The sequence below is a fragment of the Diospyros lotus genome, chromosome 5 (assembly GCF_014633365.1).
Source record: "Diospyros lotus cultivar Yz01 chromosome 5, ASM1463336v1, whole genome shotgun sequence".
In the NCBI taxonomy this organism is placed as follows: domain Eukaryota; kingdom Viridiplantae; phylum Streptophyta; class Magnoliopsida; order Ericales; family Ebenaceae; genus Diospyros; species Diospyros lotus.
The window spans coordinates 37887733-38006202 of record NC_068342.1 but is presented as its reverse complement, the minus strand read 5'-3'; the positions used below and the strand labels follow the sequence as shown (position 1 = coordinate 38006202).

Below are 118470 nucleotides of genomic sequence, written 5' to 3'. Positions count from 1 at the left end.
AAGAAGGAATCAGAATCCCAATCGTCATGGTTGAAAAAAAAAAATCGATTAGCCATGGCAGTGAAAAGACAACTTGATCGGCCATGGTAAGGAAGACCAATCGATTGATGACGGCAAAAACCCATAAGGTCGTGATTGATTGGACCATCACATCGGCCACCAACAATGCCCGAACAGTGCAGGTCATAGAGACCCACGATAACGAACCTCCATGGTAGCGACGGTAGCATGAGGAAAGCGAGCAATCGCTTGCCTCATACACCTCTAGGGACCAGTTCTGCTGCCCACGCAATTGCTGTAAATGTGTAAAAGAATAAGAAGAAGAAAGGCACAAGAAAGAATGGCGAGGCATTGATGGTTCAGCGGCGATGACTGCAGCGGCGATGACTGCAATGGCGATGAAGGCTTTAATGGCGTTGGCAGAGGTTGCATCAGAGGCATCGGTGGTGTCAGTAGTTGCAATGACAACGATAGTGCAAAGAGAAAGAAATGGGTTTAGTTTGCATTGGCACATGACAACATCCCATTGATTTTCTTTGCACAATCAGCACCTCATGTGGCTGCATCTAATTGGTTTTCAGAGAAGATAGAAGTGTGTGTATGTCATGCACACAATTTTGGAATTTGAGGTGTGTAATAGGTTCAAAATTGGAAGTTAAGGGGCATAATAGGTCCCCTTCAAATTCAGGGGCACGATTGGTTAAATGCCCCAAGTTCAAGAGTATGGATGTGTTTTTAGCCATTTAAGATCGAAAACAAAACACAATCAAACCATTTAACATACAAATGAATACGAAAGATTTACATAAAAAACCCAAATCAGAAAAAATCATGGACAAAAAGAATAAAATATCATTATTACGATATTACTACTACAATAGTGATAGTACTACAATAATTTCAACTTACTAGGTATCTATTTATAGATCCACCACTTATAGATATATACAAAAAATGATTAATTTGTATAAATCTATATCCTGATTAGAAGATGAGACACGAAGATAAATCTTCAATTTTAGATTAAGTCTCAATCATAATCAAATTTAAATTATAGGTCACAATTATAACAAACTTTACCTTAACACAAAATTCAAATATATAATTAGTCATAATTTTTTCTTATAGCAAAATTATGGAGAATTAATCTCCCTGATGAATACCAATCAAATTCACACAATGCTCATTACTGTTGATATTTTTGCCATACTTAAAGCATAAATAACAAGATTTGTCTCAATGTATCTTATTGATTTTAATGACTCCACTTTCTCTAATGTACTTATATCCATTTAAATCAAGAGTGCTCGCATCATCTAAACCTATCTGTGCCAAAATTTCCCACATCTTCACCTAAAAATCTAATATTTCGGTCCAACAAAAAATATCATATTTCAAAGTTGTGATTGCCAAGATCAAATAATCCCAAATAATGTCAAAAACCAATAAAAGAAATACTTAATAAAAAATAGACCAGGATAACAAATATGGGCGAGACAGATCTAAGTCTATCAAATGTAGGTTGGATAGATCTAGCGAGTTGGATCTGGTCTTAAATTGCTTAGATATGGACTGATATGATCCAGTGAGTTGGATTTAGCGAATCCAAGCAAATCTAAGGTAAAGCTTGAAAATGTCAACAATGGTTAAAGTTCAAGAGCAATTGACGGCAACAATGGTAAACGACATAGGGGGTCAAAAATCGGCAGCAACAAAAAACTAGTCAAAGAGGGCAATGGCAGTTACAAAAGCTAGTCAGAGGCTGATGATTGATGATAATTGTAGAGGGCGATTGGAAAAAGTCAAAGAGTTGTCGTAGAAAATTAGAGGAGAATAGGAAAATAGTGATGGGTTAGTCGATGGCAAAGACAAATCAATGGCTGTGATAGGAAAAATCAAGGGCAGAGAAGATGAATGGTTGGCTGGGGAAGATGCATCGATCGAAGAAGGCACATGAACAATTGCGATGATCAGAAATGACTACTGATGTAATCAATGACCACTACAAAGGTGCTGACAACAATTAACAACAATATGCAAACTAGTGGCTAACAACTACGACTGTTTAGAAACCCTAGGTGATGAAGAAAATGAAGGGTTGTTAGAAAAATACTACAATCAAAATTTGTTTGTCTTGGGGAGCTTAGAAGTGGCACAATAGAGCCTAGTGAAGGTATACAAGGCAAGGTCTGGACTCAAGCAATAGTGCCGATAAAGGTCGGAGGTGGCTTGAGAAATAGTTCAATTCGTTGTCCTAGGGAGCAGTGATGTGAATATGGGGTGAGGCTCAATTCATTGCCCAGGAAAGCAAAAATGGAGCCCCAATAGGTTTCCCAAGAAAGTGGCCAAGAGGGTTTTTAGATGAGGTTGGGCTCAAAAGGGCCTTCGGAGTATAGTGGACCCAAAGAGGTCTTTAGCAATGACTAAATGAAATGGATTTGATGACAAAACACCAAAGAGGTCTTCGGTAATGGTAGGACTTGAAGAGGGGTCTTCAACTTTGGTCCCAGTGATACGACTCTAGGAGAGCTGGGCATGTCTCCGGGAAGTGTTGAGAGCTTATCGTTCTTTTAAGGTCCGAATGGTCTTCTAGTATCTGTAGTCGCGAAAGGGTCCTTTTTGAAGAGGTCATTGGGTCTTTAAATCTGTAAGGCAAAAGGCATGTAGGGATCTCTCCCACACAGACCTTTTGATGTCTTAGTCAGACATGTCCATGGGATGAGTAAAAAGGGATGCAGATGCAAGGTGACGACTCTTCGAAAAGGCTGTAACCCTTCGAAAAGGGTGTGCCCTATGCGAGTAAGGGTTTCGGAATGGGCAACATATGAGTTTAATGTGCTTGTTGAATGTGGTTCATGTTTTCAGGTTCTAGCCTTGGTCCCCAAAGGTATGGGTCCACGAAGTATTTATAATCGACCAATAATTAGGACCCATGGCATGCATGCTCGAAGTCATTTGGCAATACCTTTTGGGTAAGAGTGCCAAGCCTTCAAGTGCCCTGAGTTAGGATCGGAAGGCCGAAAGATGCCTGAAATGTGGTCTTTGGGCGTAGGAAGCCCCAAAAGAAGGGGTTAGTCAAGTCTTTGTTGGAGAAAGACTTGGGTTAAGCCTTGGGAGAAAGTCTCTCGAAGGCTTTTAAGGGAACGCTTGGCCCAAGAGCTGGTGTAGAAGATTAAGCTAGATCTTTGGGAGGATTAAGCCCCAATGGGCCCTCAGATAGGTCTTCGAGGTGTCGATCCCCAAAGATTTTTCCACGAGCATATTGCTTCCAGGGAAGCTACCCTGCCGAACGGTCTCCCTAAAGGCTATGCTACAACAATTGTAGATCTAATGATTGAGATTGAAAGATACCGATAGTTTGATTCAACAACTTTGATACTAGATTATAACAATTTAGCCAGCTCTGATACCAATTTGTAAGAATTTATGATCGAAAACTAATCATAATTAAACCATCAAATACACAAATGAACACAAAAGATTTATATGAAAAACTCAAATAAAAAAATCACAGATAAAAAGAACAAAATATCACCATCACGATATTGCTACTACAATAGTAATATTGTTGCAATAATTTCAGTTTATTGGATACCTATATATAGATCTACCGTTTATTTATAGATATATATAAAAATAATTAAGTTGTATAAATCTATATCATAATAAAAAGATGAGCCATAAAAATAAATTTTCGATCGTAGATGAAGCCTCAATGACAGTTAAATTTAAAATCTCAATTATATTTAAATTTAAAGTTTTAATAATTAAATTTAAATTCTGAATTAGAATTATAACACATGTCATAAGTGACAAATCAAACAACAAAAATAAAAAACAAAAACAATAAAGACAAAGGAACCAACATTAAGGCCGCGTTTGATAGCCTATTTTTTCCTGGGAAAATATATCTTTTCCATCCAATTTTTCATTTGTGTAGTGTTTGAGAGCAAATTTTTTTTAGGAAACTCATTTTTCCATTTCTTGTTACGTGATAGATTTTTCTTTCAAATCATGGAAAATAAATTTCATGAGGGGGAAAAGCTCCTATTTTTCAGGCAAATGGAGCAGCAACTCACTGTGCTCCCGTCTTCATCCCCTTCAACTTCACCATTGAAGTTGCAGCGAGAGAGGGATAGAGAACAAACGAGAGGGAGTGCGAGCAAGCGAGAGAAAGGGCGAGCCAGTGAGTAGGTCACTGGCGGTGAGCGGCAGCGGGTGGATGAGCGAGGAGGCAGCGAGAGAGAAGGCGTATATATATATATATGTATGTATGTGTGCGTGTATATATATGTATTTGTGTGCGAACGAAAGGAAGGGCAAGCGAGAAAAGGCGGGCGAGAAAGAGAGAGAGGCAACGAGAGAAGGCGAGCGAGTCAACAACGACGAGCAACTGTCGATGGGTGAACGGGAGGTTGCAGTGGGTCTGTGTGTATATATATATGTATATATGTCTCTATGCAAAAATGTGTATATTTGTATGTGTGATTATGTGTGTATATATATGTGTGTATATATATAATTTTGTATATATAAGTTTGGAAAACAAAAAATGTTTAATTTTGTGGTTTGATTTATCTATGAAAATTATTTAGTTAATTTAAAATAGGTTATTATTTTAATTTTTTAATATTTTTCAATACAATTTCACCATTAAATTTTATGAAAAATTGGTCATTTTTCATAAAAAAATAATATCTATCAAACATGAAATATTAAGAAAATGATCAAATTTTATGAAAAATATTACCAATCAAACATCAAAAGATAGAAAATAACATCATTTTTTAGATAAAAAATTATAACAATTAAACAATTTAAACTTTTAATTTTTAAAAATTTATTTATTTTTAATTTAATTTATTTTATTTTTTACTTAAATTTTACCCTTATAATCAAAAGCTACTCTTAAGATGTAAACACTTGTTTAGGAAATGGTAGTAAAGACTCATTGGCGGTGCGGTGGCATGAAAAAGCAGCACAGTGAGCTGAGCTTGAGTCATGCTATTCTGGTGATTTGAAAAGAACAAAGCGCTGTCACGCGGGGCGGAGCTGCCTGAGATTAGTGTCGTTTCACAGACATGACATGACATGAGATTACTCAACATAATAACAATAATAATAATGATAATAAGTGCTTCATTTTCCAATAGAAAACAGCCTATCATTACTCATGCAACTTTTGACCTTAAAGTCCATAGCTTTGGTCCCATCTCCACCCAAATGAAATCCCAAACACATTCACCAAAAATATAATTTTATTGTCTTTGGATATGAAATGATGAATGTTTATAACATGTGCTTCTTTTTAGCTTTTGAACCAAAATGTACTGCCAGTGCCAGTCATAGGCGATTATTGGTAGTACCATCCTCCTCCTCTACTGAGTTAACGTAAGGGGACGGTAAAAATATCTCCTGTATATTTGTTCCCCATGAACAGGCATCTTGGTCCCTGAGATCTATTGTGAAAAGACATTTATACCCTTGATCACCAACTTAATGTGGACGACAGAGATGTAATTTCGTGTCCCCAAATAAAGAAATTATTGGAGAGGAGAAGAGCAGGGCAGAGCAGAGAATCACAGCCAACACCATACTGATATAACCAGACAGCCAAACAGCCAATTTATTGTAAGGCGGCTCTGTCTTCATTCTTCCCCCCTTCTCTCTCTCCTCTCTCTCTCTCTCTCTCTCTCCCTCTAGATATATATATATATACATGTAAAGCCGGTTTCACACAGTCTGCAACTTCTGAAACTGGGTCTCACCGGAGAAGGGCAATCAAAATAATGGAGGAGGTGATAGTAGCATCGCCAGCGGTGGATTTCAGCTTCTTCTTCTTCAGCGTCCCCACCAGCCCATCCCGCTCCTCCTCTTATTCCTGCGGCGGCGACTCCATCCTTTCCGGTGGCGAGCAGAAGCCAGTAGTCACCGCGAAAGATGGCAACGGTACCGGCGACGACAACAACAACGATTTCGAATTCGACTTCAGCGGGCAGGTGGAGAGAACCTCGCTCTCCGCCGACGAGCTCTTCGACGGCGGCAAGATCAAACCTTTGAAGCCACCGCCTTGTTTTCAGCCGGACGGCAAGGCGGTCAAGGACCCTCCGAAGTCTCCGCGATCGCCGGTTATTGAGAATGTTGCCAGAGAATCTCAGAGACAAAGAGTGACGAGGTTGAGGTAATTATAAATCAATTTAATGAAGTGTCAATTAAATATAAATTTAACGAATGTTAAAAGTAAAACAGCGATCCTTAGTTCCTAACCCCTTTTGGGTGTCGTGTCTGCATTGAGCCAGGACTTCGTCTTCTTCCAGAGTCGGCGACATATTCTCCAATACCGAAAGCAGCCAACAATACTGTTCACGTTCATCACCGCCGGCCAAGTCAAGACACTCGCCGTCGTCGTCGTTTTCCTCTCCGTCTTCGTCTCCGTTCTCATCTTCCTCCTGGAAAGGGAGCAAAACGAAGTGGAGTCTCAAGGATCTGTTGCTGTTCCGAGCGAGCAGCAAGGACCCATGGAAGAAGTACTACATGTTGAAGAAGAGTACCGGCGGCGAGGAGGAGCAGGCCAAGAAGGTGAGACTGGGGTCGCCGGAGAGTGGCGGCGCGCCTGCGGGGAAGTGGAGGAGGAGAAGGACGGCGTCGGCGCACGAGCTGCATTACACGGTGAACCGGGCGGCGTCGGAGGAGATGAAGAGGAAGACATTCTTGCCGTACAAGCGCAGCCTCTTCGGCTGCTTAGGCTTCAATCCCACCGTTCATGACATCTCCTCCAGAGGCCTCGGATCTCTGCCTCGTGGATGATCCAGTTTTGGACACGTGTCATTTCTTTATTTTATATTTTAATTATATACCCGATGTGTACGTTATTGGTGTGATAATTTTGTCAAAGTTATATGGCATCTTATAATTTACAAAATATGATAAATAATTTTGTTTCATAACATATTTATTAAAAATTATTCACTTTTAAAGACAATAATTAGTATTATAAATTATGTAAAATATAGGATATAAAAAATATCCTGAATAAAATTATTTTTTATTATATTTATTAAATTTTCTATAAAAAAATCACATGACTTTTTATTTTGAACTTTTAAGATAAATTTATCTCTTCTCTATTCAAATAATTTATATTAAATTTTATAGATAAATTATTTTAATAGAGTTTATGCTACTTATTTTAACAAATACTATCATATAAAATAATAATAGAGAAAAGCATGCTTTGAGTTGTAAAGTCACGACAAGTGTTTATATTATTTACTCTTATTTTGTAAAAGTTATGTCTTTTTTTATAAACCAAAAATTATGCTTAATATTGATTTCTTTTTATTATATGCTTTAACGATGTGCTTTGGTTTGGTGCTCTCAATTGACATTAGTGCTGCTGTGAGCAGAAAGAGAGACAAGGACCTGCAGGGCTGATGAAAGCTTGTAATTATAATAATAATAATAATAATAATAATAAAATTGGACTTTATTATGTTATTATTGAAATTTAAAAAAAATATATCATCTAGACCCTTAAATAATAAATTATTTAGAGTCGGCCCCATTACTTAAGTCGGGCATGCGCTCAACCCTCTGCTATAAGTTGTGAGATATTACACAAAATTTACGTAAATTAAAGTATATTCAGTTTTGGACCTTATTCTTTATTTATTTATTTTTCTTTTTACGGTCGTTTATTATTGTGGGACACAGTATCATGCGTGACATAAAAGATTATAACTTTTATTACAATCTTTTTAGTCAAAAATAACTTTGTCCCATTTACCCATAATTAGATAATGATGAAGTATTAATCATTCATTTTCTTTATTTAAAAATAAATATTAATCATTACATTATTCATATTTTTATTAGGGTGCATTAAAAAATGAATGATTAAGAATTTTAAGGATACATACACCTAAAAGTATTAGTGAAAAATTTAACAAAATTAATATTTACAATAAGGGTAAATTTGATATATCATTTATGAGATTTAGTTAAAATGCACTTATTGTTTTTGTATTTTTAAAAATAACACCATCTTTCTTGTCATTAATTTATTTGTGAAAATTAAACGTTATACTTTTGTTTTTGATCTACGTCCCATCTACTTTCTTGTATTTGTTTACTGTTTATCTCTTATCTCGCCTTTCAATGACTCATGCCAATTTTAGCAAAAATGGCCATAAATGTTGGCATACTTCTTCTCTCTCACCTCTCATGCATGTGATATGGTAATAAGGAAGAAATGCCAATTGCGACCAAATTCTTTTGATGACCATTGTGATGAAAAATGGCGAGGCAACAATAGAGAATGGTCAGTAAGCTCTATCTTTTTATGTTGCTTTGTTTATCTCTCTCTCTCTTTCTCTTAGGAACTATAAAAGAACCCGTAAAATTTGAATTTTGATTAAGAGTTTGGAAACCCAAAAATCTCTATTCAATCAAGAGAAAAATCGTAAATTTTTTGGGTTCCTCCCAATTGAGGGTGGAGCTTTGACGATTCTGGCTATCGCCGACCATGTCCCAATTAAAAATGATGTTTTGGGTTCCATCATCGATTATCTCTCTTTTTATCCTTGTGTTCATATCTTTATTTATTTATGAGTGTGACGCCCCGTCCCCATTATTGGGTGTCACCATAATCTAAGATTACGTTAGTAGGTCCCACTCCGGAGGCCGGCTATGCCCTAACAATAGGGGAAATGAAATAACATGGGCGTCTTGGGTGGGGTCCAGGCTTCGCCGCCTCCAGCCATCGAGAACTTGAGGTCTATGGTTCATTTGCAGCGGAAGGACACTCGAGTCTCGATTCTGACCTGTGCCTTATGAGCAAATTATTAAATTGCAATTAGGGTATAACATAGTTTGCTCACACAAAGTACTCATTAAAAGTAATAAGTCCAACTGAAAAATACAAGCAGCGTTCAACACATTCACAAAATAATTACATGACAGACAAGAATTACTAGGGCGCATGCCCATCATGGGTTTCCATTCTCATCATTTAGCTGGTCTTCGGCATACACTGTCTTCCATTTATCGGACCCCGAACTATCTGTGTGGTTAGTGGGAATGAAAGGGGGTGAGTCCTGGGACTCAGTAAAGATAATATGTAATGCAGTAAATTATTAAGCATGGCATCATAGATAAACATGAAGTGCAACATGCATGTAAGCCCGTCCACCGCACATATCTCAGGCTCTAGGGGGCCTCTAGTGGTTCCCTCTGTGACTCCATCCTATGACCCTCACGGTCAACAATCCACTGCCCCATGTCTAGTCACTTCCTCAATATCTTATGCAAGTTATGACAAAAGAAATTTACACACAAAGCATATTAAACCCTTACCTTAAAATATGTGCCGCATATTGATTCGTTAATCGTACCATCAATGCACCCAAAATCCCTTAACAAAATATTTGAACGTAATGTCAAGAAACTAATTTAGCAACCTATAACTAAATTCACTTGGCTACCGAGTTCACTGGTTTAACCAATTCATTAATTGACTAAATTAGTTAACCAAGTAACTAACTTACTAATTAATTGTTAATTAACTAATTTAGGCAGATTATTTATCTCAAAATGACGAACCCTTCTTTCTGCCTTTGCTTCTCTGCCTTCAATTTGTTTTCACTTTGACACGGCCAACTTCCCTATTTATATTAGATTTCCATGAACTATTACATAATTTATTTATTTTATAACCATCATTTGATAACTCACTGCAGACTACATCATCATTCAATTTCCAAAGACCATTATTCATTTCAATTTCCAAGGCCATCACTAATTTCAATTTCTAAGGCCATTACATGATTTATTTATTCCATAGCCATCAATTGATAGCCCATTTAAGGATACACTATCTTTATTATTCTCTCAAGTTTCAAGAACATTTGCATTATATAGTATATTATATATTATTCCTCAAGTCAAGTGAACCCACTGAATTCACCCACAGAATTGGCCATACATATACATATTATAAAGTTTACTTGCACACTCATATACCATATACCTCATTGCACACACGCATATATAATTTATTATATAATAAAAATTACATATAAATTTATAAATTATATTCATACTCTCACTTCAACCTTTCACATTACAATTACATCCTCAATATCAATTTTGTTTAGATTAAAATACCAAAATTTCAAGATTAATAATTCAATATTTACTCGATAAAAGTCGATTTCGTCCGCGCGCTTACACGGGATCTTTATTCCACCCGAAAATACTTCAGAGTTACCTCATTGGCAAAATCGAACCACCCCTAGAGTCCTCTCAGCTTCCCGAAGACCTTTCCTACCACCATTCGGTACCAACATCCATTCAGGCTTATACATAAATTATTTATTTTCGGTTTGACTGTTTCCAGCATCATTAGTCTCATCTCGAGATGTTCACCAATCTCATGCCCTCTTCCCTAGACATTCAAATCTCAAGGCATTTCTTGCCATCGATTCAACAATTTTTTAAATTTTCTCAAAATTTCACCTTAAAATTCATATACTAATTATTTCCAAAATCAGAGATGTTAGAATGTACTATCATCCGTTATCCGTTATGTCTCTTTTATCTCAATATTTATATATTTCTCTCATGCCATTGAAAGAATAATTGACTGTCGAAGGGTTTTTCGAGGGTGGAAGAACAAGTTAGTTATTCCTCTGTTGTCGATGGGTTTTGAACCCATAAATGTTTGTATAGTTTATTTATCTTTTAATTGCAAGGATATTTGGAGTTCTTAATAAAATTAAATATTTAATAGTAGGGGACTATGTGATGCAAGATAAAAAACCTCAAGGGAGATCTATAACATTCTAAAAAATATAAGAATAATTAATGCAATTTAAGTAAACCTAAAGAATAGTTTGTGAAATTTATCCTTATAATAATTATTAAATAACAATACAAGCACGATTTGCGATATATGTTAAGTGTTTTGTAAGTATAAAGACATGTTGATTAATTTGTTAAGAAATGAAAGAAGAGTTAGTATAATTAAATTTAGAATAAATTATACTACTTATGTAGAAGGTAAGGCTTAATAAATTATAACTACATTTTGCCATCATTGTTGTAAAGAGAGATATGGAAGAAAGAGCGAGTGACGCCTCACTATTTTTGTCGGAGAATGATAGAAGGGGCGAGAAAAGTAAAGAATGATAGGGGAAATAGAGAGAATGATAGATTAGAAAGATAAGGGCATTTTGAATATTTTCAAAAATTTAACTGCAATTATTAGTGTAAGAACAAAATTATTTCAAGTTTTTTAATCTCAAAGGTATTAATTGTGATTTCTAAAAATCAAGGAATGATCTAGTAAATTATTTCAAGGTTGTAAGTAGAGATGGCAAACGGGCCGACCCGACCCTCCACCAAGTGGCCTGCGAGCCAAGCGGGTCGGGCCAAATCGGCCCACTTAAAAATGGGCCAGCAGATTGCTAGCCCTAGCCCGGCCCTACACGGGTCTACGGGCCTGCCCAAATTTTTTTTTTTGTTTGATACTATTTTTGGCCTAGAGGCAGGCGGCGTGAGCGAGAGAGGGCGAGGGGCGAGACTGAGAGCGAGGGGCGCGGGCGATAGAGGGCGAGCGAGGGTGAGGGGCGCGGGCGAGGGCGAGGGAGAGGGCGAGAGGGAGGGCGAGAGCGAGGGGCTCGGGTGCGAGCGAGGGTGAGGATGAGGGTGAGGGTGAGGGCGAGGGCGAGACAGAGGGTGAGCGAAGGCGAGAACGAGGGGCGCGGGCGAGGGCGAGGGTGAGGGCGAGACAGAGGGCGAGCGAGGGGCGAGGGCGAGGGCGAGAGGCGAGGCTGAGGGGGGGTTGTGACCAATTAGCGGGTCGGGCCAAATCGGCCCAGCCTTAAACAGGCCAGCAAAATGCTGGCCCTAGCCCGGTCCCGGGACATGCCCATTTTGCCATCTCTAGTTGTAAGTTCGTTTTATAAAATAACAATAATAAGGATTTGACTTAATAATGCCTCATTGAATTTAACGGTGTGTTAAGTTAATTTTATGACCATGCATAATAGAAAGATCATTTGATAAACTTTAATTTAAGTCAATTCAACTCAACATAATAAGTGTTATTGTTAAGATACAATAATAAATTTGTTTGTAACAAGAGAACATCTCAAGTGTAGTTTTCAAGAAACTTGTAAAAAAATGAAACTGGTTAGGGGTGTGGATGAACCTCCTGCACGAACCCTTCAATGCTTAAATCAATCTCGTGCTCAAAGTATAGAATGCAGAAAATAAATAGAATTATAGTTTGAGCAAAGTTATGAACATACATTTGCTAAATGAATAGTCTCATATTTATAGGAGGAGGAGACTGATAGGTAGAGGGGGAACTACAATCCCCAACGAGCATTTTGTGCTCTTTTCTGAATTTTTAAGCGAGGATATCCAATGTAAGATTAACTTTGTTATTTACGGTCTTGTGTGAATAGTTTTTGAATATCAGATCTCTTGAGATTTGTAGTCTTCCAAAAGAGTCCTTCGCGCAATTAGGAGAGAGGCTTTTGGGTTTGAGTGGCTCACAAGAGTCTTTCAAATAGTAATTGCCAAGTGATTTATGAATTCTCGAGAAAGTCTCTTAAAGGCATCAAGAAAAACTCTCGGGTGAGGTCACTTAGTTTCTGTCTCGATCATTGAGGTTGAGGTCCCTCAATCTCGATCTTGATCATCCAATGACTTCAGGCCCTTATAACCTATGTTGCACGGAAACACCTCATAGGAGCCATTTTCTTATTTTCGAAACGTTTCTTATTCCCATTTCGAATCCTATTTATGCCTATTATTTTAAAAAAATGTCCATTTTCACATTTTCGTTTTCGTGCAACATAGCTTATAACTTGTTTTCATGATTTTTTTTTTTTTTTAAAATAAACTTTTAAAGCTCTTTCTTTTAGATTTGACATATCTTTTGGGATGGCAATAAATACATTAAAAGATCTAAACCCAAATATTTTAATGCATTGAGTGAAATTTAAGTATTAATTAAATAATTATGATTAAAATTCAATCCCAACTTATCAATTTAACAAACACTATTATTATAAATTACTGACCTCATCTACATGTCTGTCTCCCTTCTATCCCAAATAAGACGGGGGGGGCATTGATCAGTTGTTAGAGACAAAATAACCGACCAGTCGGTGGCTTGGGGCAGTCCAAAAATTATATTTTTAAATAATAAAATGTCACGCAATTAGTCTATTTAACACGTCATTCAATGACAGGCGTCGCAGGCCGTCCGTCGTTTTGTGTTCCCTTGGAAGTGGGCCTCCTGGGAGGAAAGCCCATCTCAATAGAAAAGCCCACGTGATCGATAACGGAATACGACGTCGTAACACTGGCGCCCTCGCCGGTCTCATTTCCTCGGTATTCCTCTGAAATTGCCGTCCAGTCCAGACGTGAAAGCTAAAATTCCTCCGTCCGGTTGTCTCTCTCTCGGCGAAACCCAAACCCTAACCGTAACTGAGAGAGAGAGAGAGAGAGAGAGAGAGAGTATGGATCAGTCATTCTTGCTAATGCTGTCGAATCTGCTGCAGCTCCATAACCACCTAGACCCAACCTCCTCCCTGCTCTCCGACACCTACTCGCCGCCAGCATCCACCATGTCTTCCGCCTCCTCCCCCACCTCTCTCCTCGCCTCCAGCACCGCCGCCCCCCTCCTCTTCTTCACCATCGCCTCCGTCCTCTCCTACCTCGCCACCACCGCCTCCTCCCGCCCTTCCTCCTCTCCCTCCTCCCTTCCCGCCGCCGCCGCCTCCGACCCTAACTCTGAATTCTCCGTCGCCGCCTTCCGCGCCCTCTCCACCGAGCACATCTGGGCCATGGAAGCCCCTCTCCGCGACGCCCAGTGGCGGTCCTCCTACGGCCTCTCCTACCCCGTCTTCACCACCGTCGTCGACAAGCTCAAACCCTACATAGCCCAATCCAACCTCTCCCTCCCCTCCGATTACGCCGTCGCCATGGTCCTCTCCCGCCTCACCCACGGCCTCTCCGCCCAAACCCTAGCCTCCCGCTACTCGCTCGACCCCTACCTCATCTCGAAGATCACCAACATGGTCACTCGCCTCCTCGCCACCAAGCTCTACCCCGAATTCATCAAAATTCCCGTCGGTCAGCGCCGCCTCCTCGACTCCACTCGCGCCTTCGAGGAGCTCACCTCGCTCCCCAACCTATGCGGCGCCATTGACGCCACTGCCCTAAAGCTCCGCCGAATCCCCTCCGACCAAAACCCCGCCGCCTATCTCTGCCGCCACGGGTACCCCGCGGTTCTTCTTCAGGTCGTCGCCGATCACAAAAAGGTTTTCTGGGACGTCTGTGTTAAGGCTCCGGGCGGGTCCGACGACGCCGCCCATTTGAGAGACAGTACCCTATACGATCGGCTTATTTCGGAAGACATTGTTTGGGACAGGGTTATGAATGTGAGGGGGCATCCAGTGAGACCTTATATAGTTGGGGATTGGTGTTTCCCTTTACTGTCCTTCTTGATCACTCCTTTCACTTGGAACGGCACTGGCACGCCGGCACAGAATGAATTTGATATTGCCTTGATGAAGGGGAGGAAGGTGGTGGAAGAAGCCATTGGCTTGCTTAAGGGGAGGTGGAAGATTCTTCAAGACTTGAATGTGGGCCTGAACCATGCCCCTCAGACCATTGTTGCTTGCTGCGTTTTGCATAATCTGTGTCAGATTGCTAGGGAGCCCGAGCCGGAGCTCTGGAAGGAGCCCGAGGAGTGCGGGCCGCCACCGAGACTGCTTGAGAGTGAGAAGTCATCTTGTTACCATGGAGAGAGCATGAGGCAGGCCTTGGCTGATGATTTATATCAAAGACTCCCCAGATAAGAGAACTGGTAATCCCCTGTAAAAGTGTAGCTTGAGCTTGTGACTTTAACATGCTTTTTGATAGTCACTAGGTTTTTCTTTGTTTTCCCTTTTCTTTTTGTGTTCCAATAGTCTTTCTAATAAGAGTTATAGTTAGTTTTCATACTTGAATCCTATTTCTAATCAAGGCCATGTGCAGTTTATGAGAAGAGGTAATTGTGATTTGGTGTCTTGAAATTTTGTAGCTTTGATTGGAGAAATTGCCAATGCTAATCCATCTTTTTCAAGTAAAGGTTGTTTATCAAATATAACAAGTTCCTTCTGCTGGCTGTGGTTTTAGTCTTCTCGTCCTACAATTTAGGAGCAATTAGGCTGTTCTTAAAAAGAAGTGCCTTCAGGTGTGAACCCTGTATGGTAAGACATCGTCATCAAACTGCACAAAAGTCTGAAAACGGAACTGGAAAAGCCTCACCAAAAAAAGAAAAAAAAAAAAAACAAAGGCGAGAATGGTTCCCTTAAAACAATTAATTTTTCTCTTGACAGTCTCAAGACCTCTCCAATTTTTCTCACTCCAAATGTGCCACCACACAAAAGGAAATAAAGTTCCAAAAATCCCTATATCTTCTAGTTGGACAAGGCCAATCCCACGAGTACAAAAAATCCATCATAGAAGCTAGCATTTACCCACATGGTACTAAAACTGAAAAAGAAAATCTCAAAACTGAGCTACACCAACTATCTTTCCAGGAGGTAACTCTACTCCATTCTCAACCTGAAAGTAGACAATTTTGGAGAAGTCAGTCCAAATGTTCATAATGCCCTCCATAAATAAAGCCCATGAGAAGAGATAATCAATCTTCTTGACCAATCTCGCTGAATAGACTAATATTTACTAACAATGATGTTTGCCCAGACAGATATCTCTTTCAGGCTTGAACATAGTCCTAAAAAATGTTTCTCCAGAGCAGAAGGGGGTGTCCCTTTGTACTTTCTCCAACCTATTTGCTACTAAGATCAAAATGTTAAACAAAGACATAATATACAGAGGGATATATGAAAGAGGCTTTTATAAGCATAATCCTTCCTTCTTTAGATGGATACTACCTTTTTGGGAAGCAAGCCTTGATTTACAACTCTCAATAATATCATTCCAAATAGATTTAGCTTTAAATGAAGGGCCAAGTGGGAGACCTGAACAAAGGACCAATTTTGCAGTATAAAGAATCAGCTGAACTATTAATACAATTGATCTCACTCATCAAAATATTTTCCCCTTTGAAATTAATAATGAGACCAGGAATGGCCTCAAAACACCACAAAATAATCTAACACCTACCTATGTGCCCATTTCAGAACCACTAATGGGCTTAGGAGTTTTACCTCCTGCAATTTTATTTGAACTGAAATCCTCCATAAATATATAAAAAGGAATAGAGATAAAGTGTCACCTTGCCTCAAGCCTGTGGAACTATCAAAAAATCCCTTAGGTATCCCATTAACTAAAACTTTAAATCTAGTAATCAAAATATAGAACTTTATCTTAAAACACCATTTGCACCCAAGCTCGCTGTTTAGGTAATCTCCATGAATGTCAGCTGTAGCAAACTCACTGTTTAAACACCCCCCATTCCTTGCACAAAACTCAACTCAATAGGATGTCCATCTGCCCAAGGCTCTGGGACCCACTTCTTTTATCTATAAAGCCCACTCTCTCACTAGTGTTAGAAATTGTCATCGAACTTCCCCTCGCATCCTGTAACACCCCATTTTCTCGGACGTGTTATAACTTAGGACAATTCTGGGATAATAATTTCTTTTTCAAATCTAATGCTAAATCATATCATTCCTCGTATTCATCTCAAAATTTTCATATATTTATCTCAAAAGAGAATCATCATAACATCAAATGCGGAAGTTAGAATCGAACCTAACATCTTTAACATTAATTATAAATCAGTTTTTACATCATTATTTCTCAAAACTTTCAGAATTCAAAATAACAGAAATTAAATACATGGGCTGCATAACACACATTCAATTCATCATTTAATTCATCATACACTTTGCTAAGTGTCATTTCATGCCTCAATCATCCTTGTATCTGCTACAATCTCTATCTGGAATGTTTGAATATTCCGAGGGTAAAGCCCAAGTTAGATGATGAATCATCTAAGTAAGGGAACAAAACATTTAATGCACGTGTGAAGACATTTGTGTTAGATTAGTTTATGTACTTAGGTTCAATTTCTTGTATAAATCTGTTAGCAAAAGTTCTTCTATTGTAATGTTTTTTCTTTTCTGGTTTTTATAGCCGTCCATTAAATAAATGGGTTTCCGGTTAGTTAGGGCAGTCAGTTGTAACTGCCTTGCCCGCCTCTATCCTTTATAAATAGAGGCTGGGAAAACTTGGTATTGTAAGGGTGAAATCTCGGGATATCTTGTAAGGGTGTGCGGGTGAGCTAGGCTAAGAGTTTTGTACTTCTCTTGGGGTGTTCTTCTCTTGGTAGTCTAGGGTTTTAGATTCGGGAAGAAGAGAAGACTTTTCTAGTTCATGTAATTGCTGTAAAGATTGTCAAGATAGTGGAGATTTCATAGGCCTAAGGCAGTCTGGATGTAGGTCTCATTTATGAGACTGAACCAGGATAAATTTGGTGTGTTTACTGCTATTTTTCTATTCCTAGTCCCTATATTTCTATCGGGTGATTGTGTGTTCTAAATAAGAGGTATGGCAGTGAGATCTTGAGGGCTAGATTGCAGCGAGTGTGTGAGTGTGTGTCGGTCTTAAAAAGACTACAGTACGTGTATGAATGCAATGCACATATCATCATTACTCTCTCATGCTTGGGTCGACCCCACCCAACTGTTATCCGCCATTTTTACAGTCTCCTTGTCAGATCGAGGTGTATGGGTGCACCATTGGCAAAACAACGACGCCAATCCCTAATCCCAAACATATGCATCGTATGACCGTGAATCTCATCGTGCTCATATGCATATTTTATCATCAATATATGTAAATGCAATCTACATGACATGTTTGCATCAAGACATGACAACATGATAAAATCATTTACATAAAATCAGATTTTTGGGATCGAACCACTTACCTTCTCAAACTTATCGGGCTACCTCGATATTCGCGTCTTAACTCGAAATACGTGCATCGTCTTGATTTGCGTGCCAACCTCAAAATTTGCACAAGTCAGTTCAACTTAAGCCTCAAAACATCCGAATAATCATTTTTATTTAAATAAGCATTAAAACTCATTTTTCTATAATTTCTTGCATTTTCTTTATTTTTCTCTCTATTTCCTCCTATTTTTCTTCAATAAATCCAAACTAAATATTTCTCAATTATTTCACTATAACAATTCATAAAATAGCATTCCTGAATTTCTGGAATTTTCTAAGAAATTTTCCTCACCTTGACTTAGCCTCTTAGGCTTCTTCGGTATGCGTGCTCTGACCTCGAAACGCGTGCCTGATCAATTTCCTGGCTCGGGGCATACTCCTCAAGCCCCAAATTAATTCCCAGAATTATTTTAGCATTTTCCGGGATTTTTCTCCATCTTTTCCTATTTTCTTCTATTTCTTTTCTTTTCTTTTTTCCTCCTTCCTATTCATCTTCTTCCTCCAACTGCTCCTGTGCGTGAGCAGCCATGCCAGCCTACCACACACCCGCGTTGCTGGCCTTGCCGCCGTCCACCTCGGCCGCTTCTTGCCGTCGCGCGACCACCGTCATTGGCCACCTGCACCGCAAGCCACCCGTTGCTCGCTTCGACGCTCGGCTTCCTCACAAACAGCCATGGCCGCTGCAACTTCGGCCATGGCAGTTGCTCCTACGCACGTTGCTGTCGGCTCCAACACCGGTCAGCCAATGGCCGCCCTTGGCCGCTTGCACTGTTCTTGGCCGCCCCTACGTGCACCACTCGAGCTCGCTGCTTGCGGTCATGGCCACTGATCGCTTTCTTCGGCTACCCTCCATCTCACTCTCTCGATCTCTCTCTCTTACTCGGCCATGCTCGGCCATTAGCTCCCTTCCTCAATCCCTCTTCTCTCGTAACAACCCTCTCTGCCCAAGCTCTTTGCTTCTCCATTTCCATTTCTTCCCATTCTCTTCTTTCAGCCAATCCATTTGCTTCCTCTTTTATAGGCAATGCACCGAATTTATAGCTGGCCATTGCACCATTTACAGCTAGTCGTCACCCCCTTCTTTCGGCACTTCTCTCAGCCTAATGCAAATTTGTCTCTCAATGATGCTAATTTGCCTTCGTATATATATATAACACTATATATTACATTAATAATAGGAAAATTGCACATTTTACTCTCAATTTTTGTCTGTATTTCACCTGTGAAATTCCTTAATTTCAAATTACACCTCTAACATCAAATTAATTTGCATTACGATACTGAAAATTCAAAATTAATAACTCATGGCTAACTCGATAAGGACGATTTCGTCCATGCGCCATTATCGGACCTTTGTTTCGTCCTGAAACCACTTCAAAGTTGATTCTTACGAAAAATCAGAGCCCCTTCAAGGTTCCGTTGACTTCCCGGAAGTCCTCTACGATGATTTGGTTTTTCAACCTAAATCAAAGTTGTATTTTAGCTGTACCAAAAATCGTCTAAATTCCGATTTCTTCTAATACCATAAATCATATCTCAGGATGCTTGTCGAGACCATATCTGTTTTCTTAAACAATTACATTTCGGGACATTCCCTGCAGTCAATTCGGTATTTATAACTGTAAGAAATTATTCTTATTCTTTTGATAATTTCACCTATGGTCCACGTTAAAATTACTCTTGAGCTCTTTAGAAAATTTGGAATATTACACATCCCCCCTCTCCCCTAAATAGCATAAAAAAATAAATAAATAAATAACCACTGGTGAGAGCCCTCATTCTAATCTTAAACACCAAAAAAAAAAAAAAAACCAAGGAAGAGGTTATCCTCAAAAAACAGAGGAAAGGCCACAGCTTGTCCTCAATTGAATTAGAGGCTCCCAACTTCCTTCGGGCCTTACTGAGAGTACCCATAGAAAACCAAAAATGACAAACAAGGAGAGGAAGGTCTTTGTAAGGACCAAAATGTGCATAAGATCCTTAGTTAAATATAATGTCACACTTCTGCTTTGGTACCACCAATGCAAGCACCCAAATCTATGCAAGGGTCCTGCTAAATGTAATCTCACAACTACTTTGATACCGCCAATGTGTTGACCAAAGAGGATACCTACGAAATGTGATGCCACTATTCATTAAGCTGTCCCATTCATAGTTCTGATATCATAAATATGTGTCCCTAGTTTTTCTTCCCTAAAGCCTAAATTTTAAGGTCCCAAGCTCATGTTTCAATTTCTTAAATTGAAATCAGTGTTATAACAACAACTTCCTCAACTTATCTTTCTGTTTAGGTCAGGTCCAATTTCAGTCTGTTAGGATTCAGCTAAAAAATGTAGACTGTCTGGGTTCCTATGCACTGCAGGGGCATGGCAGCCGCTTGCTGTCTCTTGCAGGACCTTAACATCATGTGCTGCCTTCTTCCAACTCCTTATAGGTTGGCTCTAACTGATATTTTAGGTTTCTACTACCCTGTATTCTCAATGTTCCACTTTGATGGATTAGATGCCTCACATACTAAACTAGCCACCAAGAATGGAGAGAAAATCTGATATAGCATCAAACGATCCATTGCATTTACATAGCCAATATCTTTTTCATAAATCCAGCCAAGTTGGAATTTCTGCTATCTACTTCAGTGACCTGCTCAAAAACTTTGTAAGTGCCTCATCTAGCAATGTGCCCTTTGTTTCTTGCTAGGTTGGTCCACCACTTCACCGTCTTTTTGTTCCTAGGATATTGTTGTTACATGGATACAATAATAAATTTGTAAAATGGAAACGTCCTTTTCAAGCCGTCTAAGCCTGCAAAAATAAGAAAATAGTCAAAAGGCGTAGGGAGGTTCCCGCGCCAACACTCCGACGCTTAAGTTAGACATTGAGTATAATGAAAAAGACTGCATTAAAATAGTATCAAAGACTTTTTTTTTTTTCAAGAATGAATGCCTCCTTATTTATAGAAAAATATTAAGTGATTTAAAATGTAATAGAATTAGGATTCTTGTAGATAACGCTTATCTTGATTGATCCAAATTTGATTGGGACTAGGATAGTTGTAGATAACATCTATCTTGGTATTTTAAAACCTATTAGAATTAGGATACAGATAACTTGTATCTTTTATAGATAACATTTATCTTGCCCTTTTTAGAGATATAATTTCTTAGGGATAATGCTTATCTAAATATTTCATAATCATTTTAGAATTAGAATTCGCTATAGATAATTATCTATCATTTTCTTGGAATATTCGAAAGGATTTTTAAATGTCGGATTTATCGTATTTGCGCGCTCTATGCGGGACCCCCCACATATGAAAAATTTATGTCTTTTAGCCCAAAAAGACATTTTGGGCTTTTGGGCTTTTTTGACCTTTTAATGGGATTTTACCTATGACACAACAATTGCTCCCCACTCTTACCTTTGGCTGTAAGGCAAAGGGAAGAGTACACTGACTATGTCTCATCGTTGTCGGGCTACTCGTGGAACAACAATTTTATACCTTCATGTTGCTAGACTACTTGCAGGACAACAACTTTATTTTCTCCTCATTGCCAGGCTATGCGCAGGACAATAGGCCTTTTGTTTTTCCCTCGTTGCCAAGCTATGCACGGGGCAACCGGCTTCGTTTTCTCTTCATTACAGGACCATGTGCGGGGCAACAAGTTTGTTTTCTCTTTGTTATCGGGCCATGTGCGGGGCAATGAGCTTTGTTTTCTCTTCGTTACCGGGCCATGTGCGGGGCAACGTTCGTGTGTATATGCTTGCTGGAATTGTGGGCAACGTCTGTAATTTGAAAGAATATCAATATTTTATTTCCACAATTCGACATGGCGCCTACGTTCGCAATTTGAAAGAATATCAATAGTTTGTTTTCGCGGTTTGGCGTAACGCCTATGTTCGCAATTTGAAAGAATATCAATATTTTGTTTTCGTGGTTCGGCATAACGCCTACGTTCGTAATTAAATAATAACAATATTTTATTTTTACGGTTCGGCGTGACGCCTACGTTGCAATTAAACAATATTTTATTTTCGCAGTTCGACATAATGCCTACGTTCACAATTAAAGAATAATAATATTTTTTTTTCGCGATTTGACATAACGTCTACGTTCGCAATTAAAGAATACTAATATTTTGTTTTCGCGGTTCGGCGTAATGCCTATGTCTGCAATTAAAGAATAACAATATTTTATTTTCGCAGTTTGGCGTAACGCCTACATCCGCAATTAAAGAATAATATTTTATTTTTGTAGTTTGGCATAACGCCTGCATCCGCAATCAGAGAGAGTATTTTATTTTTGTGGTTCGACATAATGCCTACGTTCGCAATTAAAGAATAATAATATTTTGTTTTTGTAGTTCGGCATAACGCTTACATTTGCAATCAGAGAGAGTATTTTATTTTCGTGGTTCGGCGTAACGCCTATGTCTGCAATTAAAGAATAATATTTTATTTTTGCGGTTTGGCATAACACTTACATCCGCAATCAAAGAGAGTATTTTATTTTTGCGGTTTGGCATAACGCCTACGTCTGTAATTAAAGAATAATAATATTTTATTTTCGAAGATCACCAACATGGTCACTCGCCTCCTTGCCACCAAGCTCTACCTCGAATTCATCAAAATTCTCGTCGGTCAGCACTGCCTCCTCGAATCCACTTGTGCCTTCGAGGAGCTCACCTCGCTCCCCAACCCATGCGGCACCATTGACGCCATTGCCCTAAAGCTCCGTTGACTCCTCTCCGACCAAAACCCTGTCGCCTATCTCTGCCGCCACGGGTACCCCGCGGTTCTTCTTCAGGTCGTCGCCGATCACAAGAAGGTTTTCTGGGATGTCTGTGTTAAGGCTCTGGGCGAGTCCGCCGCCACCGCCCATTTGAGAGATAGTACCCTATACAATCGGCTTATTTCAGAAAACATTGTTTGGGACAAGGTTATGAATGTGAGGGGGCGTCCAGTGAGGCCTTATATAGTTGGGGATTGGTGTTTCCCTTTACTGTCCTTCTTGATCACTCCTTTCACTTGGAACAGCACTGGCACGCCAGCACAGAATGAATTTGATATTGCATTGATGAAGGGAAGGTGGTGGAAGAAGCCATTGGCTTGCTTAAGGGGAGGTGGAAGATTCTTCAAGACTTGAATGTGGGCCTGAACCATGCCCCTCAGACCATTGTTGGTTGCTGTGTTTTGCATAATCTGTGTCAGATTGCTAGGGAGCCCGAGCCGGAGCTCTGGAAGGAGCCGGAGGAGTGCGGGCTGCCACCGAGACTGCTTGAGAGTGAGAAGTCATCTTGTTACCTGTCACGAGAACAGAAAAGCTATGGTTGTGGTGAAAATTTTGAGCTAAGGATCGGTTATTTCCTATATGTAATTCCTAGTATTTTATTTCGTTGCATTTGTTTACTTTCCGGCTAGATAGTTTGTTATGGTTTACTTTCCAGCTAGGAAGGTTGTTATGGCAGAATCTGCCAGATGTCTAATAGGACAAAAAGGTTTGTTAGAGGGGGAGTGATCCTGTGTGGCAGCACTCTCGGCTAGGCTATATAAGCCTATCCTTTCTTCTGTAACGGCATTAAAGAATTCAATCAAAGAATCTGTTATCCTCTCTCGTACTTCTCTTTCTCCCTTCACTTCTCGTCTACATTTCCCTCCTCTTTCTTCCTCTCTATTAGTCGCGGCCTAGGTTCACACTGAACCAAGGAAGCTGCCGGTTGTCACAGCAGTGCCGTGACATTACCATGGAGAGAGCATGAGGCAGGCCTTGGCTGATGATTTATATCAAAGACTCCCCAGATAAGAGAACTGGTAATCCCCTGTAGAAGTGTAGCTTGAGATTGTGACTTTAACATGCTTTTTGATAGTCACTATGTTTTTCTTTGTTTTCCCTTTTCTTTTTGTATTCCAGTAGTCATTCTAATAAGAGTTATAGTTAGTTTTCATACTTGAATCCTATTTCTAATCAAGGCCATGTGCAGTTTATGAGAAGAGGTAATTGTGATTTGGTGTCTAGAAAATTTGTAGCTTTGATTGGAGAAATTGCCAATGCTAATCCATCTTTTTCAAGTAAAGGTTGTTTATCAAATATAACAAGTTCCTTCTGCTGGCTGTGGTTTTAGTCTTCTCGTCCTACAATTTAGGAGCAATTAGGCTGTTCTTAAAAAGAAGTGCCTTCAGGTGTGAACCCTGTATGGTAAGACATCGTCATCAAATGCACAAAAGTCTGAAAACGGAACTGGAAAAGCCTCACCAAAAAAAGAAAAAAAAAAAAAAAAAACCCTTAAAACAATTAATTTTTCTCTTGACAGTCTCAAGACCTCTCCAATTTTTCTCACTCCAAATGTGCCACCACACAAGGAAATAAAGTTCCAAAAGTCCCTATATCTTCTAGTTGGACAAGGCCAATCCCACGAGTACAAAAAATCCATCATAGAAGCTAGCATTTACCCACATGGTACTAAAACTGAAAAAGAAAATCTCAAAACTGAGCTACACCAAATATCTTTCCAGGAGGTAACTCTACTCCATTCTCAACGTGAAAGTAGACAATTTTGGAGAAGTCAGTCCAAATTTTCATAATGCCCTCCATAAATAAAGCCCATGAGAAGAGATAATCAATCTTCTTGACCAATCTCGCTGAATAGACTAATATTTACTAACAATGATGTTTGCCCAGACAGATATCTCTTCCAGGCTTGAACATAGTCCTAAAAAATGTTTCTCCAGAGCAGAAGGGGGTGTCCCTTTGTACTTTCTCCAACCTATTTGCTACTAAGATCAAAATGTTAAACAAAGACATAATATACAGAGGGATATACAAAAGAGACTTTTATAAGCATATGCCTCCCTTCTTTAGATGGATACTACCTTTTTGGGAAGCAAGCCTTGATTTACAACTCTCAATAATATCATTCCAAATAGATTTAGCTTTAAATGAAGGGCCAAGTGGGAGACCTGAACAAAGGCCCAATTTTGCACTATAAAGAATCAGCTGAACTATTAATACAGTTGATCTCACTCATCAAAATATTTTCCCCTTTGAAATTAATAATGAGACCAGGAATGGCCTCAGAACACCACAACTAATCTAACACCTACCTATGTGCCCATTCAGAACCACTAATGGGCTTAAGAGTTTTACCTCCTGCAATTTTATTTGAACTGAAATCCTCCATAAATATATAAAAAGGAATAGAGATAAAGGGTCACCTTGCCTCAAGCCTGCGGAACTATCAAAAAATCCTTTAGGTATCCCCATTAACTAAAACTTTAAATCTAGTAGTCAAAATATAGAACTTTATCTTAAAACACCATTTGCACCCAAGCTCGCTGTTTAGGTAATCTCCATGAATGTCGGCTGTAGCAAACTCACTGTTCAAACCCCCCATTCCTTACACAAAACTTGACTCAATAGGATGTCCATCTGCCCAAGGCTCTGGGATCCACTTCTTTTATCTATAAAGCCCACTCTCTCGTGTTAGAAATTGTCATTGAACTTCCCCTCCCATCCCCCCTCTCCCCTAAACAGTGGGGGAAAAAAAAAAGAAAAGAACACTGGCGAGAGCCCTCATTCTAATCTCAAACAAAAAAAACGAAAACAAAAAAAAACCCAAAGAAGAGGTTATCCTCAAAAACAGAGGAAAGGCCACAGCTTGACCTCAATTGAATTAGAGGCTCGCAACTTCCTTCGGCCCTTATTGTGAGTACCCATAGAAAACCAAAAATGAGAAACAAGGAGAGGGAGGTATTTGTATGGACCAAAATCTGCATAAGATCCTTAGTTAAATATAATGTCACACTTCTGCTTTGGGACCACCAATGCAAGCACCCAAATCTATGCAAGGGTCATACTAAATGTAATCTCACAACTACTTTGATACCGCAAATGTGTTGACCAAAAAGGATACCTACGAAATGTGATGCCACTATTCGTTGAGCTGTCCCATTCATAGTTCTGATGTCATAAATATGTGTCCCTAGTTTTTCTTCCCTAAAGCCTAAATTTTAAGGTCCCAAGCTCATGTTTCAATTTCTTAAATTGAAATCAGTGTTATAACAACAACTTCCTCAACTTATCTTTCTATTTAGGTCAGGTCCAATTTCAGTCTGTTAGGATTCAGCTAAAAAATGTGGACTGTCTAGGTTCCTATGCACTGCAGGGGCATGGCAGCCGCTTGCTGTCTCTTGCAGGACCTTAACATCATGTGCTGCCTTCTTCCAACTCCTTATAGGTTGGCTCTAACTGATATTTTAGGTTTCTACTACCCTGTATTCTCAATGTTCCACTTTGATGGATTAGATGTCTCACATACTAAACTAGCCACCAAGAATGGAGAGAAAATCTGATATAGCATCAAACAATGCATTGCATTTACATAGCCAATATCTTTTTCATAAATCCAGCCAAGTTGGAATTTCTGCTATCTACTTCAGTGACCTGCTCAAAAACTTTGTAATTGCCTCATCTAGGAATGTGCCCTTTGTTTTTCTTGCTAGGTTGGTCCACCACTTCACCGTCCTTAGGCTGAACACAAATAAGCACCCATTCTTCGCCTCTGATTTGCTGGATAAGAAAGTTCTCCATCTGTTTCTGTCTTCTGACCAGCAGTAATCTTCTATCTTTTGAAAACATAGATCTTGAAAAGCCAGGCTCTGTACCCAACAAGCTCAAACATACCCAAATATGCAAAATACAAGCTTGAACATACCCAACAAGCTCATTATTAGCCTAACAATCTCCCTCCCTTTTGCTACCAAGTTGAAGAAAGGGATGGGACTGACCTAGAAAGGTCGAGTTCAAAGAGTTTCCAACCTGCTGGAGAGGACAACTTCCTCCCCATCTCTATTTCTTAGCTCTCTCCTTTCATGCTATACGCCACTTCAAGCACAATGAGGCTGTACTAAACTTTATTCTTCCCCTGTCCTGGATGAAATGCACATTGTTTGTAGTATCGGTCCTCTTTCTTATCAATTTGTGTGTTGGGGTAAACATTTTCGTTCTCAAAGGCTTTCTTCAGCTTTGTTACCTACTCCACTCCATTTTGGGGTGTCATGTACCAGCTATCTAGGGAGGTACCTTGTATGGGGAGGGCTATAGGCAACGAGTAGTTGTACTCAGGTAGTTACAGCAACGAGGGCTTCTACCTAGGGAGAGGAGCTTATTTGATTGTACCCCCTAGAACGTGGGGCAGGTTAGCAGCACATGGGCTGTTGGATCAGCACATATACAGGCTGTCCACACCCAATTGAGATATGAAATACCAGAATCCAGATATATCTCTGAATTTCTCTCTCTGTCTTCTCTATCTCCCTCCATTCTCTATTCTTCTAATTCCCCCTAAGTTCTTCTAATTCTCCCTCCTTTAGAACCCACATCATGATCGGTGAGAGCCTTGGTCAGATCCTTTGGGAGCTGACATGGGGCTGGTAGTGGGAATCCTTGACCTATAGAAACTACAAGCTGGAGTATGGTAGGCAGAGGGTTTCCCGCTATCAATTTCTTGGGCACTTTTTCTCAGGATATGTTCCTGAATATAGGTGAAATAGAGTTTGAAAGTTTAGGATCAGCTGCCCTCACAAGGATGTTCCTTTTCAAATTTTGAATTGCTCCCTGGACTTTCTGGGAAAACAATCAAGTTGATAGCAAGGTTGTTAAAATCGAGATTTTAAGTGGGATCGTAAGAGTGTTCATAAAATCGGATCATAAAATTTTACGAAAAATTAAAAATATTCTTTAATTTATGTAAATATATGTTTATAATGATAATTTTTATTATAAATAAAATAGATGCACTTATTTCAAAATTATGTCATCTATCAATTTCAAAAATACTAAATAATATGAAATTTTTAAATATTAAATTCATCATTCATTCATCTATAATCAAAATTTCAAACAACAAACATTACCATTTTCATCAACAAACATTGTAAAAATAAATAAAAATACTAAGTCATAAAAACAACAAATATTGTTAAACTTCTATATTATATTATTACACTAATTAAGTTACCAATACTAAAGAGGTATATTTGTTTTTTGCTAATCATCAATCTTAATATAAAATTAGACCCACCTATGATCTGATTGTAACATATTTAAGATTAATTTTTTGAATCTGCACTTACTTGTACGTGTAGATAACATCACAAATGAGAATGTACACACAAGCACAGCTGTACAACACACTCACTCAGCACATCAATTGGACGCAACACAAAGCTCAGCACATCAATTGGTCGCAACACAAAGCTCAGCACAATGCACACGGTATTTGATTACCAGACTTAGCAAAACATAGTCACTCTCACTCAAAACTCACTCACATACCTGGGTTGGGTTTGATTCTTCGAACTTTCAAGGTGAATGAAAGAAGAAGGGCCAAAACAAGATTGACAACGATTAGGGTTTGCAAAAGGACACAAGCAGCGAATGCAGCAAGCACACAGACACGTCGTCGTTTAGGGTTTGTAGAAGAACCAAAATAGGAGATTGACAACGATTGTGTGTATATATATATATATATATATGTTGGTTTGGGACGAAAATATTTTTGTTTCTAATCTCAAAATTGTGGCCAAAACTAAACTTGTTTAACTCGTAAAATCGTAAACTTGGACCCAGTAAACTCGTAAACTCGGATCAGTAAACTTGTAAACTCGAGTCCGATTCTATAAAATTCAATCCTACAAATAAGTTGACTCATTTTGTGCCTTATGACTCGTAAATTCGTAAAATCGTACGAGTTAACTTGCGATTTTAACAACAATGGTTGATAGTAGCATATGCTGATATGATAATGAGATTCAACATTCTCAGCTAATCTTTAGAGTTTGTTTTGTTCACTCAATTTGTGTGTAGCCCTACCGAGTAATTTCTCAAGAGGGAATCAAGATGGTAACTTCACTCAAGAGTAAAAACCATACTTCAGGTACATAGGTGTCTTGTGGATGGTAATTATTTGGTTTTGCTAGAAATGATCTTATCCTAACCAAAAAAGATTGAAATGATCGTTTCCGGATGAAAATTTTGAGTGGGCAAGATTTTATCTAGTTGTATCTTGTTCACAGAACTAGTTGCTAAGTCATTGTTCCTTTTATCCCAAACGGTAATACTGCATATTCTTGTACTTATATATTTTTATTTATTCTTTTCCACCAGCCAGAAGAGTGAAGAATTTTCATTTGTAAATGATTGAATATGTTTAGGTCCTGTAAAGTAGCGATGATCACTTTAATAGGTTGTAAGTTATGGCTTGCAGTTTTGTCTCCTTTAGAGATCTTGTCGTAAAGCAGCAGCACAGGCTGGGAGGCAGGTTACTACACATAACTGTTCTGTTTGTTGGTAGCTTTTTTGACAGTCCACTAGCAATGTAGACGGTGTCTTCACCTGGCTTCTATCTTGAATAGATAAGCAGAGACTGGAATGTGTCTTATATCAGAAATAGACTGTATGTACCCCTGAACTGGTATTGAACTATACTGTTAATGATTTTTGAGCCTTTTTAGAGCCCCACTCTGGAACATGAAAATTCATGAAACACTGCATTTTATGGCTGATCCCGATAGACTATGATCATTCTTATCTTACCTGCCTCTTTATTTGATATATAAACTCATATACTTTAATTTAGCATGAAGGTAGAGTTGAATTGAATAATGAAACTTATTGAGTATCCAATTGTATTAATTGATGTAATAATAGAATTGAATTGGGCCAAACACATGCAAGTGTAGAGTTGCTCCGCGGGCACAAGAAGCTTAACTGGCTCTCGTGGTTAATTTCATAAGTTTTAAATGTTGGGGCATTCATCGTTACTAAAGAGCATCCACCCCATCATTTTTTTATTTTATTTTGAATGAATGAATGAATGATTATTGTCTTTTGATCTTAACCTTAACATGCAGCATTATCGGTCAATACTTTGAATTCAGAGTTTCAATCAATTGTAAGCTGCCTTGAATATATATCATCACGTTCGGAGTGCTGATAATGGTGTTGGTGCCTGTGAAATGCCCTAATTAAATTCACAAGGCAACGAGGTTAAGAGATAAAAATAAAACAACTTGGAACAAATGATCCTTCCGAGGAGTAGAACACATTCATCTCATTCATTTTCCACATCCGCTTCTAGCTTTCTACCCCATTTAAAGCCGCGACACTGGAAAGCAGAGCCCAGTCAGCTAGAGAAGAACGAACCCAATACCTCCATCCACCAGACCAATTCCTGCATTTGTTTTGTTATCCCTTGCTGTATCTGGATAAGTGAAATAACACCAATCATTTCAAGCTAGGCCTTAAAATCTGCAAAATGAGCGGAAACCCAAACAACCACAAGGATAATCTTCCATATTGAAATTAAAACTGGATGTTGGTGGCCCATTTCATGAAATAAATGGAACAGATGTGACACCCAAGTGCAAGTTCTTTTACCTCTAGCACCTAGCTACTCTGGATACTTGTATATAAAACTTAAATTAAGATAGCTGTTTGGTTATCCACTTCAAAATATTAAGAACAGATGCCAAACCCACAGTACAATTTGTTACATGAAAAGCTAACTAATAAAGAAGGGAAGCGAATTCCTGGATTTTTTTGCAACTTCACTTTCATTAATCTGCCACACACATACGTGGAGGGCAAAATATGCCAATTGATGTGTAAGTCCAAATCTTTAATATCCAATAAAAATAAGTACTGTTGATTATCTATATTAAGAGTGAAACCAGCCAGCCATTCGTTGCCGTGATGTTGAATGTAAAATTATTGTGAACGACCAACCTGACAAGAGCAGCTGATAAGCAAATATCACTGTCAAGTGTGCATCCAAGCCAAATTGCTAAATAAGACGGTCATGAAAAATACCTGTTATCGCTCACATGCCTTATCAACTATGTACAAGCTGTCATCAGCTCTTGAACAACCTACTAAAAGCCAGAAGGGTAGGAGGGAATGGTAAGGGCTTCCTCCACACAAATCTCTGCAGCTCCTTCAAAATTGTTCAGAAGAATAATTGAATATAAACAAGGTCCCCTACTTGTCACCTTCCTCCTCTGGTTATTAGGCAAAGAAAATGTTCAGGGTCCCCAATCAAAAAACTAGCAAGTCATACAGACATCTCCAAGCAAGTTTAACCACTAGTTGGGAGAAGCCCATCCTTGGCCATTTCTGTAAGAAGATTAAAAACTGCATTCATGTTCCCTGCTTTGTGGTTGACCTCAACCAGGGCTTTTGCAAGTTCAGCATCAGTAAGCCTACAGCTCCTCAGTGTGTTCCCAAGAACTAGACTCATATCCTCACTTCTCCCTTCTTTAAAAAGTTCTTTAATCAGAGCAATTACAGTAACTGTATGAGGTACAAATCCATAATGAACCATTTCTTTGTACAGATTGAATGCCTTACGCAAATTTCCACCCCTACAATGACCATGTATAATGACATTGTAAGCTGCTGCATTAGGCTTGTGGTTTCTTTGAAGCATTGAATCAAAGACCTGATCTGCTTCGTTCATCAAACCTTGCATGCAGAATCCCTTCATGAGAGCTACAGCATTCTTAAATTCAGTATTAGCACAATTTTCTATCAGTGTATTATATGTGACATCATTTGGAATGGATTCCTCATAATACAGCTTGAAGAGAAGCTTCTTTGCCTCCCTTGTCCGAGCTTGTTTGCTAAGCCCATTTATTAGCACGTTATAGGTAACAACATCTGGAAGGAAGCCCTTTTTGATCATTTCATCATGCAGACGAAGAGCACTTCTGACATCCCCTTCTGCACAATAAGCATTTATCAAGGTAGTATAAGTGCATTCATCTGGAGGAAGATTCATTCTCAACATCTCCTGGAAAAGATCACATGCTTCGCTTAGTCTTCTCTGCTGGCACAGACCCTGAATCAATGATGAATAGGTAACAGCATCTGGTAAAATTCCTTTCTTCACCATCTCCTGTTTTATTTGGAAGGCCTTGTCCAACTCATGATTTTTGCAAAAACCAGAAATGATTGTACTATAAGTCACAACATCTGGGGCCAATCCTCTCCGTACCATATCTTCAATAACTCCTAAAGCCTCTTCCACCCTCCCCAATACACAGTGTCCATTGATTAGTGTATTGTATGTAACAATGGAAGGTGAAAATCCACATTCAGTCATTTCATTCAGAAGGCGATAAGCTTCCTTCAAGAATCCCTGCTGGGAGAAGCCATCAATTAGCGTTGTATATGTTCTCTCATTTGGATGAAGTCCCCTAGCATGTATCTGATCAAAGAATTCCATTGCTCGCTTTAGGTTCCCTGCCTTACACATACCGTGGATCAGTGAAGTGTATGTAACAACATTTGGAGAGAGACCATTCTTCACCATCTCCGCATGCAAAACAAGAGCTTGATGAAAATTACCTTCTCTACAATAACCATTGACAAGGGTGTTATATGTCACCTCATTAGGTACAAACCCTCTCCACCTCATTTCCTCAAGAAACTCTCCTGTCTCCTTCATCCTCTCTTCTCTACACAACCCATTGATCATTATATTGTATGAAATCACATTTGGCTCCAAACCCCTATCTGGCAATGATTTTAACAACCCCAACGCATCATCAATCCTACCCATCTTACAGTATGCATCTGTTAAGGTATTAAAAGTAACCACATTGGGGAAACACCCACTTCGTTCCATTTCACTGAACAACCTCAAACTCCTATCCAATTCCTTAACCCCGCAAAAACCCCTGATCAGTATATTGTATGTAAATACATTTGGCGAAATACCACTGTTCTTCATTTCCTGGTAGAATTCCTCAGCCAATGCAATGGAGCCGTGAGACCTAATTATTGCCTCAAGAACTGAATTATACGACAGTACGGTAGGCATAAAGCCATTCAGTTGAGCTAAGCGAATAGTGTGCCTAGCTTTTTCAATCATGTTCAAGTGACAATAGGACTTTACCACGAGATCGAAAACTGCCGAGCTCGAATTGCAGACATGGTAAGTCTCCTTGAGGCACTGAAAAACGACCTCGCCGGTCCCGTCGGCAACGTCGACGGCGAGGTCTTCGGCGAGGGACTGAGCGGTCTTGTAGAGCTTGAACCTGGTGAGGACATGGAGGGCGAGACACTTGCATCGGGAATCGAAGAAAGCACGGTTTCGAGCCCAGCCGATGAACCTTAGGGTTAGGGTTTTGTCGAACTGGGAGCAGAGGAGTAAATAGGAGGCCGATTGAGGGGTAAATTGGGGAGACAAAGGTTCGAGGTGGATGGTTTGGTGGCGTTTGAGGATGGCTATGGCTTTGTCGGCGATGCTAGCGCCGGAGGGCGAGGCGGCGGAGAGAGAAGAGAAAGGTGAATTTCTGAGAAGGGCCGGCAGCTGGGAGTGAAGCCGGGCACAAGGGTGAGGTTTAGGAAAGCGCATGCTGGAGATGGAAGAAATGTCAGCTAGGATTTTGTATCACTGTTGTCGGCGGCGGCGAGGATTCACCGTGGAGGCACCCAACGGTCCGATTTCTTCTCCTCCTCCAGCTTCTTCTTCTTCATCTGCTCTGAATCGGTGCTCCACTCCACTCCACTGCAAGAGCCTTCTCAACACCAATACTAAATGGATCAATTATATAAGATATTATCCTTGGGAAATGTTTAACTCTATTATCTTGTAGAAGTCGAAGAAGTTATTATTTCAACCCCTATCACATAAGTAAATGGTAGAAGAGATAGCGGCACATCGGTGTTATCGATCAAAAGTATAGGTGTCAAAAGGGCCGGTTCAGCCCGACCCGAGTCGATCCACGAACTTTTTAAACAGGCCAGGCCAACCTTTTTACTAAAAGGGTTGGGCCGAGCCCAGGCCCTTTTGCCATGGATAGGGCCTGGCCTAGCCCATGGCCCCCCTACAAAGGGACCAGGTCGGGCCAGCCCGTGGGCTGGAGGGTCGGGCCGGGCCCTTAGCCCACAGGGCCTAACGGCCCGACCCTTTTGTTTTTCTTTTTTAAAATATTTTTTTTAAAATAATACATATAATATATACATATATAAATATCAAAATAATACATATATAAAAATTAATTTTTTTCTTTTAAAAATATTTTCTATCTTAATTCTTAAGTTTTAAATATTATTTCATTATTTTATATTTCAAAATTCTATATGCCTTATAATTTTTCTTGTGAATTAATATGAAAATAATGTACATATAAAAAGGAGAATGTTTATTTATAATTTAAATATATAAAAAATTTAACTTAAAAATTTTAAATAAATTGATGGTTATTATTTATATATATTGTGAAATTAAATTTTTTAGTATCCAATATCAATAATTACTAAAGAATAACAAAATTAAAAAAAAATGAATAAGGGCCTTATTGGCCCATAAGAGCCTCATGGGCCCGGCCCATAAGGGCCACGGGCCGTGAGCCCAATTTCTTTGGCCCAGCCCAACCCCCCAATGGGGGCCGAGCTCAACCTGGCCCGTTTGAACAGTAACGGGCTAGAGCCCAGCCCATCAGGCCGTCCGACCCTTTTGACATCTCTAATCAAAAGTCTAGTATGTGATTTTTTTTTTTTTATGTGATCGAGGACACTAGCACAAAGAGTTATACAAAAATACCTTAAACTACAAAAATTAAAATATATATATTTTATCAATATTTTACTCTTTGTGCCCTCTAAAAGCCCCTCACCTTTGCTTTCTTTCCTTCTTTTAGTTTTAATTTTTAATCATTTGGGTTTGCATAAAATTAAATGGCATAATTCATTTTGTTAATACATAAAATTGTTTAAAAAGTAAAATTTAATGTGACTGCTACTTAAAAACCAAGACCCAATTTTGACCAAGTTAAATTAATCCTCTACCCTATGATTGAATCTGCAAAACAAATCATGATGTTTCAATTAGGTCGAGATTCATAAAACCCAAACCAACCCCCACAATAATGAACCCTTATATTATAAGTGTCAATAAGTAAAATCAAGCATTTTCAGACGAATCTGTTGCACAATAATAATTACATTAAATCAGAGACACCCCAACTCACAGTGGAATCCTCTTCCAAAATAAATACACTTCAACAGCTACTTGACGGTTTACGCCTAGTATTACTACGACTCTGCTGCCTTTGGCATGAAAATGGGGAGCAAGCACAAGAATGATGAACTCGAACTCGAACTCGAACTCATATTTGGGGGAAAAGCAAACTGTAGTGGGGTTGGTCAAAGCTTTCCAGAGTGCCAAAGCCAACTCTGTATGATGAATCCAAGCTCCTCTGGCTCGCGTTTTTCATCACAGCCATGGAGCACAGGAAAGTCCCAACACTTAGCAGCTCTTTCAAGAGCGCTTAGCCCTTACTGTGCCTTGGTGAGGGTTCGGCTGGATGGACCGTGCAACAATTTGACAAAGCCGTGGAAGCTCAGCTTTCCATCCGTGTGCCGTATCCAGTCATGAAGAACAGCATGAACCGGAACTGAGGGGCCGAGGCTAAGCTCCTGAAACAACCCATCCACCCAACAACTAGGCTCCTTAGTAAGATCACTAAAATCGAGAACCTTTACACTGCAATCAAACAGTCGATACAAGATAGAGAGCCTCATGTAGTCAATTGAACTCGATTCCAAACGCAATGCAAGTATATGGGAAGACTTTAGACCATATCATTCCAATCCAGCACAAGGCAAGTATACTACGGTACAAGAACAATAACAACATATCAAGCCTTTATCCCTTTACGTGGGATCAGCTGCATGAATTGTAAATTTTCATTTATTTCTATCAATTGCTTTATCTTCTATAAGACCCATATATTTAATATCAAACTTAGGTATCTCCCACCAAGTCTTTTTTTTGGCCAAGCATAAAGTTGCCGCAAAGGAAAAGCCAAATCAGAAACAATGCAAATGCTGAAGGTTAATAACATTTTTCGGCAACTCCCCCCAACTTAGACTACGTGTGGCTATCCAACTAGATAGTGCAGAATTCTATAAGTAAACCCAACCTTCACAGGCAAACGTAATGATAGAATGCAACTTTGTGCTTCATGGCAGGTATCTTGTACTTCATGCAACCTTCTTGTACCAATATAATCCAATGGGATGAATAGCAAATTGTTAAGACCAATAACCAGTATGGGCAACAGTAGACTCTATTTGACCAATAAAAACAAGAGAACAAATGGGGTGGGAGATTTCTCCTCCTTGCTTGTTTTTATTTTTATTTTCATTTAATTTTATTTTGTGTCATGGGAAGAGGTGGGGTGAAGCTTTTCTGGAGGTACCAAACAGATACTTTCACTTTTTTCTGTGTACCTTCTCACCCGAATGGAGCATTTTAGCTACTGTAGAAACTACAGAATCATAATAATGCATTCCGAGTCAAATGAGCAGATTTTAAAAGGCACTGCTCTACCTCTTCTGAAACAGCTTTATAGTAAGAAATATTGAGTATCCAGGTTTGTAGAAGCCTAGGTTGTCAATTAATTATTCATTAAAAAAAAAAAAAGAGGTTGATGGAGACGTATCAAGAAAACATAAATTCCTCCCAAGCTTATCTCAATCTAACAGTTCCAGTAACCTAGTCCTCTACATAAATGCATGGTAGAGACAAATAATATCCTTAGAAAGGGATAAAAAATGGTCCACCTCCAACAGATGGGATTGAGGATCATTAACCATGCCAGATCTAAATGGCTCAACTAGGTTATAGTTGAGGTACCATCATTAATCCTTCAATAATATGCAAGAAGTGAAAAGATAAGAAAGTTTGGGCAGAAAGCAGTTGTTAAATGACTTTAAAAAGTTCTCCATTTTTCTTCTCTCTAGATGCATCAGTTTAAGCTAAATCCCACAGGCATAATTGAGATCTAGCAAGCGTAGATAGCATACAAACTGATGATGAGAGTAATAGCATTGGCCACAGCTCAGAAGCTGATAATATAGCCTGTAAATGGGCATCTGTAGGAGTAAAAATTGGTTTGGTTTTTAAATAAGCTTCCAAAAGAAACTCTTGGAAGTCTCTGGGAGGGCAAGAATTAGAAAACCAGGAACTACTCTTCCAACCCCCTCACCCCAAAACACTAAAAAGGGAACAATAAGGAAAGAAGTAAGGAAATGGTAAAGACAATGGGAAAAGAGAAAAGCAAATTACATTTGAGTTGCAGTTTAAGCAAGCATATGAGGGGTGGCCTTGGAACAACAGTAAGTTGCTTCACAGCAACGTAGGTCTCATGGGTTCAAACCACAAAAGCAGGCTATAAACATGCTGATGTAAAACTAGGTGGATGCTATCCTCCCCAGACCCCAAACTGCAAGAGCCTCATGGACGTTCAGGAGAATATATTCATCGATTGAGTAAATCATGTGTTAAAGATAATAGCAAGATTATCTATTATTCTTTGTTATTCCTTCTTATAATCATGCACAAGATCCTTGACTTGTCTTTGGGTCTTTGGCTGTCATATTCTGGTCTGGGAAATGAATGAATTGATAGAAGATTAGGAAACCAATACTTTGCTAGGTCAAAAATGATGATCTCGAAACATTTCAAGCACCATCTACTTTTTAGCACAATCAATTTGCTTCTGGTAAGAAATATAGACCCCCTATATAGACCCCCTTAGCTGAGGTAGGTATTTCCTAGACTTTTGCATATAATGAACTTTGCAATATGAAATAAGCACGAAGTTCATAGATTCTTTCTTGGAAACATAATGAAAACTCACCGAAGCAAGTTCCTCAATGACAATAGCCCTATTTCCATTCTTCTCAAATATTTCATATGCACAACGAGCATGTTGTTCCCACTGATCCAGAGCCTCCAGCTGATGGACACTCAACGCAGCTGCACAAAATTCTTCAAAGTCCATTCTTCTGTATTGTAGTGCATTTAGCTGCCATAGAATTAAAAAAGGAGAAGACAACTAGTTATATTTTTGGGGCAAAACAGGATCATGGAACAGCAATACAAACATGCAGGAGTTATATTATTACCGAGGAAAGGAAATCAGGAATGCGTGACTCCCTTAATGCATCTGTCATGTTTTTCGTCAAGGCCTGCTCAGAACAAAATCAGTTAGAACTTCTATTGCATTCAAATAATTAACCCAGAGTTAGGAAAAGAGGACGAACCATCCTAATACTGTCTATGGTTATGCAGCCATTTTTGTTTGGCTCTAAAAGCGCAAATTGCTCCTTGAGATAGGAGAGTTCATCCACAACCAATGTTTTAGACAATGCCTGTCAGGAAATACATATAAACTGAATGAATGACAGAGCTTTGAAAACCTAAGGTACAAAAGACAAATTCTCAGGTTGGACACGCATTTTAAGAAAGGTTTGGTAGTCATGGAGGGCAGATGAGCTTGGGGGCCAGAAGCACCTAAAGCCACCACAGAATTTCAAGTAGGCCCTATACTTTTTTGGATATCTACCATAAAGAATAGTAACCTGCCCATACTACCCTCCCCTACCCCCAATCTAAAACAGTAAAATAAAAAATAAACAATTATTCCTTGTATATCAGTTTGTAAAAAAACAAAAAAATCTCTCCTAATTAAAAGTAATCTCATCTTAGATATGTTGCTCCATTTCCAACTGAATTTTCTTTTCAATTGTTTTTTCTATTGTTTACATAACTACCGCTATTGCCAAACAGTGTTTGCTATTAATAAAGTAATGCACAATAGAGTAATGTTTAAAGTATAAGTGATCAAAAAATATTAATTGTTTGATGAAACTAATTCTGTATAGATAATCTTGACCCATACAATTAAAGCATTATTACATGTTTCTGAAGTATATTTAACTATATTTGATACAATAATTTCAGTATGCAGTGTTTACTCTGTAGAATTAAGTCTGATACTGCCTCGGAGAGATGCCTTGTATAAAACAACAACGTCAAAAAATGTTTGCATTTGGAAAAAAAAAAATATGTTCCAACATCTGATAAGAGTTATTAATCTATAAATATACAATCTATTTTCTTTTGCAATAACTATTTAGAATGATTACCTAAGACAATGATTACAAGTATGCATGTATCTATGTAATTTCTCTGTTTGCTAGCAAAAAATTTGTCACAAGACCAAATGCTTGTAGGGGTGCTTCAATCAAGTAATTGTGAAAAAAGTTTTGACTTCTTCTCTGAAACCACAGCAGGGACTTTATTGACAAACAATCATTTCTATTACAAATATATGGCATTGGTATGTATATGTTTAATGAGCATCCATTTTCCCCCCATAATATGTGCAAAAGCCGATACCTATATATCATGCCATATATTACAATTTGAAGAACAATTCAATACAACATCCCTTTCCCCAGATGAAAACAAATGCAATTAACTGCAAATAAAGCAACAAAGGACTGGGTCACACAGATTAATAACTTTTGCCTCTATCATGTGAAGTTCTAGAAATCCTAAGAACCATGAATCTAAGAACTCCAAGTAAATTCGTTCTAAAATGTAGGAGATGGATATTACAAGGATATGGCAGCAAGAAATCCTAGGAACCATGAATCTAGAAGCCCAAATTAGTAAGTTTTAAAATGTAGGAGATGGACATTACAAGGATATGGCAGCAAATAAACCTATTCCCAGAAGTTATCTTTTACTCAGAAAAGGATTTATCAATCAAAGACTGTGTCTGAGAAGTGCCTGCTAAGCATTCAGCATTACAAATTCAATTACAAACAATTTTATGCATTTGACATATGTCCAAGAGCATCAAACTTGATGTTAGTGTCCAAGATGCATCTTACATGGACGCAGGTGGCTTTGTATATAGGGGAGGAGGGCGACATTTATTATCAAGGGAAAAAGAGTTAATGTGTAAATACAACTGCATGCATTCATACATATTAGCGCAGATCAAATCAAACTACAATGCTTAAGGTAAAAACAAAATAGAAAGCATATGTACTTTGTTGATAGTAGAAATGATAATATAAAAGATAAAGTTAACATTCCATATAAGAACTTAAGACTGTGTTCTCTTTGTTGTTTTCAACCCATTTTCAATTTTCTAAAACACTCAAAACGCGTTTACTTTGTTTTTTTTAAAAATGCATTTTTGAAAATAAGAAAAAAAAATTGTAAAGAAAACCCAAAACAACTTGGCTCTTTTCAACCAAAATAACCAAAATGCGGAAAATGCACAAGCTTCTGTGACGGCTTCTCTTCTTTCTTCTTTTCTTTTTTTATTCTTCTCCTTCTTGCACGTGCAAACTTCTGTGGCGGCGGCGGCGAGCAACAGTAGAGGCGACGACGGCGAGGATGAGTAGTAGCGGCAACAATGGTGGCGACAAGCAACAGCGGTGACGATGGCAACGAGGACAAGCAATGGCGGTGATGACAAGCAGCAGCAAGGATAAGCAACAGTGACGACGGCATGGGTTTTTTCGTGACCGATGATTGCTTTGTGGTTTCCTTTGAATTTTGGATTGGAATCTCTAGAGACCAAATTTACAAAGGTGGGTTTGTGGGATTTTGATATTTTTTTTATTTATTAATGTATTGGATGATTGATAGTGTATTTAGTTATTGATTTATATATTTAATAACTGATTTTGTGTATGTGTGTATTTAATTATTTTGATTATGCGTGTATCTGATTATTTCGTGTATTTAGTTATTAATTTGTGTATTTGATTATTAATTTTGTGTATGTGTGAAAATTATAGATAAGGTAAAATAAATAGAATTGAAATTTATTAAAATATAAATGAAATAGTGAGTGAAATAGAGAGGAAAATAGGGAGCGTAGTTGAAGCACGTACAATTTTCGAGACAAGTTAAAAATATAGAGTGCATTGTTTATAATATAATAGGGAGTGGGATGGGTTGGAGATTGCTTTAATGGTTATTTTTTTGAATATCATGCCAATATTTTCTATGCTTCTTGTTATGAAATAGGTTATTGTCAAGTTTTTATTTATTGTTTATCTTTCAAATTTTTTCATTCTCACTGAGTTTATTTTCAATTTTTATTTTTATATTTCTTATTTTTTTTGCCAAAATTAATTTATTTTTTGTTTGTATTTTATTTTTGTAACAGGAAAAAAATATTGTAAGATTTACCAACTTCAAAATGTATATATTACTTAATAATATACTAGCATTAAACTGTTCCAATTTATTGAATAATTAAATTAATTAAATAAAATATCATAAAATAATTTATTTTTTTTTAATTTCAAAGTAAACGCGTTTTCAAGTTTTTTATTTTAAGAAATAGTTTTTCAGAATGATAAACAGAACGCGTTTTCAATTTTTTGAAAATATACAATCAAAACAGAAAATTGAAAATGAATTCAAAACTCAAAACTGAAAATTAAAATTCAAAGAGAACGCAACCTAAGCTTTTGGATTAGATGTTAGTTAACAATTCAACATGATATTAGAGAAGATAAAGGTCCTAAGTTCAAACCTTATTACTGACCTAACATTTAAATTGTTACATGTGTTTGGACCAGTTATGCAGGACATGTTAAGAGTAAACATGATAAAATAAGAGATAAAGCTAACACCTTGTATATGCCAGCCACCATAAATTAAATTGTGTTTGGCAGGACAACTTCATGCATTGACTCGCAATTATATTGATGCTTACATTCTGTTCCCGCCTAAGATGTATTAGGAGGAAACTTTGTTAATCATAAGCAGCTGTGGGAAATAAATCAGATTCGTAACCACAACAGGAAGGAATATATTATTGATGCATAATTAAACTAGGTTGAAACAATTATTATAATATAAAGAGGAAACATAGAATTGAATTTCATCTTTAGTGATATACACACCCTCAGAGCAGCCTTACGCAAAGATGAAGATCGCATATATGCCTTCAGTAATCTGAATATATGAACATCAAGAGGGACTTTTACATCATTATAATTCCGAATCCAAGGGTGACCTGCAAACAAAAGATTCTGGGCAGTGCCAAGAGAGGAGTATAGCAGAATTCTAGCATTTTTTGAAGAAAGGAAACACTCACTTAAAGCCTGAGCAGCACTCATCCTCTTCCTAGGATCTTTGCTTAGTAGACGCTTAACAAAATCCTTAGCCTCTGAAGATAAGGAAGGCCAAGGAGCTTCATCAAAACTTGGATCAGCCCTTAGGACTGCCCTAAAAATCCCAGACTCAGTTCGGGCCCAAAATGGGCGACTGCCACACAGAAGAATATATGCTATCACTCCTATACTCCACACATCGGCTTCAGTACTGTAAGATCTGTAAAAGACTTCAGGCGCCACATAGTATGCACTTCCAACAATATCATTGAGTCTTTCATCTGAAGAACAGTAATCACAGAACCTATTCAAACTCCAGCTGAGGAGGAACAATTTATAGAACCAAATCATCTAGTTAATGAGCTCATACCTGGCCTGACAAAATCTGATAACCCAAAATCTATAGCTTTTAACTGGGAGTGCTCATCCTTGGAGACAAACAAAAAATTCTGATCCAGCAATGCATAAGCTCAGGTCACAAAAAAGAATTCACAACCCATATATTCCATGTATTAGAAAGAAAAACAACTAATCTCAGATCATATAATTGGAATACAATGATTAGACTTCAAAGTGTTTTTGTATGTATTAGCTATGTCCTGCTGATACAAAGTAAGACAACTTAAGTTCTCTATCTCTCATTGTTTCTCCAACAACCCCCCCCCCCCCCCCCCCCCCCTCCTCCTCCTCCTCAAGCAAGGCAGCACTTCTCTTTTCCTTATTAGATGTTAAATAAATCTGACAAAAACCCAAAGCACATCCAATATTTACAACATAGTATAAGTGATAATGCACCACCCAGTAACTTGCACATTTCATCTCAATGCCATTTGCAAAAGTTTAAATGGAGAACCTGCAGATTCATATAGCGATATAGGAACCTGGCAAACCAAATGAGAAGAAAACCAAGAATACCAAAAATATATAATTATAAAGCACAGCACTAAACAAGTCAAAAACTTAAATAATAAAGTACACTGATTGGCACATGGCAGTGTCCTTATTCAGTTATATGTCCCTGGAAAGTTTAGCACATAACATATTACCACACCAAGCAACAAAAATCAGGTTCTTCATACAACATTTCACGGAACCAACCATTCTAGTAACCAATCTTAAGCTTCTAAGAAATATTTTTATTTTGCGAGACTGAAAGTTTAAAAACATATTTCACATCTAAATTTACAATCTTTTAAAATTTTGATGATTTTACTTGGACAGCTGAAGTTGCACCGAAGTATGAGTTCTAGATCTTTTGTCAGACCAAATAAGTAGGTACCACAGGTAGAAGTCAGCAGGTACTTACGCCAAAAAGCTTAAAACAATGTTGGTCAGCCAAATAATAATAATAAAAGAAGTTAAGTTTGCTTTCACCAGAATAGGAGGTGGGCCAACAATACTTACAGCAGGGGTTCTTTCAGGAACAGTAAGATTGATTGCATTATGATTTATGAATGTGAACCATAACCCTGTAAGATTCTAATTGCAGTGCTATTATACAAATGTCACAAATCTCATCTCAGCCATAGCCAAGTGTATTTGTGTTTGTATTTTATCCAATCAGTTAGAAATGAAATATCTATAATGCCAACTAAAGGGAGCAAAGATCATAGCCCAAAAGCTGGGATTAGGAGTCCACTTTACCAAGATTTAGCTAAGATGGTCTCAACCATATAAATTCAAAGGAATGGGGTATTACAAAACAATAATAATTAGCTTAAACAGATGCTTGGTGAGGCCCATGCTTAAACAAAGACAGGTGAAGGTTATAATTCCACCATATGAAATGTTTCTTCTGCACCCAGTCCTTCAACTCGCTCAGTGTTTTTTTTTTTTTTTTTTTTTTTTGGGGGGGGGGGGGGGGGGGCGGATATATAAAGCTTCTAATGCCTTTCAGGAAAATAAAAATAAAAATGAAAAGGATGAATCCAGGAACACATTTCACCTCTGGTTTTAGATCCCGGTGTACAACACCTTGGAGATGACAAAATGCAACAACATCTAAAATTTGTACCATGACAGCCTTTGCATCATCCTCAGAGTATTTCCCACCCCTGCAGACGCGAACAAGAATATCATTATTACTCCATAAACAAATAAATGAAGAATGGGGAGGACAATTAAACTCAGTAAAGAATCCCCATAAAAGCTGAAATAAAATTTTAAACATACTAATCAAGAAGCACCTTGAGAGTATTCTATCCAAAAGTTCCCCTCCCGCACATAACCTGAAACATGCAACAAATAATTAATCTTCATCTAACAGGAGATGTACATGTCTGCAGTTTCTTATTCTTTCTTGTTTTTTTCCTGCTATCGATGACAACCTGCAACAACCAACCCTTCAGGTGTGCACTGAGTAAACTTAACAGGCAAATACAATAGCCCACAAACCACACACACCAAGTAAGCACAACAATACTATGTGAAAGCTTGCCCCCAGAAAGGTTTGGACATTGGTCGCAAAGAAGGCCGCTGTAGGTTTGGACATAGGTTTGGGGCATTGCAAAATTTCTAGTCATGCCATTGTTTTAAGATAAATGTGCAAGAGAGGATTTTTATCAGATTACATGCTTGCACTTGATACATGACAGCACTTGGAACAAGACAAAACATAAGATGCCAAGCATTTCCTTGAATCTATAGTTTACCTTTTATTTAGTAATTAATTCATATAGAAATCACACAACCTAGAAATTTAAAGACAAATCCCGAACAACAAGCCATTACTCCAAGCTTACTCCATTACTATATAGACATTATCATGGTCTTCAAATGCATCGTAGAATTGCACGAGATTGTTGTGTCCTTTTAATGCTTGCAGTATCTTCACCTCCCTTCTAACATCCTCAATTGCAATAGCCGATGTCATCTGAGGATAAAATCAGAATCTCTACTGAATAAACCACAATAAAGAGTAATATTTATCCTAGAAATCATAAAATCAATTGAGAATCATCACTTTTTTACCACACTGTACAAATACTAAGAAAGGACTCTGCAGAATAACAACTTCAACTACTAAAATCTATTGCAGCAGAAATGGGTAACCAATGCACGAGAGTCCCAACAGATATTAACAGCAGAGGACATTTTTGCTAATGGAACAAGTGTATAACAGCCAAACACTTCCAATAGCTTAATAGCACATTATTAGATAAAAAGCAATTTAAGCTAAAGTAAATTAAGAGTTTCCAAAATCCAAATGTAATTTAGAATGAGTATTAATATTTTCATTTATAATAAAATAATAGATTAGTAAATCATTTTGTGTATGCAAAACATTCTATTGCAGGGTGTACTGCAATTAGATCTTGAATTGGAAAGTCGACCAATTAAATCCACTGAACATGTTCTTCACCATACATCCATTATTGAGTTGTACTGTTCAGCTGTCAGCACGAATTTACAAAAGATAAAAAGACAAGTAACAGAATCATTAAAGACAAATAACAAAATCATTAACAATACATAAGTATACAGTAAAAATGGTAATGGACCCGGTTTGGATCATGGTTTCCATCCCCGTCTCCGCCCCATCATTCTCAAATATTCTTCCCATCTCGTCCCAACGGGTAATATGCTTTATTCCCTATCTCTATCCCATTCGGAAGGTGAACCTACTAATTAAATTTATATGCTTTATTCCCTTAAAATTAAATTTACTATAGATTGCATGAACATAATTAGAATAAATTAGTTACTTTAGGTACGAAGAGTGACAAAACAAACTTACTTTTAACACTTAAAAGACAAGAGCTTGCCCCTTAAAACAAAACACTTTTTTGAAGTTGTAATATAAAATTAGACAACAGGTTAGAGCATATATAAGAATTGGTTGGGATGGATAGGGGAACCATACCCGCCCAATCCGTCCACTAACAGAAAAATTTTCCTCCCCGTTCCTTCCAGTCAAACAAGTGAAATTTGCCATTCCGAGCAGGTTTTAATGGTAGCCATCTGGCTAAGAACAAATTGCCCTTCCTGATATTCAGCATATCAACAAAATGTTCTTCGGTTCCCAAAACCAGTAAAAACTGGAACAGATACAGGCTAGGAAGCATGAGATCCAATGCTTGACACCTCGTGACATAAAAAGCAATGCCAGAAATGATGCAGAAGAGAAGAATTGCAATCCCCAGAGTCATACGCACAAGTAACTCCGCCTATGGATTTCTATCTACTTTCGGCCCCAAGTCCAAGTAGCGTAAAACTCGCAGGATAAAACAAACAAATGGAGAGAGAGAGAGAGAGAGAGCGGGAAACCTTGGCTTTGGGGATGACTTTGACGGCGACACGTTGTCCCTTGAGGTCGCCCTTCTTAGGCATGGCGGAGCAAGTGTACCCGAAATGGCCTCGCCCCACCTCCTCTCCAACTTCATACCGGCTAGTAAACTGTTTCGAGAACCCGAAGCTCTTATCGAGCGCCGCCGCCTCGCCCTCCTCCCCATCTGCTATCGCCGACCCGCTCCCCGGCTTCGCCCAGCCGCGCCGCCGCGCAAGCACCGCCTTTATGTGCTTGGCTGGTGATGGCGGCGGGAAGGCCCGCCTGAGCAGCCTCCGCGGGGTGGAGTTAGCGCTTGCCGACGACGGCGCGGGCGACTTCTTGGACAGAAAGTAGCGCGCCGGGCTGGGGCTGTAGAAGGGGAAGAAGGGCGACTTCTTCACTGCCGCTTCGGTGGCATCATGATTATCGACGTTGGCGGGCGTTACAGGAGGTCGGGGCTCCTCCTCCTCCTCTGGGGCTCCGGCAGAGGGGTGTCTGGTGGCGTAGGGGTTGGGTTTGGTGGGGGGCTTGGAGGTGCAGATTCCCATGGCACCCCTCCGCGTCTCAGAGGTCCGATGGCATTTGGTGCAAATTCAGTTCATGGGATCCAATCGCAGGGCCTTCCTTCCACTTTGTTGTTCTTCACGCAGAGAGAGAGAGAGAGAGAGAGAGTAATAATGAGAACAGGAAACAGACGAGAGGAAAGCTTTTTCCTTTCGTATGAGAAAGAAAGAGATTCCTATCCTCCCATTATCACTCGCTCAGAAAGAGAGAAGAGAGAGGAAGAAGACAGACGACAGAGCTTTTTTGTTTTTGTTTTTGTTTTTTTTTTTTTTATGGCTGCGATATCCCGAAGCCACGTGGTATCCACATGTTCTCACAGGCTGCCTCTTCTATGAAAATATTATTTTTAGTATATTTATATATTAATATATTATTTTTTAATATACTAATGCATGAATGATATTAGAGGCATTACAATTCAATGTTTAAATAATATTTTTTAATTATATATTATTATAATTATGACTCAAAATTTAAATTCACTTATAATTGAATTGTGATGGTAATTAAGATTTTAAATTTAACTATAATTATAATTTTGATAAATTCAATTTTAATTAGAATTTATTTCATTTAAAGAAATATATTCTTGAATTATCTTATGATGATGATTTAGATCTATAAATTTGTATTTAATATTATGTAATTAGTTACAATTATATCACTATTATTGTATTAATTTTATCATAATAATATTTTATTCTTTTTATTTGTGATTTTTTTAACTTAAATTTTTCACGTAAAATTATATGTTCATTTGTATGATTGATAACTTAATTATAATTTATTTTTTGATCCAAAATCCTAACCTACACTATTCATTTTTAAAATTTGTATTATGTAATAAATATTCATTTTATTTTAATTTTCATCACATTTATTAGATTATATTTTTTATTAAATTGCAGCTATTCTTTTCATTTTTGTCAAAGTATATTAACAAAAATAGCATAATATACGTTAATATAAACCTTAAAATCACCTAATATTAGTATTGTTACCAATATACAATAATACATTTTTTTGTGCAGAAGAGTGTCCTTGATCAACGTGGTCTAAGAGACCTCAAAGTTTGCCGCACAAACTCTTCAATACTTAAGTCAATTTTTAAAGAATGTATAGATTGTAAAGAAAATAAAATTATAGGAGATGTGGAATTATGAGCTTAATTTTGCTAAAAGATAAGTCTCCCATTTATAAGAGGAAGATTGAGAGCTAGAAAGAAAACCACAATTTTTAGTAGGTATTTTGGGCTCTCTTTTAGATTTGTAAGTGATAATATTAGAGGTTCATAAAAATTTTTTGAATAGCAATAATTAAGTAACTCATGAATTCTCGAAAGAATTTCTTAAAGGCCTCAAGAGAGACTTATAGGTGATGTCCTGAGAAGATCTCTTAAAAGTCTCGAGAGAGACTTTAGAGTGAGGTCACTTGATGATTTTTACCTTTAGTCATTTACTCTTGGTCACTCGACTGATACCTCTCGAATTTTTTAATCATCCAATAATTTTGTGTCGCTATGACTTGTTTCTATAAATATCTTCTTTTGATAGGCTTTTTGGGCTTTTTTTTCTTTAGAGTTGGGCCCACTTTATTAGACACAACAATTAAAATTGATCTTAATACCAAAATCAAGTGATTTTGGATGTTAGATTAATATGGGTAATGCTATTAGGACAATAATTCAATAGTAATAAATTTATCTTACTTTAGTTTTTAAGTAACTCATTATATAAATTGACGAAAAATAAAAATAAAAAGTAATTAAATTTTAACAAAAAATCAAAATTTAGTCACTGTAATGACAAAATTAAAATATAGTAATGAATTTATTATAGGGGCATATTATAAATAAAAATAATAATAATAATAATAATAAATAAATAAAATATAAAGGACAGGGCATGGCAATGATAATGGATTGGAAACAACAAGAGAGAACAGTCAATTTTATTAAAGTGGTCTTGTTTTGGAGTGTCACTACTCACTACAGCTGCCCTTAATTAGGCCGTGGATGGATTAGCCATCTTTTTGTGACCACATATTGTTTCTAATGTGACTAATGGGTCATATTCACACTCATTTCTAAAATCTCTTCTTCCCTCTCATTACTATAATAATAATAATATTATTTTTAACTTTATAAAATAATTCAAATTGATAATTTTACTATATAAAATGTCCAATATATTATTATATTATGTAAATAAAATTAACATAACGACATATTATGCATTTCGTACCACAAAACTATTCATTTAAACCATTTTATATTATCAAATAGCATTATCCTTCACAACAAGTAGTAATAATTTTGTATCTTTGTTTCTTATTCCATTCTATAATTAAAGGAAAGCTCCCTAAGCAGGGGCGAGTCAGAATTTTAATTTAATAGAGGTGAACTTAAATACAAAAAATATAATTTTAAAAATAAAATAATAATATTATTATTAAAATATAAAAAAATATAGCATTTCACACTATAAATTACAATTGTTCAAGAAAGTTATCTTGAATATTTGAGTCCCTAGACTCGTTATAACCACAAAAGGCTAGTTCTTAGCGTAGAAGAAGTCGAACATAATCAATTGATGCATTTAGACAAATTCAATAATTACACCGTATTTGTTCTAACTGCCTAAAGAAAACTATTTTAATATTTTGTTCTTGATTCATTAAGACCTCACAGTTGTTTCGAGGTTTATGGTGTGCACTATTGGTATTTCTAACATAAACTTAAAGTTTATATTTATTTTTAAATTTATTGAACACTTATTTCATAAAAGAATCACTGCCTCTTTATTTTCTATTATGTGTTTTAAAAAGATAATAGTATAAGTAAAATGTGACGTCTTTACTTATACTATATTCTAAGCAATCATTAAATTCATTGAACCAAACTGAAATGAATCGTTTTGATTTCAAAACTGACACAAAACTCTTTACAAGTAGACTATTTTAATTTGATCTCGAAGATTAACATTGTAATCCATTATTAGAGTTATTAGCTTAGGATTTATAGGAAGTTCTGCAACATCAATTTGCTCAATACTTGCTTTGTTAACCTGTTTATTTTTTTCAATATAAATTTCCTCCATACTTGTTTTTTTTGCTTCGCAATTTTCTTCAATACTTTGCTTTCTTTACATCATCATTGTAAAAAAATAAAATTATAAGCAAATTGTAAAAAATGTTGTGATAGTTACTACTGGGTCATTATATACTTGCTTTTTTTTTATTTCTAATAATAAATTATAATATAACTTTCTTTATTTTCATTTATAAACCATTATAAAAAATATTTTTTTTTTGAAAAAATCACGTGGCTCCACCACTATCCCTAAGGTCTACACTTTAGATATGATGCATGCATATGAAAACCCTAAATTGGGATTTTTTTTTTAATTTAAATTTTAACAATTGGTCGGTGTAATAATAAGAGGTTTTAATATAATGACTCTTGTTATCTATTGTTAAAGTGATTTCATCGTATTGAATTCTTTTTGATATATTTCCCCAAAAGCATATGGTCTTGACCTTTCCAAGTGCCCCCAAAGAACTCCAATATCACGTGAAACCCCACCACTTTTTAATCCCTTTTGCACCAACTTTTCCCTTTTCTACCAACCTTTTGTAAATTTATTCACAAAAGGGACCTCAAGATGGTTAGATGACTTTGAAAATTTAAAAAACTTGATTTTCCTCTAAAGAAGGGGTAAGATTTTGTACAAAAATAAAGAAATTTGTTTATTTTTTATAAAATTAAGAAGTCTCAGGCATAATATTAATCATATTATGCAATATTTGTTATATAAATTTTATGCTTTCAATAATCTCTGTCAAGGGTTTATTATATTTGATGATGGTATTTGAGATTGATCATTACAATTTTGTTCGATGTGAGAACTTATAATAAGGGTTCCCCTGACATAACTTCTAATGCTCAAAAGTTAGTATAAGTTTGTTGATTTACTTGTTAAGATTCTTTTTTTATATATATAAACCAAGTGAACTAGGATACTCAAAATTAATTATGAAATTCTTGTGCTCAACTATCTTGAGCTTAAGGCGAAGCCATCAAAATGGATGAAGATAGCTTTAGATTTGAATTCTTCAAAGATAAAGTGAGTTAAGATATTTGGAGTCATCTCTAGTATTCCTTTCGATATTCTTGATTTCTATTTTCTCAAATTAGAGAAGACTTCATCAGATCATTATGTATTTAGTTATCCCAACATAGCAACAAATTCTTCAAGTCAAAATTGTCTATAGATCTTCAAGTCCAGTTATTTTGGACTACACCAATAAAAGTCAAAATCTTTGAAATTAAGATTCAAGAATTAAATTTTAATATTTATCTTTCAAAATTTGACATGAGTAAGAAGATATCAATCTATTTTTGGGCTCTCCAAGTGATGCCATTGTTGGAAAAATGGAGAGAGTTTGAGAAAGTTTTCAACCCAATTCATGATTGTGGAAGGTAAGCTATGAGGATGTCACTGCAGTACTGTAGTAGATCATGAAGATGTCTACTGGACCCCCAACAAAAAAATAAATAAAGACACCACCCAACTTGACTGCCATTAATCCCTCCCACTTTAATTGGTGCAGTTAATGAATGCTCATAATAATTAAAGTAAGCGCCCCCCCAACACCCCCCCAATTCAAAGACCTTTTCCTAGTGAGTGAAGAAGTGAAAGGCTTTAAGGGCAGTTGGTTGGTAACTTAATTAAAACCCATTAGTATTCTTTCTTTAGTAATGAAACTATAGATAGGCTTAGATGCATTCATACCTCTAAATAAGATTTCAAAATTATTATTATTGTGATGTATAAATGGGAAATAAATAAGCTTGGAGAGGGCGGCAATGAGCAGGTGATGATGATGGACCACTCATGCTGTGCAGTGCAGCCATGGCTGATGGGCCCATATTCAAAACCTCAAAAAGAGGGCAACTGCAGATATGATTTAGGGTGTTTTTAATTGAAATCAACCAAATGACTTTAGGCATTCCATTATATATATATATATATATATGATTTTGAGATTATCACCACACATCCTTTTAAAATCTTAATTTTAATATTTACACTTTAAAACTGTATATGCAAAAGAAAGACATATTATCTTAAAATTTTGATATTGAGATTGTACGTATAAGAGAATGAGACAAAGAGAATGAGACAGGATTAGGTCTTCTAATTTAGCCTCGAACACTTTAATCAATAAAGTAAAGATGGTTATGAGTATGACTATAGTTCCATATAGACAAGACCTAATAGAATTGAAGTACAATGTTATACTTGGAGGGAGTTCCTATCTTATAGAGTGATTGAGACGAGATACTCGAAGTGGATTTCAAAATTCCTAAGCTTATGTCTTGTAAGTTTTGGGAGGATTTTTGGGATATGTTTAGGATTGGACCATATTCTCCCCATTTATGTCGTATCTTTCGAGATTTGCATCGGATCTTCATCTTAACACTAGCATGTGTCTCTCTTTATGAGGTAAGACTTATCTATTAATTTTGTTTGGAGAAGACAAGATGTAGTATCCCCCTGAAAGCTTGAGATTTAAGTACCAGACAAACTTGGTTCGATTTCTTTAAAAAAATATTTGATAATTTTATAGTGTCATATCATATATATAACTCATTTCAATATCAAAATTAAAAGTTTGAACTTGAAAAATCCACTTATGTATCATTTTTCTTTTTTTAACTTTTGTATATTTTTTTCATTTTTAATTAAAAATAAATAAGTAATTCAAATATTATTTGATAATTTTGGTTTAGATTTTATTCCATTCCATCTTCATTTCCTCCACAACTGCCCCCCCCCCCTTGCTTTGTGTGGCTTTCAATAGCATCTTCCTATAAAGACTAAAAGCCTTTGGAGGGTTGACCTATTTATTAGGGGATGGGATGTCAATTAGGGTAATTTATGAAGATGGTGGACTAGACAGGAGGCCCTTCACCCTTTGACAAGTATAATTCTAACTGTCAATTAATATCTCTGGCCAAGGTCTTAATTAAGTAGCTTTCATTTATTTTAATTGAATTACATCAGATGGTCCACTATCTAAATTCTTTAATTTTAATTTTATTTTAATGTTTAGTGACACACATAAATATTATAAATTATTGCTAATTTTAAATATAATAATTATTATTAATTCATATTTATTATTATTATTATTATTAATTTATTTATAGATATAGTATTCTTCAAAATTATTTTAAATCGATTGTGTTGGGCCACACCAAGCCCAAGCGAGTTGGGCCGCCCAAAGCTAGCTGCTAGGCCAGCCTTTCAGGCTTAATTTTTTCAGTTTTTTTTAATTAACAAGAAAAAACATTAAATAATAGATACAAAGGTAGGTTAATAATTTAATTTTAAAATTTATTATGTTTATAACGATTAATTCTTTTATTATTTGCTTGGCTGGAGGCTGGAGGGGGTGGCAGGCTCTGTTGCGGGCTCCTTTTAATAAATATAATCATGTATTTATTATATTTTGTTTTTAATATTTTAATAATTTTATTAGTAATTAAATAATTTAAAATAAGATAGATTTATTATTAACTAATAAAATTATTTAGATGTTAAAAATAATATGTAACAAATGCACAATATCTAAAAATAAAAATGCATTAATTGGTGCCCAATTATTGCCTTTAATGAAGGATTAGCATAACCCTTTTAAGAAACAAAAGAAGTATTTTACCTATTTAATCCTTCAATTTTATAACAAGAAAAGAACAATTTTATGTAAATGTGGAATATTAGTTCGTTAAATTATTCAAAGAAGTTGTTAGTAGCTACTTGGTCTAATTGTACAGTTTATTAGAGTAGTTTCTTAATTTGGAATAATATCCACGTGTCATGCTTATTAGTTGTATATAAATAGAAGGTTAGGGTTACATTGTGAGTTGCATAACCCTAATAATAGCTTTTTTCTATCTTTTTTTCTTTCTCTTTGTGATGTTTGATAACTGATTAACATCGTACCAGAGCGCCAATCACGGGGATTTGGTTAGTTTGAGAGCTAATTTTTTTCTTCTTTCGTAGCTTTAGTTTTTTCGATCTTAGTTAGGAGTCTCTCTCCTTTTTTTTTTTTTTTTTTCCTCCTTGAAAAATAAGTTATTTTATGGGTTCTAGTGAAAGTGTTGTTACAATAGGAATGGTGAATCGAAACCCTAACATTGCAGTAAGAGATCCTCCACAGCTTCACACTTCTGATCATCCAAGCATGATCTTGGTCTCAACTCCGTAAATTGGTGCCAATTAAAGATCATGGAATAGGACAATGCAAATTACCCTTGGAGCTAAGAACAAATTAGGTTTTATTGATTGATGGAAGGGTACTAATTCGTGATGAATTTGAGCTTCGGAAGGGATGCCATTACATGGCCACTTCCTAGTTGTTGAATTCGATATCAAAAGATCTCGTTGATGCCTATATCTACACAACAAATACCAAAAAGGTTTGGGATGGTATCGCTAAAAGATTTGGAGAAAGCAATGGCCCTTTTGTGTATCAACAACTTCAACGTAAAATTGTATCTATCACTCAAGATAATCTCTCAATTTCAATTTATTATACTCAATTGAAGAAACTCTAGGATGAGTTAAGTGTAGTGGAACCTTTACCCATTTGTTCTTGTGGAGTTAAGAAAGCTATCACTAAAATCATAGACATAAACAAATTGATGCAATTTCTTATGGGACTAAATGATGGTTATGACCAGGTTAGGAAGGATCGATTTACTAACAAGTGCTAACAAAGCTTACTCCATAGTATTGAGGGTGGAATCCCAATGCCAAGTAATTTCCTTTTTAATTAATATTAGTGAAGAATTGACTTTCCTAACTGAAGAGTACTGAGGCACTAAGAGAGACCAAAAGAAATTTAAGAAAAAGGGTTTTGTGATTATTGAAATTGCCATGGGTAGGCTTGACCATGGTTTGGTTCAAATCATGAACTAGACTAAAATCGTTTTTCTAAAAATTGAATCGAAATCATTTTTTCGATTTTTGTTCAAAAACCAAAATTGGAACAAAAGACTTACGATTCGATTCCAATTCCTAAAAATAAGGAATTGGAACTAGAACCTGTTCAAAACATTAAAAAACAAATTAAATAAATATAAAATATTTAATACAATACACAATAACCAATACTTTCAAAAATAATTTCGATTAAGGTAAAGAGATTACAAATTCAAATGATAAGTGAATTACGTGTGACTTTGATTCCTTTAAACCCCAAAATAATACGTATGTAACTTGATTTATATAAATTAAGTTCAAACATTTTTTTTTTATTAAATCAGTACAAATAAGAACCAGAATTATTAGAAACTAAAACTGAACTATCAGGGAACTGAAACTGAAATTATCTATAAATGGTTTGATTTCGATTCCATCAGAAAGTGAAATTGGAACTGCAAACCAAAGTCGTCAATTTTGAAACTGTGGTCAATCCTAGCCATGGACATATAAGGGAACTTGTTTCAAGCTGGTTGGTTATCTAGATTGGTATGAGAAATACAAGAACAAAGACTCTTCACAAAAATTGATTGCCAATGTGACCCACAAAACAAACCCAACCCTTGATACACCTCCAGAGGAACTTGGGAATTCAATTGCTATTGCCTTTCTCATGATACTTAAAACTAGTGCTTGGAATCTCAACCTCAATACTCCCTTGACCAACTTTGTTGGTAATTTCAAACCAATAAAATTGTGTATACTTGACTCATAGATTCTTGACAGTGATGCCACATCACATATCATAAAAAATTGTTCACTTCTTTCACATCCTTTCAAGCCACATTTTCATTCATTTGCTTAATGACACCACGACACAAGTATGATTGACTCAATTAAACTCTATTATTACACTCAGTGACGTTCTATATATACTTTCTTTTTATTTTAACCTTTTGTCAATTAGTTTCACTTCCTTGCACACCACATTTCCATTCATTTGCTTAATCACACCACCACGGTTGTGACATAAGTATAATTGACTCAATTAAGCTCCATCATTACACTCGATGACGTTCTATATATATATATTTTTTTTTATTTTAATCTTTTGTTGGTTAGTAAGTTATTTCATGACTTTTACTTGCAAATAATTTTGTTTTCCTTATCCACGACCTGATAACTCATGAAGTACTAATTGTGGGAAAAGTTGAAGGGAGACTATACAAGATGGACAAGTCTAGTTTCTTCACCACCACAATTAATTAATTTCTCACAAAGTTTGGGACACTCAAACATTTCACCTATATTTACCACACTCTCTGCTTACAGTTAAACCAATAAAGAGAATTAATTATTATTTTTCCACTATTTTTGTGGCTACCACTTTACAACCTCATAAAGCATTGACTACTGTTTCCAATTATGGAATGTGACATAATAGATTAGGCCATCTCCCTGCTTTATTCCATTCCATCTTCATTTCCTCCACAACTGCCCCCTGCTTTGTGTGGCTCTTCAATGGTATCTTCCTATAAATTAAGATTAAAGTCTTTGGAGGGTTGACCTATTTATTAGGGATGTCAATTAGGGCAATTTAAGAAGACAGTAGAGTAGACAGAGGCCCTTCAGCCTTTGACTAATATAATTCTAATTGCCATTTAATACCTCTGACCAAGGTACTTAATTAAGCAGTTTTCATTCATTTTAATTGAATTACATCAGATGGCTCACTACCTAAATTCTTAATTTTAATTTCATTTTAATGTTTAGAGATTATTGCTAATTTTAAATATAATTACTATGAATTCATATTTATTAATTTACATTATTATTAATTTTGAATAAAATAATTATAAATTTATGTGCATCATATTAGTTTGTCAAAATTATTTATTAAATTTATTTATAGATATGGTATTCCTCAAAATTATTTCAAATTGATTGTGTTGGGCCACGCCAAGCCCAAGCAAGTTGGGCCGCCCAGAGTTAGCTGGACTCTGGAGGCGGTGGCAGGCTCTGTTGCGGGCTCCTTTTAATAAATATAATCACGTATTTATTATATTTTATTTTTAATAGTTGAATAATTTTATTAGTAATTAAATAATTTAAAATAAGATAGATTTATTATTAACTAATAAAATTGTCTAGATGTAAAAAAATAATATGTAATAAATACACATTGTCTAAAAATAAAGCCCATTAATTGGTAGCTAATAATTGCCTTTAAAATAAATGATTAACATGTTATAAATTAAGTGATATTTTAAATAATTTTTTAAAACTTTCAATCCTACGTTGATACTTACAAATATTTTCACTTATTTTTATATTCATTCTCTTCACTACCAGCCTATGAAACTTCGTGCATGAAATTGGGTTAACCCAAGGCAAAATTGAGAATTTGCCTCCCATGCACGCGAAATTCTACACACAATCAATACAGTCTCCTATTGATTTCTTCTCCAACGCTACCATCTTTTGCCTATAAATATGGCCTCCCCTACAGTCATGAAATACAAAATATTCAGTTATATCAACATGTTTTTATTATTACTATTTGTTGAGTTCTTTTATTTATTACTTGATACATTTTTTTTTTGTTTCCAAAACTATTAGTGCACACCTACTTTTGAAAGAAATTGTTATATCTTGAGAGGATAGCACCTTCGACTTTTGCACAGTTTGAAAGGTGAAAATTATCCTTAATCGAGAGTGACGTTGGTCATATCTCAAGTTTTTTTTATCGTTTATTGTTTATCATTGACTTTTCTTACAACATAGCATTAGTCTTTGAAGAGAGGAGAAATATTTATACATTTATTTGTATTTTATCTATTTAAACCTTAAATTTTATGATAAGAAAAGAACAATTTTCTAATTTCTACAAACACAATCACAAACATAAGACAGATTACAACATTATTATTAATTCATTTCGGAACAAAATTTTATTGAAATCAAACTCATAATAATAAAGCCTCCGATGATATAATTAGCGGCGGCAGAGCGGCATGACGAAGAACTTCATCATGCCCTGATTGCAGTGGACGCCGTCGCGCTCGCCGCACGCAAAATAGTGGGGCTGCCACCTTCTCAGAGTGAACTCGAAGCCGGCGCCGCCGCCTTGCGTCGGATCCGCCACCAGCTTCGCTCTTTTCAGGTCACAGTTCAAGAAGCTCCAGAAGTCTGGGAGCAAGTACACGCTGTGAGGATGATTGCTGCCGCTGGGAGGATCATACTTGAACACTGCAACCACCATACGTGCATCATGTATTACTATATATATATATATATATATATTATACAAACAACCCCTGGAGATGGATTATTCTTGCTTATAAATCACAACTGTCTTTAAATTATACTAGATGTAAGATTGTTTCCCTCAACACACAATAGGAAAAATAGTCCAATATCTAAGTAAATTATAAGAATTAAGTCATGGCTTATAAATAAAGAGCCTCACTCACTCAATTCTCACTAAATAAGATAAATATAGGACATGTTATATAGTATCCTTAAGCTATATATATATATATGTTGATATGTCATTACGCTTGCTTACTTACCGAGAGTGTCATTGAGATAGAAGGGGCCAATTTTGAGAGCCCAGTCAGTGTAGTTGAAGCCAAATTGCCAATTCTTGGAGCCACCAACAATGATCCTGCTGGGAACTCTGGTGGTGCCATTGTGGTGCCTGTGGAACCAGTCCGTGTGGTTGAAGCCATAGTTCCAGTACTGCCACAATGATTCACTGCTCCTGGTGCTCTTGCTGGCCATGCCAACTGCTGCCATGGAATTGGAAGCCATGAGGAGGAACATGAGGATCAGCAGCCCTTCTCCACGTTTCAAACCCATTTCTGATCTCCTTGTTCTTTAATTTCTTTTGCTGAGTTGAAGTTGATGGAGAGAATATTAATTTGATGGTGGAAAAGGGAGGAGGGACTGAAGGGTTTATATAGGAAGAGAGACGTGAGCTGAGGTTGCCATGCCAGCCTGCCTGCCTAAATATGTCAACCCTGCACTTTCAGCAATTGGGTTGGTAAAGGATGGAAAACAAACACATTTTGGGATTACTTTGATTCATAATAGTCTAGTCGTCTACCACTTGGGATTTTTTCTTTTGAGAAAGTTAATGAATTTTTTAAATTGTGAGGTGTCAAAATTTAATTGGATAAAGTGTTAAATACTAAATTTAATTAATTAATAAAACATTAGCCTTGAAGTGAACTTGAAAAGGCATTAAGTATCTCAAACTTTACCCGTCAAGTTGTTAATTAAAACCCACAACTTCAACCTTTTTATCTGTATATATATATATATATATATACACTAGTTAAACTTTAACTAACAAAATCAAGATTTTATTTTCTTTATTAATCACATGCCTGCAAATCTATGAGAGCAACTTGATTACAATCTTTCTAACTTTACAATTCTATCATAGAAGCCGATTTACAACTTCAAACTTTTGCGCCATCAACAAACAAAGACATTAAAATATCATCACTCAATTGAGTAAGCATACTCCTTTTCTATATCCATAATTGTTACGCATGCAGAGAATATTGCTAAAATAGTTAGCAAAAGAAGAAGAAGATAATACTATCAAATTAATGTGTCATAATAGTTTAATAGTAATCTTTTATTTGTATAACGTGAAACTTTAAAGACGGTCATAAAAATAAAAATGAGTAGATGTCAAAAGTGTATCCTAATTCAGAGTTAAAATATGATAGTTGTACAAATAATTAAGTTATCGAAAAAATAACTAAAAACACCAAATAACAAACATATCATCGCCTAATTTGTCACTACTGCCTCTAAAATAAAACTCAATCAGACTTCATAAAATCTTGACTTCTCTAATCTATGGCGCCTTAATAATTAATGATAAAATCCGATCGAACTTCAGATAAAATTCAATTTAATTACTAGACTTATCATACCGATGGTACACATAACACACTCCTTCAGAGTTTGGTATCTGTCATTCTCAAAATGAGGATTTGCAAGACTCCATAACCCAAAAGGGGGGTATTTTTCATTGGATTAATAACACCAGAGGTCAAAGCAGAACAGAGAGGAATCATTGCATAGGGACATGGAGCAAGAATATTGCGGTTTGAACTGAAAACTGAAAGTAGACATGTCCGCAAAGTCAGCAAGGGAAAAACTACAACACAACCAGATGATGCGTACATGACCATTTAATAACATCATAAAATAAGGAAAAGAGAAATGCTAAAATGACCATTGAGTTGAAACCTGATATTAAAAAATTCTGAGATTTATCCATGGTCATTGACCTAGCCATTCAAAATAGTGTCCCGTGTCTGTAAGATCTAGCATAATGTTGACACAAAATAGTTCAAGTAAATATCTATATTCAATGCTCTAAACTGTAGTTCTCACCAAAAGATACAAAAAAAAAAAAAAAAAAAAGATGGGTCTTTGCTAAATATGAAGTCCAGTGTAGCCAGCTACAAAATGCTTGAGCTACACATTTATAAACCACAGAAATTCACTGACAAAAATTGGTTCAGGCTCAATATTTTTACAGTTGCTTTTTGTTGATTTGAATATGCGCTTATGTTCTTCGCCCTCCAACGCAACCTGTCAGTTAACAAGGAAAGCATAGATTGAAGTTAAATTATTAGAAGATTGTACAAAATAGCAATCCCCACAGATAAGAGATAATTTTCCTATATCAATGTGAACTGGCAGGCATATATGGTAGTAGCAAGAATCATCAAGAAGAAATAAACGTTAACAGTACAGCTCACTTGGCCATCCATTATTAATCTTTCTAATAGTTACTAATATTTCTTTACAAACACTGGATAAGATCAAATTAAAGCAAAGGCTTTTTGTCAACGTGTTTGGAGATAACAAACCCCCCCCCAAAAAAAAAAACAAAAAAACAAAAACAACCCCTTTTCTCTTCTTTTAGGTCAGGCTGTGCAGATAGGGAACATCCAAGGATCCAAGGAGAACTTAGTAAAAGAAAGAAATTATTTCATTATAGCCCTTGGGTCCTGTCAACACAGAAAAGCACAGGCTACAACATTAGCCCATCCAGCTAAGCAGTGCCTGATAACAAAAGCCTGACCCAATTTACTGAATCCAAGTATGAATCGCAATACTTACCAGGGGGGAAGAAAAAAATACCTATGAATCACCATGGTGATCAAAATAATATTGTTGCTAACTAGGCAGCAACCTACTTACTGGGATAAGATATGAGGAAGCAAATCTTGGAGGAAACAATAAAAGAGGCAGATTTGAAAAGTGTCCAACTTACCATTTACCAATTATGATTGGAACATCTTCTTATATGCTTTTCTCTCCTGATCACGTCTCTCAGCAATCTGTCCAGACTCCAATGTTCAAACCCCAGTTGAAAATAAAAAATATTTAATGCCAGAAAACTGGTTCGACTCACTAAGCAATTTTTTTTTTTTTTAAATAAATGTTTCAGATTCTCCATATCTTACCTTTTTCCTTGTAGCAAAAAGTTCCTTCTTTATCCCAGCTGCAACAAATGGCAGATACCAAATCAGTTTGAGCGCTAGTTCATGTGACTCGCAACACTTGGCCTATGAAATATCTAATTTAATATTTGAAAACTGTTATTTCAATTTCACAAATCCCTTTACAGGAGCCTTGACCAATTCTCTCAGAACACTATAATGTTTTAAAATATAAGAGTTGGTTAAGTAGAAAATATCAAACGAAACGTTTAAATAGCATGTGGTTTCTCATTTGAAGAAATATTTACTATTTACAGTTTTTCATTTGAAGAAATTCTTGGCAAAAAACTGTTAAACAGGATATTGAATATAGTGACCTCAGTAAAAAGACACAAATATATGTTCATGGATAGAGATGATTAGGAACCAAGAATCAATGAAACTGACCCCACTTAGTGAGATTAAGGTTTGGTGGTGGTGTGCAATTTCATCAAGGAAATTTTCAATATATTGCAAGCTTTCAAATGCATCCTATATAACCAAAATTCAAGGTCAGAAACAATCACCAACCATCATTTGGCTCCAGTTCCAGGGCCTTCTTGAAACTTTCAACAGCAGCATCAATGTCATTAAGTGCCATGTGAGCCTGAGAATTAAACAAAATGGAATCACCAGAGAAAAGGATGTATTTATCATATTAGGTGTAACAGGGTGTGGAAGCTTTAATATTAGATTGATTAACATATATCATTAGATGAGCTGCTCCATTCATCATACTAGATGAATTAACATATATGCACACAATTTTTATTAATTTCTACCATAAGTGACACTAATTTCTAATTGTCAGCTTGACAGAATGTGCTACAATGGAAAAATGGAATTATTCAAACAATGTACTGAAATCACACTGGAACAATAAAACAACAGAATAGAGCATGGTTTATCACAAGAATCCCAATTCCTCCTAGCACTTGGCATTTTTTTGGGTGGTACAAACCTGGCCTTGGCGAAACAAAGCTTTCACATTATTTTCTCCATCACGCATTGCAAAATCAGTATCCACTAGCGCCCCCTTTAGATCCCCCAATTTCAATTTACAAGCCTATGGGAACAGAGTGCATAATTATTAGTAAAATTGAAATCATTATAAAATGGACAAACACGAAGCATAAAAGTACAAAGTTTATATGAATAGATAGAATGGAAGTGAGAGAAAACAAAAGAGCCAGATTGTCTAATGTCATTCATCCTCCATTATTCAAAGAGGTTTTACATGGAATGTAAGAGCAAGAATGGATTCATGAAGGTCTAATTACTAAATCATGTAAATAAAACCCTAGTAAGATGTAATCAAACATCCCGTGAAGAAAATATCTAGGAGCCAGGGAATGCAATGCCATGTACCTGTCTCGGAAAATACATAGATCTAACATAATGCACATTATTTGACCAAGTTAAATACAGTGGCATATCTCAGGAATAAGTTGAAGGTTACATTTAAGTAAAATTTCTCGTTGGCATTCAAGAATGCTATACTTTTGCCAGAAATAATCACCACTTTGTCATGAATCAATCACTTTAACACCCACTGTCATGATCGAATACTCCCTCAAGTAGGTCAGGAAATGGCACTTACCTTGAGCCAAGCCCACTCCTAGCCCTAAGTCAGCCTTATCCTTGTGTGCTAATGGGGAACCAAGGCTCTAGAGAGAGAAACTCAAGAAGATCATTCTAGAGAAAGAAGCTCTCAACTATGAATCTATTTGAGAACTTTGGGGTTTTGGACATAAATGAGGGAGGAGAGGGCTTTATAGAGCCTTCAACCTCCTAAACCTACGATCGAGATCAAGATGATAATGATCAAACAGCCTACAAAAGATAACCCTTCATATGCTAGTCCCTTGGCACCTAGACTCTTCACATTACAAAAGCATTCTAGAGTATTCTAGAGTGTTCTAGATCCAAGGCTTTCTAGATATTGCAGTGCCATGCAACTAGTCCGCTCATCTTCTTTCACTTGCATGGCATACTTAATGCAAAATGAATTCTATAGAGCATGCAAGGCATTTACATCATTTTTAGTTTCATCACATCCAAATGAACATACCATACAGCCACATGCATTATATCCACATCGTGTTTGCATGGGTCTACATGGAAATTAACCCCCAAAATTTCAATCTGCAACATTCTCCCCCATCCTAACATGTCCACCTGATAGGGCTAATGTTTGGTGGTCTCCAATGATAGACCTAGTTAAAAAATCGTCCTTTGCTCAATTTAGTGCATACCATGTTTCCTTCTCTGTAGCGGAAAGCTTGACCTTGTTGCCCATGATGGACCTATCTTCATGCCAACCATCAATGGATTACTCTTGCTATACAGCTAAGTGTGAACCAAGTGTGGTTGGCATGTTTGATGTTGTGCCTTGTGGTTTCTTCCCATGTCGTTTCTCAACAGCTAGCCAGGCACCTAACTTGACTTTTTCCCCAAAGTCTATCATCCACCATAGCAATGTTGGCTTATATAATACTCACGATACTCCCACAAAATCTATCTTCGTCTTGTCATATAAGATGGCGGCATGCAAGACTCCCATGCTACTCATCACTTGGTCTTCCGCTCAATTTCCGACACATCCTCATGTATCAACTATGTGCTTTGAAGAGGTGTCTCATCCTCTAAGATGGCACAATTTGAGCCATCCATGGTCTGCCTAGGCTCAACAGTGCCTCTTCCTCCTCATAGTCCACCATCATTCTAGGTGGCATCTGTTTAGGAAGCTCCAGTGGAATCTCCATTGGTCAATCTTCACTTTGTTGTCGGGTTGTCAACTCTTTGGACAGTTTAGATTCTATCAAAAGCATGTATAAAAATGCCATGATGTCCCCTGACAAGTTGTAGCCAATGTTATTAAAGGAGTGTCGAGGCGCAAGGCACCCCTGTTGCACCTGAAATGGTCCTAGGCACGCCTGGCTGTTTTTTTTTTTTTAAATATTTATATTGTTTTAACTTTTTAAGTGTTTATTGCTGTAATTTTTACTGGAATCCTAATAGAAAAAAAGAAACTTTTCAGATTCTTATTCCAATTATTGTTGACTTATCAGAATATTAAGAGATCTGCTTAGATTATGAAAGATTTCTAATTATCATTTAGGAATCTTTCCTAATTATCATTTAGGAATCTTTATTGATTATGTCCATATGTATCTTAGTGTATATTTCCTTCTTTGTGTTTTAATTTGTTTCCTTAGAGATAGTTTCCTTTTTGATAGTTTCCATGTTTGATGTAATCTCCCCCTCCATAAGAGGACTGTTGTATCCATCAGATTAGAATTATGAAAGCATAATTCTGAATTCCTTCATGGTATCAGAGCATTTCCCTTCCCTTCCAATATTTTCGAAACCCTAATAGTGCCTTCATTGCACTTCTCTGCGCCGAACTCCTCTAGGGTTTCAGCCCAGCCTTAATTGTTGTTTTGTTCTGTTCTGTTGTTCAACAATTCTGTTCCAGGTGCACTTCTAGTTTCCCTTTCCAAACTCAATCTTCTTAAGACATGTCTGAGATATCAAAGGCGACTCCAGTCATTACCACTGTTGAATCCTATCCTAGTGATCAACAACTAATAGGAGGGGGTGATCTGCCTGGGATACATCCTTCCTACCAACTTGATGGGCGAAACTTCTTGCAATGGTCTTAGCTTGTGAGCACATTCCTCAAAGGCCGAGGAAAGCTAGGCCACCTGATCGGAACTCCTCCAAAAGATTCGGACCCATCCTTCACAGCATGGGAAATTGAAAATTCATCAATCATGTCATGGCTTTGGAGTGCTATGCAGCCGGAGGTAAGTAAAAACTTTATGTTTTTAACATCAGCTAGGGACATTTGGGAGACTATGAGGCAAACCTATTTTGAAGTTCAAGATGCCTCGGTGATTTTTGAGGTTAAGAATAAGATGAGTACAACAAGGCAAGGGGCATCCACTATAACAGAATATTATAATAAAATGAAAGAGATGTGGCTAGAACTAGATCATTATCAAGATATCAAGATGGAGTGTAGCAATGATGTTAAACTTAAACAAATTCAAGAAAGGGACAGGATTGTAGAGTTTCTAGCAGGGATTAATCTGGAATATGATCAAGTGAGGATCCAAGTGCTTGGTAGGGAAAAATTACCTACTCTTAATGAGATTTTTTCTATTGTTCGAAGTGAGGAAAGCAGAAGGATGGCTATGCTAGGAGATCACAATGTTGAAGGCTCAACCATGGTGTCAAGCCATAGAGATAGATCTCGGTTTAAAGCAGGAAAGACAGAAAATTCGTAGCAAAATTCAGGACGAGAAGGTTTGTGGTGCAATTATTGCAAAAAACCTAGGCATACTAAGGATAATTGCTTCAAACTCCATGGCAAAGAAGCTGTGCTAAGCAGGATAGGCGGATTTAAGAGTCGTCAAGCCTATTTTTCCAGCACAGATCAAGGGGAAGCTGAATCAGCAGGTAAAATTGAATCTATTGGTGCTGATATTTCACAATTGAATGCAGAAGAGATGAACAAACTCAAGAATTTCCTCAAAACTCTCCAAGATGGAGCCTGTTCACTTGCATAGCAAGGTAAACTCACCAATTTTGAGTGTTTTTCTGCCTTTAAAACTGCTGGGAATACCAATTGGGTCCTTGATTTAGGAGCTACTGATCACAGGACCCCTCACATAAATTCCTTTGACACTTACCAACCTCTTGTCAGCCCTAAACAGATTGTTATTGCTAATGGAACCACTGTTCCTATTGCTGGCCAAGGTACAATTAAATTCAGCCCTTTGCTAACAACCAAACAAGTTCTTCATGTCCCACAGTTAGCTACCAATCTTATATCTATTCACCAACTAACCAAAGAATTAAATTGTCGTGCTATCTTCTATCCTCATATGTGTGAATTTCAGGACATGATAACGGAGAAGATGATTGGTGTGGCTGAGGAGCGCAATGGGCTGTATACCTTACACAAGGCAAGCCATTCTACAAAGAAGCAGCAACCTGTCATTGTTTGTTCATCTCATTCTATTTTAGCATCCAACACCATTTGGCTTCAACATTATAGATTAGGTCATCCGCATTTTCCTTTATTAAAAACTATGTTTCCTCATTTGTTTAAATCTTTAGAACCTAGGATGTTTCAATGTGATATGTGTGTGCTGTCCAAACACCATAGGGTGTCTTATCCTATGAGCAACAAATTATCTTCTAAACCTTTTTCCCTAGTTCATTCAGATGTTTGGGGACCATCCAAAATATCCAATTGTTCTGGGGCTCGGTGGTTTGTTTCCACCATTGATGATTGTACTCGCATGTGTTGGGTATTTCTCTTGAAAGAAAAGGCTGAAATTGGCACCATCTTACCTTATTTTTGCAAAATGGTATCCACACAATTTGGTGCTCTTGTCCAAAAATTCAGAACAAATAATGCTAAAGATTATTTTAATAATCAGTTGAATTCTTTCTTTCAACATGAGGGTATTGTTCATGAGTCTTCCTGCGTAGACACTCCACAACAAAATGGAGTAGCAGAGCAGAAGATGAGACATCTCCTTAATGTGGCTCGCACACTCCTTCATCACACTCATGTTCCTAAAACCTATTGGGGTGAAGCCGTTTTAATCACGGCCTATGTCATCAACCGCGTTCTCTCCAAAGTCCTAAATCACCGTAGCCCATTCCAGTGCCTATCCTCTTTTTTTCCTGATTACTATTTGCATACTCCTCTCCCTTTTCGTGTGTTTGGTTGTGTGTGCTTTGCTCATATCCCTAAAATACATCAGGATAAGCTTGATCCTCATGCCCTTCGGTGTATCTTCCTAGGGTATTCTCCAACCCAAAAAAGTTACAAGTGCTATCACCCTCCAACTCGAAAGTTCTTTGTATCCAAAGATGTCTTTTTCCTTGAATCTTAGCCTTTCTTTGGCTCTCCAGACCTTGGTCCTCAGAGGGAGACTCAAGGAATTGAGGACCAAGACTCATTTGAAATTTTTCCTGTCCTAGCACCAATTGTCTAGTTCTAATCCTTTTTCCTCTGTTGTTTCAGACCGATCTCCTAACCCCTTTCCTCTACCTATAGAATGTATTGAACAAGCAGTTCACAGGCCATCCTCTCCAGTTCGGTTTAAGGGTTCTCCCTATGTGTTCAAAAGGAGGCAACCTATTGTGGAGTCTCAGCCCTCACCAGCATCAAATACAGGTACTGAAACTACACAATCATTAGATACATCCCTTTCCAACCCTATTTCTGATGATTTAGACCTACCAATTGCTGTGAGAAAATGGGTCAAAAGCTATACTTTACACCCTTTAACTAATAACTTGTCTTATCATTGTTTCTCTCAAAACCACAAAAGCTTCCTCACCTCATTAGACTCTATTGTTATTCCCAAGTCAGTATAAGAGGCTCTAAAAGACCAGAATTGGAAACAAGTCATGCAAGAGGAAATGAATGCCTTAAATAAAAATCAGACATGGGAATTGGTGCCTAGGCCTAAAGGAATCACTCCAGTTGGATGCAGATGGGTATTTAATTAGAAGTATAGAGCTGATGGCACACTGGAAAGATATAAAGCTAGACTAGTGGCCAAAGGCTATACTAAGTCTTATGGCATAGATTACCTTGAGACTTTTGCACCAGTGGCAAAAATGACAACGATGAGAATTCTTATATACCTGACAACTCATTTTAGGTGGAAAATGCAGCAGTTAGACGTGAAGAATGCTTTCTTACATGGGGATTTAGAAGAGGAGGTATACATGGAAGTGCCTCCTGATTTTCAGGAAATGGATCCAGGTACAGTATGTAAACTTAAAAAGGCCCTATATGGACTTAAACAGTCTTCTTGGACATGGTTTGGCAAATTTTCTAAGGCAATGAAGTCTATAGGATATGCTCAGAGCAGAGATGATCACACTCTTTTTTTCAAACATTCAGGTGGAAAAGTTACAGCACTCTTAGTGTATGTCGATGATATAGTTGTGACTGGAAGTGATATGGAAGAACAACAGAGTTTAAAAAGAAAATTAGCTGAAGAATTCGAGATCAAAGACCTTGGGGTACTTAAATATTTCATAGGAATTGAGGTAGCCTACTCAAAGACTGGAATCTTTCTATCACAACGCAAGTACATTCTTGATCTTCTAGCTGAAATTGGAATGACAGGAGGAAAAGGGTCTAGTGTACCTATGAATCCTAATCTCAGATTGCAAGAGAACTCAGAGGGACAAATGGTTGATAAAGGGAGGTTCCAGAGACTTGTGGGCAGGTTGATATATCTCTCACATACTAGGCCTGATATTGCCTTTGCTATCAGTCTAGTAAGTCGGTTCATGCATTGTCCAATCGAGGAGCACATGCAAGCTGTGCGGAAAATTCTGAACTATCTAAAGGTAACACCAGGTAAAGGCATTTTGTTTAAAGTAGGGACTGAATTGAATGTACAAGGATTCACTGATGCAGATTATGGTGGATCTTTGGTTGATAGGAGATCCACTACAAGCTATTGTGTGTTTTTTGGGGGAAACCTATTGTCTTGGAGGTGTAAAAAGCAAAGTGTTGTGGCAAGATCCAGTGCAAAGGCAGAATTTAGGGCAATGGCCCTTGGATTGTGTGAACTTCTGTGGCTTCGGATTATCTTAGAAGACTTGAAAATCAAGGTTCAAGGTACTATCGACCTACTTTGTGATAATCAATCAGCTATTAATATTGCCCATAATCCAGTACAGCACAACAGAACTAAACATATAGAGATTGATCGGCACTTTATCAAGAAAAACTTGGATGCTGGGTTAATTCAAATTCCATATCTGCCATCTGAAGATCAAGTGGCAGATGTGTTGACTAAAGGGCTAGCTGGAAGAAGGTTCGATGTTTTGGTAAGCAAGCTGGGAATGGTTGATATCCACTCTCCAGCTTGAGGGGAAGTGTTGATTTATAAGAATATTAAGAGATCTGCTTAGATTAGGAAAGATTTCTAATTATCATTTAGGAATCTTTATTGATTATGTCCATATGTATCTTAGTGAATATTTCCTTCTTTGTGTTTTAATTTGTTTCCTTTTTGATAGTTTCCATGTTTGATGTAATCTCTCCCTCTATTAGAGGACTGCTGTATCCATCAGATTAGAATTATGAAAGCATAATTTTGAATTCCTTCAATTATAACTAAATACTAATTAGAATTGGTATTTAATTATTGGAATTGATATTTTATTTATTGCTATGATTTTTAATAGAATCCAATTCTAATAGAAGAAAAAACTTTTTAGAATTCAATTCCAATTATAACTAAATACTAATTGGAATTGGTATTTTGTTTATTGTTGTGATTTTTAATAGAATACAATCCTAATAGGAAAAGGAAACTTTACAGATTTCAATTCCAATTATAACTAAATACTAATTGGAATTGATATTTTATTTATTGCTATGATTTTTAATAGAATCCAATCCTAATAGGAGAAAAAAACTTTTTAGATTTCAATTCCAATTATAACTAAATACTAATTGGAGTTGGTATTTTATTTATTGCTGGGATTTTTAATAGAATCCAATTCTATTGTTGTGATTTTTAATAGAATCCAATCCTAATAGGAAAATGAAACTTTACAGATTTCAATTCCAATTATAACTAAATACTAATTGGAATTGGTATTTACTTATTGGAATTGATATTTTTTTTATTGCTATGATTTTTACTAGAATCCAATCCTAATAGGAGAAAAAATACTTTTTAGATTTCAATTCCAATTATAATTAAATACTAATTGGAATTGGTATTTTGTTTATTACTGTGATTTTTAATAGAATCCAATCCTAATAGGAAAATGAAACTTTTTAGATTTCAATTCAAATTATAACTAAATACTAATTAGAATTGGTATTTACTTTTCATATTATAATTTAAAGTATAACTAAATACTAAATAAACAATAAATCAAAAGAGATTCTCAAACCAAAGAGATTGATATTTCTAATGATGAAAATATGGAAATGTTTGATCTTGATGATAAGGATGAATTTTAGATTAAATCTAAAATTCATAATTAGTTAATCTTAATTATGATTTAAGATCTATAAATTGTTTAAGATTTAATTTAAGTTGACTTACAGACTTTTCTTATAGATTTTTTTAACTTTTGTGATGCTATGCCGATTGCTGAAATATGATGGGATTTGTTTTGTTAAAATTTACAGATATATAACTTATTTTAATATTTTTTTTTAGTTAGTATATGTTGATTTTTTTAATTTTCTTGATAACATGCTTGTGAATATATTATTAGGAGTTAAGATTTATTTTATATCTTATTCTTCAACTAGGACATATATTTTTTCTTTTTTTTAAGTTAGCATGCATCTCATTCCACCAAGCTCATGCCTCGCCTTGCACCTCAGGCTCCAACACCCTTGTGTGCCTCAGTGCGCCTTGCGCCTTTAATAACACTGGTCGTAGCATGGTACCCATGTCACTTACCCCTTTTGTGGTACATCCTCAAGTTTTATGGCATCTTGGCTAGTAGCCTCCAACTTGTCTCCACATATTGATGAAGGAATTTACTGAATTCTTGTATTTTCAGCACATGTTTACAACCATATTTAAAGGTAAGTCTTATCACCTTCATAAGGAAACTTTCAATCCAACTTCTAAGAAAACTATCAATCCATCATCTAAGGAAACTAACTATTTACATAATGATAAGCAATTAAGAAACATATACAATTAGAAAATTAACTGACTGTACATTCTATATCTACATTAGGAAACATAATCTTCAGCCTTCTTTGGTAAGCATAATCTTCTGCATTCTTTGGTAAGCCAATTTGCCCAGTAAATCTTCTATTTCCCTTTTTATTCCAACACTCCCCCTCAAGCTGGTGAGTGGATATTCTCTATTCCCAGCTTGCTAGTAATCTTTTGAAATCTAGAAATGGATAATCCTTTGGTTAAAACATCAACTAATTGGTTTTCTGATGTCACATGAGGGATAGTGATGAGTCCACTATCAATTTTCTCTTTGATGAAATGTTTGTCTACTTCTACATGCTTCAATCGATCGTATTGTATTGGTTGTATGCTATGTTGATAGCTTATTTATTATCACAATATAGATTCATCGATCCACTTTCAATCCTCAAATCCTTTAGGATTATTTTGATCCACAAAAGCTCATAGACACATAAAGCCATAGCACAAAATTTTGCTTCTACACTTGACCTGGCTATCACATTTTGCTTTTTCCTTCTCCAAGTAACCAAATTAGTTCCTATAAAAGTGCAACAGCCTGTAGTTGACCTCTTGTCTGTGAAATATCTTACATAGTCAACATCAGTGTATCCTTCTACTATTAGATTACTTCTTTTTTGAATAAAAGTCCCTTTCCTAGAGTAGCTTTTGAGTACCTGAGAATTCTCTGATGTTGACTAAGCAATGTTGGGTCTACTGTGTGAGAGATAAATCAATCTTCCTACTAACCTCTGGTAGCACCCTTTAGCAATGATTATTCCCTCCTTGTTATCTTGGCTCATTCTATGATTCGAATCAATAGGTGTGCCCACTGGTTTGCATCCAAGGGTACCTGTTTGTTTGAGCACGTCAAGAATATACTTTTGTTGGCATATAAATATCCCTTGTCTTGAATATGCTACTTCAATTTCAAGAAAATATTTCAGTTTCCCCAACTCGTTCATTTCAAATTCTAGAGCCAATTGTGTTTTCAGCCTCAATTTTTCTTCTTCATCACTCCCAATAACTATAATATCATCAATATATACCAATAGAACTGTAATCTTGTCCTTAATTGAGTGTTTCACAAATAAAGTGTGGTCACCATAACTTTACTTATACTTGAACTGCATCATAGGCTTAGTGAATCTCCCAAACCAAGCTCACAGAGATTGTTTTAGCCCATACAAGGCTTTCTTCAGTTTGCATACCTTATCAGGACCACATTTGTCATCAAAACCCGGTGGTGGCTCTATGTACACCTTTTCTTCTAAGTCTCCACGGAGAAATGCATTTTTTACATCATACTATTGAATTTCCCAACCAAAATGAACTGCTAGAGATAATAACAGTCTCATCGTGTTCATTTTTGTCATCGGTGCGAAGGTCACTAAGTAATCCACCCCATAAGTTTGTGTGTAGCCCTTTGAAACTAGCCTTGCTTTATACCGTTCAAAAGTCCCATCTGCCTTAAATTTAACAATGTAGACCCATTTGCAACCCCCTGCTTTCTTTTCCTTGGGGCGCACCACCATCTCCCATGTCTAATTTTTCTCCAAAGCTCTCATTTCCTCCTCCATGGCATATGTCCAATTCCTATCCCTTAAAAAATCATATACAATTTTGGGTATTTGGGTTGAGTTCAAGAGGGAGAGAAAGCTTTTGTGCTAGGAGGATAGTCTATGTGAGGTGATGAAATGGGCTATAGGATGTTGGGTACACTTTTGTGCCCCTTTTCTCTAAGCAATAGGAAGATAGAGATCACAATTTGAGTTGGTATCACAAATAGTAATGCTGTCAGTTTCACAATTGAGCAAGTTCAGAGTGTTTGCATTACTTAGACTTAGAGTTGATTCTTGGACTTGCTTGAGCAGATGTAAGGGTTGTATTTTCCTTGAATACTGCTTCAATGTCTTTAAAGGGTTATGGATTTGCACCTGTTCATGGACATTGGCAGTGTCAGTGGCAGGTTCAGGAACATTGGTAGTGTCATTGGAAGGTTCAATGGTATTGGTATAGTCAAGAACATTAGTATGTGGTTCAATGTCATCGACAGGTTAAGGACCTTCGCAGTGTCATTGGTAACTTTAATGATGTCAGTGTCACATGTTGTAACGTTATTTGGAGTAGTGATATCTACCATTTCTGCAACCTGGTCCATTGTTTCTAGAGTGATAACACTAGGAAAGGGTTGAGATGATGATGGTTTATTAGAAATGTTTGCATTTAGGTCATTTAGTTCGAGAAAGGGAATGGAACCTGAGCACACATTTTTGTTGCTCCGCCTGAAGATGGGTGTGAGGAGTTATGTAGAAAGGTTGGAACTCATGAAATGTGACATCAAGAGAGACGTAGGTGCGTCGACTAAAAGGATCAAAACATTTGTAACCCTTTTTCATAGAAGAATGACCAACAAAGACGCACTTTTATGCCCTAGGGTCTAATTTAGATCTGTGAGTCTTGTGGATATGCACAAAAGCAACACAGACAAATACATTTGGGGACAAATCTCTAGTAGACACAAGGTATGGAAAATGGTTGGATAGAGTATGTATGGGACTACGATCGGCTAGGACTTTAAAAGGAAGACGATTTATGAGATAAGTAGTTGTTAAAACTGCTTCCCCCCATAGGAATTTGGGAACATTGGACTAAAAAAGTAGTGCTCCAATGACTTCTAAGAGATAATCGTTTTTCCGTTTTGTCACTCCATTTTGTTGTGGAGTTTTTAAAACAAAAAGATTCATGCACAATACCCTCCTTCATAAAAAATAAAAATAAATAAATAAATAAAAAGAAAGAGAGAGTTTGATTGAAATAATCCCAGGCATTATCTAAGGGAAACCTTCTTATTCTAGCTCCAAACTGAGTAAAAATTATTTTTTGAAATTGAGAAAGCAGTGAACTAACCACAATATGTCTTTCATAAAAAACAACCAAGTAGTCTTACTGTAGTCATCAATAAAAGTAACAAACCACTTAGCCCCATGAATATCAGAAATCTTTGCAGACCCCCAAATATCAGAATGTATCAAAGTAAAAGGTTAACTGCATTTTGTTGAATTGATAGGAAAGAAGGTACGATAGTGTTTAGCAAATTGAAACACTTCACATTGAAAATCTAACATAACTAGACTATTAAACAATAATGGATACATATGTTTTAGGAGAGGGAAAGGGGAATGACCAAGACGAAGATGATGTGCCTAGATCATTTGTTTATTAGCTATGGCTACAAGAGCTTGGGAGAAATGAGACTGGGTTCCCTTTATTTGACCACTGTCTGGATTCTCAAGGTAGTACAACTCATCACACTTTCTAGCAAATCTAATCATCTTCCCTGAGACTTATCATGAAACACAATGAGAGTCAAAGAATGTTAGTTTGCAATGACAGAGATAAGATTAGTTAAAAGGTGAGGGATATGAAGGACATTGGTAAGAGTTATGGAAGGGGTAAGATGTAGACTTCCTTGTCCAGCAATGGCAGTAGGAGAGTCATCAACTATAGTAATTTTCTGGTGTCCTTGGGTTGGTTTATATGAATCAAAGAGAGAAATATCATAAGTCATATGATCAATAGTCCCAAAATCTGCAACCCATCTACCTATTTTAGTATGTGAGGCTTTAAAAGAGTCAGTCATAAGACACATGCCACTTTTGACAAGGGAACAAGAACCTGTAGATTTGTTAAGAGATTCAAGGAGACGTTTCAACCTTTCAATATATTCTTTGTTGAATTCTATGGATTCCTCCTTGTTTGGCTGTGGAGTGTCAACTAGTGATTGCTTAGCCAGATTAGCTTGGCTGCTTCCTTGGCCCTTGAATCCTCTTTATTCGTGCCAAAACTTGGGCCTTTCCATGGAGTTTAAAGCAGTTTTCTCATGTGTGGCGAGGTTTGTTGCACTAGGTGTACCACGATCCATCTTTGCTAGACTGTTTTCTTGCTTCTACTGGCCTCCAATTTCCTTTATTCCCTCCTTCACCCGGTCGACATGTGACCATTGCCACAGCCTCTTGTATACAAGGTTCCAACATAACCCCTCGTCAACTCTCTTCAACACAAACAATTGAAAAATGTTCACGAAAAGTTGGTATAGGAACCTTACCAAGGATTTGAACTCTGATCTGATCATATTCAAAATTCAAACCTACAAGGAATTCAAATAATCGATCATTTTCTAGCAACCCTTAAACCACTAGAATATCATGGCTGCATTCTAGTTTCAGATCTCGGTTGTGGTCAATTTCAAGCCAAAATCCATTCATCTAATTGTAATATTCGGTGACAGACATGCCCCCTTGTCGAGTAGAACTTGTTTTTTCAGCTCATAGATCAAAGTTGCATCCTTCTTTTTGGGAGCAAGTCTGCTACAGATTCTCCCATATTTCTTTTGTAGTGGTAAGGAACATCAAGATTTTACTAATCTCTGGTTTCATGGAATTCCATAACTAGGACATAATCACTGAATCTTCTTCATCCTATGCCTTGAATCCTTGATCTGCTTCTTTTGGACTAGGATCGATAAAATGGTCGATCTTTCCTCTTCCTTTGAGAAAAGTTTGAACTACCTGACGGCTGTCTCCATTACAGGTAATTGGTTCCATCAAGCCGATATAGAAGATTTAAATTCTGGAAATCACTTCCAGTTCCTGCTGCAGTAGTAGTCATAGGTGTAGCCAATATCTCCCCCATAGCAGTTGAGACAGAATCTTGAGAAGTAGTTGACATATTGAGATGAAAAAAAAAATATGTAGAATGATTAGGAAAGGCTACGATGAAGGCAGAACAACAAGGTGGTAATGAAGGCCAAAGAATGGCAATGAGGGCTGGAAACGAGAGAAGCAATGAAGGCCAGAAAAAAATACCCTAGAAGGATGGCTCTGATACCATGAAGGAATTCACTGAATTCTTGTATTTTCAGCACATATTTACAGCTATATTTAAGGGTAAGTCTTATCACCTTCATAAGGAAACTTTCAATCTAACTTCTAAGGAAACTATCAATCTATCCTCAAAGGAAACTAACTATTTACAGAATCATGAGCAATTAAGAAACATAAACAATTAGAAAACTAAATGACTGTACATTCTATATCTACATTAGGAAACATAATCTTTTGTCTTCTTTGGTAAGCATAATCTTCTGCATTCTTTGGTAAGCCAATCAACCAAGTAAACCTTCTATTTCCCTTTTTATTCCAACAATCTCCTTCCAACTGCTCTCCTGGGCTTTTAACACTTGATCCTCATGCCCATCCTTGGTTATGTCTGCATGCACCTTGTCCTCAAGACCCCCATAAAGTTGGGTGTAGTCACTATGCTCCTTTTTTGGCTCCTCGTTCTTCGACAACTCAGGATCTTATTTAGGATCCATCCTCATTGGGTAATCCCCCATCTAGTGGGCACCCCCACATAGAAAGCACTTGTATCTAGGCTTATACGTTTATCCCAATTGTCTACCTTCGCTGACAAACGGCTTGTTATGACTCTTTCTCCCCTACCATTAGCAAAATCAGCCTTTAGGTAGAGGTGTCAAAAGGGCCGGGCGGCCTGGCCTGTTACTGTTCAAACGGGCCGGGTCGGGCCAAAGAAATTGGGCACGCAGCCCAGCCCGGGGCCCATTGGGCCAGTTAGTTAGGCCCTTACTCAATTTTTTTTTTTATTTTGTTATTCTTTAGTAATTATTGATATTGGATACTAAAAAATTTACATTTCGCAATATATATAAATAATAACCATCAATTTATTTAAAATTTTTAAGTTAAATTTTTTATATATTTAAATTATAAATAAACATTCTCCTTTTTATATGTACATTATTTTTCATATCAATTCACAAGAAAATTTATAAGGCATATAGAATTTTGAAATATAAAATGATGAAATAATATTTAAAACTTAAGAATTAAGATAGAAAATATTTTAAAATGAAAAAAATTGATTTTTATATATGTATTATTTTGATATTTATATATGTATATATTATATGCATTATTTTTAAAAAACTTATTTAAAAAAAAGAAAAAAAGGGCTAGGCCAAGCCCGCTAGGCCCTATGGGCTAAGGGCCCGACCCCCCTGTAGGGGGGCCGTGGGCCGGGCCGGGCCCTATCCACGGCAAAAGGGCCCAGGCCTGGCTCTTTTAGTAAAAGGGCCAGCCCGGCCCGGCCCGGCCCGTTTAAAAAGCCCGTGGGCCGACTCGGGCCGGGCTGACCCTTTTGACATCTCTACCTTTAGGTGACTGGCAATTTGCGTCCATGATGGACTCTTAGCAAGTTCTTCTTCTAGTTAGGCCTTTATTCTATCAAATGCCGTCGACATTCTCCCTTAAAGCTAGCTACTCTTGATGTGCTTGGCTAGTCCTTAGCATCATGGAAGGATGAAGCTCCTCAAGCTAACAAAGCACTTTCCCCTAATTCATCAACGTCTTGCTCAAGGACATTAGGTTACTCCACAACATCACTCATAACCATCTCCACCGTCATGAGTTGACCTTCCCATGCATTTGCAACATTGCATGACATCCTCCCTTGGACTAGCCTATTCCCAATCCACAATGGCAATTGCATCCTCTCTTCCTGACATCAAGCTTATCCCCAAGTTACACTTCCAATCGACACCTACACAAACCTTAGTCACAACTAGACTTTGATATCACTCGTCATGACTCAATTTCTCCGATGCCCACTATCATGATGATCAAATACTTCCCCAAGTAGGTTGTGCAACACTTTGCTTGAACCATTGCCACTAGCAGTTTAAGTCAACCTTACCCTTGTGTGTGTTAATGGAAACAACCCCATGGTTGTGCCTTGGATTGATAGTTAAAAGCTAACTAGGCTCTGAGAAACTCTGAACAACACAATAGAGAGAAGCTCTTAACTATGAATCTATTAGAGAATTTGGGAGGGTTGGATAAAAATGGGGGAGGAGATCACTTTATATATCCTTCAAGCCCATAAACTTATGGCTAAGATTGAGACGATCCAACAACCCACATAAGATAATCCTTCATATACTAGTCCATTGACTTTCTGTGTTCTAGACTTTCCATATTACAAAAGAATTCTAGAGTATTCTACAATTTCTAGAAAAATCTAGGACTTTCTAGACCAACAATGCTATGTAACTAGCCTAGTTATCTTCTTGCGCCTATGTAGCACTTGCATGGCGCACCATAATGTAGATACCATGCAATGTGTTGTGCAGCCAATTCAATAGAGTTTGTGTGGTCCTTGCATATCTTTAGTTCCATCACAATCGAGTAAGCATGCCATTTAGCTGCCTGCATCAACTCCTTGTCATGTCGGCATGGCGTCTGCATGGAAATTAACCCCCAAAATTTCAGTCTGCGACAACTTGTCATATTTAACTAAACATATTCATAAGAATGATTAACCACAAGTACAACAACATATATGCCTAAAATATTGAATTCCAATTACAAATACACTATGAATACAAGGACCAAGGAATAATATTAAATTTTGTTTTCTTGCATCTTCTAAAGCACCAAAATCAAAACCTTTCTCAAACAGGCATGCTAATTGGGATTGGTGAGGACAATTGAAGTGCACAATTAAGATGCAAAAGCAAAAGATAACACCAGGTCAAGGATTAGTCTTCCTTGGCTTAGTCTATATCGTATGATTGCATCCCAAGGAAGATCCATGACTAGTATAGCATAGTTATATGTGCCAAACATGCATGTTCTTTATTTAAAGCATATAAGGCTCTTGAGCTCTTTGATGTTTGGCAAACATAATAAGCAAAATCAGCGGTTTAGCTTAATATTAGATACTAGAGAAGAGTGTTCACAATGCATGAGACTCCCATCTTTGCAAGGGCAAGGGAAGGTCATTCCATACACAACCTTACCTTGCTTTGTAAAGAGCCTGTTTCTAAAACTCAATTGTATGACTTACTAATTATAAAGGAGCAACTTTATTGCTGCCATTAATGCAGTGGGACTAGATAATATACCAATAGAAACATGGAAATGCATGGGAGAAGAGGGCATCTCCTGGCTAACGCAACTATTTAACGCCATCCTTAAATAAAAAAAGATGCCAGATGAGTGGAGGAAGAGTACTTTGGTTCCTATATACAAGAACAAAGGAGATGTTCAAAACTGTGAAAATTATAGAGGAATTAAGTTAATGAGTCATACCATGAAACTCTGGGAGAAAGTAATAGAGCGGAGGCTCAGAAAGGAAACAAAGGTGTCAGAAAATCAGTTTGGTTTCATGCCTGGTAGGTCAACAATGGAAGCTATATATTTACTGAGGCGTCTAATGGAAAGGTATCGAGATCATCAGAAGGACCTACATATAGTGTTTATAGATCTAGAAAAGGCCTATGATAGGGTCCCTAGAGAAGTATTATGGAGGGTTTTAGAGAAGAAATGAGTCAAAATAGCCTATATACAAGCCCTTAAGGACATGTATCATGGTGTAGAGACAAGGGTCAGAACATGCGGAGGGGATACTGAATCATTTACAACTACAATAGGACTGCATCAAGGTTCTGCACTAAGTCCATACCTATTTGCCCTAGTAATGGATGAACTCACTAAAGATATTCAGACATATGTGCCATGGTGTATGCTATTTGCAGACGACATAATGTTGGTGGATGAAACAAAAGAAGGAGTGAACACTAAGCTTGAGTTGTGGAGAAACAATTTAGAATCTAAGGGATTTAAATTAAGTAGAAAGAAAACAGAATATATGGAATGCAAATTTAGTAAAAATGCAAGAGTGGATGATGTTATAATAAAATTAGAAGACCAAATCTTACAAAGAAAAGACCATTTTCGATATTTGGGATCAGTGATTCAAAAAGATGGAGAAATCCACGAGGATGTTGCACATAGAATTAAGGCAGGTTGGCTAAAATGGAGAAATGCATTGGGGGTGTTATGTGATGGTAAAATCCCATTAAAATTGAAAGGAAAATTTTATAGGACAGCTATAAAACCAGTCTTGTTGTATGGCTCAGAATGTTGGGCAGTCAAATACCAGCATGTGCAAAAGACGAGTGTAACGGAAATGAGGATGTTAAGATGGATGTGCGGACATACAAGAAAGGATAAAATTAGAAATGAAGTTATTCGTAATAAGGTAGGAGTAGTGCCAATCGAGGAGAATATGAGAAAGACTAGACTAAGATGGTTTGGTCATGTGAGACGGAGACTAAGAGATGCTCCTGTGAGGAGAGTTGATGAAATGGAACAATTAGTCACAAAAAGAGGTAGAGGTAGACCCAAGAAGACTTTGGGAGAGACATTAAAATTTGATATGAAATATATGGATCTAAATGAGGATATGACAAAAGACAGAAATACATGAAAGTCTAGAATTCATGTAGCCGACCCCACATAGTGGGATAAAGGCTGGATATGTTGTTGTTGTTTTAATTCACACTCTTAGTAATAAAAACTAGACAATTTTTTTCTTGTTTAATAACTATCCCTAACAAATATCTATTTAAACCTTGATTTCAAAAAAATTAAAGGCTCAACTTCTCCTAATCTTCTTTAAGGTTGATTTGCCATATTTTTTTTTATGATCCAGGTGTCCAAGGTTCGCCCGACTAATCTTGGGGAGAGCGGCCTTCCCCCCCGATTTGCCCTCCAGGTAAATCCAGATGCGGTCACAACCTATATGTGATTGATTAAGCATAAAACTTTAAAACCATCATTGTGTCATAAAAGCTCAACCCACGTTCTTACCAAAACGAATAATAGGTTATCGAATAAGTGTGCTTGTTCCTATTCCTTATATACGTCATTCATAAATAATTTATTCCATCATTAGGCACTTTTTTTAATGCATATTTACCGAAAAATATAAAAGTGGGAGTTCAATCACATATTCTCATGTCTTATTATGATGTTACCATTTTGATCCATTCTTGTCCTACTTTTTTGGCAATCCTAACTTACTTTATCACCAGTTGATTTCACATGCCACCCCTTCTCATGTTGGTTGTTATAAAGAAAACCACCATAAAATCAAATTTTAGTATGATCCAACCAAATTTGTCAGATTTTTTTAATGCACTGATCAATATTCATATTGAACTCCCACATATATATGTGCAAATCCCAAATTGAATAGAAGGATACAAACTCACAAGGGTTGGAAGAGGGGTATTTAAACGTTTATTTTTAAGTGCTTTTTATTTTTCCTCGCCTACTTTTAAGTATTTTTAATGTTGAAAATTGAATCTTCCTATAATGTTACAGCAATTTTGTTCTCAACCCAACTTACTATTCAAATTTACCTACGTAACATAGTTATCCCTTAATTGACAACATGCATGTTAAGAAACACATTTTATTGTTACGTAAGAGTTGGAAATGTCATCCACATAACTTCTCCATCTATCACAAAATCTACAAGAATTCAAATTAGCCTTGGAAAAGGAAACTTATTTCTTAAAAGGTAAACTTGGTTACAAAATCTTCTATCTGTATAAAGGATGTCCACAAAGCACAAGATTCCCCACTTTGCAAGGTTCAAGAGAGGGTCATTTTTGTACATTAGCTTACCATTGCTTTGCAAAGAGGTTATTTTCACAGTAAAATCTTCTTTTTACATAGAATAATATTGATATACCAAAAGTTAAAATACAGAGTGATTTTATAATTAAATAAATGTGACAAACTTTTATAAGACAGTATGAAATATAAATATAAATTGACAATGGTGATTGGGCGATAGATCCCCAAACTGAGAGAGAAAGAGAAAGAGAGAGAGAAAGAGAAACCTCATCTAAAAGTTTAAGCTTGTTGATAAACTCCATCGCAAGAGGGGTTACAACAACTAGAACAATGCCTAGCTTTTTTGCTCTATTTTTTATTAAATTTATCTTAATTTTACTTAAATCTAGAATAATTAACACCAAAAGTAAAAGGGCATCCAAAAGAAAAAGAAAAGGGGCAAACCACGAGAACCTCCAGAGACATTTTTAAACCATGGGAAGTCCCATGTAAATGGCCCAAACCATAGGGGGTTTGAGACTGTGGGGGTAATTTACCCACTAAAATATTTCACAGCTAAACCACTAGCTTTGTACATGTAAAAGAACATTATTATCTCAGCTTCCATTGAACCATAATATGTGTCACAATAATAATTTATATAGATGCAAAAAGAAAGTTCTACCAGTTCAATCCCATTAAATTCATTGAATTTTCAAAATAGTTGGTAATAATAGATCATAAAAGGCCTTGTGGAATTAAATTCATTTAATTTATAGTCAACTGGTACAAGAGATAGCAACCAACACCATATGGTAGGCAATTTTGGGCAGAAGCAAAATGACTTTGTGTGCATAAAACCAAATAACAAAACATCAGCCTATACGCATTAATAGGAAAAAGTAGAAACATGCAGTATGGCAATTCTAGCTTGGTTCAGATAGGTAAATTTTCCATTTTCTTTTGGCACATTTTGCTATAGGATGCATTAAAATTACATCTGATCTTTAGCAGAGGAAGTAGACGCTACATGTGCAGTGGAAAAAGCATATACTTAAATGATTGTAGCTAAAGTACAGGATCTGAAACTAAAAAAGGGACAACAAAATCAAAAAAAATAAAAGGCTTACAGCACTGTTGGTAAATATCTGTGCTTTTGTCTTTCTTAAACTGGAACTTTTCTCTGTAGAAGCAGAATAGGAAACAAAAAATAAATTCATGAGCAGAAATCATCCTTAGATAAGGTTGATGACTGAGAAACCTAAAAAGGATATAAAGAAGAGTGAGGAAACCAGTTTACCTTCATCAATCCCATCCTTCTCCCAGCAGACATCCAAATATCGTAAAGCCTTCCTGTACTTCTTAAGAGCCATCTTATAGTCTTGCTTCTGCAATGACAAGGAATGGATTTTTCTCAATGTGAGACTACAGGCCACAGGAGCAAACAACTGCAAAGTTAAATTCTACTTTGCTTGAAGGCCTAAGATCATAAATTTCTTTGCTATATAATTTGAAACTCCTAAGTCCAAACAGATTATGAGTGTGAGAGGAAAATCATTTCAATTTTGTGCTTGCCTTGAAATGACCATTTCCAAAAGCCTTCACAGAATCCACAGCATTCATCCACCAAGACAGCTCACTGGGATTGTTATCCAGGTCAGCTGGCCAATCCGGGTAGGTATCACCGTCTTTGAAAAAGTTAGCAATTCCATTATCTGCCCCCTCAGGAATTTCTCCACAATCCGCAATCATAACATCAACAGTGGGCCGATCATTTTCACCAGTAGTAACATGCTCAATAGAACGAACTACTCCCATGCCTTTAACAACTTTCCCAAATACAACATGCTTCCCATCCAGATGAGAAGTGCGGGTGGTTGTGATGAAAAACTGAGACCCATTAGTGTTAGGACCAGCGTTAGCCATTGACAACATTCCTTTCCTTTCATGTTTCAATTCAAAATTTTCATCTTCAAACTTCAATCCATATATGGATTCTCCCCCGGTGCCATCGCCAGCAGAAATATCTCCACCTTGTACCATAAAACTTTTAATAACTCGATGGAAACAAACTCCCTGAAATGTTACAGAAGTCCTTTAGACTAATAACATACAAGACCTCATCAGTACTCTGAAATAGATAAAACACGTCGGGCACTAACAAAAAGTGGTAAGCAGAGAAAGGACTGCAGTTTTTCCTCCATAAGCATGTGAAACAGGGATGGAAGTGCATAAATCTAGAAAAACAGTATAATAGATTTCATTGCATGGATGCAGTACAAGATAAGTAGTTTGCATGTGAGAGTATAATAAAATGAAATAAATAATCAAATTACAAGAACCAACCAATTGACCTTGGTCGATACTTTTTGTTTCCCAAAAGCACAGGACAGAAGCATTAAGGTCTTCCCATGGGTGAATCACATAATCATCACACAAGCAATTCAGTCTGCATGACATTGCATACCTCGGACAATTCTACCAGTATCACTGGCAAAACAAAACACAATAAAAATCTAAAACCAATTAACGCCAAGGAAACAACCTGCCGCAGTATGAACAGGGTTTATCAATCCCACCATTTGAGCAATAAGCCTAGACGCATTAGCACACAAAACTTGCTTCAGATAAGCGCATCTTTTTAAGGACTTCACTAAATTCAACTGGTGCATATTACCCAAAAAGGAGCAATAATTCAACACAAAAAGCAAGAACGATCCACCGTAGAACAAAAAAAAATCCCCAATACAAATCAAGACTCAAGCGCGTGGGTCAATATTTCATCATGAGAAAGGGCTCCGGTGCAGAAAGACCGGTATGCCCTCAAATTCGAAGAGAAACCATGGCTCTAACAGACAGGAAGAACCACCCATTCAGAGACTAACAGATAGGAAAACGAGCAAGGCCATCAGAGCCTTTTCCGATACAACCAACCATCCAAAAGAAGATCCATAGATTTGAGTTTCTACAAACAGATACACGTACATACATAAATATATATATAGAGAGAGAGAGAGAGAAGGCCTTGTAATGGAGAGGAACGCCAGTGTTGGGGCCAATGCCCTTTTCGCCGGTACAAAGGGCCCTGAAGTTCTCGGCGGTCTTGGGGACGACGTCGTTGTAGAGCTCCACCACTATCCTCCCTTCCAGCTCTCCTCCGATGCTTATGTCCAGAAAGCACCTCGGCCTTGCCATATCCCTCTCCCTCTCTCTCTCTCAACAATAGAAGAGGAAGATGCAGAAATGGAGGTAAAAATACGGCAACGGATTACGACTACATATAACCGGGAAATGCAGCCAGAACGAAAACCCTAGTTATTGCCGGTTACATATATGTATGAGCGCGCGCGCGTGTGTATGTATATATATATATATATATATATTTCAGAACTGCTGGGCTTCTGGCGTTGCCTGCTCCCTCTCGTTTGCCCCCATTATTCAAACTCCGCCCGCTGTGGGCTAACTTGCGCCTTACGCACTATCCACCACCCACTATCTACAATCCACTATCCACGCGGTTAATAGTTAACACCTTGGATTAATGATAGTGATTTTTGTTCATTGGCATCTCCAGAAAGCCAAACACCTTTGGCTTTTGCCCCAATCACAGTTAGATGCTCAATAATAGAATTTAGGATCAATCTCACCAATAATTCTTCAGATTTAATTAAATTTCATCGACTTTTTTTACATATTTTTAAAAATAACATATATTTTTCTTAAATTTTATAAATGCGAATCACTTATTCTGTTAATTAATCTCAATCATTTTCTTTTTTTTTTTAATTCTTAAAATATCCCTTTAGTATTGTAAGAAAAAAAAAAAGTGTAGGTGATCAAGATGGGCTCGATTTGAAGACGAACCCATGTTGAAGACAATACAAAAGAATAGAGAGAGAGAGAGTTATTCTCGTGTTCAAACCCTAACTAGAAAATAGTTTAATAAATAAGAAGCGACCTTAAAAAAATGAAAAATATTTATCGCTCTCATGTTTGCGATTATGCTAGGAGTCGAAACTTGTCTATTGAATCCCTTAATTTATCTCTCTTGCTAAAATTATAGAGCCAAATAATAGGAGTACAAGTGATAAGGCATAATTTAAAAAAAAAAAAAAGAGAGAGAGAGAGAGAGAGTTATTGGTAAGAAGTACATTGATAGAAAACAACAAGTATAATTAATAAGCCTAGTAAAGGAAGAAGTACAACATGGAAAAGATAGAAGAAGAAAGAAAAAGAGATAAGAGAAAAATATAAAGTATTTTTTTTAAATAGGGGTGAAATAATTAATTTACACAATCATTTAGTGAAATATATCACCATTTGTCCTTGGTCGTAGCAAAGATCATGAATTTAAGTTATATAAATAATTTATTTGTAAAATAAAGTAAAACATTGAACCCTAAATGTGAAATATCTTATATATAAGAAAAACACATTATATAAATCTCATTTCGAAGCCCACATAAATAAAATATCATTTCATATTGACACTATTGATTGCAGTCGTCATCTGTTCCCTTGCTATCCTATTAAATGGTCGTTGAACTTTACACTAAATTATAAATGATCATTGAATTTCAATTTAATATATAATTATTGTTAAAAGATACTAATGATATAATAAAATGACTAACAATGTGGACCTTTAAATAATACAAATAGTCATTGAATTTTATAAAAAAATTACTAAATTTTATACAAAACTCTAGTATTTCGTTAGTTTCTTTTAACAACAATTGACGATAGTTATAGAATTGTACAATAAATTAAAGTTCAATGATATTTTACTTACAAATTAAAATTCAATAATATTTTTATATCTCAATACAAAATCTAATAACCATTTATATAATTCACCCTATGAAAACCAATCCCAATCGTTTGTTCATATTACCTTTTTGACTTTGAAAACAACTTAGTATAAGATCTTATATAGTAATTACAGGACACAAAGAAGAAATTTGGTGCACCAAACTAAAGATATGTTTTTGCTTTTCTTTATGCATTCCGACCAAGTGACAACTTGGTGTGTTGAGTGTCCATATACAAAAATAATTAATTAGGCTTAGGTTTCTCTGTTCATGTAGCAAAGCACAATGTTGATGTCTTTGGAATTATTGCAAACATATATACAGTGTGCACAAAGTGACAGCTGATGGTGGGTCCACTAAAAAATATATATATATATATATAATAAAGGCCTCTTTAGTCTATATATACAATACCATTAAAAAAGTTTAATTATATCCTTATAGCTATATACTATGTGTGAACAAAGGGGTTATTTATAATAAAGGTAATATTTTTATTAAAAAAAAGGGGGTTATTTATATATAGCCCAACCTGTCAAAATTCTATGTATATGTGTGGAGGCACAATGTCAGTTTGCAAAGCACAAGAAACATAGGAAGAGGACAAGGTTTGGGTAGGTGTGCATGGCCTCTGTCCACATCATCACCTTCTTCTTCTTCTTCTTCTTCTTCTTTCATTTAGTAAAAAGGTAACTAATTAGAGGGCAGCTTTAATACTCTCTAGAATGCTCTTCTTAAATGTGGTTGGTTGGACCCATTCAAGTGTGTTTTGACTAGTTTAATGGCCACCTTTACAAAGGGATAATATTATTTTTATATTTTTTTTTTTCAAAAAAGGAAGAGCATACTCTAGGATCTTGTCATATATAATTTTTTTTTTTTTGTAAATATATAATTTAGGGTAAATGGCGGAGATTATGTACGAGATTTGATAAAGTTGCAAGAATGATAGTTGACGTTTCAAAAATAATAATAATTGATCTCTTCTTATGGTATTAAGTAAAAAGATAAAATGATCATTTTACCTTTTATTATCTTTTATTTATTTTTCAATTTTAAAATAATAAAAAATTAAAAAATGATCAACTTATTTGGTTTATCGTTGTTCATTTCTAGCATCGACAATGAACTAATGAATTTTATGTCAGCGTGCGATGAACTACAAAGGGTTCGTTATAGTTGTCCAAATGCATCCTGAACCCAATTTTAGATTTGAAGATTTGTGTATGTGTTTGCGCGAGAGAGAGAGAGACGTACATTTATGCCATTAATGTCGTGTCACAATGGGGATTGTTGTCAGTGTCTTGCTCCATTAATTCTGTGTAAACTTGTATCTAGGTTCAAATTGAATCGTAGAGGATGAAAAAGAAGAAAATGTGTTACCTATAGAGATTGTTGGTGGCGATATTGATGGAATGAAGTAGTCGACCGCAAGAATGGCAAAGAGAGAAGTCGGCAATGAAAGAAACTTCAAGCCAAAGAAGTGGTGGAAAGAGATGGGGTAGAGACGCATTTTAAATATAAGAGTATTTTAGTTATTTTTAAATACTAACAATTACAATTTACTCTATATTTAATTTTTCTTCTTCAACTTAATTTTATATATTATGGTTTCATTTTTGGACCCAGATTTATCTGTATTGGGTCCCCCATAGATCAAAGGATATCGAGGCCAAATCCAACTCGATTAATACAAACAATCTCAAAATCTGGTTATTTGAATACAAATTGAGTCATGATTCGTTTATGCTTTCAAAAATAATTTATTTAAAAAATCCTAAACCCTAAACCACCGATCTCCTAGATGTGATCGCGTGGGCTTCTTTCTCTTGGTAATGGATTGGATTGGAACCCATATTATTAAATTATGGGCACTATCTGTCCTTTACACAGCTCTATAGTGCACCAATCACCCATGTATTGGGCCTTCCTGCAGCTGCAGCCACATCAACAGCAGTTGCAAAATGATACTTGAAAGAATATTAACTTGTATAATATAATATATTAGCCATGAATAATTGAAAAGAAACAAATAGAACCCTAAAGTGAAAGATGACCCATCAAATTAACAATAGGGGCAATGGGTCCTTATTTTCAAGGGTGGTGTCTCATGTTGGAAGCTTCCCACCACTTAAAATGGAACCCTAATTGGCCCAAAGCCGAAGTTGAATCCACTCGAATATGACTCCCCACCAGCCATTATTGTTTAATGAGTAAGTGGGTCTGTGGGGGGAAACCCCATTTTCCATATATTAACTGTAATATCATCATCACACCTTTATCCATTATTATTGGTTACTTTGATACTGGTACCTAAAAATTACTTAATTAGTAATAAATTATGTCTCATCAGATTTAATTTAATGGTCGACTAAGTCAAGATATGGTTGGTTTGTTTTGTGGGGTTTGTTTTAGATGTTAGCTTATTGGATACATTAATTAATATCATGTCTTTTTAGGTATCATTGATATCTTGAAATAATTATTTACAAATTTTATCTATGTAAGTTGATGTTTCATTTATTTACTAAATTTGATTTGACTTTAACTTTATAGTTAAGCTAGGGCTTTTGTTGTACCACTAAGTAGGGATGGGAATTATTAAGTTTAACCCGTCAAATCGAACAGAAACAAACTAAATTAACAGTTTGGTTTGGTTGGGCTACAACAAACTAACTAAACAAACAAAATTAACCATTTTCATTTCAATTTGAGTTGGAATACTATGCAAATTGTCCCAAATCGGACCATATCTACCCTTACAGAACAGACATTTTGTTGTTGTTCGAATACAATAATCAAAATTTTTATATTGGGGAAGCTTAATAGGAGGTTAGAAGAGAATTTTTATCTATATATGGGTCTTTAGCATTGGGTGAGGGTCTTCGGTGAATGAGGCTTTGAATGGCTGCTTTAGGTGAGTCTTTGTTGTCCAAGGGAGTTGGTATGACCTGAAGGATCTTCGGATAACACCATCTGTATACTCATATGCATTGTGCATGCATTTTTCAGCATCCTGGCAATATTTGACTTAGGCATCGAAAGGGTTTGTGCGAGAGAGATCCCCACGTGCCTTATCTGATTGCTTACTATGTTCTGCAGAAGAACATAGGTTAAAGTGTGGAAGACGCATCTCTCAAAGAGGCTTCGAAAGCAAGGAGGCGTTTTCGAGGTAAGTATACCTAAAAAGTCCTCGAGTGGACTGCTTGGGTCTTTGGGTAGTAAGGCCCCCCAAAGACCTTTGCAAGAGATGACATTCTCTTGAGTTTTGACATAACTTCAGTTGGCTTTTCCCATGAACCTCTTTGTGGGGAGGGGGGTGATTTCTCACCTAAGTCTTTCCAAAGCCTGACCTAAGGGTTGTCACACACTTTCCTTGAAAGGTTGTGTCATGACCTTTGTACATGTGTGCCACATGTCTCAGTCCTTCAAAGGGTATAAATATCTCTAACCCTTCATTTTTTGAGATCTTTCTCTCGACTCTTCAAACTTTTTCATTGACTTTTTGACAATTACACACACAACCCTTTTGAAGACCCCTTACTCTTCGGGTAGGACCATTCGCATACTCGTCATGGCAACACTTGACTTAAGTATTAGAGAGCGCATGCGAGAGAAATTCCCGCATGCATTTTCTTTGCTTATTGTCTTACAGATTTAAAGATCCTTCGAGTCATACCAATTCTCCCATATAACGAAGACTTACCTTGAGCCTCCAAGCCATCTAAAGCCTCCATTGTTGGAGACATTCTCTTGATGCCAAAGACTCATCCACAAATCCCTTTGGTGATCTCTCAAAAGACCTTTCAAGTGACCCTCTTAGAGTATTTTTATGTTTTCTTAGACAATGAATCGAGCTCAGCCCCTAAGTGCACACTAGTTCTCCAAAACAATAAATTGAGCATTTCCCTAAGTTACTGTTGCACTCTTCTCAAGACAAGTCTCACTCTTCTATCTCACCAAGCTTTGTGGGCCTTCTATTAAGCTTCCCAACATATAAATTCTAATTATTGTATTTAGACATCACTATCTTTTATATAAGAATTACTAAAATATTGTAGTCTCATTTGTGCATGACCCTCGTGCTTGGCTCAGAGTCAAACATGATTTTAAAGAAAGTTTGACAAAGAAGGTAACGCTGCAATCAATGTCACGTATTTTTAAAGATTAGGAGGTGGATGAATAAAATTAAAGGTTCAAAATAAAATACACTAATAATAGTACATTTCATTGACAAAAGTCCAACCCCCCCTAATACCTACACTATACCTAGTCTGTGCCTAGGACACCTCAGCCAACTGCATCATCTAATAATTAATCTTGTAATTGTGTTGCCTCCATTATTTGATTTCTGGGCCAAGGCTTAGGCACTTAGGCTGTACCAAGCTAGGAATATTGCATTATGGGTCTAATTAATATAAATATATAATAAATATCATTTAATTGATTGATTAATTATGTATTATGTAAGAACTTAAAATTTTGGGGGGCAATTTTAACACACAAAATAAAATATTTAGGGTTTATAATATTTTCATTAATATAAGTAACTTCGAATCTTGACTTCCTGAGCTCTTATGAAACGTAAATTAATATCCAGCGAAAAATAATAATAACTCCCAAAATTAACAGAAATGGACAGAAAATGAAGTCAAATTACCAAAGAACCAACGAGTAACGGTGGCTGTATGGATCGACTAGGCGCTCTCATGCAGGTTGCCTCGGGTTGTTCCGTTCGGCGCCTCCGCCGCCTGTCGTGCCACTTCACTACTCCCGTTTGTGCTTTCGGCGGCGGCCGGAGGAGGTCGAGGCGGGTCCACCCGGCCGTCGATGCAGGACCCGCATTTGGTCTCGACCCAACCCTCGAAGTCGTACTGACCGTAACCCATGACCCGTCGACCCGAACACAGCTTTCCGATCACGACGGCGATCGCGCCCAAGATTGTGATCACTGCGACGACGGCGACGACGGTCCCCACCGATCCGTGACCCGAATGCGCCGCGTAAGCTTGCTGGATCACTTCGACGGGTGGCGGCGGCTCCAGCGATGCAGACATTCCGAATGGTTCCCTGCAAACCCGTGATCAATCGGGTTTCCTCGATGGGTTTCCGGGCCTAGGGTTTAAGAAACCCTATAAAAGAAACAGTTCTGAAGGCTAAATGGAGAACAGAAACTGGGGTTGCTTTGCCTCGCCTCGCGTCAAAGTTTTGAAAAGTTTCGGTGCTGAGAAGCTTTGATGGATTGGAATAAGCAAAAAGAGGGAGCACTTTCTGGAAATAGTGAAGGGGCTGAACTTTCTGGGGAAATTTTCTCAGACACTTTGATGGAAAGTGAAAGCAAAGGCAATGGGATTGGGTTGGTGGGTGTGCAACCAAGTTCAGCTCTTTCTCTGGGCTCTTCTGAGCCTGACAAAAACCAAAGCCATTTTCCAGCTGATTCTCTTTCTTTCTCTCTCTCTTTTCCCTTGTGTTCCCTTTCATGCTTCAAATCCCAGTATTTTCTACTTTGCTTCAATTTCTTGGGACCACCCACAAAAGTTTCCCTTTTTTCCATTTGGGTACGTATCTGTGGGTTGCAGCCTCCAGACCCAGTTGGCCAAGCTCATGCTCATGCTCATCTTTCACCAGAAAGCAGAAACTTCTGTATATAATTCGTTTATTTATGTGAGATATTAACTTAATTGAAGACAAAGTTAAATTTAATACTTTCACTCTTCTTATTCCTCCACCAACTCTGAAATTTTAGCTTTGATTACCGTGTCATCCTGTTCGATCACTGGCTCCCTTCACTTCTCTAAGTTTTCATTTTCTTTAGTAAGTAAAAACTTATGCTTTTATACTTTTTAAGTATAGACCAGTTGAAATTAATTTTATTTTAGTTGCCCACTAGTTTTAACCGTTTCAAGTAAAAAATAATATTTTTTTAAAAAAAATACTATTGACACATTATGACTTACGCTTTGTACTACACAATATAAATAAAATGTCTAAAATATATTTCACTTAAGATGGTGAAATGGGGCGCATGACTAAAATATTTTTCACTCAAAGCGGTACGACGACGGGAGGTGGTGAGGCTCGAGAAGTATTTTTGTTATTTACGATGTATTGTGTAATTCAAGGTATAGTCTAAGGGTTACCAATAGCATGGTTTCCTCATTTTTCCTAAAACTTTAATTTTAGATATACATCCAAGATTTAACTCAATTGAAATGCATTTTACCTAAGATTTTAGGGTCGTTCATCACGTGATCTATGACATAATTGTGCTTTCTTTAGGTTCTCCATGACTATGAAGCTATCCAAGTAATCGTCAAGCTTGAACTAGTTTTTCCTGCAAAGACAGAGATTGGAGTCTGATCAAATGAATCATTCGATATTTGAATTACTCATTACATTTAGAAATGAAGCCATAGTGATAATAAATACATTAGAAATATCATACCTAAATACTTAATATAGGTTAAAATAAGGTCATGCGGATGGCCATATGTGATCTTTTAAATAGACTGGAAGAACTTATTACGGGCATATAGCCTTGAATCTTGAGATGATCGCCCTTGCGTGGCCCTCGTCACTTGTGCTCTCAATTTTAATAGATGAGGTAAATCGTAGGTGGAGGTTTTGCTTTATTACGTAGGATAAAGAATTGAACCCATGACTTACTGGTACGAATTTCAACTTATCATGTTCCAATCACTTGACCTGTATGCTTAAACTGAGCATAGCCTTGAATCTTGGTGCTAGTTTGGATTGCCTTGGACTAAGCTTTAGGTTAGGGCCAACCTCTTCCTAATTAAAAACTTGTCGTCAGATTCTAGTCTATTTCAAGTAGGTTAAGTTGATTCTGTGTTTATCACATGATTAAGTCAATTTTAAGGTTAAAATTATGTGAATAATGATTCAGGGTGAATCCACACTAACCTATACAAAATCCGAACCAAGGCACACAAAAGTATAACGATGCAGTCTTTTAAGTAGAAAATCACGAATATGGGTCCTTATCACATGATCAGTATTCAGGGTAAGATGTAAGATGATGACAATTACGATCATAAATCAACTGTAGTTTTGGGAGGAAGAAGGAAGCAACTTACAAGGACAGCAGTATTAAGTTGTTATTATTTAATTATACATAGTGAGACTAGTAACGTCTACAGTAAGCATACATATAAGAGTAGGTTAATTAGTTAACAGAGCCACACGTCTTCCTAATCTCCCCGGCTTGGCCGGTAAGAACCCCAACGCCGCCGAGCTTGACCATGGATGCTCCAAAATCTCGATTGAAACGAAAGGGGATCGTGCTATAAGCATTGACCATGGCAGCAGTGGATGGGTCCCCCATCAAGGCCTGATCTGATTCGAGGAGCCCTGAGTTGCTCACTAGGTTCTTGTAATAGGAGTTGTCGAACGTATCTGGGCTCCTAGAGTCCAGAGGAGCAAGCTTGCTATTGGATGCAGCTGCGTTGTTGTTGGGACAAGCTCTCCTTAACACTGAGAGGAGCGAAGAATCCATAGCAGGATCGGGCTTGCCAGAGTTTTTGAAATCGTACAGTCTGCTCTTGAATGTGAAGCACTGAGCAAAGCCAATGGTATGCGCTCCTGTGCGACAGACAAACAGTAAGTTGAATTAATTAAACTCATAAGTTGATCTCACAAATCATCAGTCAATCTTAATTATTAATTAGTACCCACCTGAGAGAACTACTACATCCATCAAGTCAAGACCCTTTGATGCAAACCTGGCAGTGATGTTTTGTAGAGGGTCAAACGGCGACGGTATCTGTTCATTAGCCGCTTTCTCACTTGCAGTCAATCCATCCCGTCGCCCCAATGGAACAGGCCAGGAAGGCCCTCCTGACTACAACCGGACCAAGCACATCAACTTAATTATAGAATGGCAGCACTTAGACGACTGAATATATAGAGCAAAGTAATTCTCTAATTACCACGACAACAGCTTCTCTAGCTGCAAGGGTCAATATGTCCGCGCATGAAACAGTTGAAGGGCAAGCCCTCTCCACATCTGCCTTTATCTTGTCGATCACTTGGAACCCTCTAGCCGAATTGCGGTTGGGCACAGCATTCTTCTCTCCCTTGAAATCTTTAGTGTCATCGAGGAGGATAGAACCGTCACAGCCCTGGGGGGGCGCACGTGAACAGTAATAACATTAAAACAAGCTAGTTAGCTTCTTAAGAAACTTGAAGAAATTTAACTTGGAAGACAAATTACATTTACAAAACAATCGTGAAAGTGCAGCCGAAGAAGAGATGCAGCCATCCTGGTGTCATCCTTCAAAGCTGCCGAAACACCAGACCTGATAATCATGGGCAACCCAGGGCACGACCAATCATAAAAGCGGTAGTCAAGTCGGTAATCAAACGGACCAAAAGGACCAAAAGGGAACGGAGGCGCGTAAATTGTTTGAGAGACGAGTGAGAACACGAGGCAGTACTGAAAGGCCTTCAAACCCATTCTTCTTCAATGCCAACAAACTGATAATCCTAATTACTAACTTGCTCGCCAATGCCATCACTTACTACTTATATACACTCGGAAACAATCCCGAAAACTCAACTTAATTAGCTGCTGCTTATTGGCTACTACTCTTAATAGTGGCAGTGCCACTATATATATATATATATATATAGTTGTGATTACACTGTCATGGCCATGTCTGCACGCATTACATTTGTTGTCTACTAACATTAAGGTGATCAGAACTGAAAGACATCATTTCCTTTGTCTTCCGTAGCCTTTTCATTTTTATACATGCTAACCGAACTAAGAGAATACCCTTCCAGTCAGTGAGTGAGAACCCACCCGGCATCATCTACCAGAAATGGACTTCTAATTCAAACTAAGTGTTTCCTCTATAATATGGTTTCAAGATTGTTGCTTCAATCAACTTGACTGTGTCAATACTTAATTAAACTCACAGGGCTTGCAGGTAAATTATCTACAACCCGCAGTTGTGTTTTTTAACACAAAAATGTGGGGATTTTTCCTAATCTATAGAATCAACTTACCAGTGGCATATATACAAGGCTTTGATTAATCATCCCTATTTTTTTATTCGAAGAGCTGATGATGAGGAAACAGCGATTACAGCTTTAAGATGTGGGGCGGCAATAATAAACAAGTAGCTAGCAGAGAAAGGTTATATAATTGTAACATAAAATTGACAGAGAATTAGTCTCCACCAGTATTTGATGTGGGAAAGTTTATTAATTCTAATAAAGAAGTGCAGGCATATGTATAAGTTGGATGCTTCGCTCATCTTTACAAAGTGGGAATACACGTGTTGTTAGATGCAAAGCAATACTGGGTTTAGATATTTGAGCAAGCACTGTGAATGTATAGTGCAAGGGCCATTTAGTTGCATATTACAATACAGTGATAAAAGAGGAGATGAACGAACCTGTTCAAGATGATTGCTATAATAATAATAATAATAATAATAATAATAATTAATCACAATCAACTTTATATGTAATGTTGTTATTTGTTGCACGCTGTTAACATGTTCTTTGTCGTGTATGTATATTGTCTTTTAATTTAAATAAGTATGGCCACATCATCATTCTCTTTGACTTAAGATATTATCCCAAAAAACCCTCTTAATAAAAATGATCATTTAAATATATTTTAAATATTATAGATAAGGTTAAGTATATCACGTTTGACTAATTTATTAAGGATAGAGAAAATCTCTAATGAGATCGGAATATTCTTAAAAATCAAGAACGTTTCTTATGATTGGATGAGACAACAGCCAATCTTAACAAATTGACTTTTCAAGTGTAAAAAGTGACATGGCATGTAATTACAAAGGGTGTGTTTGATTGGAAAAAAAAATATTTTTCAATTCCATTACACTCTAAATTATCTCCTAATCAATTTGATTTAAAGTTTTAATAATTTGCTAATTTAGATATGAGATATCTTATTTTAGAAAGATCATCGATATATACACATGTTCTCATTTTTTTAGATAATTACTCTTAGTAATACTCAATTACTCATACATTTGATTTCTACAAATAAGATAAATCACAAATAGATCTTTGATTTTTACTTAAACTAAGTATCAAACTTATAATCTACTAATACTAACTCAAACATATTACTTGTTTATCACCACATGTTTTCATTTATGGGTTGGGACAAAATACCTATTATTTTTGCTATTATTGGGAAAAACAATAATATTTAGTGATGAAAGAGCAATTACACAGAGGGTGAAGGAATTATTTAGAATAATAGTGGTATAAAAGATGAAAGAAGAAGTTAAAAGTTCAAAATGGCCCATGCAGGTCTCGAACCTGCGACCTTCGCGTTATTAGCACGACGCTCTAACCAGCTGAGCTAATAGGCCTGTTAGTATCTTGTATGGTTCTGACTCTTCTTGTAGGTTAAATTTAACGACCTATTCGCTCTTCTGTGATCATTTTCCATTCTTTTAACAATTTAATAATGAAACTTTATATTTATATATCTGTGCCTTTATTGATTGGAAGTAAACTAGAATTACTAAATGCAATATGATTTGAACACTTGTGTTAATAAATGAGCGTTGATAATCATGTTAACTCATTCAAGTATAGCAGAAATTATTATTTTACCCACTCATCTATATGGTTGATTGACTTAATTAATTGACTAAATCGACATAATTATCATTTATCTATATAATTTTTTTAACATAAAAAAAGATATCCAAAATAATAAGATAATAGTAAGAAACTAACATGCAACCAAATGGAACAATCACGTTGCCAATTACTTTGTTAATGTAATTTTGAATTACTTTAACAAAAACTTTATAGTTATAAATCCGTTTACCATCAAAAGTCTTTGCAAAGATAAAGATGCAAAGCTTCATAATCTACTCATGACTTCGATTGGCACAATCACATTGCCAATTTGGACAGTTGAATGTAATCAAAATTGACATTGAGGTCCTCTCCTTTGTGGGCCCTGAGGAACACCAAAAGGAGATCCAAGGAGATGGCTGCTGGCCGCAAAATCCCAGAGTCCTAAGATGAAGGTTCTCTTCCTTTCTCTCTTTCAGAGAAGAGTTAATTATCATCTTCCCACGTATATATTTGTATCAAAACAAACATATGAAGCACAAGAAGCAGACAGAGAGAGAGAGAGAGATGGAAGTGCATTCATAAAACAACCACTTTAACAGTTAACCAAAACAATGAATGATCAAATAGTAATGACTAGTGTCATTAGCATTGACATGTAGTTGCATACATCTAGAATTATTGTCAAAACTGATCTTCTTGATCATCCGGGAATGAATGAGTACAAGCCGAGAGGGTCCGGATTCAATTATTCGCTAAACAACTGATTTCTCACCTCTTCAATACAACTATCAGACAGTGTAGAAAAAGAGTATTTTCTAGCTACTAGTAGTAGTTGGATAACAAAATTGATCAGCACCACCGATCACACCAAGCTCAGACTGCCCAAGACGGAGGTGCTTAGTGGCTTCCCTCGTCCCATGGTGAAGCCCCTCGTTCCATCTGGCATTCTCGGTCCTTTTGTAATCTGTTTAGCTCGTGCATCGAACTGGATGGAGCTGCTTGTTTGTGGAGATGGAGCAAGCAAGCCACGGCCATTGTGAGACTGACTTTGAGTGCGAGGCCGGGACTTCCCCCGCCCTCTACCGAATCCTTTCTTTGTTCCTGATGGATTGTCTTCAGCCTACCAATGAGTTTGACATACAACAGCATCAACAAACACATGCCTTCAGTCTCCCACTAAGGATACCAATGAGTTTGACCATAAGGTAATAAACAAGTTTTCCCTGAATATAAGATTTCTTTTTCATTTTCATCGAGTTTGAATCATTAGCATTGTTGGAGGCAGCTAACTGAGGCGCACTGAAGTCAAGAAAAATTCTGAGACACACCAGCATAATGGACAGAGGTTCTACCACATACAAAGAAAAGGAAAAGAAATTGAGTTCCCAAATATTTTAGAGATCAAGGAAACTAGTTTAACAAACTATTGTGCCCAACCATGGACTAATGGGACTCAGTGGATAAGTCAGAACAATCTTCAATTGCAAGTATGGATGGTATCAGACAATAACGACCGTAATGTAATAAATATATGGTAAGTACCCGTGCTTATTTACATAAGGCAGAAGAAAAAACTCACATTGTCTTCAGCCAATTCTGGGCCATGAAGCTGAGAAGAGTCCCCTGGTGACTCAGAATGCATCTCTTCATCATCCAAAATCCCATCAAACTCTGATTTCCTGCCCTTTAGAACAGACTTTGGCTGGACATTCACAACAAAATGTGTATGAAAATCTTCAGGCAAGCAGAACATTAAGAAATAGATACTACAGAGGAAATTCGGATTCATTCCAATGTTACATACCGAGCATCTAAGCAGCAGCCTGACATGGAGGCCTTTCCTCCAGTTTCTTTCATCATTTAACTTCTCAACCTGGTGAAGTTAGCAACATGTTAATATTGCTGCAAGGTGGGGTGAAGCAAACAGAGAAAGACTATGTATTTAGAGATTCAGATGCTTCAATCTACATACGGCTTTCTCAGCTATCTCAGGAGTCTCGTATTCCACTAGCGCATGGAGCTCCATAAAGAGTAAAAGAAAACAGAAAGAGGATAAATAGATAATGCACAGAACATGAGCAAGCAAAACTTCTTAGAATAGTCTTCTGGCTTCTCAAGAAACAGATTAAGGTTGAGATTTTTTGTACCTTGTTACTGACAACAAAACTGCTTTTGGAACGCAAAGAATTAGGCTCCTGGGGATGGCATATCCGAATGGTTTTCACCCTGTTCATATCACAGCAATTTCTGTTGGTACACAAGGGGAACCTTCCACGAATGTGTATCATGTCAAATGGAAAAGCAGAGCAAGATCCAACCTTCCAACAACACCGAATACTTTCTCAATGTTATGATGCGAGTGATCTTCAGGTAGATTCTCTGCGACAACAGTGCGGGACTACAAGAAAGAAGAAAAATGCTCTAGATTATGCAAAAAGGACTTGAAGAAGCACTGAAGGGTCAGCCGAGCATAATAAAGAAAATCTACCATCAGTTCCTCTCTATCTTTTTCAGTGAAGAGGTGCCGACGCTTTACCTTCTTGCTGTCACTGGATACAACCTTAACAATATCAAAACATGAATGAAAATAGAATTTTAATTAGCCTCAAGAATTAAGCCTTTCATCTAGGATAAGATATCATAGTACATTGATTTAAATAAACTTACAAGAACAGAAGAGGACTGGAGAGCTTGGGCGAGTAGGTTGTGGTTACTAGTAAGGGACTTGATTTTCTTGGTAGATGCAATAACAGATATTGGAACTGTGCAGTGCCAACATTCATAGATCAAAGTTATTGAGCTCGAAGTTAGAAACAAACTCTTGAAGTTAATGACCACAAAATAATCTCTTATAATCCTTACCATAACCTTCAGGGTCCTTATTGACATGTTTTGACAAAGATTCATTTGCAAGCAAGCTCATGTCACTTAGCTGATATTCAACCTGTCGGACACACAAATCCTCTTTACAACTCGTAAAGGTGCTCATATGATAACTAGCTCTCCTCCAAATGAGCCACAAACTAGTTTCTTAGGTTCATTATATACAAAGAGGGGCTTATCAGATAACTGGGTGTCCTCCAAGACAATTACCTAATTAGTTCAACCAGGTTATGATGTCGAAACATTAAATCCAAATATAAGATTTTCTTTACACTTGATGAGAAAACAGTTTCAAGTGAGTCCTTTTTAGCCTGAGTGAGTTGAGTTTACTTGAGATAGGGAAGATCTCCGATGCAAGTGTACCCAAATCAGGTATGAAATTGTATGTACAAGTTATGGTTGGAGTGAAAAAGACATGAAAAGCAGAAGAGGAAGGGTCAACATGAGCAAAATATAACATGGGACTCATTGAAAACCTGGAACTGCCTACCAGAAACAAGAAAAAGGACCTAGCGACAAAGGATGCCCATAGAATATCTATGTTCAATCCCTTACGTTGTAAAATTCTAATGCTTCAAATAAGAGTCCAAGAAACGTGTCAACTATGAAAAAGATAACAGTTTGATTATAATTCCTATCATTTGGAGCATAAAGCAGAGTACTCATTGTTTTAGCACCTCTAGAGAAATCTCTTACATTATCCAGAAACAAGATTCTTGGAAGTGGGTTTCCCATGTGGATGAGAGCATCTAACAACCGTGGGTTAGACCCAAAATAGTGAAGGCTCCAATGTCATACTGGAAGTATAACATGATAAGGTGGCGAACAAGCAACAAGAAGGAAAGTAGCTTTTGTTTTGTCATTATCCACAATAATAGAATTAACATCACATTTCACAGTTTTTTATTCGTGCAAAATCCTGCAAGCATGGAACTCCATCATCTTAATTTGGGTCTGCAAAAGCAGGCTGGGATGCCGATATCGAAGAAGTAAAATACAAAACCAAAACACCAAACAAAGAAAAATGAAGGCCGAAACCTCCCAAGATTGAATATTTTCAAGATGGCCCAGGAAAACGAATCAGCCACACTGGATCACTTACGCCATCTCTAGACAAGAAAATCAAGACAGGACAAATCCAAATTCACGGGTGTTGTTTCCAAGAAATGAAAAGAAGAGCGTCATCAAGAACAAAAAGACAAACACAAGAAAACAAACAAGACCTGCTTGATGATCATTTGCTTGAGATCGTCGCTGAGGACATTCTTCGGACAGTTGGGGACCGCGACGGCCGAATCGGAAACCAACCGGAACGGCTCCTGATCTCCGACGTAAACCCAATCGGACCCGCCGGTGCCGCCGAGAAAATGGAAGCAGGGGTAGTAGTAGCCGGAGATGGGCAACTGGGCATGCTTTCTGGGGACGAATTCCGGCGCGTGGGCATTGAATTTGAAGGAAACAGACCCAGAACTGGCTTTGGCGTCCTGTTCTGAAGGCTCTTGAGGCTTCTCCTCGGGCTGTGCTTGAGCCATCTTAATCTCTTGCTTAATCGCTGTTGTTGTTCAATTCAATGTGTGATTTGTGAATTGAATTCTTTTGATTTGTTTCTCTAAAAGTGAAGATCTCTTGGCGGAGGAGTGTCGTTGGAGCGGGGAAGTTGCAGATCTCTCTCCTGAAGTTTAGTGTGTAACTGTAAATTGAGATTGAATCCACTTTTCCCGCTCTCTCTCTAACCAACTTCTTACACGTTGACCGTTGCTCTTCCTTTTGACCGCTTCCTCCCATTTTTTTTTTTTCACTTTTAAAATATTACAACTCATCTTATATTATTTTTTTTAATAAATTTCAGTTGCTTAAATATGACTTAATTTTTGTTTATCTCAACCTATTCATAAAATCATGCCTTAATCATATTGTTAATATATTAAGATAATATTTGTTAACTAAGATACAGACAAAAAAAAATAAGATATGAAAGGTATTTTAGACAAAAGTAATTATGTTTTTCATGTTTATTCAAGGTTGTGAGGCGAGGTAGTGAGACATATAACTAAAATACCCCTCACCCAAGGTGATAAGACATGAGGGGTATTTTAATCATTTGCGCACGTGTGTGTAGCCCAAAGTATAGCTCTTGATGTACAAGTAGTATGGTTCTTATTAAATTTATTTGACGAGTCTTGGAAAAGAAGTCACGTGATTTCTTATTTTAAATTTTTTAGATAAATTTATCTCTTTTCCCTCTAGATAAATTTATCTTGGACCTTTTAAATAAAAAAAAAATGACGCATATGTCTTCTAGTGCATTTCAAAAAATTTAATAAAAATCTTGAAATGCTTTTCAACTTTAACTTGACCATTCCATATCTTAGTCCATAAAACATTATAAGCTTATCTCGATACAAATTTATCTTATTCATTTTAACAAATACTACTTAAGATAATTATATTAATATTAAAATATTTGAGGCAAATCTTTGACGTACTTGTAAATTGATATTTTATCTCTTCGCTAGTCTTCACCTTACCTTTATGAGCGAATTATGAGTTAATCTTATGTGATGTTTAATTAGAGTACAATTACACTTATTGACGAGCCTTACATGAATTTGAAGATAAACAAAGTTTGGGAAACTCAATGGATTCTCAAATCCATTGGGAGTTTAATAAATATTGAAGTGTTTTTAGTAAATTTTAACAATTTATAGTTAATTTTTAACATTTAATTATTAGTATTTAACCATTAACGTTTAATGAACCAATGAGACATTAACACATCACTTGAACTAAGTTTACCGGTTGCTATCCAAAAAAACACACACACACACACACAATAATCAAATAAATTATTTATCGACTTAAGTTAATTTCAAATCATAATGAAACAAAAGTAATCTTATTATCGTACTAAAAATTATCAACGATTATAATTTGCTTAAAAAGAAACAAAAATTAAACTATAATGGCCAAGTGCTTTTTTTTATCTTAATTTAAAATATTTTATCTCTCTAATATTCATCAAAAATAAATAAGAAGTGAAAAAGTGAAAACAAAATTAATGGGCTATGCTCAATGAATATGGTCCATTCCAGCCCAAAAAGGGGATGGGTTTTAGTTGGCCATTGTGGGCCCAGCCCATGATTGGCATGTCCATAATTAGAAACCCCCCAAACAACTCTTTTATTTTTAAGAAAATTCGAGGTGTTCGAGCTCAAAGACATTGGATAGAGTAGATTTCTCACAAGAAAAAGAAACATAAAATAATATACGTCTCAAACTCATTAGCTCGACTCTAAGCAGGTTTATGGATTGAGTCGAATTCTATTTTGTATTAAGAGATCGAGCATAAACTTAATTGATTTCATTAATGAATCGGACTCAACTCAACTGTTCTCTTTAGAACAAGTAAGAAGCTCGAATCATAAAAGAGATAAAATCGTTTTCTCATAAAAGTTACATAAGAATAAGATGTATTATGGCTTCATAAAGTTATAAAATTTTATGTTATATTTTTGGAAAAATAAAAGTAAGATTACATACGACAACATACACGATACTTTTCGAATCCCACAAAATAAAAAAGAAATCTCTTACACTACACTTAAAACATCTTTTATCGAAAAAGGGAAATATGCTTTTCTTTGATTAGGAAATCCTATTGATGTTAAGCATTGTTTGTGGCCTTCGCGAGAGCCACATGGCAACCAATTTTTCTAGCACCTTTGTTTGTTTGGGTTTCAAAAAACAAGTAAATTAAAGGCAAAGCTTTGGGCTTTGAGGTTGATTGGTAAAAGATGGAAGTCATAAAGGCCATTGCTTGATTTACTGATTAGCAAAGGATAAAAGCCTTAAAGGTTCCTCGAAGTAAATAAAAAGCAAGATCTTCCACCAACCACCACCCATAAATATATATATATATATATGTATGTATGTATGTGAGCTAAACTAATTTTCACGAGAGTGCCAAACAAACCCTTGGTGGAATTGGTCAATTGAAGTATGAGGGCATGAGAAAGTGTGTATTTTTTATTAGGTTTATGGTAACTAGAATCACTGAAAAGTATATAAATAACGTTTGTTAAAATAAATAAGATAAAATTTTATTAAAGTAAAGTTAAAATATTTTTTACACCAAGATATAAAATTATTAAGTTTTTTGAAATGCATTAGAGGATATAAGTATCATTTTTTTTTATAAGAAATAATGTGATTTCTTTTTTAAATATCATAAAATAAATTTAATAAATATATTAAAAAGGATAAAAATCTAAAAAATATATAAATAATTAAAAAAAAATCAAAATCATCCATTCTAACTTTACCACAGAGGTGAAGTGGATGTAGTAGTAGTATTTATGATATGTTGGGTTCATGCATTGGGATTGGACTGGTTACCTGTGTCACACACACCATTAATAATATTCTCTTGTTTGATCTGAGTCTCCACTAGCAAAAGAAACAGAATCATTGTTAATCAGTCCCATACACTTGAATGAGTTTTACCAAAACAAACGTTAAATTATTGGAGGAAGCCCAATTAGAGAAGGAACAGATAGATAAGGGCTTCCATCATTTTCACTCAATCCATTCACCAAACCAAATTAGACTAAATTTAAAAGGAGGGAGCTGTCAATGTGGGGCTCCCTCTTTTATATCCTGTCTACAAGATTCTTTCTCCATTATTTTGCTTCTGAAAGGGACTCCTTTGTCTTGTACTTCTTCTCATCAACAACAGCCAGATAGTCTGCCTGTTTGGATCCATGGAATTCCCCCTCTGGGCTGGCTTAAGAGAACACCTTTTGAGTTTTAAAAATTAATTACATTAATTTAAACTAAATGATATTAAGATATAGGAGATGATGCAGGTTGTAATTTAGTAAGTAAAATCATGTTAATCTGTGGGTGGGTGGGTGGGTGGGTTGCCAGACAGGCCTGCCTGTGTTAGAATGTCAAATGCTTGGAAGAAAAGGTGAAAGGAGAGGAACTTTACAAAATATTCCAAAAGGGATAAGCCCAGATCTTGTCTGATCATCCTTGCAATATTAAAAACAGCCTCCTACAACTACTACTGTTACTGCTACTGGTACCACTGTTGCTTAAGAATTGGAGAATTGACTAATCATTTCTTCAAACCCCAGCTGGTGAACAAAATTTGCAGCATCAGTGAGGTTAGATTCCACAAATGATTCCCCTTTGGCCATGGCCATGGCCATGGATGGACATGAGCTGGCATGCAACCAATTCCCACTCATTTCAACCACAAACAACAAGCTTGCCTCTGCACCACACCACCACCATCGCCATGTGAAACACAATGAATTTAAGGAAAATCATGTCTTCCCCTACCCCTATTTTTATTTCTTTTTGTTTAATAAATGAATATTTCTGGACTGATGAGATGAGATGTGATGTGATGTCCACGCTGACGCCTTTTCAATTACGGGTTATTTTGGTGAGTGGGTGTTTTCCTCTTCAACGTAAGACTGAGTCGCATCACTGTATGAAAATTCTGCACAAGAGTTGGATTGCACCAGAAGGAAGTGCCGGTTTAGGGAGTGTGTTTGTTCTTTGTTGATAAGATACTCCCTTCATCCACGAGCTGTATCATTATTATTCTGTATAAAGAATCTGTGCAACATCCACCCATGCCCTCTGACAAAGATGGAATGTACTAGAAGAAGACCGTACTGGTTAAGCGGATTACCTGGAAATTTTCTCTGCAAATTTTCTGTCCAAGAAAATGCAGGAAAGGCTAAGAGGGGGGCCTTCTCCTTCTACCCATGAATTCTGAAGAAATTTGTTGAAGAATTAAGTGACTTGCAGATATATATAGAATAGATGATGTTGAAAACCTGGGCAATTCTCAAGAAATTTATGACATATAGTTGAGAGATGTGGATATGTTCATATATTCTTTAAGCCGAAACTGATAGATAACAAAAAGAAGAAGAAGAAGAACTCTCCATTCAAGACAAGACAGGAAGGAAGGAAAGATGGATGATAAGAATACTAATCCTGCAAAAATTTCACAGCCTCTCTACAGCTCCCTCTTTATGTATAATGTACTACTTAGTGTCAACGACTCCATGATTTGACTCAACTCAACTCAACTCAACTCCTCCCATGCAACAGTTTCTTTTGTTTATCTGCAAAATTCATGGTGGATTTGGGTTCTTCTATACATCATCTTTTCCAGGTTTCTGAATGTGGCTTCTCCAGCCATAGCTCTCTGACTTCTCTTCTTCTTCTTCCTCCATGCTGTCCCCGCCTGTTGTGGACGTGCCCCCACCCGCCCCGGCTAACTGGAGAGGACCCTGTGGAGAACCCGATTGCGAACTACTTTGCTTTGATGATTCCCCGTACTGATCGTGTGGCATCCACAAACCTCCCAATATGGCCACCGATTGATTTGCAGCAGGAGTGGATGCAGTAGTTGGGAGTCTTCGGGTATGAAGCCGGTATTTCTGAAACCACAAGAACAATTAACACCACGCTCGAATCCGGAATCTAGTATAGATCTGAATTTTACAGATATGGCAACACTCATAAATGAAACTGAAAATGAAAGAACCGAAAGGATTGAGTATCCGGCTCATACTTGCAAATGACTCTTCACTTCGTCGTTAGTGAGCCCATCCACCTGCATAAGCTCTCGAATCTGCTTTGGAGTGGCCACTGCAAAGGTTCAGGAGAAAAATTCAGCAATCGTTCAAATACCAACACAAAGCTCATCCACAAATGCAGGGAAAACAAATAATTGGAATCTCAAAATTATATTTTGGAAGATTCATTCATTAGGCTTTTCCATGACCCCTCTTCTTTCGAAACTTGTTTCCAAGAACACAATTTGAATCTATCTAGTGGGGTTAATCGAAAGATTAAGTTCTTCTTCCACAGAAGAACAGATAATTGGAGAGTGGTACCACAATCGTTCCTTTCCTATCAGTGGGATTCATTGAAAGATCCAATTTTCAAGTAAGGATAACTCCAAATTCTTCAATCAGAAACCAAAGCACATATAGAGAAAGATAGATAGATAGATACACAAACAAATCCATGATGTACATTGAATTTTTCACGACCAAAATCAAGATTTGAGGTTCAAGTTCAGACCTTGTGAACCGCCAAGCTGCTGCAGCGCGTTGACAAACCGCCTATGCAGCTCCGGCGACCAACACCTTCTCTGTTTCCGGGGAGTCTGCTGATGAGGCAGCTGAGGTCCAGCCCTTAAACCCGAATGGGCATTCGGGGTACTGGAGGAACCCCCCCTATTAGCACTGGTTTTGGGACGAATACTACTACTGCAGCTAACTTCTCCCCTCGGGTTCTTAATCCCCGGCGTCAGAAGCGACAGCCCGGGAATGGGGAACTCCTCCTCCTTGTTCTCCTCCTTCTTGCCGGGCATAGCTGGGAAAACCGAGCAGCCCTTGAACGGCATGAATGCCCTCAATCCATTCCCCTTTTTAGCGGACTGAAACGGATCATCGCCCGCAAAATCACACTCCTCTCCAGCTCCCTTTTCATCCAAACAAAATAACATTACATAGATCAGTTGATTACTCTTTTCAAGTCAATTATTAGCAACGGATTCGTTTGTCCAATTGCGGAAAATTCGATTGTACCTTGATGAACTGCGGCAACGAATTCATCTGTTTCTGATTTTCGCGTTTAGGATCGGTGGTTTTGTGATCGTCACTGTTCCAGAGCTGCACCGAGCTCATCCAATTCATCTTCTCCTTCTTATCCTCGCTCTTGTCGTTGTCTCGATCACACTTTCTCTTCAAGGGGATGAATTCTTCCAGCACCGGCTCGACATTTCTTGCCCTACACTTGACCGATTCCTCCTTCAAAGTCCCAATAGCTGCAACAAACCAACAACCAATCAAAAATTACAAAAAAGAAAAGAAACGAACGAAATGATCCGCCAAGAATCGGCCAGGGATTATTATCCATCACAAACCATCGGTGAGGAGGAGCATGCAGAGGGGGAGCTCGCGCTTGAAGGCGTCGATCTTGCGCATTTCGTCCTCCAACCTGCTGACAAAATCGTCAATCCTCACGAGACGGTCCGAGGCGCTGCGGATCGCGGCCAGCTCAGCGAGAAAGTCGGTGATCGTTTTGGCGACGTAGGTGGGCCTGATATCCAAGCTGAGTTCCGGCGGAATCGAACCCATTTTCATACGATCCTCTCGATTCTTCTTCTTCTTTCTGCTAATCGTTGTTTGCAGGTGAGAAGCCCACACCCATAGAAGAAACCAAAGATAGGAGAGAGAGAAAGAGAGAGGGAGAGAGAGAGAGAGAGTGATGAGGATCTAGGAATAGATGGACAGACAGATAGATATATGTGAAGTTGTATGTATATGCAGAGAGAGAGAGAGAGACAGACAGAAAAGGGTAGAAAAAACCGGAATCTGCGGTTTAATGGAGAGGAGAGAATCGGAAAGGGGGAAGATTCTGTTTCCCAACGCCGGGTTTCGACAGATGAGGATGAGGAAGAGGAGGTGGAGGTGGAGGAGGAGGAGAACCAGAAGAGATAGAGAGAGAGAGAAAGAATAGAGAGAGAGAGAGAGAGAAACAAAGCTTTAAAAAGTCACTTTCGGGTCGTCGCATATTCAATCTGTTCGCCACTTATCTCTTCCCCTTTCCAAACCTATCTGTATTTCTTCTCTCCAAATGTCCGAATTACCCCCTCCCATCCCATCAATTCCAAATCTCCGCGTATCTCTCTATTTGTAATTTTACCACCTTTGTTTTATTATAATCACACACTACATGTCACGTCAACCCATTTTAGCTACGTTTATTTTAGATGAGGGTATTTTGGTCAATATGACAAAAAAATATTATATATATATTTGAACAAAAGAAGACGGTGTAGGGCAGACGGCCATGCGGATTCCAACACGTGTCTTTTAAAAAAAGCTCCTTTTCTCTCCCTCTCTTTTATTATTATTATTTATTTTTTAAATCTTTTCCTATCCAATTAAATTAAGGGAATCAGAAATTACTTTTTAATCCCTAATAAAGAACATAAGTGAGTGGACGGTTGAGATTCTTCGCTGATAATTTAATTAGGGAATCGCTGCTTCCAGAGCTCATGATTCCAAATTAATATAATTTATTATTAATTTTTGTTAGATTCTTCGGCCTAATTGTACGGCGGAGGCTTCAACTTAGCAATTTTTTTTTTTATTAATATATTACTGATTTTGGGGAGCGCATAGTGATTTTATAGTCGAAAGTATCCGCTGATTGGACCAAGAGAAAAAAAAAATGTTGTAAAAGGGTAATTTAGACATTTTGGCCCACCCAGTATCTAAAATGGATCTCTATTTTTGACTCTAAGCCCACTCTTCGTTATAAAATAACAATTAGGCTGAATTAATTAATTAATTTTAAGTCATAATTATTAAAGTAATTTACAATTTTATTAAAATATCTTGAATTTTTTTTTACTAATAAGTAACTTGATGAGAGAGAGGGAGAGGGTACGTTGAGCAGTGCAGGAGGAGGAGAGGAGGGAGGATGGCCCTTGGTGGCTTGGGATAAGGAATCTTAGTGAGTGTGGGGCCCACTGTTTTAGGATAATCACTGGCCAGCGCAGCCCAGATTTTCCAAACAGAAAGGGACAGCCATTCACAGCCATTGGATTCCATTCCAATCCCCACAACACAACACAACACAACACAACATAACATAACAGGATCTCTCTCTCTCTCTCTCTCTCTCCCTCTCCCTCTCTCTGTCTCTGATCCCATTCCATTCCATTCCTCGCATCTGCATTTATTTGCCTCCAATGGACGCCTGTTAACCACAGAATCGACGCGCTTCCTCTCCCTTCTTCTCTATTTCCAGGACTGCCCTTTGTTGACTCGGGAGTGAAGAAGAAGCGTCAAATTTAATTTAATTTAATAGTAGTCTCATCCATCCGGAGGGGGTGCGATAATTTCTTGGTAATATTGGCCAAAAAGGCACAGGATTTTATTATGCCTTTTGCACCTTTTTATCAGTCAAACGTAGCGTGTGAAACATGAGTAATCTTTTTATGGGTCAAAAGCAAGAGTGGTTATGTTTTCATTTTTAAAACTTATATTAACAATTACATAGTTAATGCCACTATGGTCACATACATGACACGTAATCAAACTCCATTCACACACCCACATCAGCAAGAAGAAAAATAAAAAAAAATTGAGTCAATTGAACCCACCCTAAAAACAAGGGGATATTTACAATACTTAACCCATGTTTAGGGCGGGGGGGTTGGAAGAAGATGGGTTGAGGGCATTTGGGTCAGAAATTAATTGGAGGCAGGCAGTGAATTTAAACGAATATTGTTTCTAGCATTGTCCATTGATGAAATAATAATAATAATAATAATAATAATAATAATAGTCAAAGGGAAGGGGAAGGGGCATAATAAGAAGAAATAAGAGATTCCTCCAAGGCAAGGCCAGGCCAGGCCAGGCCAGGCCTGCTAATGATGGCTTGGAATTTGAAACACACATGTCAAGGAGGATTGGCCCTGGAAATTGTCAATAGTCAATTCCACCAACCAAACGAATCCTATAAAAAAAAAACTATTTTAATTTTTTCCGCATCCAAGGATTGGAATCCATCCATCACTCCCAATGGATGGGCGGTGGCCACTGCCATATACATACCCCCTCCTATGTTCACAAACCTACCCTCCTTCTGCTTCTCACCACTATTCCTATTCCTATTCCTATTCCTATTCCTATTCTATGTTTCTCCCTAATTTCTTCTTCTTCTTTTTTTTTTTGATAAATACCAAAGTTAATTAGGCCCTTTTACACAAACAGTAGTTTTGTGGGATGCAATCGCATTTTGAAAGCATATATATAGTTAAAAGTTGAAAAGTTAGAGCTTTGAATTTCAAATACCTGTTAATATGGGTACAAAGGTTAAATTTGTAAAGTTGCTTCTCTTAGTAAAAAAAAAAAAAAAAGTAAACAGTGATGATAGTTGTGGACTAATTGCAAGATATTTTAAAGCTAGGATGCGGTCAATTTGGGAAGAGTCATAGTTATAGATATTTAGTCTCTAGTGTTTAGCCCACTATATAAAAGAAAGTGAATTATGGTATTTTCATGGGCTTGACTTTTGGACACAATTAGTTCATATTCATGTGTAAAGAAACCCCTAAGTTTATGTCAATAACTCATAATTACAAAAACATTAAGACCCTTTTCACTTTCACTATTTTAAAGTTCAAATAAATAAATAAAATCATGTGATGTGATATGCCTGAATTTTTTTAATAGAAAAAGGCGCATTTGATTCCACAATTTTAATTTGATCTTCATTTTGTTCTCTCTAAGACTCTAATCATCATTGAGAGACAAGGAAAGTATACAAAATCAAAACCAAATTTAGGTGCAAAAGCAACTCATTATTTATCAAACAACACATTTTAAGGGTTTTTATTTTTAATTAAAAACGAACAGACCCACTCAAAAATAAAAATAAAAATAAAACCCGTCAAACGTGCCTAAAATATAGAATAAATAGGACAGAAAAGGAGTACTTGTCAAAGCAATGCATCTTTCACGTGATGACAAAGCCAAGCGGTCTGTTTGGCGGTGTGACCTTCTCATCAGGGTATCTCTTGTCCCGTTGCGTGCCCCCCCCACCCCCCCAAGGAATCTTTCAAGGAAGCCGACGGGGACACATGGTTTTTGTAGCCTAGCTTGTGTTTGCTTGCTACTTCTTCTGCTTAGGGGAGGGGTCATTTGTGTCATTTTGGCTCATGGGCACACTGTAGAGTCGTTGAGTGGCATTATTGTTGGTGTGCTCACTGTGCCTAGGTACTCTCCTCGCCACAATTCCCACCCACTCCCTGCCCCCTCCCCCATCATATGCCTTTGAGATCATTATCCCACGCCTTCCTAGTGAAAATTGTTCAGTTGAAATGGGATTTTTTTAATGCTTTGATTTTGTTTAATATTGGGTACTCTTATTTACAGAACTACAAACTCAAAAACTTTTGGAGGATATCTATCTCTTTACTAGTCTTAAGATGTCTTAAATTCTAACTAGGGCTCTCTTAATATGGTCAATTAATTAATATAATAATTAAATCACATAAATTCAGTACCCATGTATCCTTTGCACTATTGGTTTGTTTGTTGGGGGATGTTACAGTAAGTAACGCCTCGAGTTTAAATAAATATTAAATATTAAAAATTTACTAAATTCCATTAAGATTCGAGGGGCCTGACTTTTACCTTGTTTGTTATCTTTCTAGGAGTGATTATGGGCAATAGAGATGATAGGCGCGCAAGGGGATTCCCGATTGACCAAGCGCGGAAGAGCACGTGGCGAGTTGGACGCGTGTCGGGCAGTGGTAAGCGGCGGGAACAAAGTGGGAATCGGTTCGCCGCATTCGAACGGCGGTGCTTCTCCAATTCCGAATATTGGCGGGCCCCTTCTCCCCCCGCCTCGCCAAGATTCTCTGTCTATTTTACTGGCCATTTCTGGGCTCTCTTCCAAGCCCACGCCTTTCTTTCTTTTCTTCTCTTCTCTTCTCCCTCGTCTCGTCTCAACTTGCGGCTGATTTTTCTACCCACACCTGTCCCAACACTATTCCCACAAAAAGGGCCACCTGCCCTTCCCACCACCACCACCACCCTCCTCATTCTCCACATGCTTCCCCCCGCCCCCTCTTTTCCTATAATAACCCTCCCCCCCCCACTATTCTGACCTTATCTCGTCAAAGATTGAGTTTATAAATAATATCCTAAAAATTGAAGGTTAAAGAGGACTAAAGATAACAATTCTTATTCTTACTCTTATGCTAATGCTCGGAGTAAAACAATACTATCATAAACAAGTTCACCTCTGTGATCATGTGTGAAACCAAAAAGACAAAAAAGTCAATTCGCGACTTAGAGAGTGAATCCTATCTTCGATGCAGGTGGAACCCGCTAGAAAATGATGTTTTTCCTAGTTCTACCTGTTCTGCTAGGCTGCCACTGTCGGTAGTCAAGTATTTTGGTTTTAAGAGAATCATTAGATTTCAAGCCCTTTTTGTAAAATCTGTAGATGATTCTTCTTATATAAGTAATTCTTTCGGCTATATTGCTGTACATAGTCTGCCCCTCGAGACAAGGAAAGCCTATTTAACAGCAAAAAGGCACTTTCCAGTTGGTAAAATATCTAACTTCGATCAAGGGCCTGTTTCTTTTCAAATAATAAAATAGGACATCTCTTTTTGCAAATAAAATCAACGGGTAGTGTGCAAAGTGAAGAAACCATGACAATGTGATGCTCGCATACCTTGTAGCCTTGGAGATGAAGAATCATCTATTATTCACGGAGTTCAACCTTCCATTAACACTGCAATTCCCTGTCAAGGTCACAACACACAACAAACTTAATCAATGCCTCACCTGAATCCTGATTGACACAAAGATAGAGGACACCCTGGCAAACAGAAACTTACAGAAAGAACAATAAAATGGGAAGAAGAGGTACAAGACAAGGAGGCAAAAACTACTAGAATTAATTTTGCCAAAGGGAAGACAATGCCGAGAGAATATGCCCATGGATAGACAGTTTGAGATCTATAATTCATGAAGCTGACTCTACCTAGTGTGGGATTAAGGCTTAGGATTGTGGTTGTTGGAAAATCGTGTTGAACAGCCAAGCAAACAAGAGATCCAGAGCTTATGTTACCTTCTCATCTGCGCACCATTCCCCTGCCTTGGTGTACCATAAATCCAAACTTGAAGCAATGCATGGGCCATAAGTTCGGTATGAAAGAATTTAAATAAATTATTAGAGAGATGGGATCAGTCCCGTTAAATCTGAAAAAAAACTTGTTGGAAGTTTTAATGAAAGAAATAACTTCCATGTTCTCATTGATCCAAGGTATGCCAATATATACATAAAGTTTCCTAAGAAAACTCCTACCATTTAGGACTATATTACACTCCTAATATTTAGGTTTAGATTACAACATGTTTTAGATTAAGATCAATCTAAATTCAGAATTTCCTTATCTAATTTTAAGGAATTTCCTTATCCTTCCAACTTGACTCTTCTTCATCCTTTTATATCTTGATCTTTATCCTCTTCTCTTCTTATCCTTTTGGGTATAACTTAAATAATTTTCCTTTATTTTTCTCCAATACTCCCTCTCAAACTGGTGAATATCTATTCATCATTTCCAACTTGCATCGAATAGATTCAAATCCTTGCTTCTGCATTGCTTTAGTAGGGATATTTGCCTCTTGAAACTCGGTAAGGATATAGGTAAAACTTATATCTCCTCTTTCAAGCTCTTGCTTGACAAAGTGTCGGTCAATTCTCACGTGTTTCATCTGGTCAGGTTGTATCGGATTATTCACAATGTTAATTGCTGACTTACTAGTAGTGTAAAGAATTTTTGGAGAGGACATTGGAAGTTGTAAGTCTTCCATCATTTTCTCCATTCAAATAATCTCACACAGCCCTTGTGCAATAGCTCTATACTCTGCTTCTGCACTGTTTTTTGCCACCACTAATTGCTTCTTGCTTTACCAAATTCCCTCATAATTTAGTGCAAAACTGGATGTAGATCTATTGTCTTCAATAGAACTAGCTCAATTAGCATCTACAAATGCACTTATTCCCCTATCTTGACTCTTCTTAAACAAGAGTCATTTTTCGGGGGTTCCTTTGAGGTACCCAAGAATGTGATATGCTGCCTCAAAATGCCTTCTTGTAGGTGAATGCATAAACTGACTTACCATGCTTACGGCATAGTAATATCAGGTCTTGTGAATGATAAATAGATCAATTTACCCACCAATCGCTGATATCTTCCTTTGTCTACTTGAGACTCCCTTTTGCTGTCTTCTTTATTCTTCTAGTTAGGTTCTAAGGGGATACTAGTAGGCTTGCACCTAAGCCTACCAGTTTCCTTCAACAAATCAATCATGTACCTCATTTGAGATATAAAAAGCCCTTCCTTGCTTTTGGCTACTTCCATCTTCAAAAAGTATTTTAATTTTCCCAAATCTTTTACTTCAAATGCAATCCTTAGTTGCCCTTTTAGATGCTCAATTTCCAGAAAATTATCCCCTGTGGTGATAATGTCATCCACATAGACAATAAGTATTGTTTTCTTGTCACCTGCTTCAATTTTTGTAAATAGGGTATGGTTTGCATGCCTTTGTTTGTATCCTACCTAAATGAGAGTGTCACTAAATCATTTGAACTAGGCCCTTGGAGACTACTTGAAGCCATATAGTGACTTCTTTAACTTGCATATCTTTCCTCTTGTGTTTGCTGTCTCAAAACCCAAGGGTACCCTCATATAAATTTCTTCTTCTAACTCCCCATTTAAGAATGCATTCTTGATATCAAACTGATGCAACTTCCAATCTAGATTACTAGCCAATGAGAGTAACACTCGGATAGAATTAAGCTTGGCCACCGGAGCAAAAGTCTCCTCACAATCAATTCCTTGGGTTTGGGTAAACCCTTGGGTTACTAATCTTGCCTTGTACTTGTCAATACTTTTATTTGGCTTGTACTTGATTGTAAAAATTCATTTGCTGCCAACAATTTTCTTCACATTTGGTAGACTGACAATATCCCAACTTTTGTTAGCTTTTAGGGCCTGCATCTCATCCATTACTGCTGCCTTCCATTTTTCATCTTGTAATGCATGATATATATCCTTAGGGATCACTATATCATCAATGCTGATTGTGAAAGCCTTGAACTGTGGAGATAACTTTGAATATCTCACATGATTTGAAATAGGGTGTTTGGTATACGATCTCACCCCTTTCCTTAGTGTTATTGGGATATCTAGATCATCATACCTCTTAGATGTAACCTTTTCCATGCTGCCACTATCCTCAGTTTCTGGACCTATCTCTAGATCAGACACTGGGTTTGGCTAAGGGTCATGGGGCCTTCTAAAATATACCAAAGTTGGTTTATCCAAGGCTGGATTTTCTTGAATCCAGTCTTCCTGATCTCCCCCTGAATTAGGCATTGAAGTTTGAGTAGGAAGAGAGGGTTCAAGGACTAATTCAGTGGTAGTAGGAGGTTTAGGAGTTTATATCATAGGTAGAGGCAAAGTAGAGTCCCATTGTTCCTGTACACTAGGCATGTGTTCCTGCAGAGGAATGGTGTGAAAGAATGGTTAATGTTCAAGGAAGGATACATCACAAGATACAATAAGACGTTGCGTAGAAGGGCGATAACACTTGTAGCCTTGTTGAGTGGGAGAATATCCAACAAATATGCATTTGAGGGCTTTAGGTTCAAGTTTACATTAAGAGGGTTAATACTTATGTACAAACATAGTGCACCCAAATACTTTTGGTGACAGAGAATTTAGAACCCTAGTGTAATGGGGATAAAAATCAAGGACACTCAAAGGGGTTCTAAATGCAAGTAACTTGGAGGGAGGCCGATTAATAAGGTAAGAGGAAGTAAGAATAACTTTTCCCCAGTAGGCATTAGGGACTGAGTTAGTGAATATAATTGCCCTTGCAGTCTCAAGAAGGTGATAATTTTTTCCTTTCTGCCACTCCATTTTGTTGGGGATTGTAAGTGCATGAACTTTGGTGAATAATACCATATTCAGTTAGATAATGATTGAATTCATTGGAGAAATATTCGCTACCATTATCTGAACATAAAACATGGATTGAAGATTAAAAGATATTGTTTGTCATTTGATGAAACCTTTTAAACACAACATAGACTTCAGATTTGTCTTTCATTAAGAACACCCAACTAACCCTTGTATAGTTATCTATAAATGTGACGAACCACCGAGTGTTAGTCAAATTAAAAGTCCTTGCTAGTCCCCAAATATCACTTTGAATCAAGTATAATGGCTTTGTAGGTTTATATGCATGAGATGGATGAGAAATTATAGTTTGTTTAGCAAGGATGCATTGTTCACAATGAAAGGAGTGGCTTCTTTTATTAATGAAAAGATAGGGATACAAAATTTTGAGATAATTGAAACTAAGGTGCCCTAAACGCTGGTGCCATAACATAAGTTCAGAATCTGAAATTGTAGACAAGAAAAATTAGATTTGTGACCTAGATCCAAGAGATTACCCATTCTTTGAAATATAATAGAGGCCTCATTTTTTCAAACATCTTCCCCGAAGATAAATCCTGAAATTCACAATAGGAAGGAAAAAATGGCACCAAACACTTTTTTTCTTTGGTTAATTTATTGACCGACAACAAGTTGCACTTTAGATCAGGAACAAATAACACAAATTTCAGACTTAGGCCTGCCACATTAACTGTTCCTTTCCCTCAAGCCATGACTGTACTACCATCAGCCATTGAGATTGTTAAACCTTGATCACAAGGTTCATAGGCTAACAACACTTTAAGTGATACAGTCATGTGATCTGAGGCACCTGTGTCGATTATCCAATAGTCTATAGGGAATTTGAAAGAAATTAGAGAGTGTCTAGGTGTACCTTGTTTAGCAAGAGGCACTATTGGGTCAAGGGCTTCTATTGTCTCAGATTTGGTCACGTTGGTTTGGCTGAATAGTTGATGTAAAATCTCCAACTGATCTGCAGATAGAACTAGGTCGGTTCATTTTCCAGTCTCCACTTCTCCTCCATAGGCTACTTGATTTCATTTCCTCTTATTTTTAGGCTTCCAATTTGCTGGTTTTCCATGAATTTTTCAGCAAGTTTCCTTTATGTGATGCGGCTTATTGCAATGGTCACACCATGGTTTTTCTTTCTGTGCCTCTCCTTTGGATGGATTAGATGTTTTTATCCTTGAGGAGACCAATGATGATGTTTGTAAGTTCACATCAGAATTGGATACCCCTGAAGAATTTAACATCACTCTTTTCTTGCTCTCTTCTCTTCTAACTTTTGCAAAGACTTCCTGTATTAATGGAAAGGGTTTGGTTCCAAGTAACCTCCCTCTTATTTCATCAAAATCATAATTAAGACCATGCAAAAAATCAAACTCTCTCTTTTTCTATCATCTTATCATATTTCTTTCCATCTTCAGCACACTCCCATTTAATCTCATGGAATAAGTCCATCTCTTACCACAACTTGGTTAAGGAATTATAATATTCAGTAATTGAACTATTACCTTACCTTCTTGTCCGAATGGTAGAACGGATTTGGAAGCTTTGGGTAGTATTTTCCATGTCTGAGTAAATTTCTTGCATAGCTTCCCAAATCTCCTGGGCTTTCCTATGGAATAGATAAGTCATTCCAATCTTTGGCTCCATAGAATTGACCAACCATGCCATCACAATAGAATTTTCAGCCTCCCACACACCATAAGTTGTTGAATCTATGCTTGGCTTAGAAACTGTCCCATTTAGGTATCCAACCTTGCCCTTTCCCCGAATTATCAGCAAAACTGATTGGAACCATTCTCTAAATTTGGTTTCACTCAGCTTATGCTAAGTGATCTGGAGAGAATTAATGGCTATCGAGAGTGATTGGAGATGGAGGGACTTGAGTATTCCTTGTTGCAGACGATAGGTTGGTAGAAGCTTCACTCGTTGATTGAGTTTCAACCATATTGTGAGCTTACAAAGGTCTACCAACTGTAGGAGAAGAAGAATAAATACGAGAGCTTGCCATGAAATCGTGCTCTGGTACCATGAA

General features: G+C 36.9%; 9 protein-coding genes, 1 non-coding gene and 1 pseudogene across 19 annotated transcripts; 3 read left to right on the top strand and 8 right to left on the bottom strand.

The window, feature by feature from the left end:
- The first annotated feature begins 5602 nt into the window (after positions 1–5602).
- LOC127802519 (uncharacterized) lies at positions 5603–6928 on the top strand. Its single transcript, XM_052338361.1, has 2 exons — positions 5603–6181; positions 6300–6928. The coding sequence occupies exons 1-2, from the start codon at positions 5790–5792 to the stop codon at positions 6805–6807; spliced, it is 900 nt and encodes a 299-aa protein (XP_052194321.1). The 5' UTR covers positions 5603–5789; the 3' UTR covers positions 6808–6928.
- Positions 6929–13401: 6473 nt separating this feature from the next.
- On the top strand, positions 13402–29487 carry LOC127801584 (protein ALP1-like). 2 transcript variants are annotated; one of them, XR_008023082.1, is made up of 3 exons: positions 13402–14884; positions 21500–23794; positions 29248–29487. XR_008023082.1 is itself a non-coding variant. In XM_052336829.1 (2 exons), exon 1 carries the CDS (start codon positions 13533–13535, stop codon positions 14874–14876), a length of 1344 nt encoding a protein of 447 aa, XP_052192789.1. In that variant the 5' UTR covers positions 13402–13532; the 3' UTR covers positions 14877–14884; positions 29248–29487. The 2 variants fall into 2 exon arrangements, 1 of the variants encoding a protein (XP_052192789.1); XM_052336829.1 differs by lacking the exon at positions 21500–23794.
- Positions 21687–29487, top strand: LOC127802242 (protein ALP1-like; annotated as a pseudogene).
- A 384-nt stretch (positions 29488–29871) lies between these two features.
- LOC127801583 (pentatricopeptide repeat-containing protein At5g39710) lies at positions 29872–33654 on the bottom strand. 2 transcript variants are annotated; one of them, XM_052336827.1, is made up of 2 exons: positions 30852–33654; positions 29872–30243 (listed from the first exon to the last, which is right to left on the bottom strand). In XM_052336827.1, the coding sequence occupies exon 1, from the start codon at positions 33397–33399 to the stop codon at positions 31117–31119; it is 2283 nt and encodes a 760-aa protein (XP_052192787.1). In that variant the 5' UTR covers positions 33400–33654; the 3' UTR covers positions 29872–30243; positions 30852–31116. The 2 variants fall into 2 exon arrangements, with proteins under 2 accessions (XP_052192787.1, XP_052192788.1); XM_052336828.1 differs by lacking the exon at positions 29872–30243 and adding an exon at positions 30250–30767.
- A 1251-nt stretch (positions 33655–34905) lies between these two features.
- LOC127801759 (CDPK-related protein kinase) lies at positions 34906–47051 on the bottom strand. 4 transcript variants are annotated; one of them, XM_052337148.1, is made up of 12 exons: positions 46254–46395; positions 45850–45971; positions 44729–44859; positions 44174–44215; positions 43933–44041; positions 42358–42436; positions 41972–42268; positions 41778–41890; positions 38100–38207; positions 37962–38024; positions 37694–37861; positions 34906–35465 (listed from the first exon to the last, which is right to left on the bottom strand). In XM_052337148.1, exons 2-12 carry the CDS (start codon positions 45919–45921, stop codon positions 35325–35327), a joined length of 1323 nt encoding a protein of 440 aa, XP_052193108.1. In that variant the 5' UTR covers positions 45922–45971; positions 46254–46395; the 3' UTR covers positions 34906–35324. The 4 variants fall into 4 exon arrangements, with proteins under 4 accessions (XP_052193108.1, XP_052193109.1, XP_052193106.1 ...); XM_052337149.1 differs by having other exon boundaries at positions 45850–46024; positions 46254–46378; XM_052337146.1 differs by lacking the exon at positions 45850–45971 and having other exon boundaries at positions 46254–47049.
- A 10663-nt stretch (positions 47052–57714) lies between these two features.
- LOC127801705 (uncharacterized) lies at positions 57715–58759 on the bottom strand. Its single transcript, XM_052337058.1, has 2 exons — positions 58382–58759; positions 57715–58058 (listed from the first exon to the last, which is right to left on the bottom strand). Exons 1-2 carry the CDS (start codon positions 58668–58670, stop codon positions 57805–57807), a joined length of 543 nt encoding a protein of 180 aa, XP_052193018.1. The 5' UTR covers positions 58671–58759; the 3' UTR covers positions 57715–57804.
- Positions 58760–60079: 1320 nt separating this feature from the next.
- LOC127801703 (peptidyl-prolyl cis-trans isomerase CYP40) lies at positions 60080–85039 on the bottom strand. 5 transcript variants are annotated; one of them, XM_052337053.1, is made up of 9 exons: positions 84564–85027; positions 83115–83615; positions 82840–82927; positions 82670–82722; positions 62286–62390; positions 61856–61931; positions 61310–61347; positions 61117–61183; positions 60080–60428 (listed from the first exon to the last, which is right to left on the bottom strand). In XM_052337053.1, exons 1-8 carry the CDS (start codon positions 84732–84734, stop codon positions 61127–61129), a joined length of 1089 nt encoding a protein of 362 aa, XP_052193013.1. In that variant the 5' UTR covers positions 84735–85027; the 3' UTR covers positions 60080–60428; positions 61117–61126. The 5 variants fall into 5 exon arrangements, 4 of the variants coding, with proteins under 4 accessions (XP_052193013.1, XP_052193014.1, XP_052193015.1 ...); XM_052337054.1 differs by lacking the exon at positions 84564–85027 and adding an exon at positions 83886–84528; XM_052337055.1 differs by lacking the exon at positions 84564–85027 and adding an exon at positions 83894–84527.
- Positions 85040–93368: 8329 nt separating this feature from the next.
- Positions 93369–94875, bottom strand: LOC127801253 (peroxidase 10-like). Its single transcript, XM_052336190.1, has 4 exons — positions 94584–94875; positions 94300–94491; positions 94046–94211; positions 93369–93952 (listed from the first exon to the last, which is right to left on the bottom strand). Exons 1-4 carry the CDS (start codon positions 94824–94826, stop codon positions 93537–93539), a joined length of 1017 nt encoding a protein of 338 aa, XP_052192150.1. The 5' UTR covers positions 94827–94875; the 3' UTR covers positions 93369–93536.
- Positions 94876–96655: 1780 nt separating this feature from the next.
- TRNAI-AAU (transfer RNA isoleucine (anticodon AAU)) lies at positions 96656–96729 on the bottom strand. Its single transcript has one exon. It is a non-coding gene; the product is annotated as a tRNA-Ile (tRNA).
- Positions 96730–97586: 857 nt separating this feature from the next.
- LOC127802482 (la-related protein 6C) lies at positions 97587–101601 on the bottom strand. Its single transcript, XM_052338317.1, has 10 exons — positions 101056–101601; positions 99812–99893; positions 99617–99711; positions 99438–99509; positions 99268–99347; positions 99097–99175; positions 98922–98969; positions 98754–98822; positions 98529–98651; positions 97587–98069 (listed from the first exon to the last, which is right to left on the bottom strand). Exons 1-10 carry the CDS (start codon positions 101362–101364, stop codon positions 97812–97814), a joined length of 1215 nt encoding a protein of 404 aa, XP_052194277.1. The 5' UTR covers positions 101365–101601; the 3' UTR covers positions 97587–97811.
- A 4113-nt stretch (positions 101602–105714) lies between these two features.
- LOC127802359 (myb family transcription factor EFM-like) lies at positions 105715–108420 on the bottom strand. The gene is made up of 5 exons (XM_052338118.1): positions 107793–108420; positions 107455–107693; positions 106946–107348; positions 106431–106507; positions 105715–106296 (listed from the first exon to the last, which is right to left on the bottom strand). Exons 1-5 carry the CDS (start codon positions 108010–108012, stop codon positions 106009–106011), a joined length of 1227 nt encoding a protein of 408 aa, XP_052194078.1. The 5' UTR covers positions 108013–108420; the 3' UTR covers positions 105715–106008.
- Positions 108421–118470: the final 10050 nt, after the last annotated feature.

Coding starts and splice junctions, on each gene's coding strand:
- LOC127802519 (XM_052338361.1), top strand. CDS start 5,790: ATGGAGGAGGTGATAGTAGCATCGCCAGCGGTGGATTTCAGCTTCTTC. Junction 6,182..6,299: donor CAAAGAGTGACGAGGTTGAG/GTAATTATAAAT, acceptor GCATTGAGCCAG/GACTTCGTCTTCTTCCAGAG.
- LOC127801584 (XM_052336829.1), top strand. CDS start 13,533: ATGGATCAGTCATTCTTGCTAATGCTGTCGAATCTGCTGCAGCTCCAT.
- LOC127801583 (XM_052336827.1), bottom strand. CDS start 33,399: ATGCGCTTTCCTAAACCTCACCCTTGTGCCCGGCTTCACTCCCAGCTG.
- LOC127801759 (XM_052337146.1), bottom strand. CDS start 46,802: ATGGGAATCTGCACCTCCAAGCCCCCCACCAAACCCAACCCCTACGCC. Junction 44,216..44,728: donor AATGTCTATATAGTAATGGA/GTAAGCTTGGAG, acceptor TGCATGTTTCAG/GTTATGTGCGGGAGGGGAAC. Junction 37,862..37,961: donor TTCCTGATTTCCTTTCCTCG/GTAATAATATAA, acceptor ATTCTATGGCAG/CTAAATGCACTACAATACAG.
- LOC127801705 (XM_052337058.1), bottom strand. CDS start 58,670: ATGGGTTTGAAACGTGGAGAAGGGCTGCTGATCCTCATGTTCCTCCTC. Junction 58,059..58,381: donor CTATCTCAATGACACTCTCG/GTAAGTAAGCAA, acceptor TGGTGGTTGCAG/TGTTCAAGTATGATCCTCCC.
- LOC127801703 (XM_052337053.1), bottom strand. CDS start 84,734: ATGGCAAGGCCGAGGTGCTTTCTGGACATAAGCATCGGAGGAGAGCTG. Junction 82,723..82,839: donor GAAGGATGGGATTGATGAAG/GTAAACTGGTTT, acceptor CTGCTTCTACAG/AGAAAAGTTCCAGTTTAAGA. Junction 61,184..61,309: donor TTTTTGCTACAAGGAAAAAG/GTAAGATATGGA, acceptor GAGTCTGGACAG/ATTGCTGAGAGACGTGATCA.
- LOC127801253 (XM_052336190.1), bottom strand. CDS start 94,826: ATGGGTTTGAAGGCCTTTCAGTACTGCCTCGTGTTCTCACTCGTCTCT. Junction 94,492..94,583: donor TTCACGATTGTTTTGTAAAT/GTAATTTGTCTT, acceptor GCGCCCCCCCAG/GGCTGTGACGGTTCTATCCT. Junction 94,212..94,299: donor CTAGAGAAGCTGTTGTCGTG/GTAATTAGAGAA, acceptor GTCCGGTTGTAG/TCAGGAGGGCCTTCCTGGCC.
- LOC127802482 (XM_052338317.1), bottom strand. CDS start 101,364: ATGGCTCAAGCACAGCCCGAGGAGAAGCCTCAAGAGCCTTCAGAACAG. Junction 99,176..99,267: donor GTATTCGGTGTTGTTGGAAG/GTTGGATCTTGC, acceptor TGATATGAACAG/GGTGAAAACCATTCGGATAT. Junction 98,070..98,528: donor CAGAATTGGCTGAAGACAAT/GTGAGTTTTTTC, acceptor ACTCATTGGTAG/GCTGAAGACAATCCATCAGG.
- LOC127802359 (XM_052338118.1), bottom strand. CDS start 108,012: ATGAAAATGGGTTCGATTCCGCCGGAACTCAGCTTGGATATCAGGCCC. Junction 107,349..107,454: donor CGTTGCCGCAGTTCATCAAG/GTACAATCGAAT, acceptor TTGGATGAAAAG/GGAGCTGGAGAGGAGTGTGA. Junction 106,297..106,430: donor AAGTGAAGAGTCATTTGCAA/GTATGAGCCGGA, acceptor TTGTGGTTTCAG/AAATACCGGCTTCATACCCG.